Genomic DNA, 134,855 nt, shown 5'->3' with positions numbered 1-134,855 from the left:
AGGAATTTTTACTCATCTGTCTGTTGGTGTTCTGTCAGAATTATTTGTATACGCTCACAGCAACTCAACTAGAAGCACGTGAAACTCCAACGGTTCTAGGGTGGTGACAAAATGTTTGGGGCCAATAGGGCAACGGATTTACTTTAGGCCGCGTGGTGATGCTATTTCTTGAAATAATCGCGGAAACCTGTTTTTGACTGAAGAATCTATTAATTATAAAAATTTATGTACTACATATCATGTAGTTTTTATAGTATCAAGATTTTAGATATTATGTTCGTTTTTTTTTTGTGGACCACCTGAAGATCAATTTTAGACTTCCCTTAAACTGAATAAGCTTTCTTCGGATTTGCTACAGTTTTGACTTCAACTATTGATTGTTGCGTATCGTTCAGTTAGCCCTTTCCTATTTTATTCTTTTAGTCAAGTTTTGTTTACATTCGTTCATTCGACCAATTTTATTCAGCTTCTTCCAGCTTCCGTGCTTGAATCATGTGATCATTTGAATTAAATATATAAATGTATGCCAAAATTCGAAATGTTTTTTTCCAAAGGAATTGAGATAGTGTACACTTTTCTATTCATGTCATCGGACCACTTCTGATACAGTTTATGGGAAATATGCCACAGCAAGTGTATATCATTGCAAAATTATTATTATTTGGACCTTAAATCTAAAAAAAAATCAACGCTGCACATTTACTGACCTGATAAAATACTTATCTTATGTGAAATTTTCTGCAATCTGCCATGAAATTTTATCGGGAACATCTAAGGAATGTTCTATTTCCCTTTAATTATCCAGCAAAATATAAGCATAAGTGTGTGAAAATGAAATTTAGAAAGGAAACTTCAGTTAATTTTTGAAACGCTAAATTTTAACACAAATGTGAATAACATGTTTAATGCATTCCTAAGCTAAAGTTTAATGTCCATTTTGTTACAAATGAATTATCGCACAAGTGAGTTATGAAGCAATTTATTTATTTATTTATTTCGTCAATCATAAGTAGAAACATACATTGTTGGTTTTGCTTAAAACTATACAAAAATATAAAAATAATTATGTTTGTGAGTTCAATGACTTAAAATACTCTTTGAGTTAATGCCGAGATGTTGTAAAGTCAATGGCTTCACAGTGTTGATTATAATAGTTCATCATGCTGATGAATGGTCCAGTTTTTGCGTATTCCGTACGATGGTGATTGAGGGCAAATAAACTTCGGTTTCTAAGTCGTCTTGTTGGCGCGTAAAAATTTAATTTTGAAAATAGTTTTTCTGTATCAACAATCTGCGAAACAATATCGTTTACAAAAGAAATCATTGCATACTCTCGCCGTTTTTTTAGTGTTTGGAAGTCGATTAAAATGCAGCGAGCCTCATATAATGGAAGACGGAAATTGTTTTTGTACTGATTCTATTCTTTCTTCATGAAAACCTGGACGAGGAGACCACACAATGCTACAATATTCCAGAACGGACCTCACATAGGCAACATATAGAGCTTTGATGGTATACGGGTCTTTGAAGTTATAGCGGAAACGCTTTATAAACCCTAACATGCTATTCGCCTTATGTATGATAGTGTTATAGTGGTCAATAAAAGTAAGTTTGGAATCCAGGATAATTCCTAAATCTCTCACTTTCTTACGTCTTTCTACATCCTGGTTTCCTAGTGTAATTACAATATTTGGAGATAAAAGTTTTCGGCTAAATGATATTGAGTTACATTTTTTAACATTTAATTCGAGTAAACTTTTCTTACACCAGGTGAAGAAAATGTCTATTTCATTCTGGAACAAATTCATATCTTCATGGTTTTTTATTTCTAAATATAGCTTCATATCACCGGCGTATATGAGTACTTTAAGATTTTCAAGGATGAAGGTAATATCGTTTACGAACAAGATAAAAAGAAGTGGTTCTAAATGTGAGCCTTATGGAACACCTGAAGTGACTTGAATGGGATTTGACTTCTTTCCATTAAATTTTATTATTTGTTGTATATTTGTTAAATATGATTCAAGCCATTTCAGAAGTCCCAAATCAACTCCAATTTTTTTGCTGCATATAAAGAAGCATCGGTATATCTATACGATGAAAAGCTTTGCTAAAGTCTGTATACAAAGCCTCAACGTGATTCCCATTATCCATTGCATTTAATGAATAATCTACAAATTCAAGTAAATTTGTAGAAGTTGATCGACCTTTGAAAAATCCATGTTGTTTGACTGTTATTCGGTTATCCATCTGAAGGAAAAACTTTTCAATTGCCTCATAAAGCTTGGGAATGCAAGAGGTAATAGCAATTCCACGATAATTACATACATCAGCTTTCCGCCCAGATTTAAAAATAGGAATCAGACATGAGCTTTTCCATACTTTGGGAAAAATTCCTGTTTCTAGTGACATATTAAATAGCTGAATCAAAGGGTACGTAAGTTCATTGGCAAGGTTCTTTATAAATACTGGAGGACTTCCATCTGGTCCAGGTCCCTTTGAGGGGTCTAAATTTTTCGAACCCTTTAAGATATCCTGTTCATGGAAGTAATTGAATCCAATATAACTAGGATATTCTGGATAAAATGCAAAATAATCACGGTCGCGATTTTCTTCCAAATAAGTGGTATAGATTTCTTGAAAAAAATTTGCAAAATGATTGCAGATTTCTTCTGAGTTATCACCAACGTGTTCATCAAGTTGCATTATTGATGGAAAATTGTCTCATTTAAGTATTGTTTTAACGTAATTAAAGAAGTTCTTTGGGCACGACTGAATTTCAAGCTCGTTTTTTTCATTGAACTCTTCAAAAGCACTATCAAATAATCAAATAATTTGCTAGGTTTTCACTGCTTTTGTACTTTCGGTACGTTTTATGTGCTTTCTGTTTGCGATTTTTTAAGTTTTTATTATATGTTTATTAAACTAAATTAGATGTTTAGTATTTCTATGGCGTCGTTTTTTTCTTTAATGGAATGTCTTCTGAAATGATTTTGTTAACAATATGATAAAAAGGATAATGATATTTTATATAATGACATCATCTGCATAGGGGTAACAAGGGTCAAAACATATCGCTCATTGGGATCTCCCCATCTGTAGATGGGTCGTTATAAATAATTTTAATTATTTAAAAACCTTCAGTTCGTTTTATGAGATTGATTATTTGAAAAAAATTCACGTAAGATAAGAACTACGGATTCGATTTTTTTGTGATTTTGGGGCTAAAATTTTTCTATTGTGCATTGGGTCGGGTTAGTGGTCCAAATAAGTTCTCTGGGAATAAATAGTTCTTATTTTCTATTAAATTAGTTTTTAATTCTTTTATGTGTATAATATTTTCTGCTGTTAAACTCATCAAAGCGATGCAGAAAACTACTGAAAAGTTGGTAACACTTCCTCCTGATATTGGATTAATTCGATTCAAAAGTAAAAAAAAACGAAAACCTACGCAAAAATCTATATAGATTTTCACGTAACATTCATTCGATAGATTTTTGAGTGTATAATTTTCTCACTTTTTTTTCTCAAGATATTTTGGAATTCTCTGATCATAATCCTAGCTAGCTGACTTTTTGTGCTTTGCAACCCCTTGAAAAATGTTTGATTAATTAATTTAGATTAAAAAACTTTGTTATTAAATCTAAACATTATTTGGAAACGGGCTATTTCCATAAAATCTGAGAATCTGTTTTTTATGCCTTGAGTCTTCAGTCTCAATGTAACTTGAAGTTTTAAAAATTGAAGAAGTCACTTTTTCCAAAAAAAGGAATATTTTTGAAGTGGGAGGAGTCTTCTATTTTACCAAAAAGTGTACCAAGCTTTATAAAAAAAACTCATTGAAATGTTTTTTTTTATAACATGTTGGATATATTGATTCCATAAATTCCCATTTCTATAAATGAAAGACTTCATTTATTGAAATGGGAAGGGACTATCAATACAATATATCATCTAATTTTATCTACTTATTTGTCAATTTATTGAATCATCTCATCGTGTTAAATCGTTTAAGTTTCATTTTTCAACATAAACACAATCCTTCGAAAATTGCCCAAGTTTTGTCATATTTTTGATAATTTTGTTTGGGAGACCCGCCTCCCATAAATCGAAAGGCTTTGAAAGTTTTATAGAAACCATTTCCGGTCTGCAAAACGACTAAATAGGTACATACCAAATTTTACGTTGATTGGTTCAGTAGTTTCCAAATCTTTATGAAACAGACTGACAGGCATGAGTCGATGTTTTTTAGAAAACCTCTTGAAAATTTTTCGATAATTTGTTTTTCGTCATTTGGAGCCCCTCTTCACAAACATGGAAACACCATATGATATATTAAACGAAGGTTTGAGCCAAATTTGATCTAAATAGTTTGAAAATTGTAAGAGTTTTGTGCATTTTATATAGGCCTCACCCTCCCCCTTCAACGATGTCAGAGAGTTGCAAGACAGTTAATCATCTGAATATGAAAAAACTTGTCAAACGACGTGAAATATGTTTTTGAAGAAAATTTGACAGAAATAGCTTTAAAATTGTATTGGTTGATTATTATATTTTTAAATATACTTTTGTATATGAGCCTTCCCTACTTTAAGTCAGAGTGGACTGAAAGTTTTATAGGAACCATTTCCGACCCCAAAAACTCTCATATTCCATAGTTCACATTGATCGGTTAAGTAGTATTCGAGTCTATATGGAACAGACAGAAAGTCAAACAAACATTTATTTTTATATATTGAGATAAATTCATACACCAGTTTTCGACTAAAGTAATTTTTTTGAAAGTTTAGCAATTTTATTAGAATTCTGTATCAAGCAGAATCTATGTCCCTTTTTTAAGCAGATATACAACTCACAGAGAGGAAAATTTAGACTATGGTTCTAGGTACATATGTTTCATCTTATTTTATTATAAGTATTAGCATATCACATTTTAGACCTTTTTACTCATTTAAGCCTCAAATATGCCTTTACATAAAAGACAAGCCTTATATCGTACTTGAATGTTGATCAATTTTTACAAACATGATGCTCAAAAATGCAATAAACAGTTTCAGTTTGATCGAACTCTGAGACTTTGAAGGTATGATAAATAATCTTTTTGTCTACACTAATGACCTACTGTATGACCAGGTTATATGAAACTTTCTCATCACATTGAATTATTAAGACATTTGGAATATGTAGAAGCATGTTTTGGATGATTTGGGATACACCTGAAAAAAATTCCCTTGATAAATTCTAAACAATTCTAAGATGGAAAATGCTTAGGTACTCGAATTGTTTATGATAGCTGTGAAATTTGAAAAACAAAAATAATTTGGAGAATTATTAGGAACGGCTTTCAAACGTAAGCAGGTCATTTTCAATGTATTTTAACTTATACAAAAGTTGTTATGAGAAAATTTTATGATATGGTTAAATGGATTTTAATTCTAAATTTCTATTCAAATGAGCTGAGGCCGTGTGTTTGGCTAACCAATTCAAAAAAAAAGTTTTTACAATTGTTTAAATCTAAAATTCTTTCTTATCCATAAAATTTCAACATTTTTCGGAAACGATTTTTTTTTTTCATGAAAGCTGAGCTTCTGTTTCGCAATGTATCTTGTAGTCGCAATGTATCTTGTAGTTTTGAAGACTGAAAGAGCCACCCTTTATCAAAAATTGGAGGGATTTTCAATACAATCAATAATATTCCCGATCTTGAAAACATACAATATTTCGATGATTGTTGCGAATCTATGAAGAGCTGACAGATAGACAAACATATATACTTAGATTGACGCACTTTGGAGATAGAATTTGGAGTAGATTCAGCTAAACAAAAATTCTACACTACACTACACTACTCAACACATTGCTGTACATTAGGGTGTCCCAAAATTGCATAATGTCTGGGAATCTGGGGGCTCCCCCTCCAAATGGTAGACTAGGATGTGAAGAACAAACTTTTGTATAGAGCCGACTAAAAAAAAAACATGTTTAAAGGTTCCGCAAACGCGAGCTTCGAAAAAAGTCCACTTTCAAAAGATTTGATTTTAAATAAATTGTGGGTCCAAAAATTTTCACAAAATTTATATATGTACATTTTATATTTTTTGGTCCGAAAATTTCGTATTCAACTGACCAAAATGTGTATCTAGCGTGAAATGTTTTTGATATTTATGCCATCAAAAGATACGGATTTTTGTGCTCTTACACATTGCTGAACAAAGCATGTTGTTTGTTTCATTGTGGGAAGAGCCATTTGGAGGGTGAGCCCCCAGACTCCCAGACATTATGCAATTTTGGGACATCCTTATATACATATGTACGAGAATTCTCGTTTTTTTCGTTTGACGCGAGTAGATATATGTGCTAGGTATACTTACGCATTACGCAAATATTATAAATTTTGTTGATGACTTTTTGTTCTGCTAAATTAATCAGTACACTTTCGGTAACTGATGCTTAATTTATAGAATTTGGTACAGTGGATTCTAAGATATAGAACGCTGAATTTTGGTGTTTTTCGTCTAAGACTGCTTCGCGGTCGTTAACGTCTTAAGATCAATATGACATGATCTATACCCTTATCAAGTTCAATACTTCAGCTACGGCCCGTCGATATACTAACGACTAACGAGAGTTAAGGAGCAGCCAATTAGGAGTTATTATATTGATTGTCTAGCTAGAGCTAAGTAAGTGTAGTTGTTTGTTTTTCAAGCCCACTTAGTAGAACTACGTTGGATACTTAGGTATATGCACTATCTTGATAGTAAACCAACAACCAGCCGCGACTTCAATCGGTTTGCGTATAGGTCGGCGCGGCATTGCCGGTCTGGTAGCCAAGTTGCCGCCGGTTTTTTTTTAATGTTGTCTCTTGGGGGTCAGTCGATCAGTCTGATACCTGTTTGGCTCTAGCACGAAACCCCTACCTTCCCTAGTCTGTGCTACGATCAGACACGGACCACGGGAAAGGCAGCCCTTGTTTACACCCTGTCAATCACTTTGTAGTCCGCTTGATGGCTTAGGTGTAACGGCAGCTTATAAACCATTGACTACCATGCCAGTAGTGACAGCTCGGAAGGCCTTAACTTCCCCGGGGGTATAGACAAGCTGGCTGAGAACATAATTACAACGGCAGCAATTAGCTCAATTGCTCTTGTCTTATAATATGATTGTAAATAAATAGTAATGATAAGTACGACAGCCTCAGTGACAGTTATTGGAGTTCCTACATGATCTGATTATTCACTGTAGCACCGCGATTAATTAACCCAGCTGGCAAAGAAAGCAATTCGAATTTAATACCTCTGTAGAATGTGCATTAACTCACCCGAAGGCGGAACAGTCAATCGGAGAATTAGCTGCTAACAGCTAATTCACTTCGCTGAAGTAATAATTTTCCTACCCACTGGTTCGTGTCAAAAGATCGATTAGGGTAAATGTACCCGACCTTGGCACCTAAGGCATGGTTTACCCTTTTTTCGACATTCCTACCTTCCTGTTGAGTGCACCATAGAACATCTTGTGAAGAATTTACTTGCTAACTTGCTTAGAGTTCAACAAAAATATGTTTTCTCTATGGAACTTTCATAAATGTGAGTAAAATGCATGCAAAGTACTCACTGCGGTGCTCCAATTACTTGGCCGCCGTACCAATTGTTTGCCGTTTCGATGATCCGATTCTTGGCCACCAGCAAAGTGCAATAGATCTTTACCAACAATGCTCAATTGACAGTTAACAGAATCGTTGGCTATTCTGAATATAAGGCCACTGACAGAATGACGTCAGCTGAGCGTAAAGTTCTATGCGACGATGGAACACCGGGCGCCACTCATACAAACAAAAAGGCTTTTGAAAATATTGATGAAATTTGGTTGAAAGGGAAGCACAAAATAAGCTTTCATTTCAAAAAGTCGGAAGTCCAGAAATTCCGCATTGCGATTGCGACACATAGGGTTATTTTCACTACCAAACAACTGTCTTCATATTGTGGAGTTTGGTTTCATAAAGTAAGAAATTGAAAAATTCCTTGAATGGTATTGTAATATTTTGCCCTTTTGAATTTGTTAGCTGAGATTATGAGCTTCTAGCAAGAGCCATCTCGAATGCCCGGGGCGTTGCGCAGTGGTTTGACACGCCAAATAGATGTTAGAATGTAAACCTTGCTAAAACATTTTTTTTAATTCGACTCACATCAAATATTTTAAGGAATAATTGGAAAGCAAACGATATTTTCCTGAACTTGCAACTTCTGTTTCCATAAAAAGAATTAGAACAAAAATCCAAAAAATTAAATCTGAGTAAGTATATGGATCCCAAGCAATAGAAAACGATTTCAAAACTCAATTAATTATGTATTTTATATACTAAAGTCATAAATTGCCATCGATCTAACAATTTTTAGATAAGAAAAACATCTTAAGTCTTGTGAGAAGCTTAATTTAATTTAGTTTTTTTTAATATTTCGAACCACTGTGTTCTGTAGGAGACCACGTGGCTTTTGCTCGGCAGACTGCAATGCAAATGCTGTTCGCACGCATACCAATGTACCTTCGATTCATGGTTCCCAAATAGCGATTTTTGCATTTTTAATGCTCGGATATGACTTTTAGTTAGTCGAATCACTTATGTTCTCCAACTTATTTCGATGCTTAAGTTGATAGAAACGATCTTATCATACAACCCAATTAGTATGAAAACATTTGTGCGTAGTTTTAAATGAAGTTTTAGGGAAAACATCAGCCCAAAAATACCTCTTCAATGAACACGTATTTTTTCCAGCTTCCAACACTGGTGGTGTATTTCGATTGAAGTTGCATGCCAAGAAAAGGAACAAAATTAGTTTTAAATTTTTATTCAAACTCTAAATAAATATTCACTCTTTAGTCTTTCTAGTATTTTTTGATTTTTTCCCGAGTTTAACTGTAAGCATGAGTATTTATTGCAAATTTTTCAAATGAATGTCCGCGTTTGAAATAGCATGTGAATTTAGCAGTTGCACTAGAAAGGTGAGTTCATTTGATTTTTATACGGTTATTTCCAACTTAATTTCCTCGGATGCAGATCGAAAAAAATTAACTTCTTTATTAAAGTACAAACAATCGAAAAAATTCGGTATGCACAGATTTGAAACAAATTATTCTCTTCGAAATGAGAATATATTCAAAATTTTTTAAGCTCAATTTGGACCTGAAAAACATGAAAAGACATGTTGGCATGCCAAGAAAAGGACCATGCCAAAATAGGGATCACTTACCCTAAACATTAGGTGGCTTGTCGAAGCATTGATGAATTTGCCTTCCTGTAAATTTTGAAAAGTGGGAATAGAAAACGTCACAACTATTTTATTTTCACAGATACTTGACTTGTAACTCCCCTATGGAACGTTGATTTCTATGTATTAAACATTAAAAAAAACCAAATTGAATCACTTTCCATCAAACATGATGTTCTGCCTTTTTAAAAAAAAACATACACTACACCGTCTTAGCCGATTTGGAAATTTCAGATCTTGAAAACATTTTTGTATGGTAAAATTTTCAAAATGTGCTGTGTCAAAATTTCTATCACTTTTTCCTAACACGAGTGAATTTGCTCTTAGGCTTTACAGACTGAATTCCCCCGCCTCCCTTTCAACAATTCATTGATAATACGTAAAACAAAAACATTTGTTATGTCACACCAATCAAAACCAAGCGGCGATAAAGCCCTAGCGATGTTTAATAATATTATTAACGCGGAAACGTTAAATTACTGTCTGGCGATTCCTTCTCCCTTTATTGACCGTGTGACAATCTTTCTGCATGATTGGTCCATTGGGATTGGGAAGCACCGTGTTGTGGCTTTAGCGCGTGCTATAGTGATGCGTAATACAGCTATCAAGGCTGGTTATCACAAATGGAACTTTGCGCAGTCCTCGCATCAGGATGGCAAAAAGGGACGCGGTTAAGGGACACCGCAAAAGGTTATCTTAGCTGACTGCGGCTTTGCTTACCGTAGAGCTGCGTATTGTTTACTTCCTTATCTGTCTCCTACAAATATTACGTGTTGTTGGAAAACATCACATCTCCCCGAGCTGGCACCTCGCCGGATAATGTTACGTGTAAATTCCAGCTGATGCGGTTATTTCTTGGCGTTTCCAGCAGCATAGGGCGTGCGGGGTACAGAATGCAACATGATGGTAAAATTGTCTATCAAATCACTGATGACATGCGGTTGAGGCATTGCATCAGCCCCACGCCCGCCTGATTTCGTTGTCATTCGTCATTGAAGAATCCGTTTCGTCTAATTGGCACAGCGTTGTTACTCACGTGAGTACAATCGTGTCTAATTAACTGGACAAATGGATAACAGGTGTTCGATTGAAGTTCTCGGAAATGTTTATCTCACCATTGAAAACACTAGGTACTAAAGGTGCTGTTCTAGAGAAGGGTGGATGACTTAATTTTAATTTTTTTCTTCCGCTTTTGAGACAAAGTAATCATTTGGGTGTTGACTTAAAAATAAAGGTTAAAAAACTCTTAAGATAAAAGCAGAAGAATCTGAATTAACTAAATTTCCCTCAACTAAGTACCATTCAATGTAATTTCTTTGCATGTCGTACTCATACATAATTATTCCTTGAAACGAATGCCACAATGAAAACACTGCCCATCAAGAATCTGGTCAAAATAATTCAAGATCGGTAGGGGAAAGGCGGGCTAAACACGCATAGTAAGGAATATTCTTATTTTATGCTATACATAAATAAGTGTCTGAAAACTATATGTACATAAAGCTTAGTTCTTTTAGAAATGGGACACTTTTTATTTGTTGATAGCTCGTTTACTACTAATCGGGCATTTGACATCATTTTGCTGCCTGCTCATGACCGGAAACTATGGTTAAGGGTCATTAGGGAAGTCAAGTTTCATACCAAAGTTTTCAATTTTGAATAAGCGAAAAACTAAGTGCAGATCGCTGAAATATCTAAAAAAAAATTTCTTCGGTAAGCTAGAAGTGTTGTCTAGTTTTGAGTCATTAGAACCTAATCTCAAACAATTTTTTTTTTTTTGCTAGTTTGAGCTTGTAAGCTGTATAGTCGGTACCGAGACTTGCGACAGATTCTTTCTGATGAACGACAAAACTTATGAAAACCCCTATTTCAAACAAATTCCACCGTTTGAATCCTTACCATGTCTGCTCGTGTCAAGGTCCCTAGCATATTAAAGCATGTTTTGTATAAAATATGATGATTTGTAAAAATTCTGCTCCTGTGGTAAAAAACAACAATTTCCAAAATAAAAACTTTGGTTTTCGCTGTTTTTAAAAGCCCTAAAAGAGTAATCTTGTATGTACCCTTCGCAACCTACGATCTATACTAACCGATTATACTTTTAGTTCAATCTCATGATGGTTTTGCTTCGTTATTGTCAGATTTTGCCAGTAGAAATTTTACTCAAAACGCTATAAAGTGTCTCTAGTTTTACTAATTTCGAAACAGCTGTATCCACTAAATTGCCCTCAGTTTCTTCTAAAAAAGAAGTATTGGACCGAAAAGTAGCAGAAATTGAAGGAGAATTATGTAGCCGCCTAAGATACAGATTAGACGAAGTATAAGTTTGTAAAACTGATCAATATCATAACTGAAAAAGTGTGCGCCGGCCGATTGGAGGTACCAAAAATAAAGTAAAAAAAAAATTTACAAAAAACGATAAATATTTTTTTCAAATTTTTTCATGAATTATCATAAGAATACCTTCATTTCTTCCATAGAAAGTATTTAGAATAAACGATCGGTTTTTGAGATACACGCATTCGTAATTGTCCCATTTCTAAAAGAACTAAATTAGCAGACATCTATTTTTTATACATTAGAGCAGAATCAGATCAGAACTGAAAATGCAGAGGGGAAAGGCGAAATTCTAATAGTCATAATTTAGCATTAAAAAAATCAAAATAATTACACAGAACTGTTAGACAGTGTACTGATCCCAACTTCGGAGGATGTTATGGATGTTAAATTCTGCTAAATTTAATGTATGTTCCGAAGAAAAAGTTGAAGAGGATCTTCAAGAGAAAAAATCTTTTTTCGGAGTGACAGGTCATAATCTAGAACTGAGACCGATATAAAATTTAAGAAATATCTGTGTCCAAAATGATTACCCTAATCTTGGATCAGTTCATGAGCTCCAATATGTGAAATATACGAAGGAACTTAAAGATTTACAATTTTTTAGTCGGCTAGAACAAAAAGTCTCAAAAACCTTGGATAATTCAATTGATTCAATACCAAACCAAATATTTGACACTTTATTGATAACAACCCAAGCAACCAAAAGTCTCATAAATATTTACTTGAATGAACGCATTGAAAGTTACATATTGGCTGACAAAGAGAATCAACTGCCCAATTCCCTTTAGTGAACTTTATGTAAATACTCATTAATGAACTTGAAAGTTGCAAAAGTTATCAATATTTACGTTGTATGTTACTTGTTTTGCCCAATTCCAATGAGTGAACTATATGTACTCATTAACGAACTTGAAAGTTGCAAAAGTGGTTTCTACGTACGTTATATGGGAGTTAAGTCACATAAAGGACACAAGTGCTCAAAACGGGATTTGGTAAGTCACAAAAAGTGCTTTCAAAATCAAATCACTACTTTGAGTTTTAGTTTCAGTTAGAACAACATTAGGCGTGGTCTTGTGGTAGCGTGTTCGATTCTCACCACGAAGGTCGGGGTTCGATCCCCAAGCCGGGCAAGTTTTTTTTTCAATAAATAATTTGGTAAATGATTGACTATTCTGATGCGATATATGTAGAAAATGTAAGATAGAAGCAATTGAGCACTTTGTCGAGTTCGGAATCCGGCGCGTGGCATCATGGCGGCACCATGTACAGAACATAGTAAACAGTCTTCCGAAAATCACTCGGAAGAAACGCTCATGATAGGTTTCTAGTTGGAAACATTCAAAGCCGATTGCTGCTGCCTGTTGTTCCCTAGAGAATCGGCAGAGCGACAATGCGAAGTCAATGTAAACAAGATTCAAAAGCGAGAGCGGACTCGCATCTAAGTCGATCTCTCAAGCTCACTACCTGGTGTATCAGAAGTGATTGAGACACTGACTGATACAAGATCCAATTCGAAAATCCACTCACTCACTCACTCAAACTCAATCAATGCGGCCTTGCATCGGTTCATACTGCCTGCGTACTTTCTGCAAAGCGGCAGAAACATATGTTCATACGTACTGCCTGCGTGTTTGAATGACTATTTTAATCCTCCCCAACAACAGCAACAACAAAGCAAGATGTATCAGGCAGACAGCATTCGATCATCGATCAGTAAACAAGTGAGTGAGTGAGTGATTGAGCAAGAAAAGTTATTGACTGAAAAAAGAAACTGAAAATCAGGTAGCTCCTCACTCAGTTGAGAATTCCAACTGGAGAAGAAACGTCTCTCTTTCAAATTTTATTTCTTTGATTCTCGGAGCAGCGCTGTCGAACACAATCTTTGCCCCACTGGGAGATAAACCAACCGACAATTTAGGTTTTGCTTTCGCTGTTGAAAACGTTTCAGTGTCTCTCATGAGAATTGAGTGATATTCGGAACACTGATAGTAAATAATCAAGAGAAGGTGATATGAACAGAAGCCAGGGGTGCAGTTGAGATAGAGAGAGATTTCTTGCTCATTAGACTGCCCCAAATTTGTATGGGAAATTTAAAACCTGTGAAATGTTATACGCTGCAGGCTAAAATTGATCCTGGGTCTAGTACAAGATCTTATGCCAAATTTGGGCCAGCTCGGACCACGGGAAGGGGTCGCTCAACGAGCCTGAAGTTTGTATGGGATTTTGAGACATTTTGTTCGAGAGGAACATGAAAAACCAGGTTTTCTTCAATAACTTTTGTTTCCTTCGACCGATTTCTTTCAAAAATGGGTTTTCTTAAAGCCTGAAAAGAAATCGGCCGACGGGAACCAAAGTTATTGATGAAAAACTGGTTTTTCATGTTTCTCCCGAACAAAATGTCTCAAAATCCCATACAAACTTTAGGCTCGTTGAGCGACCCCTTCCCGTGATCCGATCTGGCCCAAATTTGGCATGAGATCTTGTACTAGGACTAGGATCAATTTTAGCCTGCAGCGCATAACATTTCACAGGTTTTGAATTTCCCATACAAATTTGGGGCAGTCTAGTAGTCACCCAATGCTATGCTATGCTATACTACTGCATAAAGTTAAAAAAAAACTTGATTTCATTCATAAATTTGTTGAAACCTGCAATACTAAAATTCAATTTGGTTTAAAAATTCTTAAGAAATTCGTTAAACGTGGAAACTTCTATAACTTCTTTCACAGAACTTAAAATTACTTTAAGTGATGATGAAAGTTGATAATTGATTCAAAACTTTATTTTCATAATGTATTTTTTTGTTTTCAAGTTTTTTTCTGAAAAGTGTAGAATTTTCTTAAAAGATTTTAACCAATTTTGAAAAAAAAAGTAAGCTGATAGTAAATTGCTCATTTATTCAGGCACTCGAATTAGTCGAAAATAGTTTATAAATTCGTTATACCTCGGAAAATGTAAATTTGTGGCCTTGTGAAATTGATTAAAACCTTTCCGAAAGTGATGTTGAGCATTTAAAAGAACAAGAAACACAAATTAAAGAGAGACTGAAATTGGTTTCTTGAAGAATATTTCATTTCGGTATAACATTTTTGATGACATAAATGATTTTTTTTTAAATAAAATTTTTAGTAAAAAGATAGAGGATATAAGATTTTTTTTCTGCTTATTCTGTTTACTATCGTGAGATGTTAATGCCTGTTGCATGGTTTTCAACGAGCTTCCATGTCGATGTTCGATTAGTTAATTTTGAAGTTAAAATGGTTCGTTTAAAACTCTTTTCTTGTTAAGTTATACTTCTAAAAAACCCATTCTAAAGACGAGTTATGGTTTTAGCTGACTGGACTCTCGATTTCGTTTTCTGGATAATTTTTTCAACGATACGCAATGTCGATTCCAGAGTGCGCATCGATCGATTTGAAGAAATGCCTTCCCAGTTAGGAAATGCCACCCAACTTTTAAAAAAACAGGCAATTTCTACGATAAAATCGGGCTAAACAGATACATTTTTCCAACAGGGCATTTTTTGTCAAATTTTTCAGGTTCGCCACCTGCCGTCGGTATTGCGTACCTGTAAAATATGACAAAAAAAATTAGACAGAAAATGGTTGATTTTTTGTTCTAAGTGTCATGTCAGTGTGATCAGTGGTTTTAGTATGTCAAGTTTAGAGTTTCAATACAAAAGTTTAATTGAATTGCTAATCAAAATTAACAATTATAAATTAGTTACAATTCCTGAACATCATATTGTGTCTTAAAATGAAATCAAAAAGATATTATTCCGCCGGAAGCGAGCCAAATTTCTGACTTGCTCATTAATACTTATTGCCAAACAAATTTTAAGATCAAGAAATTTTCCAATACTACGGTGAAAATTCTACTTGGAAAAAATCTTCAGGGGGGTTAAACAACTAACCCCCCCCCTCCCCCCCTTCCGCACGGCCTTGCTCCAAGCAGTCGTCATTTATAACAGTTTTTGATGTTTCAATCATTAATTTCAATATTCTCTTAATAACCCCAAAAAATGTGTATTTTTCAATTTACTCAGCTAATGAGTTGTGTTATGGTGAATTTGAATGATCTATCAAATGGTATCATTGTCTTGGTGATATTTAACTTGTGATGAGAATAAAGCTCAAAAATGTGTGTGCGCTTATTGTATATGAAATTTTAAATCAAGTTTTCCACATGACCCCACTCAAAATTCACCTTAATGAAGGTCTAAACTTGCGTTTTTGTTTAAAATAATGCAAATGAAATACAATTTCATACTAAATGATTTTTATTTTCATTTTATTTTAATAAACACTATCACATATATTGCTGAAAAAAACTCAATACGCAATTAAAGCTCTTGTCAGCGGGTCGATTCGGGAAAATTAAATATTAAAAAATATCAAATGAGTAATAATTTACCATGTTTCGTTAACTCATTTATTAATCTTCCGGCACCAAACCCGGAATGCAAAAATGCCCTGCCACGACTCACGACTGCCACAATGCACAGTGGGGATTTTCCCAATTCAGATTCAGACAAGAACGCCTCGTGTTAAAATACAACCATTTTTATGTAAAGAAAAACACGAGAAATCGAATGGTCTACAACGCTTTCTGATAAAATGACTCTGAACGTCTCATTTGGCCCGATTTCTCTTAATGGTAGAATTTCGCTTGTAGCAATCTTCCTTGCTTTTAAAAATTCAAATTAACTATACTTATTTATTTAAACATGTCGACTGAATCGATTGGTGTACTCCAACTTTTGTTTTTGCTACGAAAAATGGCTTATTTTGCCTCTTTTCTCCCAAACTTTAGAAATTTTTCATAGATATGTAGTCAAACAAAGTGTAATCCTACAATTTTTCATCATGAATGATCATTTTTGGTAGATTTATTCATCCTCAAGCATTTTTTGCACTAGAATGAATAGAAACGACTAAATATCCCCAACTTCCTCTAGCTTTTCTTGAATTTGTGCATAAATTTCACTGTAACAATCGAGCAATTCACAAACCAAATGCAAAAACCAAGTGATTTAGTGTAAAATTTGTCGCTGAATCGAGTGGTGTACACCGCTTAGAGCACAGCTTACGATAATGTCTGTCCGAGGTTTGCGGCGGTACGTACTTCCATATTTGCCGCCTGTGGGCCCGACACGACAGCAGAAAACGTTGTACACAGGATGTGTGCGGATTCCAACACTTGGCATGCGGTCAGCGATGGGTTCACCCGGATCATGACTGCCCTGCAGAGGAGCTGGAACCAACGGCAGTCCGCGAACGGTGTAGGATGACTCCATCGGCGGGGAGCATCTGAGTAGTGTGCGTCCGATCCCCTGATCGAAGCTACAAAGATAAGGCAACATCTTCTGCGTAGCGGAGGTCAGGGGTGCGCCGCGAACGTGTGTAGGATACCCCAATGTCGGGGGGTATCCGAGTAGTGCCGCTTCCTAAGAGGGAAACTGCGGGGATAAGACTTTACCTTCCTCGTAGCGGATCTCGAGGGAAGAGGGTTAACCACTGTCGGGGGATACCCACGGGTAGAGAGGCTCTCGACGCCGGGCGTTCCAAGTCCCGAATGTGTGCCGTGACAGGTGCGAGTCTAGGATAAGCTGCTCTCGATCTGGCACACAACGGGCAGGAAAAATCCGCGGGCCAAAAATCCTAGGGTTGCCAGCCAAGGGGGATAAAGAAGACCGGACAACGGTCGGAGTAGACTGACCCCATCGACGGGGGGCTGTCGAGTAGAGTGCGTCCGACCCCGCGGTTTGAAGTTACAAAGATAAGACAATACCTTCCCAGACAACCAGAAGTCGTATTTTCTTTTACAGATTACATCGTATAGAATGTTGTTTATACTCATTTTCGTATATCTGCACCTACAATGTGCGGTTCATGCATATTCTTTATCGTATTTAAAAGCATTGCATGATTTTATTACGACAAGAAGAGAGACTCGTATTTGTGTACATATGAACTCGACCTTTGTGTATGACAATTCGCAAAAAATTCGTGAAACGACCGATATACGGTGATCAGCCGTGACTGAGAGATTTTGTCGTGCTATGCATAAAATAATTTGAAATAAAAAACGTATATAACTGTATTGATTCGTAATAATGTGCATGCAATCGTATACCTTTGCAAATTAATTCGCATGTCTGATTTTCGTAAAAAGTATTTGCTGGCAATCGTAAAAGAATACAAAAAAGTTCAATAAAATCGTTTATGATAATGGGACATCGATGATTGGAATCGAATTAAAGGAGGCTTCAAAATGTTGGTCTATTTTTAGATCATCGATGACGTGTTCTACGATTTAAAAGATTTAAGTTATAGTTATAGTTATAGTAGAAATATACGATTTGTTTTTGGTTTAATGCCTTCGAAGCAAATCCCCTTGAATTTATATATTCCAGATAGCGTCGAGGAACCATCATGAGCTGCAGATCGTATGGTCAGGGGATCAAGTCCAGGTACTAACAATAAAATCTGCAATCTGGCAAATAATAAATTTGTACGATATAAACTTGAATTTGACAGCAAAAAAATGCATTTCTTTGAAATAATCTCATTTTTATTATTTTTATGGATGAATAAACTGATTGGTTTAAAGTATAAAAAAAATAATAATCTTATTTTTATTCAACTGACGGAAAATGAGAGCCCTGCACTCAAGTCGCAAAAGACGACCAAATAAGTCGTCAAACTTTCCATATTGTTACGAAAAATGTCGTATATTACAACCTCAATCATCCATATGATAATGTAAATTGTCATAGTATATTCCAAAAAGAATCAGGGTAGTCGTAAATGATGCGCATGACAAGTCGTGCAAATCGTAATTTAATACAATCCAAATCAAGAATATGTTTGCTAATGTACCTATATGGCCTCCAAAATGATACGTATATACTGGTTTTGCTACATTATATACGAATTGTTTACAGGTATATTTGCATGTATATTTGCGTTGCAAATTCGAAATACCCACCAAATGGTTGTCTGGGTTCTGCGTAGCGGATGCCGTGGGTGCGCCGCGTTCGTGCGTAGGATGCTCCGCCTTCGGGGAGTATCCGAGTAGAGCGGTGCTCAACGACAGAAGCTGCGGGGATAAGACTTGATCTTCTTCGCAGTGGAAATCGTTGGGAAAGAGGTTATTCCACGTTCGGGGAATACCCACGGGTAGAGTGGCTCTCGACGCCGGGTGAGCCATTCGAGTCGGAGTAGGATGACGTCTTCGTCGGGAATCATCCGAGTCGTTGCGTTAAGTCCCGCGCGTGTGCCGTGACAGGCGCGAGTCTAGGATAAGCTGCTCTCGATCTGGCACACGACGGGCAAGGTGGCAAACCTCGAACCCTGAAGATAAGAGGTTTGGCTTCGAGTCGTTAGAGGAGAGGTTAGGTCTCAAACCTTCAAGCGGAGAGGTTTGTGTGGTCAACCCCGAGTCTTTATGATAAGGGGTCGGGTCTCGAGTCGTAAGAGGAGGGATCAGGCCCCTTACCAACAAGAGGAGGGGTACAAGTGGTCACCTCGAGTCATTACGAGGAGAGGTCAGATTTCGAGTCGTTAGAGGAGAGATCGGGCCTTGAATCGTGCAGAGGAGAGGTAAACCTCGAGTCGATGCGAGGAGGGGTCGGATCTCAAATCGTTAGAGGAGAGATCAGGCCTCAAGTCGCGAAGAGGAGAGGTTTGTGTGGGAATCTCGAGTCATTGCGAGGAGATGTCGGTTCTCAAGTCGTTAGAGGAGAGTTCAGGCGTCGAGTCGTAAGGATGAGAGGTTTTGCTGAAAGTGGTCTCGTTAATGAGTATTGCCTTGGAGCGCATTAGCGCGAATAGACCTCCCACTATTGAAGTATAGTGTACTAAACAGTTCGAGGTGGGAACCAGGTCTGCGGCCCCAGGTGGAGTTTAGGGAGTAGGGGGTATACACGGAGTATATCATGAGTCTTCCCATTGTACCCATGGACCCAGAGTAGCAAACTGGGGGGACGCGGTGGCTCGCCGTGCCTTGGAATACAATTCGTAAACCGGGATTTACCACCTGTGGTTACCAACTAAAAAAAAAAAAAAAAGCTTACGATAATAGCCGGAATCACCCCGATTTCCCCTAAAATAGAGCGATATGTTGAAAAAAATCATTATAACAATGTATCAGAAAAGGCACAAAAATGATTGGAACAGGTGTAAAATTCATTGCTGAATCGAAAGATGTACAGCGCTTAGCGTTAAGTTGACGAGAAGAGCCTCAACACCCTTATTTCCCCTAAATTCATCCAATTTCATAGAAAAAAAAACATTTTAACAAACGAAAATGCAACTGAACAGATGAAAAAAAATGAATCAGGTGGAAAACCATTGCTGAATCGAATGAATAACACCGCTTAGCACTCAATTGACGAAAAAAGTCTCATTTTTCCCAATTTTCCCTAAACTCCTTCATAAACTTATACAATATGAACCAAAAAATCTTAGTAACAAATGAGAAAGCATCAGAATAGGTACAAAAACACCAAAACATGTGTAAAACTAACTGTTGAATAAAAAAAAATGGACACCGCTGCCGTAGACTTAATTTCAAAATTATTTTGCATGTACCCAGAACCCCTAATTATCATATTTTATCCATTCGCTTCGCTTGATTTGGTCTTTATGCCGACATTTTTGCTGTACCAATTTGTATGGGAGCCATCATCATGTTATAATAACAGCACAGACAAAATAACAGCATTTTAAAGACGGTTCAACCAGAGTAGCACATTCTATTGAGGTTGCTGTAGAATTGAATTAAATCCTTTTAAGTCGCGAATGCTGTAAAGATGGTAAAACGACTATAATCGAAACAAACCAAAAAAAAATTAGATCCACAAAAAATAGTTCTAACCTAAAATGTGCAAGCTGAGTACACAACCTTCATATCGTGTCCTCAGCTTGAACATTTTTCGATTAGAACTAATTTTTGGTAGATTTAGAAATGTAAGCTAAAAAACTACCGTCGTCGTGTCAATCCTCGGTAGCTACATATGTTGTTCTTGTTTAAACTTGTAAACATGTGTCAAAGCATTTAATTTTTCCCATCGCTCACTGCTTCAAAATTTAACCTATTTCGGTTGAACTGTTTTGAAAAGCAGTTAAGGGAAAATAAATCACCCAAAACAAGATTCGCAACGGACCTTGGCAAATAATCAACTTTACGACACTTCCGCCCCCTTAAGAGCTTCTAAAAATTGCGTATTCCCAAAACAGCAGAGAGTCATCCTGTGTTTGTTGGTTCTGTTCGAAGATCAATCACACTAAGGTGATTCATGACTAGAAGAAGCTTCTTGACTCATATTATCTCCAAAGAAAAAAAAATATCCAATCAAATAATCAAGGATATTTTTTAATGCTGTAGCGCCGCACAAAAACCTTTGGATGTGGTGAATTTCGATGGGTTTCATTTGAGATTATCTCTGCTGCTACACCCTATCTCACAGAAATCAATCAACAGCAAACGGTCACGGGACGAGGGCGCTGATCAGTCTCCAGAGAACATATTATGAAGAAATACATATTTAGGTATAGATCCGTGACTCGTGAACAGAACGACGCATTCACTGTTTCGCAGCGATGTATTATTTAATTTATCGGTTGTTAAATATGCGTTAAAAAAATCAAGTTCAATATCAATCATTCGAACATCTACACTACCTACATGTGATTCAGTCAGACATATACCAACCCTTCGGAGATCGATCGGTCAAAAGTTAAACGCACGGGGGGTTCTCTTCAATCGTTTCACGTGCCGGCCGGGACGAAATTCTTCAATCGCATCGCTAACGTTCACCCGAATGAGCAGAGGACGTCATCGTTTTGTTTTGGAGGCTCGCGGATCCAACCGTTCGTCCGGCTCTGATGACGTAATTAGACCGGCTCACGACGAGAACGTTAACGTTAAATTGTTTGTTGTTTGTTTGGTTGTTGCCATACTGTTGTTGTTGTGGATGATGATGATGATAGTGGTTAGATTAGATCTATCAGGCCGTAGAAAAGTTAATGAATGGAGCTTGTTGTCCAAATGATAAATGATCAACTGTGAATCATTAAATATCATGTGTCAGATCTAATCATGACGCATCCAACTAGTTACATTGTTGCATTTGCAACAATACTTCAAATACCTCAACTTCCTCATTGAGATGAAAATGCGAGTTGTGCGTGTCCCATGGCTTACGATACGACGTCCAGCGATTGGAGGATCCAGAAGTGAGAGGGCATACTTAGAGATTCAAGCAGCTGCCGTCTGCTATTTGAGAAACAAGAAATAGCAATTCACGATCGTGAAGACGAGGCAGAGCCCTAAAAAAATCTCTGACTGAGAGAAGGGGAAGGAAGATAGGGAACCGAGCTGGTATTCTATTGGTATTTTTTTTATTCGATTATAGCCGTTTTACCATCTATATGGCATTCGCGACTTTATCAACGTTGCAGTTGGCGGATCGTTATTGAAAAACTTATCCGGTACAACTGTGTTCGATGTTTACTCTTGGGCTCGAACTCGCGGATATCGGCTCAGGAGACAGCAGACTTGCCAACTGAGCCATATCACAAGCCCTATATTCTATTGGTAGACCGAACCGATAAGCTCAAACGTTGGACTTAGCATCCCGAACTATATACTATTTTCAGTAAATAGACAATATTTACACTGACCACACTGACATGACACTCAGAACAAAAATCCTATAATTTTCTGTCTAATTTTGCCACCTATCGTCGGTATTGCGAACCTTGCAAAATTTGACAAAAAATCCCTACAGGACAAATTGTATCGTGGAAATTGCCATTTTTTTCTGGAAAGTTGTTTGGCACTTTCCAACTGAAATAGCATTCCATCAAAAGTGTTCGATGCGCATTCTGGAATCAATACTGCGTACTGCTGAAAAAAATATCTAATAAACGAAATCGAGTGCCCAGTCAGTATAGTCGGTGGTATGTCCGTGTAAAAGTCCCAAAGATTGGAAACCTAATTAACCGTAACAATTCGAGATCCTCAATAGGGTCCAGAACTCTCTTCTACTAGTGTTCGTTTATTTCGAAAGTTCATTCGACCGTATGAACCTTAATGTCTTAGGGTTAGGTTTGGTGGTCTCAAATGCGTATTCAGTATTCACACGTTCAGCAGTATAGAATAACGTTTTGACAGCTGGCTGAAGTGATTACTTCAACGCAAAGATTGGCTCCGATAATCAGGACTTTGAGCGCATCATGGGGCACCACGGTCTAGGACAGATGAGCGAAAACGGAGAGCTATTTGTAGAGTTTTGTGGTAACAACAACATAGTGATCGAAGGATCGTTCTTCTCCCATCGACCAGCACATAAGGTCACTTGGGTATCCCGAGGTGGCCGAACAGAAATCAAATTGACCACATCTGCATCAGTCGAAAATGGAGAAAGAGCCTTCTTGATGTCCGCAACAAACGAAACGCAGACGTTGAAACTGACCATCACTCCGTCCTTGGTGAGATACGAGGAGAGGAGATGTCGATACGACGTCCACCGGCTGGAGAATCCAGAGGTGAAAGGGCATACGCAGAACAGTTTGAACCGTCAAAGAACAGTGGAGTGGAATCAAGAATGTCTTTATCATGACCTTCTGGTTGTTGGTCGAAAAAACCCGGAGGTTGGTCAATAAAACCTGGAGGTTGCACAATTAACACACGACGTATTACAGGACACGACACGTAACGTTCTTACAAATGGAAAAAAGGATTCAAAATTACCTTTTTTGTCGATCGGTTTCGGGCTCGATGTTGCCCATCTACAGGACGATGTCCGACTGATCACACGAAGAAATTACTGGCAGGATCGTACTACGAGTGTCATAGTATTCGTCGAAGGATGGTTCCTTTTTAAATTTTTCTTTTGGTGAAGGTGAAAAGCAGCGACATAATTGGTGGGTTATCTTCATTCATGAGCGGTTTCTCTGAAGTGCTAATGAACATCGACTCCCATGCGTTCAAATGTGAGGCTTTTCTTACACATTTCTTATAGGTCACTTTTCCCAGTTAATGGAGTGACCCATTTCCGTTGCGTGGGTGGCTACGCTAGATTCATTGGCCCTGTTGTTGTCTACAGCGTTTCTGTGTTCTTTAAGTCGAACTTTAAATTTACGACGAGTTTGGCTAATGTAAACAGCTGAGCAACTCTCACAAGGAATTTCATAAATTCCGGATCTCTCATCTTGCGGGATCTTATCCTTCAAGGAGACCAACCGATCCTTAAGGGTGTTGCCGCTCTTGTATGCTGTTTTCAGACCATGTTGAGAAAGGATTTCTGTTATCCCATTAGTTAGTTTAGGGTGGAACGGCAGGCTAACTCTATAGGGCTCTTCTTTCTCTGGCCTAAAGGTGGTGGCATCACTTCGGTACTTTTTTCTGGAATGTTTCCGGAGAATTTTGAGAACAAATTCTTTGTCAAAACCGTTCAAAATCCCGCCTCAAGGATTTTATGCTTTTCCTCTTCAAATTCTGCCTTTTCCATTGGGATATTGTACAGGCGGTGTGCCATAGAATGGAAAGCGGCTTGTTTTTGCGCACCAAAGTGGTTGGAATCGGCTGTTATGTAACGGGCGGTTGAGGTTGGTTTTCGATATATTCCGAATTTTATGGTGTTGTCCTCTTTCCTTGAGATTAACAGGTCAAGGAAAGGGAGGTTGGTCGATGATCGGAGAAAGGCGAAAGTCGTAATCGAGCAGGCATGTACTGAGACAGCCAAAGCAGCCACCCGCTTACAATATGCGGAGCTGAAAAAGGCAGTTAAACGAGCTTGTAGACGAGACAAGAGACCCTGGACAAACTTCCTAGCCTAGGAGGCAGAAAGAGCCGCCGCCATTGGAGATATCCGTTACTATCCGTAACTTCATGACAATTTTCACCGCCTCAGTTGTGCAAGAATGCCGCTGAAAGACCGAGTAGGTCAGCTGTTGGCATATCAAACAGATCAGCTCAAGCGTTGGACTGAGCATTTTGAACAACTCTTCTGAGTCACAAATAGCGATGGCCAACAGAACCCGCAGCTCGAAGTCGCATAAATGGCGTCAACTCGGAAGCGCCCTCGCTGGCTGAAATAAAAGCGGCAATCAAAGACATGAAATTCAACGAAGTGCCTGGAGTCGATTGCATTCCTGCTGAGATGCTCAAAACCGACCCTGTCTTGTCAGCACAAATGTTGCACCGTCTTTTCGCTGACATTTGGGATACTGTAACATTCCCGGCCGACTGAATGCAAGGTATCCTCGTAAAGGATCCTCGTAAAGGTCCCGAAAACTAGCTAGCGAGGGACTCCCAACGGTCAATTAAAAAGCAATACACAGTTCAACAACAGACTCACATCAACATAATGCATTAGAAGGAACAGGTTAAAAGGCCTTTTTATTGGTAAAGGTTTGACATGAGCAAGGAAAAATCGAAATAGATTTGTATGAAAGCAAAATATAAGAGGCAGTAGGCTGATATGCGATAGATACACGTCCTTTCCGCTGCAGAACGCAGAACTGTGCATATCGCAACCACATCACTGTTTTCTAATTTAAAGTGCGTTAAAAGTGGAAAAAGATCTATATTGTGAATTGAGCGAAAATCAGGGCCCATTTTATTCCCTTTGCTGATAGCCAGAGCAAAGTGAGCTTAGGCCAGGCTTTCTGTGGCGCAGCTTCCACAAGGAAGTACCAAGGATTGGTTGGTCCTCCACACCGAGCAACCAGCTTTGTCCCGAACCACCCAGCAGAAAGTAATTCCGGTCAACCGTAGGTGTAGCTCACCGCAGGTTGAGCCAGCAGCAGGTTCGACCATCCGTGAACCTAGCATCTAAGCCATTCAAAATTAAGCTTCCTAGCCGGCCAAGCCAAACTACCTGGTCGGCAGCCTAAATGGCCTTCTCCTATCATACCCCAACCGCCAACCACCAGTGCCGCAACCAAAGGTACTAAGCAAAACCACCTGGTCGTAGTTGCCAGGTCGCCCATCTTTCATCCAGCCATCCCACGAAACCAGGCCTTGTCTCGTTGTAGCGGCGTTTCAGCACCAGCCGGCTTGCACACCATACCATACACTTACACAGGTTTGTAACAATAAATTTCCTAATCGGTGTTTTTCTGTCGTCCAGAGAAAGTCCCTGTTTTGCCCAAGACCGCCATCGAAGGCCTCCTTTGCCGTCGAGAGCCAGTCAAGTCACCTAAAAAGAGGCCGATGTAGTGCCCACCCCGGATCAGTTCTCGTGGCTCTAGACCAAGAACTGGGGGGATTGCTCTTTGGTCGAGGTCCCTCAGGCTTAGACAGTATTACAAAGGAGCAAGTCCATCTCATCGAAGCACAGTACGAGGCATTTTCTTGCTAGGTCTTGTACGACGTTGTCTTGTCATATCTTACAAGTGCTACTCTTTTTCATCGCAATGGATGAGATCATGACTGGATCGATTGACTGTATTTAGTCCGAAAGGAGGATTTCCGTGGAATGCTTCGAAAATTGATCATATGAACAACCTTGACCTGACTGACGATATCGTTTTCCTCGCCTAAAGACAACAGGACATACAGAGCAATCCCGACGACCTCACCAAACGTTTCAAGGCAGCAGGTCTCAGAGTCAATGTCGGAAAGACTAAATCGATGGAAACCAACACTGAAAATCGTTCCAATTTCGTGGTAGCTGGGCAACATACAGGTTGAGAAAGTGGAGTGCTTCCAGTATCTTGGTAGCCAGATTACGCCTAATAATGGTAGGTACCAAGAAAGATATTGAAACCCGGATGAACCCGGCGACCATGCCAGACCTCTCTACGAACGAAAATCCGAATCTTCAACTGAAATGTGAATTCCGTTACTATTGTAAGGGTGCGAGACTGGGTGCACATATGTGGACGACGCGGAAACTGCCAATTTTTTTAATCTTTGCCTGCGGAGTATCATCTGCGTTTTGTGGCCTGGCAACTGGATCTCAAACGTGGAACTACATCACCGGTGACATAAAAAAACGCTAGAAATCGAGATTCGGTAAGTGGAGATGAATTGGGCACACTCTGCGAAAAGATGAAAATGAAATTTGCAAAGAGGCGCTTGACTGGAATCCAGATGGGCAACGAAGGAGAGGCAGGCCGAGAAGCTCGTGGCGGCCATTGAAATCCGCACAGATGACGAACACCTTGGCTGGCAGCAATTGAAGACGCTGGCTACGGGTCGCCAGCAGTGGAGATCTTTTTTTCAGGTCAATCACCCATAGGTAGGTTGGGCCCGTTCAACCATTGGCTATATTATGTGGATTAAGGGAAGCGGAAGCTGTCAACCTGGATTTCGTTGAACAACGAAATCCGATTGCTACTCGCTGAGTCCTTTCACTCAATAGACGTATTTGGGGGGTTATATATAATTTTCAATCATTAACAGCATTTAAAAGCTAAGCGAAAGGCGCTATACTGGATTTCAAAATGGCGTCGGACATCTATTTCCGGGTGTCCTAAGAAGGTCCTTGCACCTTGTGTTCAGCTCCATAAGATTTCACGTCACATTCGCGGCCGACGCCTTGTTAACATGGTTCTGTAATTAGTATGATCTTTATTTAAGTAGTTTCTCGGAATTAACGCGTCTCCTAACTGCGCGGTACTTATTTTCGCGTGAAAAAAAAACCTAAGAGTGTAAGGTGCGTTGAGTAAAGATACGCATATCAATTTTTTTACAAAAAACTTATTTTCTTTTAACATTCGAAAATTATCCTGCTGAAAAGATTTACTTGGACCACTTTGTCTCCAAGCACATCATCAGCGCTGTTTTTTTTTGTTATACGGAACCCTGACGCTTGGCAGTCGAGTCTCTCTGGGTGGCGGCGCTCGCGACCGACGCCATTCGACGCACACCGCGATGTATGTAAGAGGCCTGGCTGGAGCAGCGAGTGTGCGTCGTCACGCGCATGACAGTCAACTCTCCTACAAGCATACAACGGGGAACCCCTTCTGGTGTGTGGTGTGTGGCGAAAGCACACTAGCCACACATCGCATCGTTTCGTTCTCTCCGCGGCCGATGTCGAACAAGCGACAGGTTTGTTTTCGTTCAACGAGAGAATTTTTCCTAAAGGTAGTTCAGAACCCGTCGAAAGGGGTTGGATTTATTTTCTGTGAAAGGACCTGCCCTTGTTGTTTGGGGTTCCTGTGAATCCGAAATTCCGATAATGCGAGACGATCCGGAGTTTAATATAGCGTTTGTGCGGTTGGTGGAGAACTTTCCCTGCATCTACGATCATCACCATGAAGATTATCACAGAGCGCACGTACAGAATCGGGTTTGGGGCAAAATTGCCAAAGAGATCGGACATGGCGGTAGGTGTGCTGCAATGGCGTCGCTTGTATAAAAGACGTTCGTTTATACCTAATAAGCTCGTTTCAACATTTTAGCGACTGTTAAAGATTGTAAATCACGTTGGCGCAATTTGAGAGGACGTTTTACGAAACACTTGAAATCCACCGTCGAAGGCAATGTTCTGCCAAAGCGTCCCTACTACTTAGCGGAATATTTGGATTTTGTAGTGCCATTTACCAAACAAAGACTAGCTCTCGAGGTAGCAGCAGCTTCAGTGACAGTGATAGCATCCTCGAGTCCACCGCCAAAGGAAGAAGAAGGCGATCAGGAGGACAATGTTCCAGAAGACACCTACGAGGAGACACAGGAAACAACAGGCGATGGGCAAGAGCCCTATAATGATGCTACTTCCAACAATGAATCTCCCACCCCCGTCAATGCCGCCCCTCCGCTTTGTAAACGTAAGCTTTCGGATCCGGGCCATCAACTGAACATTGCCGCAGCCAAAGGGGCTCGAGTGTGCCAACAACCACACAAGTTTTGGGAACCGGCCGTTTCCATTCAAGATGGCGGCGATGAGGACGAAGATGGCCAGGACGGACACGGAATGCTTGGCCACCATCACCCAGCGGCGATGCAGCCAAGGCTCGCCGGAACGGGACCACTGGTCGATATCAATGATAGCGATGCCCTCTTTATGCTGAGTGTTCTGCCGGACCTGCGAAGAATGAACGAGACGCAGAAGCGACGATTCAAGATAGGAATTCTCAATTTATCGGGAGACATTCTGGGCGATAAGGAAGAAGCCGTGCCGGGAGAGCGACTCCCTGAACATCAACACAATGGAGTTCCGGAACTATCGTGCCATATCAAAACTCGACGTACAGAACATTCCAAGTATTCTAAATAAATGTGATCTCTACTACATGTGTTGTACTAGTTGGTAGTTTTGATTTATACCTATCCTGAATCATGCATTAGGGGCTTTCGCGGTACTTTTATGAGAATACGATAAACCAAATTGTCGAAATGAAGGATCCTCAAATGGCGAATCTACGTTTTTTTCATTTAATTTAATATGAATTGTGGATGATCATAGAAAAGTGCTCATAAAAATCAACATATTCAGTTCTTTTGAACAGTTGAATTAACAGGTTTTCTGTTGAATAAGTAACCTGAGAATTTATATAATTGTCAGTAGGCTATGCATTAAGTTTGAAATTGTTCACTTCACTCTGGACTTCTCTCAACCAAACGCATTTTGCTGATAGGTTATGAGCAACGATGCCACATTTTGATCGGTATCATCAGTGTATCTCTTTCTGCTATATTGAGACTTTTATGGGTGAGAATAAGATACACTGATAATACCGATCAAAATGTGGCATCGTTGGTTATGAGCCCAGAGTATCGCCATAGTAACGGTTAAACAAAAGTGAATTGTTTTTTTTTAAGATTTGAAAATTTCACTGCAGTAGTCAAGATGAACGCTCAAACGAATTCAAGTAGGTCCAACAGCAATTTAGCAGCAGAAAAAAGCGGAAATGGTCCGAATAGGATTGCTGGCGGAAACTTCTCAATGCCGATGGTGGAGCAATTGCGAGGACGCGAAAATTACTCCTCATGATCGTTTGCTACGAAGATGGTCCTGTTCCGTGAAGGAACGTGGGAAGCTGAAGTTGGCCAATAAGACGAGGATCCAGTGTATACAATGTCCATGAAGGCACTGGCAACGATTTGTCTCAGCATTAAAGCCGTAAATTTCTGTTTGGTTTGGCCAAAATTACTCCTGGTGGTTGTTTGCTACGAAGATGGTCTTGTTCCGTGAAGGAGCGTGGGAAGCTGAAGTTGGTCGACAAGATGGGGATCCAGTGCATACAATGTCCATGAAGGCACTAGCAACGATTTGTCTCAGCATTAAAGCCTTAAATTTCAGTTTGGTTTAACGTGCTCGGACTGTAAGGGAAACGTAAGCCGCGTTCCAGCATGGCGGAATGACTCGTTGGATCGATCATTTGAGGAAGCTGACTGGAATTCGTCTCGAAGATTGCGATTCCGTGGAGGAATAAGTAAACGAATTGATGTCAACAAGACCTTAACTTCAGTTCGAATTCAGGTGAGGCCCACTGGACTGCAGTGAAACGCATCTTACGGTTCCGGAAACAGTCGAATACGAAGACGTTGTTCTACCGGAAGCAAAAAGTAGCAGTTTTCCAAGGTTTCAGTGATGCTGACTGGAGCAATGACCCAAAATCTAAAAGACAAACGACTGTGGCACTATTTACCACAGAAGTGAGAAGCATGGTCCTATACGCAGCTACGTAAGAAGCTTTATGGTGGCATGGAATTTTGTGACAACCGAAGTGCCTAGCTGAGAAGGAAATATGATACTCGCCCCGAAGCAAACACATCGATCTACGAGATCACTTTGTAAGGGAACAACTTGAGAAGAAGACGATTCAAATATTCCACGTTCCAGAAAGCAGTTGTCCTAACGAAAGACATTCGAGCTCCTGAATTCTTCGAAGCAGCCCTAGGTTTAGAAGATTCAGTAGGCTATGCATTTAGCTTGAAATATATGTTCACTTCACTCTGACAACTCTTATTCGCTACTACTTATTTTTCTTAATAATTTCCACCATCAGGCAACAACAATTTTTATACTAACTGCTCAATCTCTCTTTAAGACTTTATACTTGTCATTTGAAAAACTTTGAGCAATTTTATTAATCTTTGCCATTTCCATTAAAACCAGATTTCCTTCTAAGATATCTTATGATTCTTTGGCGACCCCGGCGGGAAGCCACATATTGTTGCTCTGGAACATTGAAATTGCAGCACGATCTCTTAACGATCAGTAGAACTTTTCTTCGTGATCCAAAGACACGAAAATACCACGCGGTACTTCCATCCTACCGATAAATCAAACGGCGTATCATTTCTCCACTTCTATATCTAGGTACAAATAAGAAATCTTCTTGCAACATTTCCCAAGGACCTTCAGGAAGCATTCTGGTTGATAACGGCAATGGAGGGATTTCACGAGATATTACCATACAAGTGAAAGTATTTTCACAAAGCTTTCTACATCCTTAGTCATGGAGGCAAAGCATATTGCCTATATATATGTATATATCACAAACATTATACAGAAACTTGACTACACTCACGGACGCCTGGTACAGAAGAGAGCAAATTTTCCGGAAGCAAGCTTCCTTTTCGCCTTCCATTTTTTTTCTTTTTCTTTCCTCCTTTTCCTTCTCTGTGAATTGACAGCAGCCAGTAGTAAAATGTAGCCTACTGTGGTGCTTTCTAGTTGTGAGACTTGACAAGGAACATGAATTTTCTAGAGTTAAACGTACAAAACTACAAATAAGAACAAAAATTAAACGATTTGTAACCAACCGGTTACATATGTTTGATCGTACACTAATATGCCATCCAAAAAAAATTGCGATTCTTCACAACCAACTAGAAACATGGTTAGTAGAAGCTCCTGGAAAATATCAGGCGCATTGCATAAACCAAACGGAAGTCGCACAAAACGATAAGTACCAGCAAAAACAAAATTGTTAAATGTCGTGAATCTTCATGTAAACGACACGAAAATATGAAGCAGAATTCTAGAATTAATGCAGCACATTTTACTAAACCAGCAGTTTCAAGCAATTTTTATGTATGTTAGCTATCAGCTCATTGCGCAGTCACAAATTTCAGACAAGCAAAAGTCTAACATTTTCCTACTACCCCCCCTACTACAGCTCTCGATTGGCTTCAACTGGTTTTAAATCACAAAATTTCGCAAGAACTAGTACACATTTTCTCGTTGAAGTACAAGGCGAGATAGAGATATCAACTGTAACGCTCCTCTGTGGGTCGACAAAATTCTTGACGAAATCTGCTAATCTATTATTAGGAAAGTAAGAAATCAAAATCAGGCTTGGAAGTTCAACACATTTCTTTTATTTGATTACTACTTAAATGCATGCCGGGAAACGGGAATCTGAATATTGTGGTACAAAAAAGTATATGTTAGAAAAGCTATTGTGGTTTCGGTTTACTGACCTGTTATTTGTTTTCCTGAATGATACAATTGTACGTTGCTTTTTTTTAACATTATTATACTACCTATGTGGATCTGATGAAGTTTTTTTTTTATTTAAAGTGGAAAATGGGGTCGTTTCAATAATCTGATTCGTATAAAAACTCCCTGTTAAATGCTGCATCCTTGAATTTTAGAATTGGAAAACTTCGATGTTTACAATCATTCTATGCACTAATAGCGCCGGATTGGGCCAAAAGGAACAAACCAAATCACTCTTTTTTTATTTCTAAATCTACGGTTTTTGATCAAACTCTATCGGTTGCTTCAGCTGCTATGCACTTCGACAATCCTGTGGATAGTTTAATGAATATTCAACGAGTTTTCTACATTTTACAAGCCGTTTCGGATCTAGTAACAGCCTCGTGGATGGCCTTGGCCACATATTTAACGTTGTTTTCGTTCAGTCCGCACATACTGATGCGGCCGGTCTTCAGCAGATACACACTGAACTCCTTAATCAGGATCTCCACTTGTTTTTCTGAAATTTAAGAAACGGCACCTTATCTCTAATTGTTATGTAGGAATCAAGCAGTTACTAACCATTTAATCCGGTATACGAGAACATTCCGATCTGCTGGGTGATGTGTTCCCAGGTGCCGGGAGTCTTCAGCGCCACCAGCTCATCGTACAGTGCCTTCCGCATGGTGATGATCCGGGAGCTCATGGTCTTGATGCAATCCATCCACTCGGCCCGGAGGGCGCTATCGTTCAGGACCATGCTCACGATCCGGCTGCCGAAAGCGGGCGGATTCGAGTACATGCCTCGAATAAGAAGCGTAATTTGCGATGCCACAGCGGCACTAGTGCTGCTGTCTTTCTGCACGATAGTCAGATTACCGATACGTTCGTCTGGAAAGGAAAATAGCCAAAGGTTTATTTTTATCAATCAAGATGATCGTAAGAATGTATTACAACAAGGACAAATAAAAAAAAACAAGGATCAGAAAAATAACTATAAGATCTTCAACTATGGACTGGTCTAGTATTCTGGGTAATGGATTGATTGTTTTTTTAAATAACATCCAGTCAGTGTCTGGCGTAGAAATGAATAAACGCTAATCATAACGTCGTTCGAAGAGAGCTTTTTCCAGAAAGGGGGGATGTGTGTATGAATAAAACAAACACAAACAGATGTAACCGGTTGGATACAAATTGTTGGATTCTTAAAGAGAGAATTCACGTTTTTTTTGTACGTTTCACAACAAGATAACACCACAGTAACACCACACCACAGGGTGGTCGTCACTTTTGAAATCAAATGCCCGGATTTTACCAGGTTTTAATGAAAAAATTCCCGGTTTTTCCGGCCCGGATACGTGCTGAAAAAAATTTGGCAACCTTAGCCTAAATCCATAATCAAAAAAGCAAACGAACATTAATAGTTTATGCATAAAATTAACTTATAGGGGAGATGAGGGCATAACGAGCACCCGAGGCATAATGAGAACTACGCTTATCTACGAAAGTGCGTATTTTCTTAAATAAATTTTCATGAGGATTTGTTTCGTACTTCCTATAGTATTAATTTTTCACAAAAAAAGGAATCTCCTTATCATCTTTACAGAGATATTTAAAAAAAAACTAGCTTGGTTCTAAAGTTACGAAAATATTATAATTTTTGAGCACCACGAAATAAGCTCTTATGATCTTAAAATAACCTTGATCAATAATGTACGCACTGCAACATGATGTACACATTGTTTCTCAATTTTTACCATCAAAAAATTTTTGATTTTTCACTTTTATCAATTTTAAAACACATTTTTACTTAAATTTGTTGACTAGGGGCATATAGAGCACCATATTATCGAGGCATAATGAGCATTTTCTGCCGTAGAATCTGGCAGCGAATTAAAATTGATTTAAAGCGCCACACCTTGACTAGTTTTCATCCGACAATTTAGCCTATTGGTAAGGTGTCGGAGAGGTAATCAAAATACTAGAGTTAGATTTCTGTTCGAGGTGATTTTTTTTCCATTCACAATTCATGATCGATTTTTTATTGTTACATTATACGGCTAGTAGCATCATCCTCCGAACAAAGCACTTAATGTATGAGCATGCGTGAATTGTTTGTATTCTACAAACAGACCTAGATTATTTTGTTATTGCTTTGTTTGATGAATCTACGACTCACCTGACTTCATCGAATTGAAATCGCTGCTAGATTCCCAGGCAAAAACGCACATCTTTCTCTGATTAATGGTGCTCATACTGCCTCAGGGGGGTTCTCATTATGCCTCCACGGTGGCTGGTTTTCAGCTTTTGGCAAATTTTTTTAAAATGCATTTTTTAACGTTTTCATCTAGTTTTTCACGTTTCAGCCCGTTAGGGAATAGGCTTTTCAAGTGTCTGAACACGAAACAATAATGTAACCTCCATATTATAGCTATTTTCTATGGTTAAATAACCGTTTTCCTTAAGGTGGCCATTATGCCCCCATCTCCCCTACAAATGATAAGATATGTATAGAAACATCACTTGTTTCTAGACAGTATAGAATTGTTTTTAATTTTAGGATTTTTAAAATCGAATTCCAACTATATTTTCGTTGTAACTCCAAACAACCGTCAACACATGTAGAGAAAAGTAAAGTATTTTCAACAATAATTCACTTATATTCAACTGTATTGATGATTGATTCTCTTTTAACTACAAATATCAAACTATCAACCATAAATACAACAGAATATCTGATTGATTTGCAATCATCAGCTAATAAAACAATAGATTGAACTTCAAATGTCTGGTTGATTTTATGCATTCAACTATAAATAAAGCATATCCAACTACTTTTGTACTATTGAAATCCGGCATTCAACCATAAATATAACAAATTATACTATACTATTCTGATTGTTTTTTTCACTCATAATCATAAATATGATAGATTTGGCTCTATTTTTCTGATTGCTTTTTTAATATTCAACAAAAAAATATCGTAGATTCAACTATTTTCCTCTGATTAATCACGATACATTCAACAATAAATGTGATACATTCAACAATACATCTTTTAGTATTGTCAACAATAATAAATGATTGATTCCACTGTATTTTGTGATTAATCACGAAACATTCAACAATAAATATGATACATTCAACTATAGTTCATAATTGATTCTGTATATTTCATTATCGATGTTTTGAGAGAATTTGAACGTTGGATTTGAATGATTTTGGGGTTTAAGAGAGGATGAAAAAACAATTAGCTCCGATTGAAATTCACACGCACAAGACTTTCACGAACATCCGCGAGCACGGATGTAACGGATACCTCCTCGAGGAAAAACGACGACGGAGAAAAAAAAACTTTTATCACTATGCGAAAAATCCCTCGCACTGCTGAAAATGAAAAAGGCGACTCTCGACAAAGAGATGCGGCAGGGTTGGACTGTCTTTTTCCAATCCTCCTAGTGGTTCCGTTCCGCGATGTCTGTTTCCTTCCTTTTTTATTTCATAATATGAATTTTTTTTATTTGTATTGCGCATATATTACACGACTTATGCCTATTGGTCTTTTAATACCAATGAAATTCAACTTGGCTATAACAGTGGTGCCAATTCAACCAAAAATAACGATTATTGATGAAAGGAATCCTCTGTTAATTTAAATTTCTTGGAAATAAACTCATAAAATCAATCATATAATTGTAGTTGAACATATAACATTTACAGTTGAAAGTTAAAATTCAATCACACAACTGTAGTGAAATCTATCATCATAGAGTCAGTCAGCAGTTTATTGTTGAATCTATTATATTTATAGTTGAGAGCCGAAATTCAATCATACAATTGAAGTTGAATCTAGCATATCTACAGTTGAATCAATTATACCATTACAGTTGAATCTATTATATTCATAGATGATTGCGTAAGGTCAATCAGCAGTTTGTTGTTGAATCTATAGTATTTATAGTTGAATGAGAAAAAAACAATCCCACTTCGATGATTGATATAACAAACTGAAATAACTAGAACAACTGTCGTCTTTTTCTCCGTGCACAATTTTAGTTTCTCATACATTTGCTTAAATAAATTTGAACCGCATGCTATAAGTAAAACGCTAGAAAACTTTTGAAACTTAAACTCCACTGTATGTACCCAGCCAACATGAAATCGTAATAGAAATGATGAACCAAATCGAATATTAAGACATTTTCAATAACTATCGTAAACACGTTGGTATTGAGTGATTTTCTATCATTCATTTACGACAAGCTTTGCCCAAAAATAGTTGAGTCGGATAGCAGTTTAGTCAATTCGTAAATATGTTTACAAAACGTTGGGAATATACTTATTCAACATTTACGATTTGAGTGAACTGATTTACGATAAATGGGCGGTCCTTCAATTGACACTCTCTCCGGTCTCTTCCTTTGATCGGTTCGTAAAAAGAAAATCTCACCTATAGAGCTATAGCTTGGACCATATCAACTGATGAGTTAGCATCGTGGTAAGATACCGGACTGCGAACTCGGGGGACTGGAGTTCAACTCTCGGTCGAGAAATTTTTTTTTTGTTTATTTTGCTTTTTGTTGGAAAATCAAATAGTTGGAATCTTGTCATTGTAGATATATCGCCTCCACTTTTGTAGCTATATGCTATTTTGGTAAGTTTTATACAATTTTTTTATCTGGTATACTTGTTTGAATAATTCTGTTGTTTCTGCGTTATACCTTCATAAATGTTTGCTGGGTATCCTCTGAGATAAGAAATCATCAGTGTACAGTGTACATTTTTTTCCTGTTGGATAATGAAATTCAGCCCACAAAATAACGGCGTCCACATCTTCACCAAGATCGCGTGCCAGAAAAAAAATATATGGTTGCTGTTGATGCTCCAGTTGATTAGTGATAAATATGATATGTGACACCAATTAAGATGACACATACGAAACGGGTTAAGAACGAGCTCGCTACAGCTGCTTCCAGAAAAAGCTGGCCAATTTTTGAGAGATATCAAAAATTTAAACTCATCAGATTGGATTTTTTGTAAGTCCCACTTCTTGAGAATCGTCCGTTGAAACCAATTTCTTTGACCATGGATCACTTCACTCACCTACAAAGACCATCAACAGCAGCGTGTTCTAATTTTTTGAACAACTTGAAGTTCCATAGGGGTTTTAAAAATCTAAAAGGCGGAATAAGCTTTGAGAAACCATTCTGTACATCTTTTTGTTATGTTCATGAATCTGCCATCTACCTAAACTCCCTAATAGTCAAAAATTATCCTAAGCTGTTTTCCGGATTTTTTGATCAATAAAATTCTACGCCAAAGCTTCGATTTTGTCATAGCCTCGCAAAGTTCTCGAACATTGCCCTCAGTCTTTATTTTAACAAGAAAAGCTCAAACATTCTATGGATGTTTAAAATATCCCGAAGTAAACACATGTTTGCAACCAACTGTCCGCATTTCGATATGAAAAATAAAAATGCCACGACAAGGCTGGACACTGACAACCAGCCGTTGTGAGGATGAATTAAAACTATGGTGTCCGCAGCTGTGTTGAGCGATTTAATGTTTCGTATTCGAAAGTCATAATAGCATGGACTTATCTGAGAGCCGTCTACCGTAAGACGATGATTTTTTAAGTTTTTGCCTAGCAATGAGCGCGCGGTTTTCTTCAGTCGCTCAATGAACATCGGCAATGGCAACAACGGCTAGGACAGCGGAGTCGAGTTCGGAACCAGAAAATACTCAAATTCGCGTTACATTCGATGATGCCATCTCGGCAGCAAGTAAGTTAGATGGGATTAAGTTTTTAGAAACGATGTTGAATCAATGTTTTTTTCAGAATTCGGTAGATTCAATTACTGGCTGATTTTGATTTCGGCTGTGATCTTGACTGCTGCCCTGCTAGAATCCATCGGGATCAGCTACGTGATTGCTGTCCTGGACTGCGACCTGCAGCTTACCACCAAAGACAAGGGAGTTCTGAGCGCTGTTACCTATGTCGGTAAGTTAAATTTATTTTTTTTTTCATTTGTCCCGCCAAAAAGACTTTTTTTATCGAATCGAACTCATACACTGTTCAATTGATTTCCCAGGCATTATTATCAGTTCCCACATGTGGGGCTTTCTGGCGGACACTCAGGGACGGCGAAAGGTTATGATACCAACCCTGCTGATGGCCGCCACCAGTACGATCATTTCGAGTTTCATGCCGAACTTCTGGTCCATCACCTTTTTTCGATTGCTGACGGGAATTTTGTAATTATTGAATTGCTTAGAACTGTATTGGAGAGCTAACCGGCATCGATTTTTCAGCGTATCCGGCTCATCGGCAACGATCTATGCCTATCTGGGAGAGTTCCACAGCCGCCAGAATGGTTCCCGAGCCATTATGGCAGCCTCGTTCATTTTTAGTGTACACCTTTTGCTGATACCGGTTGTTGCTTTTTTAACGATAAACCGTGAATGGAGCCTAGAGACGCCTTTCTTCGGCGTCGTTTACTGCCCTTGGCGCCTGTTTGTAGCCATTTGTTCGATTCCTAGCTTGGTCGGTGCACTGGCCCTGTCCCGGATGCCGGAAAGCCCGAAGTTTGTCTCCGATCAAGGCGATGAAAAGACTGCATTAGCTATCATTCACCGTATTCATCGTATCAACTCTAGATCCAAAGAAAAGCCATTGGCGTTCCAACACATTTTGCCGGACTCGGAAAGCGGCGCTCAAAAACTCCGGCTTTCGAAAGGTCAAGGCATTCGAGGCCTCTCGAAACTAATATGGGAACAAACTGCACCACTTTTCAGACAGCAGTTTTTGAGGAAAACCGCCTTCGTTTGCGTCATCCAATTCGGGACGTTCTACATTGCCCATGGTACGTTCATGTTCTTCCCAACGATTCTGGACGCTTTAGTCCGATCGAAAGATGCAGGTGTGCAGAATTCGACCATTTGTGAGGTATACTATAGCTCCACGTCGAATTCCTCGACCGTAACTCAAGAGTGCAGCGCCATGCTGGAAACGCAAACCTACGGCTGGGGGTTCGTGCTGGAAATCGTCTACGCCATCGGGTTCATAATAATCGGTGCGATCATTAGCCGCATCAAGCGATCTTTGATTTTGGCCTTCGTTTGCATTTGCTGTGGAGCTGCCGCCATAGCTTTGGTCCAAACGAACAACGCTGCCCTGAATATAGCCCTGTACATGCTCACCGTAATGTGCGGATACAATGTCAGCGTAGTCAGCTCCATAACGGTTGATTTCTTCCCAACGCATCTAAGGTAATTCGGTTTTCAGAGCTACCATGTCACACAAGTGTTAAACTCTCTTGTTTCTAGGGCAATGGCCGTATGCATATCGATGATGTTCGGTCGACTTGGGTGCGTTGTTGGAGCTAACGTCACCGGTGCTTTGTTGGATCACAACTGCGAGCTGACTTTCGGCCTTTCCGGTAGCATTTTGCTAGCGTGTGCAGTGTTTTCGCTATTTATGCCGAAGATTGCGAAGCAACTGCGGCCAACGAATGATATCACTGAACAGTCCTAATGGATTGTGTCGTAGATACGTTAGGTGTGAGTTCCTCCGTTAAGCACCGAACCACCAATACCACAATATACTCGAGATACTTAATTGAATGAGCTGTACTTACAGTAAGTCGCAAAAACCAGTCTACATATTAGTCAATTCACTCATTCGGACAGGAAGCTTAATAAACCTTTGACTTCTACTACCCCAAATGTGTTCATTTTCAGAAAAACAAAAAGAAAGTTTTCAGAACGTGGGTGTCAAAGGGAAGGTGTTAAACCGCTGAGGCAGTTTAGCACAACAGTAAACATCAGCTTTAGAGTATGTGTTTTCTATCCATTATACCTGCATTTTGGGAACTAATTTGCTGTATATCATCTTTATATCAAGTGCAATGCCGCGTTATAACAACGCTTCAAGTGCTATATTGTGTTATATCAGCTTTATGTTATTCTTTTCAATGCAACTTTCATACTATCAGGTTTGCACCATTGCTCATCTGCACATTTCATAAGCATTATATTGGCATCATATAAGTATTAGAGCAACTATCCCGGCTGGCGAATGGTAGATAATGTACAACTCGAGATCCCATACACCAAACCTTCGGGTAGTGTTCATATCACCTCCTGTCTTACGGTGGATGCCATTCGACAGGTTATCGAAAGGGCAGATGAAGCCAGGCTGAAGAAACGGAGAGGAGATCGGTTTTGCGCAGTGGTCACTCTCTATGTAAAGAACGCTTTCAACGGCGTCACATGGGCAGCGGTTGCGTCATCGCTCATCAACATGAGGATTCCGGCATATATCTGTAGGATGATGGAGTGTGACTTCCGTGACCGCCAACTACAGTATATGACCAGCGAGGGACTGGAAACAGTGAGAGTCTCAGCCGGGGTTCCACAAGGATCGATTCTTGGCCCGGTATTGTGGAACATTGTCTACGACGAACTGCTGAGACTGCGTCTCCCCACAGGAGTGAGACTAGTGGGATTCGCCGATGATGTGGTTCTCCTGGCATCGGGCCCGTCAACAGAGGAAGTCCAGCTACTCGCCACAGTAGCTATCGAGAAGGTGGAAAATTGGATGCGCTCCAAGAGCCTACGTCTGACTCACCACAAGACCGAGATGGTGCTGATCACCAACCTGATTTCAGCACAATCAGGAACGATTGCAGTTGGACCGTGCGCAATCGAGTCCAAGCGTGCGATAAAATACCTGGGGGTGATGATCGACGACCGGCTGTGCTTCACGGCCCACGTCGACTACGCCTGCAAAAGAGCGGCAATGGCGACAGCAGCCCTCTCACGGGCCATGTCGAACAACTCGGCGATCCGCTGCAGCAGAAGGAGGGTCCTGGCGAGTGTGACCTCGTCCATTCTGCGGTACGGAGTGGCAGCCTTGAGCAGGCAGTGTAATCTGCAAAAGCTCTGCAGTGTGCAGCGGCTGATGAACCTGCGAGTAATCAGCGCATACCGAAAGGTGTCTTCGGTAGCTGCTGATGTTGTGGCGGGGGTCATGCTCATCTACCCTGGTCAAATCCTCAGTTTAGACGTCTAAGGGCGTCAGCTTTGAAATTCAGCAGTTAGAAATCCTTCCCTCAAATCAGCTTTCACTTACGCCAGCAACAATTATCGACGCTACAACCGTGCACTGTACGCTCGCTATCTCAGTCAGACTCAAATGAATAAGAAACAAAATCTACGTTGGTTTTGGTCATTTGCCAACGTAAAACGCCAAGAAAAAGGACTCCCTTCCAGAATGTTTCTCGAGAATTAAGTTAGCGATCCGACCATCGGTCAATGTGAACTGTTTGCCAAACACTTTGCAAGTGTTTTTACAATGAACGATATTGACCCTACCGAAGTTAATCGAGCCCTATCACACGTTGTTGCAGATGCACCCGACCTTAACGTCCCTGTTTACAGTGAAACCGAAATAAAGTATGCTATTAACAAACTCAAACCGTCGGCGTCTTCGGGGCCCGATGCATCCCCCCTATCGTTTCAAAAAAAAATGTGCTGAAAACCTATGTAAACCACTAGCAATGATTATTAATCGTTCGCTGTCGTCTGCCATATTCCTCACAAGTTGGAAACAAGCGAAACATCCAGAATTACCGTGGAATTACGTCCCTGTGTGTAGGCTCAACTGGCTGAAATACTTATCTCGGAGAGCCTCCTAGCTAAAGCTAAATTGTATTTATCGTCAGAACAATACGGTTATTCCAGGACAGAGAAGATCTATCAGCACCAATTTGACACATTTCACCTCCTATTGCCTTAAATTAAATTTTGACACATTCAACAGGGCTTAGCTTTTTTAGCATTGGGTAGAAATCAACCAAATTTTATACACTTTCTCATTGAAGTGTATTGTTTACATGCTGTCCAACTCGAATTTTTTTTTTTTTTTCTGGGGATTTTCAACCAATAGGCTGATTCATCCCTAATCCGTACGTGTCTTGTTTTCTTGTTTTTTTTTTTTTTTTTTTTTTTTAGCTTTCTTTGCTCGTCATATATAGGGCAGTTAACAAGGATGTGTTTAATAGATATAACACAGTCACAACACGGACAAACTGGGGGTGGTTCCCTATCAAGGAGATAGGACTGGGTGAGTCTCGTGTGGCCGATCCTAAGTCTGGTAAGGGCTATTCGTTCTTTGGGACTTTTTCGATCTACCCATTTCAAGGGGATATTCTTGACCTCACGTAACTTGGCATCAAGATTCGCTGCCCATTTGCCTTCCCAGGAGATGGAGATATTTTTCACAGTATCAAGGTAGGCATCTTGTTGGGGTATGGCTATTTGTAGTGGGTCAAGGTCGGTCCCAGCGGATGCTAGTCGGTCGGCCGACTCATTGCCAGGTATACCCGTGTGTCCCGGTATCCAGACCAGGGTAGCTCTTCTGTTTAGGGCTTCATATGTTATGGATGATACCCAGGGATGCTTTATATTACCAGCGGATACAGATTTTAAAACGCTAAGCGAGTCAGAAAAGATGGTAGGGGTTGATTCACATTCAATATTCAGCAGGGCATCCAATAGAGCGTAGGCTTCCGCACTGAATACGGAGCACTGGGGTGGTAGGGCTATGCTACGAGGGTTGGGAGGGTCATGTATTCCACATCCGACTTTGCCATCAGCAGTTTTGGAGCCGTCGGTAAATATGTGTTGGGTGTTCTTGTATTTTTTAACAATAAGATCATAGTAGTGTGGTAGGACAGTGTGTGGGTGTTGGCCAGCTTTGATTTTTTGTGAAAGAGATAAGTCAATTGAAGGAACTTTTTCGGTCCAGTATCGGAAAGCGGTCTCTCTCCTGGGACAGATAGTTGGTAGGGAAGTGTAAGTTAGTTCTTGAACTAGGGCTTCGGTGCGGTTAACTAGAGGGGAATCTCTGTTGCCTCCGATGGCAAGCCAACGAAGAGATTTTGATGCAAGGTGTTTGGCAACCAGGTAGGTGAATGGGAGTTGGCCAGATTCGGCCATGATCGATACGATTGGACTTGTTATGAAGGCAGAGCCGACTGTTCTAATGCACCTGTTATAGAGGGGTTCAAGTTTTTGGTAGAGACGGGGACCGCATTTGCTAACGAATCCCAATCCGTAAAGAATGGATGGGAGTAGCCATCCATGAACAAATCTAAGAAGAGAATCGCGATTTGCTAGACTGGGGGTCTTGCTTAAAATGTTTAAGATGTTTATCTAGTTTTTGGTATTTTTCCTTACTTGTTCCAGATGTGTTCGAAAGCTTAACCGATCGTCAATCCAAATGCCCAATAGTCGGGTGGAGTGAACTAAGGGGATAGTTTGGCTGTATATTTTTATAGGAGGGAGCTTTCTAAGTTTTTTTCCGATTGGGACCGAGGTGTAAGAGCTTCGATTTGTCAGGGGAAAACTGGAAACCAACCGTGGGTGCCCAGCTGGCTACCCTATCCAGGGTAATTTGGAGTCTGTTTCGTGCCAATCGAGCGTAAACAGAGCTCGATGCCAATAGGATGTCATCGGCATAGATCAGGATTTTAGTGTTAATAGGGATGATCTTAAAGATGGTATTAATGGCGATAAGGAATAAGGTAGGAGAAATAACAGATCCCTGAGGGACTCCTGTGGAGACTGGTTTTGGGTTGGATACAGTAGCGTTAACAAGTACCTGAATAGTACGATTGGAGAGGAAGCTTTGTATGTATTGATATAGTCGACCAGATATGCCCCACTCACGGAGGGAATTCAGTATTGTACCTTGGTCGAGGCGATCGAACGCTTTGGATAGGTCCAGGGACAGCATTTCGATATGTAGGTTTCGATCTAAAGCATTATCCAGAATGCTCTCCAGTTGGCAAAAATAGTCGTCCGAGGATCGACCAGCGCGGAAGGCATATTGTCGATCGTCCAAGAGGTGGTATTTATCAAGAACGGAGTTGAGTCGGTGGTTGACCAACCTCTCCATTATCTTACCCGAACAATCAATCAGGGTTATAGGGCGATAGCTATCGATATTATTTGGGTCTTTTTGTGGCTTGGGGATGGGAATAACTAGGCCGCGCTTCCAAATGTTGGGTATCGATCCATTTTCCCATATCTGGTTAATGATCTTCAAAAAGGTGGTTTTGGCGGATAGAGACAGGTTTATTAAAAAAGGATAGCCGATGTCATCAAGCCCGGAGGAGACCCCTTTGACTTTTTGTAGAGCACAGTTTAGTTCATCTAGACTGAAGTCGGAGTTGTATGGGAGATCAATTGGGGAAGGTTGTGTAGGGGGAAAAGGGGGGTGTGATAATGGGGTTAGGTCAGGGATGGTATTGCTGGGGGGAGTAGCGTTGATTGAGGAGAAGTGTTGGCAGAAGGCTTCAGCAAGGAGTGAGGGATCATTGGTGTAGTGTCGGTTTAGGAGTAAGTGAAATTGATTTTTACGAGGCTCACCATTCAGAATTTTTATCTTGTTCCAGAGGAGTTTAGATGGTGTGTTGGGGTTGATTTGCTCGGTGAATTCTAACCAGCTGTTGTTTTTGGCAGAGCGTACAGCAGTTTTTGCAGACGATCTGGCATTTTTGAAGGCAATTAGAGCCGCTTCCTTGTTGGGATGATCGTTTGGTAGACGGCGAAGGAGCCGGAGAGCTTTCCTTCGTTTCTTTATAGCGTCTTTCACTTCTGGTCCCCACCAAGGGACAGAGGTTTTACCTGGTTTCCCGCTAGTGCGAGGAATGTAGTTCGACCCTGCCTCCAGCAGTATCTCATTGAATTGTTGGATAGAGATGGAGTCATTTAAGGAAAGGAGGTGGTCAACGTGATATTGATAATCAGTCCAATTGGCTTCTTGATACTTCCACCGTGGTCTGGTGGCAGCAATGGGGGTAGGGTGATGGATGTTGATAAGGATGGGGAAATGATCGCTACCTCCATTATCCTCCAGCGATCTCCAATGGAATTTAGGACCCAGGCTCCAGGAGACCAGGCTGAGGTCGATGGCTGAAGTATTGCCAGTGCGGGGACATAGACGGGTGGAAGACCCGTCATTCAAGATGGTGAGGAAATTGGTTTGAGCAAAGTCGGATATAAAGTCACCTTTTCGATTGGTACTTACGCCCCCCCACTCGGTGGAGTGGGCGTTGAAGTCCCCAAGCAGGAAAATAGGGGTAGGTATTTGGGGGATCAGATCTTCAAACCCCTTCGCATAGTCCTCGAAAGAGAGAGAAGGGGATGCGTAAATAGATAATACTGAGATTTTGATCGGGGCTTCAAGTCGGACACATATGGCATCAAGGGTGGAATGTATGGGTATTGGTGAGTATGGAACACCGTTTTTAATTCCCAGGCCGACACCTCTGCTGTAGGGGTTGGAGGGGTTTTTGTGGGATAAGAATTGATATCCTTTAATTATGTTGCATTGGGTTGTTGAGTGTGGGACTAAAGTTTCTTGGATGGCTATCACTATTGGTGAATGCTTCGAGACTAATAGTTGGATTTCAGGTAGTCGGGAATTTAAACCTAAAATATTCCACTGGAGGGCGAAATTAGTTGTGGTTTTATTGGTTGGGCTATGGCGACTGATAGTATTCATGATTTGTGGATTGAGACTATGGTGTAAATGAGTGGTGGAATTATAGGTTGGAGCAAGGTTGGTAGTGAACGGAAGCTATTTGAATTGTAAAGGCGGGTCTAAAGAATTTTTGGGACTTACCAGTTTTTAGGTTTGGTTGGTGATGTTAGGTTTACCTTGTTGTCTGGGCGGGAGGTTGTGGGTTGTTGCGGGGGTTCTAGCGGTTGAATTTTGATTTGGTTGGGAATTGGTTTCTGGTCTGCGTTTCCTTTTCTTTTTGGGTTCTTGGGGTTTGCTGCTTGTTCCGGTGGGAGAATCGTCCGATGATGTTTTCCAAAACCTCTTGGCGATAGATGTTTTGCTGACGGTTGATTTGTTGCTATCTGTGCTGGAATCGCTTTCGGAGTTGTTGAGAGTATCGTCATCCTGTTCCATTTCCTTGGCTTGTTGTGAGAAGGTGGCTATTTGTGCTGTGAGGAAAACGACTTGTCTACGAAGCTCGGCGATTTCTTGGTCCTTGCTTTCAGTGGAAGAACTAGTGCTGGCAAGAATCAAGCGTTGCTGGATAGATGTGTTTCGGTTTTGACGATTGCGATGCTCCTTGATGGCTTCAGCATGGGAGATACCAAGGTCGGTTCTAATTTTGATGATTTCCTGTTCAGTTTTGAAAACTGGACAAGAACGGCTGTTGGATGGGTGAGCGTTTTGGCAGTTCACACAATTGGATGGTAGTTTACAGTTCGGATGAATTTCATTGTCACCGCAGATGAGACAGATCAGTTCGTTCTTGCAGTACTTTTTAGTATGCCCGAACTTTCCGCATTGGAGGCAGATCATGGGACGGGGATAGTAAGGACGGGTTCGGGCTTGCAGGAAACCAAAACGGATGTGGGTGGGAACGGTGGTTCCTCGAATGGTCAGGACAAAAGTATTGGTTGGAGTTTCTATGCCATCGGTCTTGTTGATGAATCGGTATACGTTAGTGACTCCTTGGCTAGCCAAGTCTTCAGCTAACTGTTCGTTAGTAGCTCCGGCCGCTTCTGGGCACGTAACCACACACTTACATGTGTTAAGAGAAGGGTGTACGGTGATGGAGATGGGGGTGGAATCGATTAACTGGTTTACTGCTAGGAGTTTTTCAACTTGTTTAGGCGACCTAACTTTAAGTAAGTAGGCTTGCCCTTTATCACAAGGATGCCCGCCGGCGATTTGGCCAGCAGCAAGTTCAATAGTTTTCGAAATTGTGAAGGGATAAGTGGGAATTTTATTGGGAGGAGTAGGTTTGAGCAAGAGGAATTGCATTTCCCCGTGTTCTCCGCTGGGGTCCATCCATTCGGGAATCCGTCGTTGATTTGAGCTGGAAGGGATTGGGGCCCGGCCCCAAGGGGGGGAATTTTCCCCCATTGAAGGGTGACGCTATGCGGGAATAACTATGCACACAGGTAGTGAAAGTCACTTGGTTAGGATGTCCGTGATTGCGAAAAGCAAATGATCGAATCGAATAGTCACTTCAGAATAGGCGCGCACTGCTATGGAAAAAACGTCCTTTCACAACGGCGGTTCGAAGAAGACTCCCAACTCGAAGTCGTATTTTTCGAAACCACGAAAAGGTGAACCAACGCGAGCCAAGAGAAAAAAATCTACCAAACACCTGGAATTTCTGACCTAACGCACCGGCAGTAGGGAAAAATGTTGAACATTCACCATTCAACCGTATCCAGGGTGTTGAAGCGGTTCCAGGAGCGATTGACATTGGACCACGGCAAAAGAGCTGGGAAAACCGGGACCGATGAACAAAAAGACGGAGGGAAAGGTATCAGAATGGGGGTAGGCTTAATAGCGGCACGTTATCCAAACATACGGGAAAATTGTGCCTAAGCGGATGATTAAAGCAAATCCCAACATCTCAAGCCGTGATTTGGCTGAAAAGATCGGCATGTCGCAGAGCTTCGTCTAGAATGTAAAGAAGAGAGCTGGACTACATATTTACATACAAGGTACAGAACTTCCCAAACCGCGATGAACGGCAACAATCGACGGCTAGAACTCGGGCACGGAAGCTCTACAAGAAGATGCTGACAAAATATGACTGCTGTGTGACGTATATAAAAGCCGATTTTAAGCAAATTCCGGGTTTTAAGTTTTTCAACGGCAAAACGGCAACGGCGGTGTGGACGACAAATTTAAGAAGAAGAGAATGTCGAAGTTCGACTTCAAATATTTTGTTTGGCAGGCCATATGCTCTTGCGGACTGAGGAGTGAGCCTTTCGTGATAAAGGGCACAGTAAATGGCGAGATCCACAAATCTGAGTGCCTCGAGAAGCGCCTTTTTCCATTCTTGCAGCAGCACGACGAAGCTCCGCTATTTTGTCCAGATTCAGCATCATGCTACTATTCTAAAAGTGTTCTGGAGTGGTATGAGGCCAACTCTGTCTATTTTGTTCCAAAGGACATGAACCCGCCAAACTGTCCGGAGCTGCGCCCCGTGGAGCAGTACAGGGACGGCTATCAGATTGACACCATATATACCGATCTCGAAGCCGCATTTGATTGTTTTAATCATTGGCTTCTTCTAGCGAAATTGAGACACCTTGGAGGATGTTTACTACTCTTTTGTCTTGGTCTGAATCGTACTTGTCAAAAAGGCGGATGTCAGTTTAACAGAATTCTACAGCCCTTCAAGGGAGTAACCTTGGTCGCTTATTATTTTCATTGTTCTTCAACGACGTTCTTGCGGCTCTACCGAAGGGTACCTGATTAGTCTAGGCCGATTATCTTAAACTTTTTAAGATGATTAAACAAGAAAATGATTGTCTAACCCTCCAACGTTACGCTGACCAATTCTCAGACTGGTGCAATGTAAATCATATGATCATAAGCATACCTGAGTGCGGTGTAATTTCGTTTGGCGGAAAATTCTCGCCGAACCACCAATATCCGGCATCACGTTGCAACGAGTTTCAGTAATCAAAAACCTTGGCGTATTACTCGATAAGAAGCTTACTTTTAGGGACCACTGTTGCTACATCCTAGCCAAAGCGAAATTCTGAAATTTTCAGAATTTAGAAAATTATTCTCAAGACAGGGTGAAATGTAAAAATTCCAAGAATCGTAAGTCCAATAACAAATGTGCAAAATATAATTTGATATTTGGCTGTAACAAAGTAAAAAGTTGGGCTGTATGGGAATGTATCAACATACAGTTTGATGGCACATGTAGATATTTACTTCGAAATCAATAAAAACAGCTCTAAATTTTGGCCCCGTGCCATCGAGTATTTCCGACGCGATGGGGAAAGTTAATTTCACGAGTGAAGATTTACCGATCGAATTGTTAGGTGTAAGAAAATTACCCAGCAAGTTAGTGCAATAATATCCAAATTAAATTTACATTGATAAAGTGCAAGCATGATGCGGTACCACCAGCTGATACGTGATACTTCTAGCTGGACCGCGTGCTCCACCTATTTACCTGTGTACACCGTTTTCGAGTAATCTTTGACGTGATGAGAACAGGAGGCAAAGAAAAGCGACTAGACACACTATACCTAGTACAAATCGGCTTTATCATTTTACAACGAGTACAATTTATGACCGTTTCGTTCCTCGTTCGAAGATAAAATTATCTGCAGGAATCCGAGAAAAGTATTAATCTTATTTCAAAATAGTATGGGATCCTAAATTTCGGCACCCAGTTTCTCAACTAACAGTACATAATTTTGATTTTCAATGTTGAACTCATCAAACATTTTAATTTCATATTTTTCTGTTTTTTATATGAGACGGTTCAATAACGATTCGATCTGCTTCTGCTAGGTAATCTAATATTCTCCTACATTGGATAAGGTTTGACTCAAGGAAGTGAAATTTCGACACCGACAAGACAATTCCTGACCAGTTCAAGGCTTTCGCTTGCAGAGCTCAGCTGCTGATTCGCTATCATGGGTAACTAACACGGGTTCAGGTTCGATGACATTGCTAACAGCAGTTCTTGACCTTCGTTACAGATCAGAAAAACTGTGTAACATTCAACGAAGCGCTAACCGCGGCCAGTAAGTTTACCAATGTAGGATTGTTTACAGGAAAAAAACTATCATGTATTTTTTTTTGCTATTTCAGAGTTTGGTCGATTCAACTACTTTCTGATCACGATCACAGCTGTCATTTTAACGGCTGGTCTTATAGAATGTTTGGGCATAGGATATGTTGTTGCAGTTGCAGACTGTGATTTGGAGCTTACGACCGGTGATAAGGGAATAATAAGTGGAGTAGCGTATCTGGGTAAGCCACTCGTAGTGGATGCGCGAGACGGATGATGTTGATAAAGTGTTCGGTCTATTTAAGGTATAATCGCCGGATCCCATCTATGGGGCTTCCTAGCAGACACTCAAGGGCGTCGGAAGGTTATGATACCGACATTGCTGATTTCGGCTACATGTTCAATACTGTCGAGTTTCATGCCCAACTTCTGGTCGATCACCGTTTTTCGATTCTTGACAGGATTCTTGTAAGTTTGACATTACATTAGAAATTGATCATTGATTGATAGCAACTCTTTGAAGTATGTCCGGATCGTCAGCCACAATCTACGTGTACATAGGAGAGTTCCACAGTAGTAGAACTAGTCCGAAAGCTATAATGGCAGCAGCCGGCCTTTACAGTGCACTCAGCCTTTCGTTTCCGCTTTTTGCATACCTGATCATCAACCAGGAATGGAAACTAGATATGCCCTTAATTGATATTGTATACCGTCCATGGCGATTGTTTTTGGTGTTTTGTGCCGTTCCAAGCTTACTGGGCGCCTTGAGCTTACTTTGGCTGCCAGAAAGCCCGAAATACATTTTGAACCAGGAAAGTAGCTCAACCCAAACAATCGCAATTGTCGAAAAAGTTCATCGCATCAACTCTGGATCCAAAGCGGCGTCATTAGGATTCCAAAAAATAGTCCACGATAATCCGGAGGAACAGCAGTCCCAGGCATACCTTAAGCACACCAATGGTGTTCTAGGCTTTTTAAAACTTGTTTGGAATCAAACAGCACCATTGTTTATGAAACCCTATCTTTGGAAAACACTCTTGGTGTGTACGCTTCAATTCGGAACTTTCTACACCGGGCAAGGAAGTTTCATGTTCTTCCCCGGAATATTCAACGCCCTGGTGAAAGCAACGGATGCCGGAGTTGAACGAACCACTGTTTGTGAAGCTATTTCCGCTGGCGTTTCATTCAACCAAACCCAACAGATTGTGTGCAGCCCGATGCTTGAGATAGAAACTTATGGATTGAACTTTGCGCTGGAAATCGCCTACACACTCGGTTTCGTAGTAATAACTTTTATCATCAATCGAGTGACACCATCACATATCCTAGTTTTCGTTTACCTTTGCTGTGGAGCTTCTGCTTTGGCTTTGACTGCACTGAACATACCATACGTAATCATGGCACTGTACATGATCATGCTTTTACCAGGATTCAACATAAGCGTAGCCAGTTCCATCACAGTCGATTTATTCCCGACCAATCTAAGGTAAAATTTTGTAATAATAATTTCAAAACGTGGTTTTATTCCGCAAAATTTTATTCCAGAGCTATGGCAGTTGGTATTTCGCTAATGTTCGGTCGGCTTGGTAGTGTTTTCGGATCGAACATCACGGGCTTTCTGTTGGATGATCATTGTGAGCTGACCTACGCCCTCTCCGGTGGTATGCTGATATTTTGTGCAGTGCTTGCTTTCTTCTGTCCCAAAAGCTCAAAACCCGAACAAACGAGTCAAGAAAAATAAGTGTTCCGTGTTTGTGAATGTATGCAGGTGATCAGGTAGCTCTTGAGGGTCTCATACATTTTTTTCGATTTCTCCATGAGGAAATAACGTACAAAATTGAAAAAAAAAATGATTTTATGGTTTTTACTAAACTTTTTGGGTGAAATACATAAAAAAAAGTTTTTTTTTATTTGAACTTTTCGTCGAACACCTCCCATCAATTTCTGAAAAAAATCTAAAATCTACCATCAACAATTCATTTCACCACTCCGCAACATCCAGATGATGTTTTCATGGATTTGCCACCCTTTTTCGATATACTATTGACTATTGCCCAAATAGATGGGACGAAACTGTGGGCAGTTTGGTGCAATAAAACTTTTTTCAGAAACATAAATATTACTCTGCTGGTACCATTCCAATACATCCCGGGTGAAGTGACGGCTAGCTAGATCAGGACAGAAATTGACAGGGCCTTCATGTGACTAAATAAGCGGCAAACCCTAAAAAAACTATATCCTGAAGAGTGAAGAAACTTCTCCCTGAAAACTCGTCCATTTATGGCTGCAACAGTGATGAACAGCTACAGATGACTTGCAAAATCATCAACTTGTGGGCAAAATTATCCGCGAAAGCAACGAATAACAGGAAAACGGCTCAAAATGACACTTGAACTGTCAAAAAAAACAAAAGTTTTCCTGGGCCATAGGCAGATAGCTAACCATCTCGTTGCAATGCATTTCTCCTGAAATTCGGAAGAACTTTTTCTCGAATTCTCGGGCACTCGACCACATTCAGGGCGTTGATTCCCTGTAGGCGTAATTATCAGAAACTGTTTGTTTCGGATCATTCATCCGCCATAATCTCGCCTGTTTTAAAATCGCTAAGAACTAAACATTTATTTCAAAGCATTCACCGGCAGAGGTATGACAACGATTTCAAAGCTAAGTCAGTCCTTTTTAACCCAAATTTGAGGCCCGCTGCTGGCAGGCTTTATCTGGGACTACGTTACAAAAACAGGGTTCGTTACCTCTAAATTGTCCCTTAACTAGTTCCGGAAGTGTTCGTCCTTGTTAAGTGACTTTGACTAAATCCGTGGGTAGCGCCAATTTTTACCAGGACAAGCATTGGTAAACAGTCTGGTTTCGAAAAAGGCTGAGGCGGAATGAGCGTCCAACAACATACGCTCTAGTATACCTCATGATCATATCATAAGTTCCGACAAAGAGCGTCACAACAACATACGGTCGGACTGAGCTCGGAAAAGCTGGCGTGGGGTCCCTCATTATTGGTGGCCAAACCGATAAAAACCCAAACCCTCCGAAGAAAAAAACGTGGGCAGTGGCCAAAATGCGGGGCACAATTCTCAACAGATCCAGTCAACTCATCTGCTTTGCCGACGACATTGATATAGTCGGCAGATCATCTGCGGTGATAGAGGAAATCTACCGCAAACGCGAAGCAGAAAGGATTGGGTTGATGATTAACACGTTCAAGAATGCTGGCCTGCGGATCCGAGACCGACCAAGCCCGCTTGACCAGTAATAACAGGGTCACAATCGACGATGACCAGCTGGAGATTGTCGGAGACTTTGTCTATCTCGGCTCACTGGTGACCGCAGACAATGACACCAGGCGTGAGATCCGGCGGCGAATGCAATTGTAACTACGGTCGAGAAGACTTAGCCCTCGTACGAAGTGTAACATGACGCTCATTAGGCCGGTTGTTCTCTACGGGCACGAGACATGGATATTGCTCGAGGAGGACCTGCGTACACTCGGAGTATTCCATCGATGGGTGTTAAGAATAATCTTTGGCGTCAATGGTGGCAACTCTCACTTCCTGTCCGAGACCTAACCTACCTAAGGGTCCAGCGCCGATTGAGCGTCGCATAGGGCTGAGATAAAATATCTCTACTGCTGGCGATCCGGAGCCAACGTCTTCACTTGCTGCCAGCCAAGGTTCTCGTCAACTGTGCGGATTTAAGCGGCTAGACTACGCCGCCACGAGCTTTTGGGCCTGCCTCTTCTTCGATGCCCATCTGGATTCCAGTCAAGCGCCTCTCTGCAAATCTCGTTTTCATTTTTTCGCAGCGTGTACCCAATCTATCTCTACTTACGTTCCCGAATCTCGATGTCCAGCCTCTTTTTATGACACCGGCGATTAAGTTCCACGTTCGAGATCCAGTTGCCAGGCCACCAAGCGCGGATGATGTTCCGCAGGCAGCGATTCACAAAAACTTGCAGTTTTCGCGTCGTCACCGCATATGTGCACCAAGTTTCACACTCGTACAACAATACGGAATTGACGTTTGAGTTGAAGATTCGGATCTTAGTTCGTAGAGAGATCTGGCGTGAGCGCCAGATCTCTCGGAGACTCGCAAACTCAAATCGGGCTTTTCTGATCCGCGTTTCGATGTCCTTCTTGGTACCACCATCAGGCGTAATCTGGCTACCAAGATACTGGAAGCACTTTACTTTCTCAACCTGTTGTCCAGTTACGGAACGACTTTCTGTGTTGACTTCCATCGACTTGGTCTTTATGACATTGATTTTGAGACCTGCTGCCTTGGAGCTTTCGGTAAGGTCGTCGAGTTTGCTCTGCATCTTGTCGTGTTTGGGCGAGCAAAACAATATCGACTGCGAGGTCAAGGTCGTTCAGTTGCTCCATTGTTGAAGGATCCCACGGCAATCCTCGGTTTGGTCTACAGTCAATCGATCTTGTCCGAGAGAGACTTGTTTATTCATAAAACTATACCGACTTTTTGTACTTGGAAAGTCCGAGACAACAGGCACAAGCAACGTTTTTTGGCAAAACTTCGAATCGACCACACCCGACTAACCCATTCCTGCTGCATTGAAAGAAAGAGTGGTGACTGGGAATACTGTGAAGTACGAATGACGGTGGAACATATCTTGGTCGAATGCCGTTTATACCAAGATGCATGTGGCGAGGCTGAACTTGAAAGTGATATTGGCTCTATACTATCCTACGATGTTGCTAGAGAAACTAAAATGCTGAAATTTCTAAGAGTAACACACCTTTTGAAAGAAATCTGATGTTTAAGGTTAGGAAAACTTTAATGTAATTAGTACAATGTAAATATCGAAACAAGGGTGCTTAATCGCTCGGCGCACGGCACCCTACCGAATAAACGCACTTCAATTTCAATCAGGTTAGATGAAAAAATGACGAAAATTCATATATTCATATTCATTCAATTAAAAGAACAATCATAAAAGTACTTACTGTAAAGGCCGAAATTTTTGGCAAAACTTTGCGCGCAAAACAGCTCAAAGCCCCGCTCGACGAAATATCGTACTGCGAAGGCGTCTTTGTTCGGATCGCCACTGGCGAAGCCCTGGTAGGCGGAATCGAAGAACGGGAAAAGCTTCTTCTGTTCGCAAACATCGGCGATCTGTTTCCACTGCTCCTGAGTAGGATCGATTCCGGTCGGATTGTGTGCGCAGGCATGCAGGATAACAACCGCCCCCTCTGGGGCAGCTTTTAGATCTTCAATCATACCAGCGAAATCAATGCCTCGAAGTTCTTGATTCCAATACCGGTAGGTGCATGCCTGGGTGAAGCCGGCGTACATGAACACCTTGTGGTGATTTTCCCACGTGGGCGCGGAGTAGTAGAAGGTACTGCGACCAAGGATGCGGGCCAGGAATTCAGCTCCCACACGCAGGGCACCGGTTCCCGAAAGGCACTGCACTCCGAAGGCTCGCTTGCTGCTGATAGCTTCGGAACCTTCCCCCAGCAGCAGGGTGCTGGCAGCATTGGTGACCGAATCCGTACCCAACACCGGCAGATATTCGTGATTCAGGCTGCCATCGGCCACGATGGCTGCTTCGGCCTTTTTCACCACCGGCAGAATCCATGGCTTGCCCTCGTTGGTGCGGTAGGCTGCAACAGAAGACGGCAAGTTATTTGTAAGAAATTCATCACCCCACTAGAAAGACGGAATTAAATTTGTAATGATTAAGGACATAAATTTGATGAAAAGGTTTAAAAAAAAGTTAATAAATTAGTAAATATTTCTGAGTTTGCACAAATTTAGAATACTTAAGACTATTTATTTTTCTGGAGATTTTTTTTTATTTTCAAAGTACCCATAAATGTACACCCATTTTTCATACATATTTTACAGCTTGCAGATGTCGTGAAGGATAAGAAAATGCTTCATAAGAATTCTTGTTCGGTTTTGCTACTCCATTGTTGAGCCTTTCGATCTTAGGACCCATTTACAGTTCTCGCGATTCCACCGTGCTAGTTGTGTCCGTTTTTGAGTTATTGAAAGAATAAGATTTTTTCACGTTCATTTTCAAGAGAACTGTAAACGGGCCTTTGCCTGACACGATTACTACGGATAAATCCGTAGTCTCCTGATTTAGTGCAAACTTGATCTTTACTAAGCTTTATGCCGACCGTGGCCTAGAGGATAGCATTTCAGTCATGAGATCGAGTCTCGGTCACGGCCTACATAGTACTCTTTCTGTTCATGGGCTGGTTAGCATTAGTAGTAAGATGCTAGCCATTGTATCCTAGAAAGATGTACGATTTAGTCTTAAGAATTTAGATATCTTCAAAGACACATGAAGTTTCACTGAGATATGTGTGTGTTCGTTTTTAAGCTAAGCTGATCCCTGAATTATGAAGTTTTTTTTATGGCTCCTCTGCTTAAAGTGACTGTAAAAAAAACGAATAGCTTGAGGTTAAAAAACAGTAGTATTCTAGTCGGTCTACTGTTGTATTCGAGTGGCATTCGCCAATGGTCTATAACAGTTATTTATCAGACAAATGCTTATGAAATACCTCCTGAGCACTAAGTAAGTACCTCATCCACTTCAGCTTCCATTATCTGGGCGTTCACATTTTTTTCTGTGGTTGCCATTTGCGTCTCCCACCTAATTCTTTTGATAATGGTGGGTACCACTTATCAATTTTGAATGTAAAATGCAAATTTTTATCTCCCTTTTCGAGCATGGCAGTCGAAGTTAGCAAAACCTTGATTAGGTACAGCTTCTTCACCATACAAAGTGTGAAACTTTCATACGCCGCTGTGCTTCGTGAGATTCATTGCAAGGGGGCAGCAAGTTTCGCGAATCGTTCATCATTCTATGTTTGTTTGCATGCGAAAAATGCCGATGACCTTTATGACCTTGAGAAAAATTACGCCTATAGAGACTTATCTCACTGAATGACCAATCAGTTTGTTTTTCAATGGGTACTCCAAAACATTCCCTACGCTGGTTATTTATGTACCTACTCTGGTATCTGCGATTCGATTCAGATTCTTATCTCGAAAAGCTGGATTTAAGAAAAAATTACCAACAATTGTGGTACTCTTATTTCACATAATATAGCATTAAATATAGATAGTTATTATAAAAAAATAAAATGTAAGTTCATGATACGTACCTCCCACTCCCAGGTTGACCTTGTTCGGGTTGGCATCCTTGAGGCAGGCCTGGTTCAGGGCGAAAACCTCAATCGGGGGACCTACTTCTACGCTGCAAAATGCGCTCATTTTGGAGTTTTGCTGAAATAAATTATTATCGATCTATTACTAAACAAAAAAGTACAAACTAAAGCCGAACGTCACGAATCCCTTATGTTGATTTTCTAAAACTAGTCCACAACACCAGGCTTCGGGATAACGTGGCCGGGCAAATTTGATTGGAAATGTATATCGGAACGTGTCATTGTACCTTTCACCGGGTAATCGAGACGTAACAAAAGTGAAATAAAATGACACACACCAACCAGCAGCACTAATGTGGAGAGAAAGCGCAGCTAAAAACAGTCCGACTGACTACGAAACCTTCCAAACCACGACTGCCGTACAAACGACCACCAATGGACCGGATTCGATATGGGTTATACGGTCGGTTGGTTTGACGATCGTCGTGAACGTGATAAGGTTTCAATCTCCGGAATTCGAAAGAGAGAATGCCTTCCCTCTCCCATATATTCCAATCATTTCAATACGATGTTGTAATCCTAGCGAAACGTTGCAAAAACTTTATCAATAATTACCAAAATTTGCTTGGAAACAAACGCGCATCCAGCCGGAAATACGCATACCCCCGGAAAATGAGGTACTTCCCTGAGGAGTTTGGAAAAAATACAATTGGTGCTGTTTAGCATTTTGACAAAGAGTATCTCAAATAAACATTTTCCGGTGCCATGGTTGCTATTTCCCTTGGTACTTTTTTTCTCTCAGTACTCCTGGAAATGGATAGGATTTTATGAATGAAAAAGGGGGTTCGACAAGAAGGCCGTGGGCGGTGGGTGGTGTGGTGGGTGGTTTGTCTTGTTTTTTTTTCTCTCTCTACACTCTCTCAAAGTTTTCTGAAACGCTCTGACTATGGTGTAATAAAATAAGAGCAAAGAGTCGAACTTAGGGGGATTGTTACTGAAACTTTTAAAACTATTCTGAACAAATAATATAAGAACTTTTCAGATTGAGTTTTCTCCACATAACCAAATTTTCAAATTGTCATTATTGAAAACATTGGCAAAAATGACAAAATTAATAAAATTCACAAAATACCCAAAATGGACAAAATTGAACATATATGTCCAAAATTTTCAATTTTGTCAAAATTGTCAAATTTGTAAATTTTGTCATTTTTTTTCAATATGTATACATATTGAAAAAAATGACAAAATTTACAAATTTGACAATATTGACAAAATTGAAAATTTTTACAAAATTGAAAAAATTACAAAATTGAAAAAAATATACAAAAATAACAAGAGTTGACAAAATAACAAAAATGACAACAATGACAAAAATGACAGAAATGACACAAATGACAAAATTGACAAAGTTGACAAAATTAATAGAGTTGACAAAATTGACAGAGTTGATAAAATTGTAAAAATTGAAAAAAAAAGGCAAAATTACGAAATTGAAAATATTGACATTCCAAAATTGTCAAAATTTTTAATATTCTAACGATAATTGTACCCTATTATCCTGTATACAATTTTCAATTTTTTTTTTCATTTACAAATGGTTTTATTAAGGCAATTTAATTTTGAATCTTAATTTCTTGAATTCACTTTGAGACTACTGCGTTCAAAATCTTTAATCGTAGCTCAGAATTTATAAATCTTTCATTTGTTTATTATTTTGTGTCATCCCAAGTAACCAAAAGTCACATAGCTACTTAATCTTGTACGTTTTAAGTTCACATTTCGCTGAGTAAAAGGTACTCGAGAGAAATAAAATCCGTTTTCCTTAAGTGCTTCATTTGGACTTCTGAACGAACATAAAAAGTCTAAACAAGTAGCATATAACATATTTGTGCGTTCCAAGTACCTTAAAAAGTTCGGATATCAACTCGGCTTATCGTGCTTCGTTACGAACTTCTTGCGAACTATTTGATTCCATGCGGAACTTCTTACGAACTTTTTGGTTCCTTGCGGAACTTCTTACGAACTTTTTGGTTCTATGCGGAACTTCTATGGAACTTCAATGCGAATTGAGTTGTGTCAAAATTTTCAAATGGTTTGTTTACATTCTCTTAAAAAAATTTTCGAATGCATTCTCAATTTGTGAACAAAAATGGATTATTACAAAAAATAAGAAAGAATGGTTTGCTTTATTACCGTCGCCGGCTATTGGAACAAAATTGAATGAAAAAAGAAAATAATATTATGAGAATATTTTACTAATTAAAAGTCAAATTTCAGCACCAGCTTTCCTTGAACCAGAATTGTCAAACACAAACTCTTTAGTTTTGGAACATTCTTAATTGGTAACAGTTCGATCTATCATGCTCATAAGTTTTCCCAAAAAAGTTGCATTATCCCTACTTCGATGGTGAATTGGACAAAAATAAGTGGAGGAAGAAACATAAATAAAGTAAAAATTATTTGGGAAATGCATATTTATCAGCGATAATATATATTAGGTTAATTACATATGAATATTTACTATCAGACTACATTTCATAGTTTTTACGATTTCGCATTAGTAGAAACATAGTAATTCCGATTCTTCTTGTTTCCCTTTTCAATGAAAGTAACTCTCACAGCAACATTAACGACACATCCAGCACCTAGTACGTTCCAACAAACATTAAAGGCAGATTATTTCGACGGGAAGTTCATTGATGGACACTTAGGAAATGTGGGTCGATTGAGCTCATCCTTATTCCAACGTTGAATGCGAGGATTTGCCGTAAAAATTGATAATTTTCTTCAATTTTGTTTTCTTTGGTTTCAGCCAATCTAAAATGTACATGAAATGTGTTTTAATTTAGGAAAATAAAAAAAATAGAAACAAATTACAACTTCCTCATGTAGAATCTATATCTGCAGTTTTTTTAAAATTGGATTGTTTTGTAACAGAAATTGCAGCGGCTTGTTCACGGCCCACATATTTAGGTATATTCCTTTTCTTAACTGCAAATAAACATTATACAATGAGATACATATGTTACAAAAAAGAATTCAGTTCGTGCACTTACGTTCAAATTTAAATGTGGATACGATTTACACGGATATTATCTATTCATGGTGAGCAAAATTGAGGCAAGGATAATTTATTTCGTACGGCAGTCCTCGTTTCACAACTTCTGTTTATACTTTTTGAAGCTGATTGTTTACTATTTTTCATCGCGCCTACTTTTAAAAGGATAACCCGTAAATTATTTCAAATAGATGTTTTAAATGCAATTGAATCAGAAAACAGCCACGGTTCAAAGGTAACGTGCTCAGCTTTCATTCCACAGGTTCAGGTTCAAATCTTCATGCAGGAAAATTTTTCAAGTAAGTTTAAAATTGTTGAAAATAGAAACAAATATAAATAGTAATAAAGATTAAAGCAGATCCGAATTCAAAGTAAAAAAGTAACGCTTTATTTTTGCAAGATTTTTTTTTTTCAAAGTTTCATTTGAAGCTGAGTAGCCTTCTACTCAGCTTTGTTTATGGAACTTGAAAGTATCAATAAGAACTTAAAATTTCAGCTGAGTAGAACGCTATAAAGCCTTCAATCAGGGCTGAGTAAGCTTCTAAGAGACCATTCTATGGAACTTTTGGTTACTTGGGATATGCATCCAAATATAATTTACAGACTGTAAGAAATCGTGAAATGTAAATCGTGATTTTGGCAAAAAATAATACTTAAGACAACTTTAAATTTCCATTTAAAAAAAAACTAGATTTTGTTTCATTTCATTGTCGTTCTCTGCACACAGCAGGCTACGCATGATGGATTTATTTGTTTAAAATAACCCAAAATTGATCAGCATGAGAGATGCGTGTAAGAACAAGCGGATCACAACAAAAGCCACAAAACTCCAGTCATTCCTCTATAAAACTATCATAAAACAGCTAGAAACAGGTGCAATGGTGCAATTTTTGATAAATTTTTTTAAAAGTTTGTGTTTGTTATCAGTTGAGGAATATCTGCTATCATAACCGATTTCATTTTCTATACTTTTACAATGGATAATTTACAGCAGGTTAGTGGATTTTCTTTTGTCTCAAATAAATATTTTATCATTTTCATTAGGTAAGTACATATTTAAGTAGTTATTAGTATCTTGTGTCTTGTACTTAGTATGTATCTTGTTCAGTGAATTCCTTATATAAGATTTAATGAAAAACCATGTCAAATGAAAGCATTGAATTTCTAAAAAATATTCAGGAATTTACAATGCAGGTTTTGTACGATGACGATTAATTTTGTAGAAACTTGACACATTATACAATTAACCCAAACGAATAACACACCATTCTAATTCGTTTATAGATACCTACATCCAAATAACATAACGTAGACATAAAAAAAAACTTAATTAAAGCTTTTATTTACAGCCTATGAACATCGCCGAATACAACAGCCTCATCACCAATATAATCGAGTCCGCCGTTCATGAGCTGATCCAGAAACGGCGATATCAGAACGAAACCGATATAAACGGAACGGAATATTCGCTGCTGCTGAACATGTGCCGGTTGTGTGCCAGAGAGGAAGAATCCGCTTCGCTGCAGAACCTTTCCGAGTACCAATTGACGCAGATAAGCGAACTTGCTGTGCCCGGATTCGATCCCAGTTCGGTTGTTAGTAGTGGGTGCAGTAAGGTGTGTACTGGGTGTTCGGAATTTCTTTACAGATTACGAGATTTTCGTGGAAAATGTGAAGAAGCTCAGAAAAAAATAAGTTCGCTATTGGCGGAACGAAATGTGATTTCAGATTTTCTCAATCTCGACTTCGTAAAACATGAAGCGTTTCAAGACAAAACCAACGAACCGGTATCTTCTCCCTCGTCTTCCCCTATCACTAAAAACACGACACCTAGTCCTAAAGTGGACAATTCGCCTTTCGAAAACACGAAAAAGCTTGAAGAAACCAACAATCCCGAGATTGAAAATCACGACCCGGAGTTTGCTTTTTCGGAATTATCGGAATCCTCCGAGTCCGATCCGTCGGAATTTGAAGAACCGACCATTCATGTTAAACCGAAACCAAAGAAAAAGCGAATAACGAAAGCTTCCGACTCTCGGAGAAGGGTAGTCAACGGAAAGCTTCAGTGGGTCTGTCTTGACTGCGAGCAAATTTTCACTAGCTGTATCAAGCTTAAGCAGCATCGACGTTCCTGCGATATGGTTGGGAATAAAAAATCCAAAAGGCAAGGTCCCTTCACATGCGAAATTTGCGGCCAATCGCTGCCCACGCTTATTGGACTAAGGGTTCACGTGCACAAACACAGTCGCCGAGGCGCCGAGGAAGACAAGAAAGATAACAAAGATGGTCTGCTGGAACCGAAAAAGCAAGCAGTTTGTCACGTTTGCGGAAAGGCTTTTGCCAACGGTAGTTTACTACGGTCTCATCTGGTTTTTCATGGTCAGGAAAAGAAAATAGAATGTCAGATCTGTAACAAAAAGTTCCATAAGTTGGTTAGTATGGAAATTTATGAACAACTTAAGAAAGCGTATTAAACTCTTTCTCTTTATAGTTCCGATTGAAGGATCATCTCGATTGTCACACCGAGGAACGGCAGTATAGTTGTCAAGTGTGCGGCAAAGCTTTTTTCACCAAAGCTATTCTCTACAAGCACACCCGTACCCACGATGAAAATTTTCGCAAACACCAGTGTCCGATGTGCCCAAGTCGCTTTGCCCATCCCTACCGGCTGAGATCTCACATGATGATTCACACGGCAGAGTATCCGCACGCGTGCAAACTGTGTTCTTCAAAGTTCCGCTTTACGTGGGATCTAAAAAAGCATTACGCAAAAGCTCACCCTTTCCTTTCGGAATTGGATCAAGAACCAGAGTTGATACCACTCGAACATGAGCTAGCGAATCTGGATCCGATAAATAACTCTCAATCAGAGCTAGTGCCGCACCAATTGCTCGCGCCACAGGAACTCCTCGCACCCTCGCTTGTGCTATCCACAGGAGAACCGACCAGCACCAACGTCGCACTCGTTGCCGTTGGCCTCATGGAAGATGAACAGCACCAACACGACGATCTGTCGGTCATGCTAGCAGACATTCCGCCGCATCAAACCGAACATGAACCGGAACTGACACCATCGGTTGCAGCCGTACAGCCGGTTATAGCAGAACACCCATTCGACACCGAACAGCTGCTGGAGGAGGCTTCTCGAGATTTCACCTCCGATTGTTTCCCAGAACCGGTTCATCACCATCTGGTGGGTGCCGCGGGACATTCAGTCGTACCGGAAGACGATTTTTACACGTTTATGGAGTGTTAAGACAAACTGCCTCGTTTTAAAGGGTTGTTGTGTTGGTTTTTCTTTTTATAAAAACGTCAGTATTTTTACCATAAATCAACTAGGGTATTAATATCTGTTCGGATGACAATTTGCACAAATCCATCGCGTAGTTTTGATTATAAATTGTGATCTCGATTTTTTTTTAATTTTTCCTAAATGAGGTCTACGATTTAAGTGATTCAGTTGTCCTCTACAAACTCGTCATGACAAAAACTGAAAACGAACTAGATAGCGTAATTGAATTCGCGAAATTACCTGTGAACATTTTTTGACGAATAGACTCTAGAAAACCTAACCAAATTATTCACAAAATCACGGGTCAAAACGTGAATGATGAATTTTGATTTATCGATGGCTTTCGGAACAGTAACGCAACGTGTTGAATAATTCTCATAATGTATTTGGTACAGTAAAAATTTACCAAAATTAAAACTATTATTTAAAATGAATATAAATTGCGAAAAAAACAAATTCACTCTACGTACCGTTAGTTCTTCCGACGATAGAGATGCGACCTAAGGCTTGTAGAAAATTGCTTTTCATTGAATTCATGTACAAAGCAACGCAGCTCGACACTCCTCTCACCTATCACAACCGATCGCCCAACTTGTCGGCCAGTTTGGCAATGTGCCGTTCTTGTTTCTTCTTCTTCGATCTTTTTCGGTGCTTGCCAATTCGTTTAGCTTGATTCTTATGCTTTTCCTTGAACTTTTCCGCCAACAATTGTTCGTCTTCTTCCTCGATTGCTTGACTGATTTTTATCTTCGGGATTTTCGATTTCATCTTTTCTCTGAACTCGTTTATCCGCTCCACCACGTCCTTGTCCTCGTTTTCGGACGCTTCGCTGTCGGATTTGAGCAATTTTTTCGGTTTATATTTTTTCTCGGGTGGCACCTCGTGCGGGACTACCAATTGAAGGAGTTTATTGTTCTGCTTCTGATCCGCGCGATAGTCTTTGCGATATTTGGCCGCTGGGTCCATTCCTTCGTCTTTGTCTAGAGCCAAGTCCTTAATTTTCTTTGATTTGATTTTTTTATCCTTTTTCTTTTTCTTTATGACAATCGAACTGTGGTCCAGTCTGCGGATCTTCTCACTTAGCAAATCCAATTCCTCTTCAATGCTCGGCCCAGGATCCGGTTCTACACCGTCTTCTTCTGGTAAGTTATCAAACATACCCATGGCAGTATCGAGCTCATCCACCAGCTTACATTCCACCTTCCGGTCGGCCTTGGCCTTTTTCTTGCTTTTCTTGACTACGTAGTTTGCATTGCTGACCATATCCTTTAGCTCGTCTTCCTCTTCCTCTCCGTGCCGTTCGTTCCACTTTTCCTTGTTATGTTTTTTCTTCTTCGATTTCTTGCGTCCCTGCACCTGCTGCCAGTCGTTACTTTTGATAACGGCCTCGAAAGAAGTAGATTCCAGCTGCTGCATTAGTTTTGCGTTCTGTTCTTCAATCCGGGCCAGCTTGCCGGACAGGTTAAGACCATGACGGGCACCTTTGTGGGCGGTCCGGCCACCACATGCTGCGAATAGTTCTTCATCCGTCAGCACCTGCAAATGGAAAACAATAAATCACTTTGGTTACCAGCACTAGTAACTCCAACAAATCCCTCCAACATTGATTTTGATAATTCTAGCGACAAGCTCTTTCATTTGAAGATCCTATAACTATCAGTTCATATCATACCGACAAAAAGCAAAAAAAGAACCCCACCAGTAGATCCCACTCTTACCTTCGCTTTCTTAAACTGTATATCATCCGTGGTAACGTGCCCTTCCAGGTCCTGCTCCTGGCCTGTGGCCGTTATCAATCGTGATGCTTTCAGGAAGCTTCCATAGTTAGCCTGACCGTCAGCGGTTTTCTGTTTCAACTTTTTAACCGAATAGCTTTTGTCCGAGATTTCCACTCCATCGGCATCCTTCTGGGTAATACGGCCACCGGGGCCCACGTCCAGGTTTTCCGAGGCTTCGTTGTAAACTCGTTCCCACCAGTTGTTGGTGAGATCCTTGGCCTGGTCCGCCCCTAGCCCGGCACTGTTAAACTTGAAGCTGGCCTTTATTGGTTTGGCAATGCCATCCGAATTTTTGCCCAGGCCTTCACCTGAAAATGATTTTCGTCAGACAAAAAAAACGAGAGCACGAATCGCAGCAACAAATTTACCTTCCCTCCAACCGTACTTGTGAAGAATGTTTTTGGCGAAATCCATTTTACCAATGCAGGCACCGCCCTAAATGCTTTGATGGAAAATGAATAACATTTAACACATACTTTTTTTCAAATAACGAGCAGAATTTTCCATTCGAAAAACGAGGAATAATAAAAACGCGTGGATCTCGATTTTTTATTGTTTTGATCGGAAAGAGTTGTCAAATTCAGAGATGCCAGGTGGATTTGTAAAAAATCAGAACAACATCAAGGTTTTTAAAAAAAACACACACGAGGTTTTCCGACTTTCACAGTAAGTATATACTTATTATAATCATATACCATGGTAATTAATTGGATTAATCTATGAAAACTTCGAATAAATCTGTTATGAAGTAAACTCGTTTAACCGATGGTATTTTCCGGTTCAGTTAAAAATGTTGTTTTTCGATACGAGCTGCAGGCACAGAGAACCGCAGGTTAGCACAGAAACTGATCAATTCTGTTGCATAAATTAAGGCGTTTACAGCACCTCTATTTCGCCTTTATGTATCCAATATTCTAGATCTTCATATTGTTTCATTTTTTCACATTATGAATTTATAGAGGTTTCATGGAATCGGCTATATCCCAGCTTGTCAACCGTACAGCTGATTTTTTATTGTTTACAGGTTTTGTGGCAAACCGTGGTCCGCTGATTATAACAATATTAAGCATGTTCAATGAACACGCAGTATCTAAATATGTTGGACGGCAAAATCAAAGTCAAACGATAAGTGCCACAATAGCATTTTTTTTTTCAAAATAGATATGCACTTTTATAGATTCATGGTATTTGAAACTCATAAAAAAAATGGAATTTCTATAGGACACGAATATTAAATTTGAACGAAAAAAGGTTTCTCGAGACAAAATTTAGGTTTTGTAGCTAGATGTGGCTAGGTTAAAATCAAATTATAGCATGGTCTTCAAGTTGAAAACATTCAAAGTTGCTTGATTCAAATAGTCCTGGTTGTAGAGATCAAATTTCCGCGCAGAAAATCGGGAAAATCAGAGTCTGGCAGATCTTAAAAAAAAAAAGAAACATTTTTAGCGCATTTGCACTTTGTTTTAAAGATGAAATCCAGTTAATAGAAATTTCAATTGATTATTTAAGTGATATGGCTCAGTTCTTTTGTCGTAATATGGGTAAATGTCGCTTTTAATTCCCTGCTGAATACCTTCACAACATATTGCTTTGTGCAATAACAAACGCCTGAAGGTAGGCAACAAAATATGTTGCATCCCTGGATCGCAAGCATAAACATTGCATACAAGTAGGTAAATCTCAAACGCCTGAATTTATATTTTTGAGTGCTACTTATGTATATTTTTTACGGATTTTCTGATCAACTCAGATTCTCGGTGAACTTGTGCTGATAACTTTTTGCTTGTAGCATATAGGGCTGATATATAGAAACAAAAGCCTTCAGAACTAACGCAAACGTTGATTTCGCACGCTTTCAAATCTCTTTTGTACCCTCTTGTCAGAAAATTTCAATTTCGTGCAGGATTAACTGAATCCTGTAAGATGTTCATTCCCAAAAGTTTAATGAGAATTTTTCAAAGGTTTGTGATTTTGTTCTTTTTGTTATGTTGGAATTTCCTTCAAATACGTAAGTAATCTTTATCGGGTCGACATTCAGCGAAAACAAAATTTAGGACGGAGAAATTTTCCTTTGTTAGCAGACAAATAAGGAAAAAATTCTTTGATTATGAAACAAAAAAGTCATTTGTTTCTAATTCGATTTGTTTTATTGCAAAGATTTTTCACATTTGACATTACAACAAATTCCTGTTTTTTTTATTCAAAGCCTGAAATCATTTAGTTCAAAAATTAATTATAGGGAAGAATGACCCTGGTTGTTAAACTCCCTTGAAAAAAAAATCAAAGAAAAAATCCTTTGTTTAAAAAATGATTAGGTATTTTGAATCCAAATCATAATACATTGTTTCAAAAAAGGAGTTTGTTTCAATAAATAAAGTTTTCGCAGACTAAATGCGAAGATTTTTATTTTCCATAGAACTGCCGCATGATTGTAAAAAAGGAAAAAGCTGTTTGCATAGCCTGTAAAAAAAATAGTTTGCTAAACAGTGAAAAATAACATCCAACGATCAATCCTACCTTAGCGAAGGTTTGTCGGTTGAGAGGGAAAAATTTTCCAGCCGTAAGAACAGCTTCGCGCTGTGATCGCATCTGAACAAACAGCAGAGAACGTCTATTGATTGGGGATCTTTCGTACCAACGGATCTGATAAACGCTATTTGAAAGCTGAAAACTCTGCAAAAATCAGAATTGTAATAGATGCAATGTGGCGATCATTCATCTTGAATGTTTACGAACCGATTCAATCAACTCGGACCCAAGCACGGAATATGTAAAAATAATGAATACAATATACTGAACAGCGAAGAGCATAACTACGATGATGAGAAAATCATCAGTCTGTGCGAATTAAAAGTGAATGGTTTGAGTAAATTTGATTATCACGTGGCGACGTATTTAACATTCTCACCAAGGTAAACACGAACATAATGTAGCATATCTGGATTATGAAAAAACTGTACAGAGCTCCTATTGTAAGAAAAAGGCATCTCTCCAAATTTTTTGCGATTCTATGAAAACAAAAAAAGATCAATTGCAATAAAGAACGATATTTCAAATAAATAACAAACGTTGTCACTAAGAACCTTAAACATTTCTGATGAATCCGGATGAGCTCCGAGAGCCTTCGTCGGAAGAAGATTGGATCATTGATGTCATTCAATCGGGTAAACTCCATTTCAAGAATTTTCAAAACACATGATAAATGGTGTATCAAGATCCACTGGAACAATTCGTTGGCTACAATTGCCATTATCATCCAATAGTGACCTACAACACATATCAGAGCTATCGGTAGCCAGACCCAGATGTTGGAATTGTGATCGAAGAGAAAGTAACTAAAAATAACAATCAGAAATCATTTCCGTTAATTACCTAAACAGCAAAAGACCGAAACTCACTTAGCTTCGTGCAGAGAACTTTTCAACTCTGGTGGCTCGTCGAACAGCGCAAATTGAAACAGGGTTACCATCACTTGTATCGGTCCATAGAGTATCAATTGGAAACTAACTGTCACTACGTAGAATTTCGCCATTTTGTTGGACACGTAATTCTATGAAAACAAAAAAAGATCAATTGCAATAAAGAACGATATTTCAAATAAATAACAAACGTTGTCACTAAGAACCTTAAACATTTCTGATGAATCCGGATGAGCTCCGAGAGCCTTCGTCGGAAGAAGATTGGATCATTGATGTCATTCAATCGGGTAAACTCCATTTCAAGAATTTTCAAAACACATGATAAATGGTGTATCAAGATCCACTGGAACAATTCGTTGGCTACAATTGCCATTATCATCCAATAGTGACCTACAACACATATCAGAGCTATCGGTAGCCAGACCCAGATGTTGGAATTGTGATCGAAGAGAAAGTAACTAAAAATAACAATCAGAAATCATTTCCGTTAATTACCTAAACAGCAAAAGACCGAAACTCACTTAGCTTCGTGCAGAGAACTTTTCAACTCTGGTGGCTCGTCGAACAGCGCAAATTGAAACAGGGTTACCATCACTTGTATCGGTCCATAGAGTATCAATTGGAAACTAACTGTCACTACGTAGAATTTCGCCATTTTGTTGGACACGTAATTCTATGAAAACAAAAAAAGATCAATTGCAATAAAGAACGATATTTCAAATAAATAACAAACGTTGTCACTAAGAACCTTAAACATTTCTGATGAATCCGGATGAGCTCCGAGAGCCTTCGTCGGAAGAAGATTGGATCATTGATGTCATTCAATCGGGTAAACTCCATTTCAAGAATTTTCAAAACACATGATAAATGGTGTATCAAGATCCACTGGAACAATTCGTTGGCTACAATTGCCATTATCATCCAATAGTGACCTACAACACATATCAGAGCTATCGGTAGCCAGACCCAGATGTTGGAATTGTGATCGAAGAGAAAGTAACTAAAAATAACAATCAGAAATCATTTCCGTTAATTACCTAAACAGCAAAAGACCGAAACTCACTTAGCTTCGTGCAGAGAACTTTTCAACTCTGGTGGCTCGTCGAACAGCGCAAATTGAAACAGGGTTACCATCACTTGTATCGGTCCATAGAGTATCAATTGGAAACTAACTGTCACTACGTAGAATTTCGCCATTTTGTTGGACACGTAATTCTATGAAAACAAAAAAAGATCAATTGCAATAAAGAACGATATTTCAAATAAATAACAAACGTTGTCACTAAGAACCTTAAACATTTCTGATGAATCCGGATGAGCTCCGAGAGCCTTCGTCGGAAGAAGATTGGATCATTGATGTCATTCAATCGGGTAAACTCCATTTCAAGAATTTTCAAAACACATGATAAATGGTGTATCAAGATCCACTGGAACAATTCGTTGGCTACAATTGCCATTATCATCCAATAGTGACCTACAACACATATCAGAGCTATCGGTAGCCAGACCCAGATGTTGGAATTGTGATCGAAGAGAAAGTAACTAAAAATAACAATCAGAAATCATTTCCGTTAATTACCTAAACAGCAAAAGACCGAAACTCACTTAGCTTCGTGCAGAGAACTTTTCAACTCTGGTGGCTCGTCGAACAGCGCAAATTGAAACAGGGTTACCATCACTTGTATCGGTCCATAGAGTATCAATTGGAAACTAACTGTCACTACGTAGAATTTCGCCATTTTGTTGGACACGTAATTCTATGAAAACAAAAAAAGATCAATTGCAATAAAGAACGATATTTCAAATAAATAACAAACGTTGTCACTAAGAACCTTAAACATTTCTGATGAATCCGGATGAGCTCCGAGAGCCTTCGTCGGAAGAAGATTGGATCATTGATGTCATTCAATCGGGTAAACTCCATTTCAAGAATTTTCAAAACACATGATAAATGGTGTATCAAGATCCACTGGAACAATTCGTTGGCTACAATTGCCATTATCATCCAATAGTGACCTACAACACATATCAGAGCTATCGGTAGCCAGACCCAGATGTTGGAATTGTGATCGAAGAGAAAGTAACTAAAAATAACAATCAGAAATCATTTCCGTTAATTACCTAAACAGCAAAAGACCGAAACTCACTTAGCTTCGTGCAGAGAACTTTTCAACTCTGGTGGCTCGTCGAACAGCGCAAATTGAAACAGGGTTACCATCACTTGTATCGGTCCATAGAGTATCAATTGGAAACTAACTGTCACTACGTAGAATTTCGCCATTTTGTTGGACACGTAATTCTATGAAAACAAAAAAAGATCAATTGCAATAAAGAACGATATTTCAAATAAATAACAAACGTTGTCACTAAGAACCTTAAACATTTCTGATGAATCCGGATGAGCTCCGAGAGCCTTCGTCGGAAGAAGATTGGATCATTGATGTCATTCAATCGGGTAAACTCCATTTCAAGAATTTTCAAAACACATGATAAATGGTGTATCAAGATCCACTGGAACAATTCGTTGGCTACAATTGCCATTATCATCCAATAGTGACCTACAACACATATCAGAGCTATCGGTAGCCAGACCCAGATGTTGGAATTGTGATCGAAGAGAAAGTAACTAAAAATAACAATCAGAAATCATTTCCGTTAATTACCTAAACAGCAAAAGACCGAAACTCACTTAGCTTCGTGCAGAGAACTTTTCAACTCTGGTGGCTCGTCGAACAGCGCAAATTGAAACAGGGTTACCATCACTTGTATCGGTCCATAGAGTATCAATTGGAAACTAACTGTCACTACGTAGAATTTCGCCATTTTGTTGGACACGTAATTCTATGAAAACAAAAAAAGATCAATTGCAATAAAGAACGATATTTCAAATAAATAACAAACGTTGTCACTAAGAACCTTAAACATTTCTGATGAATCCGGATGAGCTCCGAGAGCCTTCGTCGGAAGAAGATTGGATCATTGATGTCATTCAATCGGGTAAACTCCATTTCAAGAATTTTCAAAACACATGATAAATGGTGTATCAAGATCCACTGGAACAATTCGTTGGCTACAATTGCCATTATCATCCAATAGTGACCTACAACACATATCAGAGCTATCGGTAGCCAGACCCAGATGTTGGAATTGTGATCGAAGAGAAAGTAACTAAAAATAACAATCAGAAATCATTTCCGTTAATTACCTAAACAGCAAAAGACCGAAACTCACTTAGCTTCGTGCAGAGAACTTTTCAACTCTGGTGGCTCGTCGAACAGCGCAAATTGAAACAGGGTTACCATCACTTGTATCGGTCCATAGAGTATCAATTGGAAACTAACTGTCACTACGTAGAATTTCGCCATTTTGTTGGACACGTAATTCTATGAAAACAAAAAAAGATCAATTGCAATAAAGAACGATATTTCAAATAAATAACAAACGTTGTCACTAAGAACCTTAAACATTTCTGATGAATCCGGATGAGCTCCGAGAGCCTTCGTCGGAAGAAGATTGGATCATTGATGTCATTCAATCGGGTAAACTCCATTTCAAGAATTTTCAAAACACATGATAAATGGTGTATCAAGATCCACTGGAACAATTCGTTGGCTACAATTGCCATTATCATCCAATAGTGACCTACAACACATATCAGAGCTATCGGTAGCCAGACCCAGATGTTGGAATTGTGATCGAAGAGAAAGTAACTAAAAATAACAATCAGAAATCATTTCCGTTAATTACCTAAACAGCAAAAGACCGAAACTCACTTAGCTTCGTGCAGAGAACTTTTCAACTCTGGTGGCTCGTCGAACAGCGCAAATTGAAACAGGGTTACCATCACTTGTATCGGTCCATAGAGTATCAATTGGAAACTAACTGTCACTACGTAGAATTTCGCCATTTTGTTGGACACGTAATTCTATGAAAACAAAAAAAGATCAATTGCAATAAAGAACGATATTTCAAATAAATAACAAACGTTGTCACTAAGAACCTTAAACATTTCTGATGAATCCGGATGAGCTCCGAGAGCCTTCGTCGGAAGAAGATTGGATCATTGATGTCATTCAATCGGGTAAACTCCATTTCAAGAATTTTCAAAACACATGATAAATGGTGTATCAAGATCCACTGGAACAATTCGTTGGCTACAATTGCCATTATCATCCAATAGTGACCTACAACACATATCAGAGCTATCGGTAGCCAGACCCAGATGTTGGAATTGTGATCGAAGAGAAAGTAACTAAAAATAACAATCAGAAATCATTTCCGTTAATTACCTAAACAGCAAAAGACCGAAACTCACTTAGCTTCGTGCAGAGAACTTTTCAACTCTGGTGGCTCGTCGAACAGCGCAAATTGAAACAGGGTTACCATCACTTGTATCGGTCCATAGAGTATCAATTGGAAACTAACTGTCACTACGTAGAATTTCGCCATTTTGTTGGACACGTAATTCTATGAAAACAAAAAAAGATCAATTGCAATAAAGAACGATATTTCAAATAAATAACAAACGTTGTCACTAAGAACCTTAAACATTTCTGATGAATCCGGATGAGCTCCGAGAGCCTTCGTCGGAAGAAGATTGGATCATTGATGTCATTCAATCGGGTAAACTCCATTTCAAGAATTTTCAAAACACATGATAAATGGTGTATCAAGATCCACTGGAACAATTCGTTGGCTACAATTGCCATTATCATCCAATAGTGACCTACAACACATATCAGAGCTATCGGTAGCCAGACCCAGATGTTGGAATTGTGATCGAAGAGAAAGTAACTAAAAATAACAATCAGAAATCATTTCCGTTAATTACCTAAACAGCAAAAGACCGAAACTCACTTAGCTTCGTGCAGAGAACTTTTCAACTCTGGTGGCTCGTCGAACAGCGCAAATTGAAACAGGGTTACCATCACTTGTATCGGTCCATAGAGTATCAATTGGAAACTAACTGTCACTACGTAGAATTTCGCCATTTTGTTGGACACGTAATTCTATGAAAACAAAAAAAGATCAATTGCAATAAAGAACGATATTTCAAATAAATAACAAACGTTGTCACTAAGAACCTTAAACATTTCTGATGAATCCGGATGAGCTCCGAGAGCCTTCGTCGGAAGAAGATTGGATCATTGATGTCATTCAATCGGGTAAACTCCATTTCAAGAATTTTCAAAACACATGATAAATGGTGTATCAAGATCCACTGGAACAATTCGTTGGCTACAATTGCCATTATCATCCAATAGTGACCTACAACACATATCAGAGCTATCGGTAGCCAGACCCAGATGTTGGAATTGTGATCGAAGAGAAAGTAACTAAAAATAACAATCAGAAATCATTTCCGTTAATTACCTAAACAGCAAAAGACCGAAACTCACTTAGCTTCGTGCAGAGAACTTTTCAACTCTGGTGGCTCGTCGAACAGCGCAAATTGAAACAGGGTTACCATCACTTGTATCGGTCCATAGAGTATCAATTGGAAACTAACTGTCACTACGTAGAATTTCGCCATTTTGTTGGACACGTAATTCTATGAAAACAAAAAAAGATCAATTGCAATAAAGAACGATATTTCAAATAAATAACAAACGTTGTCACTAAGAACCTTAAACATTTCTGATGAATCCGGATGAGCTCCGAGAGCCTTCGTCGGAAGAAGATTGGATCATTGATGTCATTCAATCGGGTAAACTCCATTTCAAGAATTTTCAAAACACATGATAAATGGTGTATCAAGATCCACTGGAACAATTCGTTGGCTACAATTGCCATTATCATCCAATAGTGACCTACAACACATATCAGAGCTATCGGTAGCCAGACCCAGATGTTGGAATTGTGATCGAAGAGAAAGTAACTAAAAATAACAATCAGAAATCATTTCCGTTAATTACCTAAACAGCAAAAGACCGAAACTCACTTAGCTTCGTGCAGAGAACTTTTCAACTCTGGTGGCTCGTCGAACAGCGCAAATTGAAACAGGGTTACCATCACTTGTATCGGTCCATAGAGTATCAATTGGAAACTAACTGTCACTACGTAGAATTTCGCCATTTTGTTGGACACGTAACCCAACAAACATTTTTCGCTGAACAACCGCTGAAACACTATTTCGTTATAATTTTAAATCAGCTATCTTGCTGAAAGAAGGCAACCAAAATTCAGGGAGAAGCTGCTGTTCAGCTCTTAAACATCGACATTTGGAGAAATTAATCAGCGAAGTTGCCATGAAACGTCAATTGACGGATCACCAAAAAAAAAAAAAACAAAAATAATGATGACCGATGTATGCCCGATGTTTGCCAGCTATTTTTCCCCTCTCTTGTTGTTTTTGCTCCATTGAAACTGGTCTCGAACTCTAAACCTTCGACTTGTTGGTCTCATGCCGCAGAACGCAGAACCAACTATGGATTCTGTGGAGCATAAGAAAAGTGTCGTTCTTAAGCGACCGAAATATATCCCAACCAAGGTCAATTTCACATGAAGAAATTGAAATTGAAATGCTTCGCAAATGAAAAGAAGCTTTCCCGGGGGTCATTTTATCAAGCAAAATGAGAAACTACGAATAATTAGACGATTAAAAAAATTCTTATTTCGATACATTCGCTATCATGCATTGGTTGATCAATGACAACAACAGAAATTTTGATATAGCTGAAAGTCGCTGTCGAAGTTACCCTTGTACAGCTGACGCCTGTCAAATTTGAATGGTGTCAAAAATGGTTGGACAAAGGCTGAACGAGTTATTCTTCAACCAATTTTCCCCTACTTTCTATTGGCTGAAATAAAACTTCCTTACATGCTGAAACAGCGCTGAAGTATTTCGTTCTTCAGCCAGAAAGCTGAAACAGCAATCAGCACCTTAACACAGCATACGATCAGAGAATTGGCGTTTTTAATCAGCAAAAATGTTTGTTGGGAAGTTAGGTGTCGCATGATTCGCTGAACATCTTCGTGAGGGCTATCCACATTGAAATCGAAAACCTCCTGCAGCTCATAAAAGCTGCGTTGCCACAGCGGTTGATGAAGAGCTTGCATTGCGAAGCGAAAGACAAACACTATCAGTGAAGCCGTTTCGAAGGTGGATTTCAGGATACGTTCCAACTCATGATCCGGTAGCATCAGAAAGTGTACATCCGGAAGCCAGAACCACAAAATCACAAACGCTATAAGTGCCCCCACTCGCTTCTGGTAGCGGAAACCCTTCCAAAATCCGAACAGTTTACATAATCGCACGCTATAATGCATCATTGAGAAGCGATCAGATTTGTTGAAATTCTTCATTACTGACTGTTCGTATTCAGCTTCGATTCATCAGTAGGACATAAGGTTTGGTTTTTCCAATGGGAGTCCAACCCAAAGCATTGCACACGTGCACAATTACGATGCAGCATTTTAAGGATTTAATTTATTTTTGTAAGTCGATTCCGTCATGATCATCATGACTCGGTTAACGAGCACATAGGGGGAAGTGTTCCTAAATGCGCATGTTGGGTAAAATGCGCATACAGCCGATAGACGATATGGCTAGAGATTCATCATATCTAATCAGTGCAGTTTGAGGGTAATACGCTTTTAACACATGGCATGAAAAAATTAAATTGTTATATAAAGTCGAAAAAATTTAAAAATTCAAACAAGATTTTTGTCAGTTTTGTTATAATATATTGAACTTTAGTTATTAAGCGTACAGGTTCTGTGAACAAAAATTTTAACGGCTTTTCTTTCTTATTCATCTGGAAATCGGAAATTCAACAAATTGAAGCTTTTGGTAAAGTTGTAGATGATAAAATATTGGAATAAGAGACAGGTTCTGAATGCCCATATCAAGGCAGGTTAAATGCCTATATCAAGAAAAATAGATTATTCTTATAATTTTTTTAATTTCTATCATTTAAACATTAAATCTACGCTCAAATCACGATCTTACAGCGAAAAAAGAAGAATTTCATACTGATCCGATAAAAATACAATATGAACAAAATATTACCATGAAATATGACCATATGGCATACTTAACTATGTTTCATGCAAAAGTACTAGTGATATAAAAAATTTCACCAAAATTTCACCCTTGACGTTTGCTTAACATCCGTTTCTACCATTTTCAATTAAATAATTTCAAAATATTGCAAGTGTTAATGAAATATAGCTTACAACATAAATATGCGCATTTAGCCCGCCGGTTTCGAAAATCGGCTATTTTGACTTCTTTTATTATAAAATTATTTTCACAAAAACTGTAAGAGATTTTAACAGAAAAATTACTCTTACGTATAGAAAATAGATGTCCGCTCATGTGCATAAAGTTTTCAGACTCCTATCTATTGGAATATGGGAGAAAATGAGTGCTTTCCTTAATATGCGCATATAGCCCGCCTCTCCCCTACTCGGTTTTTAGTAAACGAGCCTTATTTTAAAGCTAGATTACCTACTGCTGAAAAGGTTTTTCTTTTTGAAAATTTCATATCGGCAGTTGATGTACCAACATTGAATAGAAAATATGCTTGCATATGTCGAATCCGCCGGTTGATTCTGTTCTTTTCTTAATTTCATTTCACTAAAACTTAAGACCAACTACCACTATCAATTTAAACGGAATTAATTTCAAGCACAATCTAATGCCATATTCGTTTTCATCCTGGTGGTCCACCGTTAGTGCACCAAGTGCTGTCAAAGCGTTTTTTGCCTTTCTTTCAGAAAGGTATAGTTATCGGTCGATTTGGGAGATCCTTAATTATGGGTCTTAGATATACCTTTATAGGTACCTATCGAATCAGCTCGACGAGTTCAGACGATGTCAGTGTATTTGTATGTATTGGTGTGATTTTTTTATAAACTTTGTCACTACGTTTTTGCGAAACTGGGAAGTACAATAAAAATGATTTTTGTCTTAAAAAATTTGATTTTTTTCCCTCTTCAATGTATAAAAGAAAGAAAAAAAAAACAAAATAGTTTGAAAAAAAAATTTTCATAGTAATTATCATCAAATTATCGCTCCAAAAAACGTGTCAATTTGGCTTGCTAGCCACAACCAGCAATCACTAAAATGAAGATTATCGTGTTTATGACGTCATATACACGATGGGCGCGTTCGCTACACGCTAATCGCTACACGATGGGCGCACACCACTCCCACTCATGATGTCTTCATGACGACAAAACGAGCGGTAGAAAAGGGAGTTAGATTGCTTATATCATGACAATTTTATCTTTTTTACCAGATCAGTGTTAACCGAACCGGTCGCAAAAATTTTGAAGCCGAAACTTCAAAACCATATTATGAAAATATGGAGTTTCATAAAGGGGTACAACCCCGAATTGCCATATCAAACCGATGGGTGTAGGGTTCAACACCGCATTTTTCTGCAACGATGGCTGGCTTCGATACGTCTAAGCAAGCGTGAATCTGTTAGATAATTTTGTAGTAAGTTTGAAAGAGGGCGAACGCACCAAATGTAAACAAACATAGCGTAACATTTCATAAGGGCGAAACTATCAGTTAGCTCGAAAAAAAACGCTTTTGAAACTTCGGAACATCTAATCAAATCCTATTTCAAAAATCGACGCTATCTATTAGCCCTACCCGGATAAAAAAAATCCCATTTTAAATAGGCGTAATTTCGCGTTCAAAAGAAAATGCATCAACAAAAAGTTTCACCCAATTTAATTTTATCAACTGTTTTAAAGTTTAAAGTGATTTTTTGTACAGACGTGTTAATTTCAAAATGTTGAATTCCCTTGACTTTAAAGTATTTCTGATTTTAAACTTAACTAAAAAAAAATCGGGTCCAAAAGTGAGTTTCAGAATTCAGATTAAAATCCACAAATTCAGATGCAATCCAGCGCTAGACGATTTTCAAAACAAATTTACAAAACCGACATAATGGATAAAAATGTCAAAATAGTCAATTACTACAAAAATGACAATTGTTTAAATTTTCTTAAATTACAAATTGTATCAAATTTACATAATTGATAAAATTGATAAAAATTACAAAATAGACAACATTCACAAACTTTAAACAAGTTTCAACAAGCCTGACATATTTCGCAAATATGGGAAAAATTGACAAAAATTGACCAAAGTTGACCAATTTTGAATGGATTGACATAAATTATAACATTTACAAAATTGACAAAACTGGATAGATAAAATGAATATAAATCATAAAACTGAAAAAGTTTTCAAAATATGCACAAAATTGACAGAATCAATATAGAAAAAAATTAAACAAATTTACCAAACTGACATAATTTACAAACATTTCAAAATAGTCTATAATTACAAAAATGACATGATTGTTAAAATCATCAAAAATTACAAATTGGACCAAACTTGCATAGTTGACAAAATTGAAAAAAAAAAAAATGACAACATTCACAAACTTGTTAAAATTTACAAACCTGACAAATTTTGCAAATATGACAAAAAATGTGCCCTTTTCAAAAATCGACCTTACGTTGCGAATCATTCGTTGGCATACCCAGAATCCCATTATTTTCTTCCAATAAGATTCTATATTCCCTACCCAGAATGAGAGCAGCAGTGGTATAATTTTTTTCAAAAGGGCGTGCGGCAAAATGTTAACAATCAAATTGTCAGCTGGGTGAAAAAGTAATTTATACCACTGCTGCTCTCATGCTGGTTAGGGAAAATAGAATCTTATTGGAAATAAAATAATGTGATACTAGGATCAACTGATCTAGCAGTAGCATGTATATTGACAAGTTAAAGTCAAAAATCAAAAATAAATATTTTAAATATTTTCGAGTATAAGTTTTTGTATCATTCAATTTCACTTGCCGTTCTAAATGTTCTAAATGTTGACAAAACTACCCAAGTGGACAAAATTTATAAAATTTTCAAAATTTACAAAATTTACAAAAGTTACTAAGTTTACAAAATTTACAAAATTTACAAAATTTACAAAATTTATAAAATTGACAAAATTGACAAAACTAATAGAATTGACAAAATTGACAAAAATGATAAAATAGACATAATTGACAAAATTGAAAATATTGACATTTCAAAGTTGTCAAAATGTTTAATATCTATTGTTAAATCGATAGATTATTGTAATCTACATTGAAGCATCGTATTTTAGTTTAGCAGTTGAAAATTTATTTAAATTTTTTTCCATTTATTCGCTTCCTTTTCTTGAGAGGTTGAATTATTTGAAACACATGGTTAGGAATCTTTTTTAAAAATTATACCCTTCATGTTTAGACCTCTTCTATTTTATTAATATAAGATCATAATGTCATAGCAACGGGATCATACAAGATATCCCAGAATTCAATCATTCAAAATTTTTCAATTAGTTTACAATTATGTTATTATTTTTGTGAAAATTGACTCGGTAGGCTGTGACCGTCGATGACGGAAGTGATTTGTTTCAGCGGAAAAAATCAAGTGCCGTTAAACCCTTATTTTAAAGTTCGTTTGTCCATATTATTTATGTAATCCATCAACTATCAAGAAGTTTTTGGACGTTCTCGACGTGTTTCAAGAGGGTGAAGCTCATATTATCTGGAAATCTGATCTAGTTCCTGTCTTCCTGGAGTGGTGTCGGCCGCTCATACTGATCGTGGATGAACCTTCGGAGTCATTCATTCATGTTTTTTGGTCCCCAAAAACGTCAAAGCTAAGTATTCTCGTGATCTTTTTAATCAGTCAATCAAAACTTCTATGTAGGGATTTTAACTTTAACACTAGAATGTTTTAAATGTGGCAAATTATTAATAAATATTTGTGCCATATTAATAATTTCCCAAAAACCATTTCGTCATTTGGATGCGATGATTATGAACCATCCAATCGTTATTTCACCAATTCAAATTTTAATTTCAATTGCAATGTATACATGTTTTGTTGTGGTTGATGAAAAAATAGGGGAAGTCGTTACATGAAGAACTCTTCAATAAAAAAATGCTGAAAAATTAACAGAATTTTTATATGTGATCACAGTTTCCTTTTCTGTTGAAAATGTTTCCTTTTCTGTTGAAAAAGTTTTATTTTAACGAGTTTTCTCCAACGGTTCAATCAATTATGTTTTTTATTTCATTCTATTTCTGAGTTTTTCACCAAATTATTAGAACTTCTTAACTATTTATTGGTTATTTAATTCCCACATAAATATGATTAAGAACATCAGTTTGAATATCATTTCGAACTTTAAATGATGTTAGCAACGACTATCAGAGATATGAAGATAAGAATCAAGTTTATACATACAATTGACTTCAATTGTGTTTTATTCTTAATTACCATTCAAAAACATTTTTTCTTATCTGGCTAAGTTTTAATTTTTTTTTACTGACAAATGGTTTTATAAGGCGTTTTACTTATAAAGAATTCGTGTGCCGTGAGTATTTTTCCTAACTTTGGGACAGTAAGAGGGGGGTAGATGTTATAATAAAACATTATATTTTAGCAGAAAAGGCTATCAGCACAACACTAGTCAAAAGTGTTTCCTAATCATTTCCCTTGCCCTACATTCCCAACCAAATTTTTTTTTTTGCAAGGATGCAGAGGTGACCTCGGTTCTTAGGCGTAAATTTGTTCTTTCATCCCTATCTCATTTTTCCTAATCTATCTATTGACTACTAGGACGTGGCCGGCGCCGTTATTGATGTTTAAAGAGAGAGCATCAGTTTTGTGCATTGTGAATATGTAGCCAATCCCAGGTTCCGTTCATTTGACCTCTGAACAGAATTCATGGTCTCGGTCAATCACGGAGTAGCAACCATTGGCGATGTGGAACTTGTTCTATTTAGCCACGCCTGCGATCTTGGAATCCGAAATGCATTTAATTGTATTTAAACCAAATTTAAAAATCAATCACAGATTATACTAGAATACTTTCAAATTCTTCATCCAGACATCTTGAGTAGCATTTCGGGTTCAATGATTCAAGGTGGATGTGAGTAGTCAATCAAGCTAAGCTAAGCTAAGCTAATTATGTTATTATTTTTGTGAAAATTATAATTATTTCAAAATAACTTCATCCTTTAAAAAATTTAGAATCCTTATTTCTTAAATTCATTTAGGATTTACTACGTTCGAAATACTTTAATCATTACTCAGAATTTAGAAATCGATCATTTTATTATTTTGTGTCATGTGTATCCAAATATAATTTTTAGACTGTAAGAAAGGCTACAATCCACTGTTAAGTGTATTAAATCGGGTTTTTATATGAAGATGACAGCAGTTGGTGCACAACCATCTTTCCACCAGATGAAAACGAATATGGCATAATACTACAATAGCCGCTGAATAACTGCCGTTTTTTCCACATGCTCACCCGACAACTCTCATAAATATACACGATCAGGCACAAAGCCCAATTTCACGTTATTTTACTTCCAAGGTGAGAATATGAGAATGTTCAATTATTTGAACTTTTATTCTTTATAAAATACCTAATAATTATTTATTTAATTTCTTAACATCATCTATCTTCTACAGCACACACTCAAAATAATTTAGAAATTAATTCTACGGTATTTTTCACGTAAACGAGAATTTTGTTGCATTTCATCGATTCTACATACGTGATGACTTCATTCCTTTCACATAGACGACACATGAAATTCACTCGTTTATGAAATGATTTGTTTAATTCCTTTTTGAAAAATTGAGATAATGGCTAAGGCCGTGTCTTACAATCCGAAGCAGTTGAGTTGTAAATAATGTGGAATCCGAGACAAAATATTAGTGATTGATAATCGGAAATAATACAATATTCATCGGTGTGCAATATCTTGTTATATTCAATAATTAAAAATTAATACCAATCGAACAGAGCAGCTCGCAATACCAGGCCACTTTTATTTGTCATAAAATTGCCTCATCAATGTGTAATATGAGAATACCGTCCGCATCGCCTGGAAAGCGTGAAATCGCCATCATTTGGTTGAATCAATATTTTAACGGGAAAACGACGATGCTTACCCCGGCGAATGTGGTCCTCGTCATGGGAAAGAACTTTCCTGCGCTGATGGCAACCATTTTTTGCGATCTCATGTGTACGAATTGCAGCAATTTTTGCTCTTCCAGGGTGCGATTGTACCATTCCAGCGAATAGACGGCATCCGACAGTGAAACGCTCTGGGAAGAAATTTTTACATTGTTTGGAAGGAGCAGTTTTGTTCAAATTTTTTAAGGGAAAGACTACTTACGGCTTCGATCAGCTCAGTGCTAAGCATCGAGAAGGAAAAAATCTGGAAAGTTGTGTACTGAAAGATGAATGCCATAATTGCTATCAGAAAAAAGTTATTGACCTGAAAAATAACGAAAGCTTAGAATGACATATTGTTTGATTGATTTTTGATTGCTCATACCACACTTATCACAAACATACCGATACAGGCTTGAAGAATGCACGAGCAGTACAACAAAACCATAACGGGACTTAAGGAATCTTCCAAATGTCCGGCGCTCCTAGAAGAGGAAGGAGATCAGTATTCAGATGTAGCTTAGTTCTACCAATACAGTTACTTGTAGCAAACGTTTTGAATGCGAATAATCCTTATTATTTTGGCCCTAAACGAACTGCTGTCCCTGACATCGTTGGCTTGTAGAATTTCAAGTCTCATTATTTTGAAAAGGCACGAAACATGATGCAGCAGATTCCAATGAAGGCACTCGTTTGCCATCAGTATGACCACTAAATAGTACTGCCAGATCAGAGCGTTCGCCATGACGGGCAACCATATCCAGAAAGATGAATCATATGCGAAGAAAAAATGACTGAAATTGAATTTAGAATGTAGGTATTAAAGTAATACAATCGAGAATATGCGCTCTTTAGTTACTCTGCTTCAATAACTGGTGCTGGGAACTGCTCCACGTGACCATTTACGAAATATTTTACGGTAGTAATAACGGCCTGGATAAGTCCAAAACTGACTGCCTGAGACATCACCCCGTATAGATAGAATTTTACTAGAAATTCCGCCGATTTGTACAAATGCTTCAAGGTTTTTTGGACCTCTGCTACCGGGCTATTAACGTATTCGTTGAAAACGCTTCGAACGTCATCATAACACGCCTGCATCCCGTCCCGATTGATGTAATGGAACATCATCCGGAAAACGATGCTCACCATTGCGATCGATTCGATAACAACCCGGAAGGTGCGTTCCAAACTTTTCTCCTTTCTGATGAGATAAATAAGATTCGGTATGGTCATGAACACCGTTATGCCCGAAATTACCACAACGGCTCTCTGCCGGGTATCACCGGCCACGTCCCGGTCCAGGAATCCAACGATGCGGCACAGTTTTACCGTCGTTGGCATCATATCGAAGGTCTCCTTCTTGGGCATCGTCGCTGAGTTTGTCGCTGGCGCTAGAAGAATAGAGGTAGTTTCATGTGGTTGCCGTAATGAGGCTTCAATTAGAAAGAACAACATCAATGTTGATACAAGCAGCCAAAACTTTTATAGTTAAACATATAATTCTGTACTAGGCTAAACAAAGGTTTTACAAGAAATAATTTTGATATTCATATTTCGTAAAAGTGACACTAAAAACTTTTGGAGCCTTCTGTAAGGCCTTTTGTGTAAAATTCTTCAATAAGAACTTTTTAGTAAACCGTTCAAGATCCCTCTATGTACAGGTTGTAGCTGTGGCATCCCGGAATATGCCTCTGCTCTCACGCTAAAAGAGAGTATCTGAGAGCCAAGAAGTGTGTAAGCGATGGTGAGCAATCGCTAGCACAACTGACCTCTATTGTATCTAAATAGTCATCAGGACACTGGATTTTTACTTCAATAGGGTCCAGAACCGGGACTCCACAGTAGCTAGGAAAGTTTCTTACGAAGTTTGTCAAGATTCGTCGCATAAATAAATGTACATAAATGTCAAGGAAGTGCTGGTGATTGAGTGTAGAGTGTAACGGACCTGCATTTGAACCCCGAAAGAATACCTCGTACACATCCAACCAGCATAAACGCTCGAAGATGTTCGTACGCTGATAGGCTTCTGAAGTCAGTGCTGGACATAACAGCAGAAAATGAATGCTGAGCTGCTGAGGGGGGCTCTCTCATTGTCGCAACTCTGAGCGAATACTACGACAAGTAAAGCGCCAAAGTGTCACTCGTTCTAAAGTTTTTTTTTAAAACCTGTTGACGTAACGGTGATCTAAGCTCGAGATAGCAAGAAGCCAATAATTGTGTGTGCGTGTCTAGAGGACTCCCAGTTAACCCAGACTCCGAATGCCATCACAGTACCCGACCAAACTGTTGCGAGTATGCAACGCAGCAAGCAACTGAACATCAAAGCAATCGTTGTTTAAATAATATTACTTATTGTGTAACCAATGGTTGGCTACTGCCCAGCACTACTCAGACTCCCCTTCAGACGCCTCAGGGTCGGCTTTTCGCAAATTAAAAACTACAAGGAAACGCTAGCAAATTCAATTTCGAGCTTCGCTCGCCAACTTTTATTCCTACTTGTCGACAATTTTCTAAAAATCCCCTTTAGTGACTGTACAAGACTCTCCTACCTTACTCTACTGCTTCGGGCCCTTCTTCTTCGGTTTACCCCTTCACACACCGCCGGATGTCCCGTGTCTCCTCGTAGTTGTTGACGGAGGTACACTCGTGGCTTAGGTGGGTTCGTGGTGCCGGACTCCGGCACGGCGGGTGAAGCTTACCAAGTGGTTACGGCAGACTGCTAAGGTTCCTCGGAAGCACTTCTGGTAGGCCTTTGCCGGATTCTGAAGGAACACGAGCGGTAGAAGTCTCGAGCTAAAACCTCGGGGTCCTGGTGAACGGTAGAGGCAAACAAAATGGCGTCAGGTCGGGTATGTAGGTTTCAACGGGATTATGAGGTTACCTGGCCGGTTTTTCACGCACTTTCGATTCAGGTATTCACGGTGCGAACTGCTGTTTGGCTGACTGCGCCCTAACTTCGCTTTTTGAAACAACGTGAGATATGGTGTAAACTGCTACGACATAACGACTAGCATTCCACCTTTCTTTCTCAGCGGTGCACCATGAAATGGCCATTTTGGACCAGTACAATGCCCCTCATACCCGACCGATGACCGCCCCTCCCTGCGTTGCTGACCCTTTCTCTTGCCTCTTGCTCCGTGATCCTTTCTTCCTTACTGCGGCCCTGCTCCATTATAGCACGCTCATGCTGCCCTCTGTTGCATGCTAGCCCCTGCCTGTCACTTTTATGCTGCTGTGCTGCGTCCGGGATATTCGAGGTCTTAAGGCTGGTCCGTTTCACTCTCCACTGAATCACTAGCACTTCCTCGACATTTAACGTTACCGCGACGAATCTTAGTAATCTTGAACAGTAACTTTCACATGGTTACAATTGTAAGTCACAATTAATACTTGTAAGAATAAACACTTTTTTAATTCAAGTTCTTTCTAGTCTGAACCAGTCCGATTCTCCCACCGCACCTGCCAATAGGTTATGGACTCAGGCCCGCGGGATCGGAACTGGTTGAAAAGTATTGAAGTCCATTGAGCGAGATGGAGGACCGTATCAACGGCTCCAACTACGGACGAACAGGCGCTAGCATCGACCTCCACGGCCAATCCGTGGATCGGCGGCATCGGCAATCGGCGGCAGATGCGTGGACGGCTCTTGAAAATTTCCACGGGAAGAGGACGTTGACATCGAAGGTTTCTGTCATGCGGAAAATCTGCAGTCAGCGCCCTAAAAGGCATGGTGACATGGAAGCGCACGTGTTCAAGTTAGCGGAATTGTTCGAAAAATTCAACAATTTGCAGTCGGAGAAGATTCTGGACGACCAGTGGCTGGTCGCAATTTTATTCAGCAGTCTGCTGGAAAAGGATGAGATATTGGTTACCGCATTGAAAGCCCGACGTGAAACCGATTTGACCTCAGACATGGTGAAGGGTAAATTGATCGACTAGCGGCAGGAGAAGAAGCAGCGGAACTGTGGCGAGGACGAATCCGAATCTGTTTTATTTTTGGATTCCAAGGTCGAAAAGTACCGGTACCTATTATTTTTAGAAATTGGGCCACCAGAAGGCGACATGCGAAAAATATCGAGCATAGAAAAATGCGAAAGAAAACGGTCCAGTTACTAAGCAACGGAAAGCGGTTACCAAGCAACATCCAGTAAACAACGTAGCGCAGCATGACGATAACAGTCAATACACGTTTGTCGCTGAATTCGGCAGTCAAGTGGAAAAGCAGTGGATACTGGAATGCCGGAGACTCATGCCACATTGCCACCTACAAGGAGTTCTTCGAGGAGTTGAACGAAGCAATCACTGAAAACGTGTGGGTCGCAAACGGAACGAAGGTTGGTTCGAAAGGCCGTGGTGCTGGGCGGATCAATGTCATTGATGGATCTGGTCAAGAGTGTGAAGTACCAATCGAATGTGCACTGTATGTCCCCGAAATGAAATCCAACTTGTTGTCGGTGATGCGGCTGGTGTAAAAAGGATCTGTCGTCGTTTTCGAAGCAAGTTGTGCCAAAATCCTGAGAGGTGAGAAGCTGTGTGCAACGGCGCAGTCTGTTGGAAATTTGTTTGTGCTGTGTCAACCGATAGAGCGCATATCCCTGGCAACAACAAATGGCGACTGTGTGCATGGCTGACACAGGCATTTTAGTCACAGGGACTGTGACGCGGTGCTGAAATTGCATACTATGGCTGAAGGAGTTACCGTGAAGCGTGACAGTTGTTCTGGTGCATGCGAAGGGAAGATGCACAGGGCGCCATTCCCGAAGGTGTCAGGAAATTTATTGTCAAATGTCATGGACTTGATGCACACAGACACTTATGGACCGATGCGAACGAAAATTACAGGTGGAAGGTGGTACTTTATCACGTTCATCGACGACTATAGTAAAAACACGCCCGTTTATTTGCTACGTGAGAAATCGGAAGTGCTCGAGAAGCTGAAGGAGTGTGTCGAACTGGTCAAGACGCAATTCGGGAAGGAAACCCAAAATTCTGCGGTCCGATCGAGGCGGTGAATACATTGGCAAGAAGTTCAAGTCTTTCCTAAGGCAGAGCTTTATCAACGCACAGCTCACAGCACCGTACACCCCACAGTAAAACGGGGTGGCCGAACGGAAGGACCGGTATCTGGTCGAAATGACCAGATGTATGCGCTTCGACGGAAATTTGGAAAAGCGCTTCTGGGGCGAAACGGTGTTAGCGGCGAACTTCACGCAAAACCGGCTGTCCTCACGTTCGGTGAGTGGCACACCATACGAGCGATGGTACGCTAGGAAGCTGAATCTCGGACACGTTCATCTGTTGCATACTGCCACGTGCCACGTGTGAGACGAGGTAAACTGGATACCAAGGCATCGAAGCTGAGGTTCGTTGATTACAATAAGGCATCGAAAGCGTACCGACTGGTGGACGAGGCGACAGGAAAAATAACAGTCCGTCGTGATGTTAAATTCCTGACGTTATGTGGGTCCGAGCCGGGATTAGCGAATAAAAATCTCGTTCTCTCCATTCATCGATTTCTCACGTGTGGATCCTGTCAACGAATCAGAAAACATTATGAAGATGACCAAGGTGTTCAATACGACTCAGCTAAAGAAGCAGCAGAAACGTTCAAAGGTTTTGAGTCAAAGCCAAGTACATATTGTGGTTGAAAACGTTGAACGTGAAGATTTGCCTCGCAGGTTGACAAGGTCCAATCTTGGTGTTGTTGCTCCAAAGCGGAATGCTTGTTCGACGAAAACTTCGGTTCAGGAGGAGCCAAAAACGGTGATGGAAGCAATGTCCATTCCGGACTGCAGCAAGTGGCGTTAAGCGAGAAGCTCGAATCGATTGAAATAGTTTGAAAAAAAACAGCTACTGTTGAAAATTTGTCAAATAATTTGTTTTTCGTATTTTGAAAATCTAAAAATGCCTAAATGGCCATGATTAAAATAAAATCAACAAAAATGTATCCTTATTTGCAACGTATAGCCACAGATGAAGTAACAAGCTGTAGTATAGCTTCTAACTTCAGCTTTCTTGGAAACTAAGTGGAATTGTTTTTGAGCTACGAAATGCTGATCTTCAATCTTTTTTCCGAAGCATGTTTTTTCGGATTATTTTCCTTAGGCTTTTAATAACGGAAAACTGAAATGTTGTAGGTGAATAATGCCTGAGAAACATATTTGAGTTAGACTAATAGAGTTCCAAAATTTTAAATTTTGTAAAAATCGGCTGAGAAACAAGGGAGATATAGCGGCTGTAAGCGAGGAGTGTCAAATTGACACTCAAGGGCTGATTAGGGAGTTTTTTTTTCCTGGGCTTTCAGTGGGCCAGGGTGCGACCATAAAAAAAAGTAATGATGCAAATTTAAAGATTTCAAGAATTCATTGAGGGTCCCTAAAGATTTTTGTTCATTTGGATTTACTCGAATAAAGTTAAAAGACGCCAACCTTCCAGAAGTGTCAAATTGACACTCAAGAGCAGATTAATGGTAATAAAGACCTCAAAACATTGACATTTAAATCCTTACACGAGATGGATGGGTAAATCCATTTTCTCTTGGAAGGTATTGGTATTTCCACTATTGTACAAACCGTGAGTGAAAAATTATACAATATTTTGTAAACTTAAAAAAACATGTTAACACTTACCAGGGTTTAAAACCTGTAGCTACGTTAGTATAGCTAAGTATCTAATTGCGGAAACAGTAAGAAAAAACCTAATTGAACTATAAATGTGACTCGATGGCTTTAACACGCTATTCAAACGCACTTTTTTTGGAGATTTTGTTGGATTTTTTTTTCTGTTGGATAAAACCAAGCCAAATAAAACCTAATAAATCTGTTGCATAATATCTCCAACGGCCACACTCTCCAAAACACGATGGGTTATGAAACTGACGACCAACAATTGCAAGCGGTTATGAGAATATGACCTCGCGATAACCTAAATTCAACTTCTTAAGTAAAACGTCCAATAAATGAATGGGCATGATTTGCATTTTTTTCACAGTAAATTAGAACTGCGGGGTATTTGCAAAGGATTTTTTTCCTGAAAGTCACGCGCCTTGTGAAATTCGGGCAACTGGAGTAACGCTTAAACAACCCACTGAACAGCGAGGGCATCTCAATCGATTTTGTACCTGAATGTATGCAATCGGCAAGATTTTCTTCTAACATCAAGAAAGTGCCATGTGGAAGCGATGGGAAAACTTACTCAGCTTGTTTCTTATCTGCGACTCACAAACGGTTTGAATGTAACAATAATTATTACTGCCCATTACCAGGAATCGAACGATCAATTTTTTAAGGGAACTATTTGAGATATGACAGGATTTTACTTCCTCGAAGTGAAGTAAAAATAACAACTCGTTGTTTCTATTTTGAGTGCAGGTACTCTCATGTTAAGAACCATTTACTAATTGCAGTGACTGTCCTGAAGAGTGAACATATATGTACTAAGACTTTATCCAAACATTGAATATAAACTAATTAACACATTCTTATGAATCGGACACGAATGCCAAACAGTTGGTAAAATGTCCCAAATTAAATAAATCAATAAAACATTCTTATGAAGAAGTTTAAATTAGATTGAACAATGTGCATAGAAAAAAGGTTGTTGTGAGCTGCAGATAAGAAACAAGCTGCGTAAGTTTTCCCATCGGTTCCATATGACGCTTTCTTGATGTTAGAGGAAAATCTTGCCGATTGCATACATTCCGGCACAAAATCGATTAAGATGACTTCGCTGCTCAGTGTGTTGTTTGAGCGTTACTACTCCAGTTGTTCGAATTTCACAGGGCGCGTGACTTTCAGGAAAAAAAATCATTTGGAAATACAGCTGTCTACCTCGCAGCTCTAATTTACTGAGGAAAAAAAATGCAAATCATGCTTATTCATTTATTGGACGTTTTACTTAAGAAGTTGAAAGGAGGTTATCGGTAGGTCATATTCTCATAACCGCTTGCAATTGTTGGTCGTCAGTTTCATAATCCATCGTGTTTAAAGATACTATGCAACAGGTTTGTTAGGTTTTATTTTGCTTGGTTTAATCCAACAGAGAAAAAAATTCCACAAAATCTACAAAAATAAGTTCGTTTGAATAGCTTGTTGAAGGTTGTAGATTTTACTGACCTACACACGGCTTAAACCTGGTAAGTGTTCACATAAGTTTTTTTTTAAGTATACAATAGACGACACATGAAATTCACTCATTAATGAAATGACTCGTTCAATTCCTTTAAAAAATCGAGAAAATGACTACACGCAAAATGATTTAGAAATTAAATATACAGGAATTTTCACGTAAACCAAGATTTTGTAGCATCCCATCGATTCTACCTGTGTTTTGTAGTAAATTTTATAAAGAACGTATTATTTTACTTTTTGTGTCGCTGATAGTGGATGTGTGTCTTGAGTCGAGTGATCGAGATAGATAAAATAAATCCAATACAATTGAATTTTTATTGTTTTTTTTTTTTATTTAAAACTTAAAGAAAAAAAAGATTAAACCTTCCCAAATTTCATTTCCAAACTAACATTATTTGACGCCTTCTTCATCGTAACATCGCGTTTGATTCACTTAAATTGTAGCTGAATTTCAAGAAGCGCAAATTCTTATTGAGGTGCTTTCACATGTTATTTTCGTAGAAGCTACGTGAAAATCAATTGGATAAAATTATGTAGTTTTTCACGTAGCCTCAACGTGCAGATTATTTTGCGTGTAAGGCCGTGGTTAACTGTGCTATTTCAAAATCGGTTTCACATTAGCACATGTCTTACAATCCGAAACGGTTAGGCTGAAAATAATGTAGAATTCGAGACAAAATATTTGTGATTGATAATAGGATATAATACAATATACATCTGTGTGCAATATCCAATAATTAAATATTAATACCAATCGAACAGAGCAGTTCGCAATACCATAACAGAGGCCACTTTTATTTGTCATAAAATTGCCTCATCAATGTGTCATATGAGAATACCGTCCGCATCGCCTGGAAAGCGTGAAATCGCCATGATTTGGTTGAATCAATATTTTAACGGGAAAACGACGATGCTTACCCCGGCGAATGTGGCCCTCGTCATGGAAAAGAACTTTCCTGCGCTGATGGCAACCATCTTTTGCGATCGCATGTGTACAAATTGTAGCAATTTTTGCTCTTCCAGGGTGCGATTGTACCATTCCAGCGAATAGACGGCATCCGAAAGTGAAACGCTCTGGAACGAAATTTTTACGTTGTTTGGAAGGACGAGTTTTGTTTAAAAATTTCAAGGGAGAGACTACTCACGGCTTCGATCAGCTCGGTACTAAGCATCGAGAAGGAAAAAATCAGGAAAGTTGTGTACTGAAAGATGAATGCCATAAGTGCTATAAGAAAAAAGTTATTGACCTGAAAAATAACGAAAATTTAAAATGACATATTGTTTGATTGATTTCGGATTGCTCATACCACACTTATCACAAACATACCGATACAGGCTTGAAGAATGCACGAGCAGTACAACAAAACCATCACGGGACTTAAGGAATCTTCCAAATGTTCGGCGCTCCTAGAAGAGGAAGGGGATCAGTATTCAGATGCAGCTTAGTTCTAAAGGATGTCCAAGATTCAAATGACCACACATAAAATTGAATCTCAAAATTCGTGTTTTCATCCGATTGCCATCAAATTATGCGGTTGTGATTTTTGGTGTTGTACGGACTACTTTTTCCTTCACCTCTGGGCTTCCGACCGGTGGTCAATCGTTCCTCGAACCGCTTAAACACTCGCGACATCATGGAATTCGCGATTCCCAACGTTTTAGCGATGGAACGATGCGAGAGATCCTTGTTTTCGTGATGAATGCTCAAGAATTTATCACGTACGAGCTGTTCTTTCGACTCCATTGCCACAAGTTTTGATCCTAGGACTTAAAAACTTGCAGGATGTAAACAATGCACTATGAACTAAGTCCACCCAAAGTTTCATTAAATTCTACCCAACTTAAAAAGTTAGAGTAATTTTATAATGTGGCAATTTCATGGTGGACACCCTTTACCAATGCAGTTACTTGTAGCAAACGTTTTGAAGGCGAATAATCCTTATTATTTTGGCCCTAAACGAACTGCTGACCCCGTCATCGTTGGTTTGTAGAATTTCGAGACTCATTATTTTGAAAAGGCACGAAACATGATGCAGCAGATTCCAATGGAGGCACTCGTTTGCCATCAGTATGACCACTAAATAGTACTGCCAGATCAGAGCGTTCGCCATGACGGGCAACCATATCCAGAAAGATGAATCATATGCGAAGAAAAAATGACTGAAATTGAATTTAGAATGTAGGTATTAAAGTAATACAATCGAGAATATGCGCTCTTTAGTTACTCTGCTTCAATAACTGGTGCTGGGAACTGCTCCACGTGACCATTTACGAAATATTTTACGGTAGTAATAACGGCCTGGATAAGTCCAAAACTGACTGCCTGAGACATCACCCCGTATAGATAGAATTTTACTAGAAATTCCGCCGATTTGTACAAATGCTTCAAGGTCTTTTGAACCTCAGCTACCGGGTTATCAACATATTCGTTGAAAACGCTTCGAACGTCATCATAACACGCCTGCATCCCGTCCCGATTGATGTAATGGAACATCAACCGGAGAACGATGCTTACCAATGCGATCGATTCGATAACAACCCGGAAGGTGTGTTCCAAATTTTTCTCCTTTCTGATGAGATAAATCAGATTCGGTATGGTCATGAACACCGTTATGCCCGAAATTACCACAACGGCTCTCTGTCGGGTATCACCGGCAACGTCCCGGTCCAGCAATCCAACGATGCGGCACAGTTTTACCGTCGTTGGTATCATATCGAAGGACTCCTTCTTGGGCATCGTCGCTAAGTTTGTCCTGGCACCAGGCTTCGGATTCATTTGAGAGCAAACACCCACGGAGCTAAAATCTGCTCTCACTCTTTACGCGGCGAGAAGGAATGAGAAGGAGTGACCATTTGCCTCGAAGATGTCATGCTCCTAGGGAGTTCTTTTTACCTCTCGCTCCGCTCTTAAAAGATAAATGAGCGCTCTTCGGGAGTAGCTCCATAGGAAAACGCTTTAAGACAAACGTTTTGAGCTGGGAATCTGGCTGGTTCGTGTTCGTTTGTTTTGGTTTGCGCCGGCGGTGTCATTTGGAAATGATTTAATTTTGAATAACGAAAAGTAGGACGTGTCCCCGCTGATTATTTTGATGAGTAGAGTGGCTCAAATAAGCAGATTGTTGTGTGAAGGTTACATGCAAAATTAAAGTCAAACAGCACAAGATGGGCCTCTAGTTTGTAAAGAAATTTTAAATATTATCTTCGGGTAGCTATTATTTCATCAATAACCGTCAAACGGGGCATCATGCAACAGCCGGGTTAGATGCTACCTTCATTTGTATACCAAATCAAGAGGTGTTATCTTTTATTTGAATATATGTGATGAAGTTATCATTCAATGATAACAAAATAATGATGCCTAATTTCCCCACATCGTGAGGTAGAATTTTTAATATTTTGATTCTCATAGAAATTTTAAAAACTGTGCCAAAGACGTACCTACATTTTTTATATTTTTTCAATGCCCTTATAACATACCTCGCCTATATCAACACTGTTGGTGTGAATTTTGGAAAATCAGCATTTTTTTTAAATAAATATTTGAATAATTCAGTTACCAATCTGGGCTGAAAATGCATTAAAATGCAAATCAAAGATTCATCTTTTAAATCTTGATTCCATATGCTGTTATGATTGATTCACTTCACGCGTTTGTTAAATTCAAAATATCATCTATAATAACATGAACTTTTATGATTTGAGCTAGATGATTTTTCACCCCTAAATGTACGCAGCACCTTTATGGTTTTAAAATCATTTACGACAGAAAAACATAACATGAACTTTTATGATTCAAACTAGATAATTTTTTACCCCTAAATGTATGCAGCACCTTTGTGGTTTTGAAATCATTTTTGACAGAAAAATATAACATGAACTTTTATGATTTAAACTAGATAATTTTTTTTATCCCTAAATGTATGCAGCACCTTTATGGTTTTGAAATCATTTTTGAAAAACATAACATGAACTTTTATGATTTAAGCTTGATGATTTTTTATCCCTAAATGTATGCAGCACATTTATAGTTTAAAACCATTTTTGACAGAAAATTGTAAAATTTTATTCGAACAAAACAAAAAATTACCGCATTTGGTGCTTTTTGCGTTATGACATCAGAAATATATCTTTAACTATAAATTTTCAAACGATTTCATTTGATTGTTTCATTTATTTCATTCATTTTTAAGAAAGGTGAAAATCGTATGGTTTTGAAGATTTGAAAATAGCTGGGGAAGCAATTATTTTTCTGACTACGTAATTTTGATGTCCCATCAACCTTAAGCCTTTTGATTTACAAGCAGAATGATTATCTGTGGACTTTAAGTTTTTAAAAGCCATTTAGGTTGATAAGTGTGCAGGATGTTCTTGTTTACAATACTTCTTTCAACACCGGCCGATTTCTTTGTAAAACATATTATCTAAAAGCCTTAACTTCGACAATCGTTTTACATGAACATTGAATGTTAATTAGAGTAATAATGTTAACGTTGTTTAGGTACAAAGATAGTCTAAAATTCGTTTTGCTTACATCGTCGCACAGCCATCCCATCAGCCAGCCAGCAGCTGTTAGCTACTTGAAGCAATCAAATATGTACCTTACTCGAAGCAATTCCAAATCGTCACACGCAAAGTGATTTCTCCCAGGGAGGCCTCTTTGGGAGGAGCGCAGAGCCTCTGAGGGAGCAAAGAGTGACTGGCGCTCCTAGCGATTCTGGCGGTAAGAGAAGCGAGAAAGAGTGGTTATCGACTGCAAGGAGTTTGGGAGTTCCTCCTCAATGAGTGGTACTGCTCTCGCCTCTTTTGAGTCGCGCCTCGGGATGCGTCCGAAGCCTGCCTGGCACTAGAAGAATAGTGGTAGTTTCATGTGGTTTTCCTTATGAGGCTCCAATTAGAAAGAACATAATTTTTGCATTCCATCAACGTTGACATATTTAGATCAATTGATTTTTTATGACAAAACTACACAGCAAAAAAACGTACGAGGTAAATAAAAAAAAAAACATCACATATGACGGAATTTCCAGTACGAATCAAATATTACACGTCTTAATTATTTTACATGTCCTTCAATTTTTACATGTCTGTTGAAGTTTACAGACGTGTAATATTCTACTCGCACTGAAATCTAATCCATTCCATAATTCTTAAGATTCACTCGATCCATGGCAACTGTTCTCTTATTTGTCGGACATCCCACATTCACCAGATCACGCTCCACTTGGTATTACCACCTCGCTCGTTACGCCCCTGATCGCCTTGTTCCTACCGGATCCGCCGCGAACACCTGTTATGCAGGACAGTGTCCGGCATTCTCGCAACATGTCCTGCCCAGCGCATCCGGCCAGGCTTCACCACCTTCTGGATACTGGGTTCGCCGTAGAGTCGCGCGAGCTCGTGGTTCATCCTTCGCCACCATACCGTTCTCCAGCACGCCGTCAAAGATGGTTCTTAACACTCGTCGCTCGAGTACTCTGAGTGTTCGCAAGTTCTCCTCGAGCAATATCCATGTCTCGTACCCGTAGAGAACAACTGGTCTAATGAGCGTCGTACACATATAGGTTACACTTCGAGCGAGGGCTTAATCTTCTCGATCGCAGTTGCTTGTGGAGTCTATAGTAGCCACGACTTCCACTGATCATTCGCCACCGGATCTCACGGCTAGTGTCATTGTCTGCGGTCACTAGTGAGCCGACAAAAAGACGAAGTCTTCGACTATTTCCAGCTCATCGCCGTCGACCGTGACCTTGTTATAACTGAACAAGCGGGTTTGGTCGGTCTCGGATCCGCAGGTCAGCATGTACTTCGCCTTGGACGTATTAATCATCAACCCAATCCTTCCTGCTTCGCGTTTCAGTTCGCGATAGATCTACTCCACCGCCGCAGATGATCTGCCGACTAAATCAATGTCATCGGCAAAGCAGATAAGTTGTCTGGATTTGTTGAAAATCGTGCCCCCCATTTTGTCCACCGCTCATCGAATAACACTCTCTAGCTCCACCCGAGATCCGCACACAGCACTGCGTTCCATCGATGAATAGATGGTGCGTAGGGACTTGGTGTTCACGACATTTTTGGAGGATTTGCCGTAATGTAAAGATCTGGTCCGTCGTAGACCGTCCCTTGATGAAGCCGGCCTGATGGCTTCCCACGAATCTTTTTGCTTGTGGCGTTAGGCGGCGGAGTAGTATTCGGGACAGTACTTTGTAGGCGGCATTTAGGATAGTGATCGCCCGGTAGTTCTTATAGTCCAATTGGTCGCCCTTTTTGTAGGTGGGTCACATTACCTCCTTCGGTAACTGATCTGTGTTTCAGATCCGGACCATCAGTCGGTGTAGGCAATCCGCCAACTCGTCCGGTCCCATTTTGATGAGTTCAGCTGCAATGCCATCCTTCCCACCCGACTTGTTGCTATTCTGCTGGTGAATGGCTTCCTTAACTTCAATCATCGTTGGGAGTGGCTCCACCTCGTCATTGGCTACACCGGCGATGTATGTTTTCTTGATATCCTGCATGTGCTTCGTTCATATGTTCATCGAAGTGCTGCTTCAATTTTTTGATCGCCTCACGATTTTCCGGCAGGCTGCCTCCGTCCTTATCCCGGCAGATTCCGGCTTGCGGCACTAAGCCTTTGCGGGAGGCGTTGAGTTTCTGATAAATAGAACTTTCGTGTTCCTCGGGAACGATGCAGCTGCTCCAGCTTCTCGAGCTCCTCCTCCTCAAAGCGGCGATTTTTCTCCTGGAAAATTCGGACTCGCTGCCTCTTTCGCTGTCGTTGATTTTCCACGTTTCGACGAGTGCTTCTCTGCAGTAGTGCTGCCTGCGCTGCGTTTCCTTCGTCCATCACCCTCCTACACTACTCTTCGAACCAGTCGATCTGCCGAGTTCGTTCCACATGCCTGATGACGTTCTCCGCAACGCTATTAATTTCTTTATTGTATCCCAACCGTCCTCGAGAGGGGTTTCGTCAAGTTCGCCAGCTGCCGGCAGCGCTGCTCCGAGCGATTGCGCGATACCGCTGGAAAGTAAAAGAAGAAAAAGTATTGTTAATTATGGAAAAAAACGATCATTTGAAAAAGCTTAACCGCTGGAAGGTAAGCGAATAAGTTACATTTTTAAGGAAAAGGTTAAAATAGATTTATTTTAGTAAACGAAAATTTAAAAAAAAATCTACCGCTGGAAGGAAAAGCGTTAGAAATTTTAAATGAATTTCTTTTATTAAACAAGAATTGATCAGCTCTACTGCTGGAAGGTAAGAGAATGAAAAGCATAATAAGATTTTAATTGAAATTTGGTAAACGGAAACAAAAAATACCTCTACCGCAGGAATGAAATTTGAAATGGGTTTAAAAAAACGAGATTTTGAAAAGCTCTACCACTGGAAGGTAAGAGAAAGAAAAGCATAAGTTTTGTAATTTTCTATCCTAAATTCAGGCTCATTATTGCAATCAAATGCCTCGTACCGGTACCATGTGCTTCGAACAATAGAAGGAAAAAAAACCCGCAAAAGTTTCTGCTTTCATATTTTGAATGATAAGAAGGTTTTGATTTACTGTCCAGTACACGTGAACTCTGGATGGCGGATGGTCGTTTCTAACGCCCAGCCCGTGGTGATGGCGTGTAAAACCCCGCTAAAAGAAACAAAAATCAGTTGACAAAATGGGTGCCAAGACTATTGGTTCGTGTGAATAAAACCGAAAGTTGTATGGAAGAGTCCCTTTTCTTAGGTGGGAGGGGATCTAAACTATTACTAAAACCTTACCATGGTCCAAAAACACAACTGTACCAAATTTCTTAAGCTGATCGCTTAAGCGGTGTGGATTCGTATAAGGTGCATACAAACATACAAACAAACATTTATTATAGTCCAACTCATCTTTATATATTAGACTAGATGCACTCGACATTGGAAGGTATTTCGTTACGAGAAATATTTCTTTGTAGATTTGAGATTGCTCCCTCCTTTTAGAGGAAGATAGGAAAAGGAGCATTCATAGATTTTTATACATGACTTGAGAACAAATGGAGCAAATAAACCAAATATGGAATATTTAAAAACTGAGAAATGATTCTATGATCGTTACCGCCCCTCACCTCCCCCACCATTCTTTCACTGAGGAAATGAAAAGGGGAAGGAGGGCTCTCATACAACTTTTTACATAACTAGAAAGCTGATCAAACAAATGGAATAAAATTTGGCATGGGAAGATATTTGAGGATAAATTTCTATGATGATTAGAATTACTTGAATTACAAAACATGTTTAAAGAACTGTTTAAGATCCCTTATTCCTTATAGAAGGAAGATGAGAAAGGAAGACGGATGCAACAATCCTTTCTGATAAGGATAACTACACCTAATCAAGCAAAACAAAGTAAATTTTTCATGACAAGGTATTGGGGTGAGAAAAATATATCTATGATGATTTGGAAGGAAAAGAAAAGAAAGGAAAAAAGAATCTCATACAATTTCTTTTATACTCTTACAAGGCATCTATTCCTTCTTTCAAAGAGGAGATGAAAGAAAAGAGGAAGCCTTTTTATATATTTTTTCTTATAACTTGAAAACTAATGAAGCAATCAAAGCCAATTGGTGCAAGTGATGCTATTCGGTTACAAAAATGTTTCTATGGTAATTCGAAACCTGCTCTGCATTTGACGGGGAAGAGGAACGGAATTCCATACGAGTAGAATATACATTTTTTTTCATAACTAAAGGGCTTTTTAAGCAAAAAATGGCAGAGTACTAATTTAAGAATTGCAACAATGATTGATAAAAAAAAACAAATTTAAGATAAGGTTTTGACAACAAACAAAAATCGATCCAAAAAATAAAAATTAATCTTCTTAGTATTGAGTTCGAAGTGAAAGTTGCAGCTTCCATTTTAAAGAACAATTTTGAAGAATTTTACGTGCTGATAAAAATTTAAATAATTTTAAAAGGTGATGCAAAGCACACCGGGTCAGCTAGTTTCTAAAAAACCAAAAAATTGAAAAAGCTCTACCACTAAAAGATAACAGAATAAAAAGCCTGGTAAGATTTTAATTGATGATTGTTAAACGGAAATTTTAAAGAATAGCTCTGTCTGGATTTATTTTAGTAAACGGAAATTTGAAAATTCTCTACCGCTAGAAAGAAGCGCGTTGAACATTTTGAAAGGATTTTTGTAATGATCGAAAATTTGAAAAAGCTCTATCGCAAGAAGATAAGAGAATGAAAAGCATGATAAGATTTGAGTTGATAATTGGTAAACGGAAATTATTAAAAAGTTCTTCTGTGGGAAGGTAAGAGAAGAAATAGCGTAAAAATTTTAAATGGATTTTTTTTACTAGACGAAAAAATGAAATGGCTCTACCGCCGGAAATTAAGAGAAAGGAAAGCATTGTAAATTATATAAAAGTCTGAATTTTTAATGATTGTCCGTGAAAATCCTTCCGCTCTAGAAGATTAGACAAAATGCATTGTGAATAAAAAAATTTTTACAAAAAAAAAATTTAAATTTTGTAAATATAAAAAAAATTGAATGTATTTTTTGATGAACGTGAATTTAAAAATTTTCTATCGCTGGAAAGTAAGATAAAATGAAAAGAAAAAATATCAATGTTTTTTTTATAGACGAAAATTTGAGAAAGCTCTACCGCTGGATGATAATGAAATTCTCTTTAAAGGAAAAATATATGATCTTTTTTTATAAACGAGATTCTGAAAAGCTTTCCCCCTGGAGGGTGTCCTCTTGATTCGACCATGATATTTCCACTATTGAACTAACCGTGAGTGAAAAATGATATTGTATCCTTAAAACAAACTCTTGTGAACACTTACCAGTGTTTAAGCCGTAGGTAGATTAGTAAAGCTGAATTGAGGATATCGTAAGAAAAAAAAACTAAAGGAACTTTTAATGTGACTCGGTATTATCTACAACCTTCAACAAGCTATTCAAACTAACTTATTTTTGTAGATTTGGTTGAATTTGTTTATTCCTCTGTTGGATTAAACCAATACAAAATTAAACCTAACAAATCTGTAGCATAGTATCTCTAACAGCCACACTGTCCAAAACACGATGGGTTATGAAACTGACGACCAACAAATGCAAGCGGTTATGAGAATATGTCCTACCGATAACCTCAATTCAACTTCTTAAGTAAAACGTCCAATAAATGAATAAGTATGATTTGCTTTTTTCACAGTAAATTAGAACTGCGAAGTAGAAAACTGCATGCCCAAAGGATTGTTTTCCTGAAAGTCACGCGCCTTGTAAAATTCGGGCAACTGGAGTAACGTTCAAACAACACACTGAACAGCGAGGTCATCTTAAACAATTTAGTGCCTGAATGTATGCAATCGGCAAAACTTTCTTCCATCATAAAGAAAACGCTTATGCAGCTTGTTTCTTATCTGCAACTCACAAACGATTTGAATGTAACAATGTTTATTACTGCCCATTACCAGGAATCGATCGATCAATTTTTAAAGGGAATCTATATGAGATATGACAAGTTTTTGAAAAGGATTTTTCTTCTTTGAAGTGAAGTAAAAATAACAACTCGTTGTTTCTATTTTGAGTGCACGTGCTCTCATGTTTAGATACATTTACTAAGTGCAGTGGCTGTGCTGAAGAGTGAACATATATGTACTAAAACTTAATTCAAACATGGAATATAAACTAATTAACACATTCTTATGAAGAAGTTTAAATTAGATTGAACAATGTCCATAGAAAAAAGCTTGTTGACTTTTTTTTACTGATCGTAAACTTGCCTCAAAATGGTGTAGTATGAAAACGCCATTTTTAGAGCCTAGAATCAGAAATGGTCTTTACAAACTAATAAAAAGAATATTAAAAAACTCATATTTTACCGCCATGAATGACTCTCTTGTTACGACGAAGAATTTCCCAGCATGCAGGCTGCTTGTTTTTTGGGATCTCATCAGCATGAACAATATGGCGAATTGTTGTTTCCGGTTGCTGTGCCAGTTAGTTGCGTACAATGCATCGGCGATGGAATTACTCTAGAATTTGAGAATCTACTCTTAGAAGGATGTCTCTTCTTGAGTCTTGAGTTACAACGGACCTGACTTTCTATTTCAGAACCCAACATAGAGTAGCAGAATATCTGAAATACCATTAGAAACAGAAGAATGGACATGTTCAGCAGCAAGGTGTTGTTGTTTTCTTCCTGCGGCAATGTAAATCCAATAATTAGTCAAATTGATTATTGATATAAACAATCGGTTGAACGCACAATTGATACAACTACCATCGACATACAAAATGCTCCAACACAAATTCCGTGCAGCAAGAAAATGAAGTTTCTCATTGCTTCTTCAATCTTGGAGGAGTTTCTACAAATTTAAAAAAAATGTTGTCAAATCCAATTGCGACATGTTGCTACAAAACTCAACCTGAATATAAGCTCATGCAACATGATGATACCTCTCATTTGAACCTGTAAATTTTCAGACTCTTCTTCTATATTCAAAAAATCGATTTTCATTTTAACGACCCGGAAAAGGACACAAATATGGTACAGGATGCTCCACATGAAACAATCCAACCCTGCTACGGCGCTCGTCATTATTATGCTCAAAAATATGCTGATTGCGATGACAACTGTCCAAATCAGCAGGTTCGATTGAAAATCGAAAAATATAAAGCTGAAACGATTTATACAAACCTTTTTTAGCAAATTGATGAGCAAAACTCAGATAAATGCAACACTTACTCAGCATTGATAAGTGGTCTAAGGTAGATTTCGTGCTTTGCAAAGTAAACCACTACGACGATGATAATTGGGAAAAGAGCGTACATTATCAACGTTGTCAGATGAGTTCCTAGAAAGCTCTTGCAGAAAATGGTCGAAGTTCGGTCTAACCAACGTACGAGGTTTCGAATTTCGGCATTCGTATCTTCACGCAGCCCCTCGAAGGCAGCATCCATCTCGTAGAATGCTTCATTCAAAGTTTTGTGATAGCTGATGATAACCATCATTTGAAGAACGGTTTTAACGAAGAAAATAGCTTCAACTGTTGTACTCACGACTGCCTTAAAATCATGCCGATTGCGGCAGATGAAGCCAAGACCCGGTAGCAAGTACCAGAAAAAAATGCAAAAGGTAATCACTTTTGCTTGGGTTAAACGACCGTCGAAACTTTTCCCAGGCCAATACCCTAGAGCGGATAAGAGTTTTGTTATGAACTGCAACATGGCTCTTAAAAGTTTCTCAGGAAACTGGCACAAATCAAAGCTTCAGTAAGAAGTTAATGTAAAATATTGTAATCCCTTTTGTATGCTAACTTGACCCTTTACCCAATACCTACATCTTCTTGTTCCTGGTAATCGTTTTGATTTAATGACACCTGGGAAAAGTTAGGTTTACGAGAATTTAAACAGCAGTTATTGTTTAGTGCGGCTGGGTTTTAAATATTGATAACTTATTTAAATTGTGCTGTGCAGTCTTTGTTTCGTTCATGGAAAAGCCGTTAAAGTGCGAATCAATGCAGAATAACTTTTCCAAAGCGAAGACTTCCCTCTTTAAACACTCAAACTTGCAAAAAAGACAAAGCCGTTATTATACCCGATTTTTTTTTCAAAAAAAAAAAATGACCCAACGATAAATGGAAATCTTATTGAGAGAGTAAAATGCATTGAATATTTAGGAATCCTTCAAGATGAAACTCTTTCTTGGAGTTGTCACACTGAGTATCTAGAGAAACTCCACTTGGTCTAACCACCTCGCTCGTTGCGCCCCCGCTCGTCTTGTTCCTACCGGATTCGTAGCGAACACCTGTTTTGCAGGACAGTCGTCCCGCATTCTCGCAACATGTCCTGCCCAGCGTATCCGGCCAGCCTTAACCACCTTCTGGATACTGGGTTCGCTGTAGAGTCGCGCGAGCTCGTGGTTCATCCTTCGCCTCCACACTCCGTTCTCCTGTACGCCGCCAAAGATGGTTCTTAACACTCGTCGCTCGAATACTCCGAGTGTACGCAGGTCCTCCTCGAGCAATATCCATGTCTCGTGCCCGTAGAGAACAACCGGTCTAATAAGCGTCATATACAGGTTACACTTTGTGCGAGGGCTAAGTCTTCTCGACCGCAGTTGCTTGTGGAGTCCATAGTAGGCACGACTTCCGCTGATAATTCGCCTCCGGATCTCACGGCTGGTGTCATTGTCTGCGGTCACCAGTGAGCCGAGATAGACAAAGTCTTCGACTATCTCCAGCTCGTCGCCGTCGATCGTGACCTTGTTATTACTGGACAAGCGGGTTCGGTCGGTCTCGGATCGCATTTTAAAATGATATGTTTTGGTTTTAAAGCTTTGTCCAGAAATACCAAAATTTTTCTAATGATTTAAAAATGTTTTCGAACGAGATTTAAAACAAAAGTTGATAGAAAAATTCATATTTAATTTTTAACTTTATACTTTGAACAAACGATGAATTTAGTCTTACAACATAGTGAAAAAGCTTATGGTTTTTAACGAGATTGAATTTTTATCATCTACAGTTAGTTTTTTAAACGTTCGATTGTTTGATCAAAGTGTAGTTTTTTTATATGGACAATAAACAGGAAATCACCATGGATTTTGGATGGGAGAAAAATAACGATAGGCCCAAATCTAGTGACAATTACTTGTACGCCTTTATCTGTGATTGATTACTTTGTCAGCTGTCATCGAATAGATCTCCAGCTTGGCAGTTAGCCGATCTAGTTCTCATACAGCTGTCGCATAATTGTAAAGTACTGAAAGGCGGTTCGCAGGGCCTGTGGGAACAGAATGGATTAAAAATTAATACCCCTCCGGAAGTGATTAAGCAAAAACAAGCTTACGACAGCAAATGTCCTTCGGGTGAGGTAGAAAAATTTCCCCGCTGTCAAGGCGGCCCCCAACTGAGAGCGCCTCTGAATAAAAAACAACATTTTCTGCTCCTCCAGGTTGCGCTCGTACCACCGGGACTCAAAAATCGAATCGGCCAGCTTAGTGCTCTAGAATGCGGTTAAAGGTTTGATTGCTAATGTCAGATGATATGGATTAATGAAAGCATCTTACCGCCTCGGTCAGCTCGGTACCGAGCATCGAAAATCCAAAAATCAAGGCTGTAAAATACTGCATCACGAAAACCATAATCAATATCAAAGAGATGTCATCCGTCTGATTGAGAGAATTTGTTAACAACTATTCCGAAAACAATCTAGTAGCGTTTTTGTTGATTCCCAATGTAAATTTGGCTAGTATGTGAGGCTGCCTCTCATTAACTTTAGCCAGTGGAATTAACAAACACGCTCGACGTAACATGCGACAGATACAAACCATAGACACAACAAACAGAACGTAGCATATTTGTATTATTGTGAAACAGTAGAGGGCGATGATTTCCTGATACAGACATTGCTCCAAGTGAAAAGAACTTCTGCAAGAGTAAAAACGAACTAATGGTTCCGGCAAACAATACGTGGATTGGAAACCGACCTGTAGCATACTTTATGAACTTCAATTAATTTCACCAGAGATTCCTTGAACAGCACTGCATCCTTACAGCCTTCAAGGCGGGAATACTCCATGCAGATGATTTTAAACAAACAGGCGACATGATGCACCAAATTCAGCTGCAGTGTTTCACTGGCCACGATTGATGCTATCATCCAGTACTGAATTAGAAGTGTCACAATCCCCGCCGGTAACCAATACCAAAAATTCAATGTAGGCTCAAAAACCATGTAACTTCAGTAAAAGCAAAAGAACTCTTTAAAAGGAGATATAAGAATAAACGCTTCAGTACTTACACTCCTTCCAGCATTGGACTATCCTTGGGTGGCAATTCGCCCCAAAGGGCGTACCGAATAGACGCGATGACCACCTGTGAGGCTCCATAGACGGCGGATTGCACCAGAAATGTGTAAAGGTAATACTTAGCTATGTTTGACGTTTTCGTCAAATGTCTCAACATTCGCTGAACATCCTCATGGGGACTGTCCACAAACGACCCGAAAGCTTGTTGTAGATCCAGATAGCACCACTGGAACGTTGCTCTATACCACAGATGCAACAAAAGTCGGGTACAGAACAGTACTACCGAACAAATTTCAAATATTGCCTTGTGAAATGAAATGAAGTCATGCGTTTCGAAGGCAATGAACAGAAGAGAAGGCATGATATACCACAGAACTAACAGTGCGACCAGTATCGCAACCCTCCAGTGCCGCCTGGGAAAGTTAACATCTTCCCAAAAGCCAGTTAATTTGCACAAAAGAACTGTAAATACCATCATGGGAAATGATTTTTGCTCGGAAACTAGCTTCATCTTGAGCCGAGCTACTAGTAAGTAATAGCGGGAATTTGGTTGGATCAAATAAGAACATTGTCCGATGACAACTAACTGTGAACATGTGTCAAAACTAATTATTCGGACTGAAAAGTGACAGTGAGTGACAGCACTGTTATTAAAAAGTCGTTTCGCAGGTTTCCATACAATCGTTAAAACCTTAGCTGAAATAATTGAACTATTACTTTCCACACATAGTATCAATAGCAGTATGTTCAAGCCTATTACGAATACGGATAACGAGGTCCTGGACTTATGCTGAGTAGTAAAGGAAGGAAGCAAGAAAATACAAACACATGCTTTTCTTCAGTGTAAGACCAGGTAAAGAATATAGTTGACATAACGGAATGAAATAAGGAGATTTAGTGTTAAGATTAATTCAATTCCCACTCTTCGTCGACTTTCATTTCCTTCTTCTACCAAGAATCCAACCCAAGCAACCGGGCCAGATAAATCAATAGGGTGGTCCGGGGCAATTTTTTAGGGGGAAGGTGGGTCTATGAGCCCATTTTTTTGCATATGCCATCTCAGAGAATACATAATATCTTGAAACTTTACTTTTTCCCCAGGAACGGGTCAACCCAGAAGGGGCTGCCCAGCAACACCCAGTCCCTGGTCTAAAGCCACGGGGACTAACGGGTTTGGGCGCTCAAGGCCTCTTTTGTTCCTGGGTCTCAGGGCGTATGTTAGGCTGGGGGAGTTTTCGGATGGGAGGATTCCTAACACAAAAGTTACCTTTATAAAAGCTGGTGTATTTCGGCGAATTCACGATCTCGGGTAGAAAGCACACGGGGGTCGGGCTGGTAGCGGGGAAATCGCCCACTAGGTCGAACGTAGGAATCGCCACGGGACGGGCGACGCCTGGGTGGAACGGGAGGAGCGGCGCGGTACCTCGCACCACACTACGCCTGGTCAGTTCGGTCTCTCTCCTTCGGTTGGTAGACCACACACGCGCTTGCGAATATGCGCGCACTTCGGTATGCGGTTGGGCAACGGGATGGGATTGAAACGGTAATGCGGTACCACGTATGCGAGGCTGGATGAGGCTGTCTCTCTCCTGTTGGTCGCACCTCGGGTTGGATTTGCGCACACGGGTTTGGTTGGAGTTGCGCGAGTCGGCTGGCACACCAAAACACGGTACCACGGACTGCACGGGAGTTGTTGTTGCCCGTGCTGGATCTTCGTCGGCTTCCTCTTCCTACGGCTGTTCGTCTTCGGGGTTGAGAAACACCAGGTCTGGCCAAACTAATCGCTGGTGCTTGTTCGGCTCGGTTTTGGAGGTTCGTCGTTCTCACTTTACACTTACTTTGTGGATACTTTGCGGAGCGCTTGCTGTGAACGTCTTAACTCGAAGACTGCCGGAAACCAAGAGCTGTTAAATCGTCTTGCCTTACCAAGAAACTTCTCGATCTGCCCAATTCACTTGCATTCTTCCCAAAGCGTGCTGTCTTCGCGGCTGCGTTTTAATCGTACGCAACGCTTCGAACCATTTGCGTATTCGGTTTCGCCTACTTCTCCGTTTCAAATTCGAATCCGCCGTTGTCTTAAGCTATCTATTTACAAAATCTTACCCTAACTCCAACCCATCAATAAATATTATTAAAAAAACAAAAACAATGTTACCGAGTTGGTAACAATCTAAAACATACAAAGGAACTGTAAATGAGTTCAGTATATTGAGTTCCAAGCGTGCTATATGCGCCTATAAAGCAAAATACTGATTTAATCAAATATTTCATCGAATTTGTGTACAAAAACTATATACACATGAGCAGACGTCTGTTTTCTATACACTGGAGTAATTTGTATGTTGAAATCTACTTCAGTTATTGAGAAATCGATTTTATTATAACTGTTGTCAAAATTACTGAACCTCGAACCGTGCGGGCTCAATGCCCTCAATGTTTTAGGCAAATTTTCTGTTTTTTTGGCAATATTTCCGTATAATTTCATTAAAAATGCTAGAAACTGATAATTTTCATACGGCAAAGCTGAAGATTAATAAAAATCTATTTCTTTTATTATTTTAAAGAATAAAACAAAAGTAAGGGTTGTCATATAATGGAGGCGATTCAACCGTAAGAAAAACTTTACCAAATCTGTTTTGAGTTTTTCAATTCTCCCTAAAGGTGTTAATTAGAGCTTAAATTCGAACTTTTAATGATAAAAATCATATATTTATTCTATTTAACCTGTTATTTTAGGATAGCGACATTTTACAAACATGATGGGGGCATACAGAATCACTCTCTTATTCCACTTTCCAATCATTATGATATCATCATAAAAGCTTAAATTTGTTCTTTCTTGACATATGTTCAAAGCGTATTACCCTCAAAATGCATTGATGCATGATCAGATATGTTGTCTTGTCAGCCATTTCGTCAAACGGCCGTAGGCGCATTTAAACTGATTGGCCCATTTAGGAAACCTTTCCCCTATCTTCAAACAAAAATTGAAAATTCATCACGTACAAATATTGTAGAACACAACAGTAAATCTAGAGTTTGTTTTGATTAGGTCGTATGAACCATTTTAAACAAAATTGAGTTAATGACTACTAACAGTTGTTAAACATGTATGTTACGTTTGATAAAAACTTGGTTTCATTTAGTCAAATGTAGCATCAATAAAATGATTTGAATTAAAGACGTAACTTCCTCATTTTCGTGTGAAATTTGGTTTTGAGGACCTTTTGCGTTATGCTGTAGGAGGGGAGGCAACACAGCCAGAGTGAAAAAAATTGTTTTGTGCTAGTGCAAATAAAATTTCAAAATTATATTCGAAAAAGGGCTGCAAATTGTTTGTTTATGTCCTTAAGTTTAGTGATTTTTATTTCCAATCTCTAGAAAGTGGAGTTCCGCCGAAAAATTCGAGAAATTTAGTTTATTTTCGCCTTCAAACTGAATGACCAAGTGCAAAGGGCTGGTGTTACGCCCTCAAGATTTACCTAAGAGTAGCAACGAGAAGTCTATTTTACAAACGTGATCCTGCGCTAAGCTTTACGGAAGTTATCCAGATTTCAAGATAATTCCATTGTTTATTCGTACATGCATAATTTATCAACTTTTTCAAACTTAAACTTTAGATTTAGACTAACAGTACAGAATGACAGAAGCAATGAAATATTTTATAGAAATATTTCAAGGATTGAAATGTTGAATGCAATCTTGTGAACAAGTAATACGCAAGGAAACTTTATTTAAATTGCCAGTTAATTTTTTGCTAGAAAAAGATTTCCAAAAGTATCAGATATAATTGTTTAATATAGAAATAAAATTTCAAAATGCTTCTGTTCGTATAGAAATTGGATAATGGTTTTTCGGACGACTAGTTTTAAACGCGCGATAATCTTCGGTGAGTGGCACCGGTGCTAAAAGATCTTCTCGTTATAAACGCGCGGTAAAATTCGGTGAGTTACACATGTGCCAAGTGCATTGTACGTGTATGACAGTGCCACATTAGGACGCTTTGCTTTTCGCGTCTTAAACGCGCGGTAAAATTCGCTGAGTTACATCGGTGCTAAGTACATTGTACGTTAGACTAGTTCACTTTTCGGCTTTTTTCGCTGATCACAACGCCACTTACAGGGTTTGATCCTCATTCATTTTCAAGAACTCTGGCCGAATTTGAGCTCATTTGAGTAAGTTTCCAGCGTGCGCTAGAAGTTTTATTGAAAAAAGTCCATTTTTCTGGAAAATTTTCGTAGATGTGTTCTAGCAAGCTGTTGTTAATATAAAATGATAATTTTATAGTGCTCGGTGATTGGTATGACAAGCATTCGTATGGACCTTGTTGCACGACGGTTTAATCAGTCAATTTTATTATTAATTCCTTTTGAAAGAATATAAAATTCAGTCAGTGATTGACCGTCTAGCAACTCGATATAAACTTGGCTTAAGCCGTTGGTTCAGTGTCGTAACAACCGTGTAGTTATTTCGAATTTCAGCAGTCGTCTGCTTACTCAAAGCGTACCTCTCAATAACAATGTTGGGTACTATCATGAATTCAAGCACTTACTGCGGAAGGCACTGACGAAACTGATAGCGGAAGGGCTAATTATCGGCTAATAAATCTTCGTAAACTGGCTGTTCACTTCGTAAACTACTTAAGAGCATAAGTCACCAAACCGAGAAATGCTGTGTCACGTTTTCTGCTACGCTTGTTTCTCAATCTTCGCTGTCGTGTGTCGAGATTACTGACGTTCCGTTGCTGTACCTGTCAGGGGTGTTGCTGTAGGCGAACTTGTTTTCACTTCGTTTCGTAGTTGATAGGGGAGCGATGGGTTCAATGTTGGCTCGGTGCGAGTAACAGTCCCCCCCGGAGTGCACGAGTTCCCAACTGGTGTCGCTGCTTCTCTAACGCCGATGTCCAAGATTGCAAGCTTCGCTACTGGGCGATCATAAACCCCAGTTGATGTTTGTATGGTTGCCCATCTTCGGCGGCCGTCAGGTGAAACGTTTGTTGCGATAATGCGTCCTTTTGGCCAACAATTGCGCGGTAGATTTGGGTCTACGATGATTGCAATATCATCGACTTCAATAGGCTTGGTATCCTCGAACCATTTTGATCTTCGGGTCAAAGTTGGAAGCTAATCGTGGACCCAATGTCTCCAGAATACGTTTGCCATCGTCTGTGACAGCTGCCACGATCTACGGACTGCAGTGGAACTATCATCGAAAGGGACCCATGATTTCAAACCGTTAGACGAACCCACTAGAAAGTGATTAGGGGTTAACACCAAAGAAGTGCTGTCTTCAATAGGCACATGTGTAAGTGGTCGCGAGTTAACTATATTCTCAATCTCTACCAACATATTCTCAAGAATTTCATCGTTTGGACGATGGTTAGGGTTCAGTTTAGCCATGTTCTGTTTTACTGAACGGATGAGCCTTTCCCATGCCCCTCCCATGTGAGGGTACGCCGGTGGGTTAAAGCTCCATTGTGTATCTGGCGAAGTAAATTCTTCCATTAATCTGTTCTGATTTACGTCTTTGAGAACCGATTTGAGTTCCCTATCCGCTCCAATGAAGTTTGTGCCTCGATCACTATAGATGCAAATAGGAATTCCTCTTCTACTCATGATGTTGCGTATGGCCATTATGCACGAACTTGTCGTTAACGAATGTACCACTAGTAAATGTACAGCCCTTATAGTGAGGCAGGTGGCTAACACGCCCCACCTTTTCTCTTGTTTACGACCATTGACCACCAGCATAGGTCCGAAGTAGTCGATGCCCATATAGGAAAAAGGGCGCGTGTACGCCGATAGTCGACCGAGTGGTAGTTCGCTCATCAAAGGAGCCTGTGGTTTCGCGCGCTGGTTTTTACACACCTGACAGTCTTTTCGAATATTTTTATATAATGATCGTAGGCCCGAAATGTAATAACGCTGGCGGATTTCGTTTATCACGGTTTCGTGGTTTTGATGATGATATACGGAATGAATATTTAAAACGATTAGCCGAGTAATGTGATGTTTGCGCGGAAGAATAATAGGATTTTTCGTGTCTGGCTGAGCAAACTCACATAAAGATATACGGCCACGAATTCTTAACACCTTATCTTCGTCTACAAAGGCACAAAGCTTGAACAGTGGGCTTTTCCGTGGAATACAACTTTTCCAGCCATGGGATTTTTGATTGATGAGAAGCTCGACTTCCGCTGAGTATGCTGAACTTTGGGCCAATCGAAATAGATACTGCTCCCCCTTGAGTAAGTCTTCGCGAGCAAGTGGCCCGACAAGAATTGGTCGTTGTTTTGCAGTTCGTTGCAGGTTATAAATATATCGAAGAGCGTAAGCCGTTTTCCGAAGAAGTACAGTCCAGGATGAAAAGTTTTCCACGGGAATAAGGGCAGATGATAAAACGTGATGATGGAGGACAAGAGGTCGCAGTTCAATATCCGTCGATAAGAAAGCTTTTTCCGGCAGGGGCCATTCAGCTGTCGGACGTGATAACAACTCTGGGCCTCGAAACCACCTACTGCTGCTATTGAAATCCGGGTAAACTTTCCATTTAGTGCCATCGTCAGCTACATTTAATTTGGACGGAATCCAACACCATTCAGACAGCTCTGTGGACTCTAAGATGTCGCTAACTCGATGCGAAACATATTGGCTATATTTCCGATGGTCTGACGATAGCCAACACAGTACTGTTTTAGAGTCTGTCCAGAAATATCGCTTATTCACTTTGATTGAAGATGAACCTATAATAGCGTTTGAGAGTCTAGCTCCTATCACGCTTGCCTGCAGTTCAGACCGAGGTATTGAAAGAAATTTAAGAGGCGAGACTCGAGTTTTACAGCTCACCAATGCGCATTCCACTGCTCCGTTGTTTTCGAATCTTAAATAAGCAACAGCAGCCATGCCGTTCTCGCTAGCATCAACGAAAGTGTGAAGCTGTACGTCTGTTTGAGTGTTAATCGGCACGAACGAACGGTAGCAACGAGGGATTTTGACTTCAGTCATGGTTGGGAGAATTTCCAGCCAGCGTTTCCATTTTTGAAACTCGCTATCTCCTATGGGATCGTCCCATCCAACCGACGATCTCCAAATTTCCTGAAGCAAACATTTGAGGAACATTAGAAAGTGGCCTATCAACCCCAAGGGGTCGAATATTTGCATGAGAGTTCGCAAAACTTCACGCTTTGTTGGTATACGGTTGCCGGATAAGATTGCAGGATCCATTCTTGGCGACACCTTAAACGTGAAACAATCGGCAGACGTGTCCCACCACATTCCAAGTACTTTGTCGGTGCTTCCTTCTCTCCCCACATCCATGTCGATTTCTCTCGATTCGACGGATTCAGATCGGCCTTCCAGAGCGGCGGATACAGAAGTCTTGTTTGATCTAAAGTTCCTCAGTTCGAAACCTGCGTTACGGTGAATCATTCTAACCTGGTTGGTCAATTCGATTGCCTCCGTTTCACCTTCGACGCTAAGCAACATATCGTCAACGTAATGATTGGTGATTATGACATTAGCTGCAGCCGGATATTGGTGCATGTACTTCTCTGCGTTTCGGTTTTTTATGAATTGCGCTGTACATGGGGACGAGCATGCTCCAAATGTCATCACTTGCATGACGTAAGTGAATGGTAGGTTTGTATCCTCGTCTCTACCCCAGAAGAAGCGTTGGCAGTTTTGGTCCTCTTTCCGGATCAAGACCTGGTGATACATTTCGCGGATGTCTCCGCACACCGCAACCTTGTATTCTCGAAACTTCAACAGTACTGCAAAAAGAGAGGTTAATTGATCGGGTCCTTTTAATAACAGAGAGTTAAGCGAAATTCCGTGAGCCTTGGCGGCGGCATCCCAGACCAATCTCGTCTTCCCAGGTTTGTTTGGGTTGGTGATTGGAAAAATTGGCAAATACCAAATTTTCTGATGCCTCTCTGCTAGTTCCTCAGTGGATAAACGACGTGCATAACCTTTCTCAACATAATCGTTGATTTTATCGTTCAGTACCTTAGCCAAAGTTGCATCTTTCCTTAATCGTTTTCCAAGCATTCCCATCGGCTTAGCGCCATAGGCTTACACAGAAAAAATTTTTGACTCTTACGTGTCATTGAAAATGGTTGCCTGTAAAATAAAACAACCTGTAATTAAAAAAGCACGTATTTTTAAATAAAAAACATTAACTTTACAGCAACTGTCATGTAACAAAAAGGAACATGGCATTTGCTGTAGTTTTACAGTTTGAAGGCATCCAATTTTAGGCGAACGTATTATTTACAGGCCGCTCATTGATTACAGGTCTGTAAAATTTTCGGTTGTCAAACAAAACAAAAGCACTATAAATTCTCGTGAAGAATTTGTCGATACCAGAAGTTTTGCTAGCTGCTGAAAATACTCAACTTCCACGCAAAGTACTCAGGGATTTCACGCGTAAAATTTCAGTGAACGCCTAGACCCATCTATTGTTGGATTTTTTCAAGCGTGTACTAACGTAAACAAAAATAAACTATCCGAACCGTCGTGGATTCAAATCGTGTTTTCATTTCATTGGCATTAATTTGTTGACTTCATTGTGCTGTTCCAGCGATAAATTATCGTATCTTTCGGGTTTAGTGATGGACGAAAAGAGGAGCAGCAGCAGCACCATTATTCCTACTTTAGGAATATCGGTGCTTCCCAACAATTCGACAGACTGAGATCAGGTAGGTAGTTGTTTTAATTTATCTATTGGAGTAAAATCTTATTATTTTTTTCCTAACAGCAAAAATCTCTCCAACGGTTTGCTCGGACATCCGTCCCTAAATGAATTCTGGGATCCCCCGCAGCTGCCCCGCGGAACTTCGCCTCCGTCGCTCCGCAGTATTAGCGATTCGTCACCAACCGCTGGAAATCTTGATCCTTGATAAGGTCAGTTTAAGGTACGTTCTATGTCGAACTGAAATGTTATCGTTAGCTCAACAAACAATCACATTCATTCCAGGATGGCATGAGACCGATAAAACAACATGGGTGACGGAAGCAATGATCGAAGGTCAAGTCGCCCATATCAGTCGCCGAGCCTCAAAAAGAGCGCACACAAGCCGCCTCAGGTCACTTCCGAAATTCACCATTCTAAATCCGATAATTTTCTGCGGGTGAGTAGTTAGAAGTTTCTCTGCAATTTCTATTATTTTAACGTTCAGCAAGACAAACAATTTTTCAAAATCTGGATGTTCATAAATATGCTTTTTACAAGCTAGCAGACAATACATTACAAATTTAAAATATTGGTAACAATTTTTCAATTTATTCTAGCTTCACATAATCAATGGCCTGTATTATTTTGATGTTTTTCGGACCAGACAACCGTTGGATATTGTAAGATTTTCAGACTATCTGGTGGAAAAAAGTCATCAATATTCTTCATGCCCCCTTTGAAGTCGATATCGGGCGGTAATGTTATCCCACTACGAAATTCAGGAATACAACACCAGGAAATTGCTCAAGATAAAGGTAATCAAAAATGTGTTCCAATTTATAATCAAGTGTGTTATTTTAATAATATTTGTTTCCCTTTGCTTTTGATTAGGAAACGGGACACATCATACGAGGATTTCTGGGGCATCAGATCAAACGGCCAATCTTCGACATTTACATCCGCGAAGAAGATGTTTGTTATAAATCGAACAACGTCGTAGATTTGACCCAACGGCCAACGAAATCATCTGTCTATCAACACTGCAAACGTTTGTGTGATGATGATGTTGATAATGATTTTCCTGAGGTGTTTCTGAACGATTGCGCTTCTTAAAAATAATAACAATAATAATTGAAAATTAACGCATGTCGATCGCGTAAATGCATGTTGGAATTGTGAAATCATATTTTAGTGTTATGAGAAAATAAATATGCGACTTTAACTGTTAAATAAAGTTGATCGATCTTGATTTTGTTACCTTTATTTCCGCCGAAAACAAATATCAATTTAAAAGAAAATCAACGAAAAAAGCCTAAACAATTCAATGAATAAAAATTTTACACTACTGTAATTTCAAAGCGGCCTGTAAAATATTTGGTTCACTGAAAAATAAAGGTCCTGTGAGTTTTTTTCGACCTGTAAAATTACGGTAAAAGTCCTGCTCCTTTTTGTTACAGGATATTTGCCGTAATTTTACAGGAAATAATTTTTGCTGTGTACTATCGGGCAGACGGCAGTGGTCGTACTTCCATAAAAGTGTAGTTTCGTAATGACCATTCTTAGTGTGGGTGTGCGTTTCGAGTAGGGAAATTGCCCTTTGGTCGTCTCTTGACATAAAGGCAGAAGTGGGTTTAATCAGTCCCAAGCTTTCAATGGCGAAGAAATTTTTCATGGCCGCGTGAAGGTCTTGATCGCAACTTTTCTCGCAGGAGCATTGGTTAACGGAATGGTGGTTGATGTACGGAGTTGTACTGGATTCATTGGAGCAATTACCATAGACCGCCCACCCTAGACGTGTCTTGACGGCTATCGGTTCTTCAAATTTCCCTTCCCTGCTCTTTAAGGGATTCCCTAGTTGGGCGTTATCTAGACCTATTAGAATCCTGGGACACGCATCTTTGTAGGATGTTATCGGGACGTCTTGCAGATGCTTGAAGCGATTCCCTAGTTCTAACATATTCAGAGTTTGAGGTCTGATGTCTAGGGACTTAACGGTTCTAACGTTAGAGATCGAATATTTTTTCATCTGTCCGCCGGCTCCAGAAATAGTCAGATTCACCTTCCTCGAGTTTTCTGTTCGCGTTGTTCCGCTGGTCAGGCATTTCAGGCATAAACTTTGTACGGGTCCTTCCAGTTCAAGTTCCTTGACGATTTTATCCTCCATTAAAGTAATTTCAGAACCATCGTCAATAAAGGCGAAGGTATGCAACGTTTTAGTAGTACTTTGGAGAATAACTGGAATGATTCTGAACAAGACTTCGTTTTTGCCGAATTGATTAGTATTACAACTTCGTTCTTCAGTTTCTGTCGTGGGTGGACTCGTCCCAAGATTGTTAGGATTATGCAACAAGTGGTGATGCAAGTAGTTGCATCCCCCTGTCCCGCACTTTCTTCGTTGTCTGCAGGGTCCATTATGCCTGTTTAGACACTTGCGACACAGTCTGCGTTCCTTTACTAACTCCCATCTAGTTTCGAAGTCCAATGCAGCGCCCGGAGCATATCCGACAGAGCTCCAACGATTTTTGTTTTACTTCTTGATGAGTTAGGCTTGCACTCTCCACGATTTTGTTTTGACACGGTTCTTCATCACTTTGTTCCTCATGATAGTGCAGATAGCTTTCCTTTTTATCTCGCCGGGCCTTGCTGGTAGGATTGGACGTCATAATTGTACTCGCATCCTCCGCTACGGTGTACAACCAGCTACTAAAGTGTAGCAATGAAGGGCTCATGATTTCTCTAGAATGTCTAGCCCATTGAAGCTGCAGGGCAGGCGGGAGTTTATTAACTAACTCGGAACGCAGCGTAGCATTGTAGGCGAAATCCGGTACACCACAGGCTTCTATGTTAGCACGCAAATTTTCCACCGTTAGAGCGAAGTTTACGATGGACTCCATCCTTTCGAGAATCGGCGGAGCATGTATTCTTATTTTGGATATCATCGCATTGATAATTGCTTCGGGTCGTCCAAAGACCATTTTCAGTGTTGACATCACACTCGTAACGTGATCTGGATGAAGCAAACGGCTCCTAACGGCCTCAAATGCCTTTCCTCGGAGACATTTGCGGAGTCTCAGCATATTTTCTTCGTTTGTGAACCCGCACATCTGAGTTGACGAGTTAAAGGTCGAAATAAAAAGGGGCCAGTCCTCGGAGCTCCCGTCGAACTCAGGTAAATCCTTCGCTAGCGCTTGTCGTGCTGCTAATTGACTTTTATTTAGCAGGCAAATGTCGTTATCTCCACAGTCGGTTGGTTGTATTAGTGGTTGTAACATATTAGGTCTGGCTAACGGAGTCGAACGCTTTTCCGGATTGAAATTACGTGGTACGGAAACCCTTTTGTTTCGGCTTGGAATTTGTTTGCCTTGTTTATGTTTTCCTTCTTCAATTCGGTCGTCTTCGACACGTAATCCAAAATCTTCTCCGCCCAAGTTAATGTTACCTATCCATTCTTCAATTTCCGACATTTTATCTATTTTACTATCGACATCGACCTCACTTCCTTCCATAACTGCCTCCTCCAGAATCGTAAATTTTTGCTCAATGTATTGCTGTTTTAGTTCCGCAAGTTCTTTAAGCTTCTGCAGACGGAGCTCAGCAATCTTCATAGACTCGCTACGGGAGCTTTTTCTACTACTTATTGATTGTACCTCGGGATCTGGATTAAGTTTGAGCTCTTGGCGCTGAACTAGAGTCTTTTGCTCATTCCTTATTGATTTTCGTCGATTGATTGTAGCCTCGCATCGCGGGCACTCCCAAGTGGTTTGATTGGCCACACCGGAGGTAACCTCTACGCAGGAGAAGTGGTACCAAACCTCGCACTGGTCACACATTACCATTCTGCTGCTGTCCCGTTCGTTGCAACTCCCACAGTGAAAATTAGCACGCTTCCTTGCCGTTCGGAGTGGAATGCGTTTCGATTTCGGCTTTGCTGTTACTTTGGGAGCTCTAGGTTTTCTGGGTTTAGCTCCGAGCGTCTTCTCATTTGGGACGGATTTCGGGTTTGTATTAACGTCCTCATCTTTATTTGCTGCGATACTCATGGGCATAACCGTATCCTCTTTCGGTAGTTGTTCGTCATTTCCAACTTCGATGCTTGCCATGACTGAATTTTATATAATGTTGCACGACGGTTTAATCAGTCAATTTTATTATTAATTCCTTTTGAAAGAATATAAAATTCAGTCAGTGATTGACCGTCTAGCAACTCGATATAAACTTGGCTTAAGCCGTTGGTTCAGTGTCGTAACAACCGTGTAGTTATTTCGAATTTCAGCAGTCGTCTGCTTACTCAAAGCGTACCTCTCAATAACAATGTTGGGTACTATCATGAATTCAAGCACTTACTGCGGAAGGCACTGACGAAACTGATAGCGGAAGGGCTAATTATCGGCTAATAAATCTTCGTAAACTGGCTGTTCACTTCGTAAACTACTTAAGAGCATAAGTCACCAAACCGAGAAATGCTGTGTCACGTTTTCTGCTACGCTTGTTTCTCAATCTTCGCTGTCGTGTGTCGAGATTACTGACGTTCCGTTGCTGTACCTGTCAGGGGTGTTGCTGTAGGCGAACTTGTTTTCACTTCGTTTCGTAGTTGATAGGGGAGCGATGGGTTCAATGTTGGCTCGGTGCGAGTAACAGACCTGTTTTAGATAATTGACTAAATCAAACCGAAAAAATTTAAAAATTCATAAACTACCAATTTTTACAGAAAATTTACTTACAAGTTAAGAGCTAAAAATCAGTAGTAAATAGAAAAAAAAAATTTCGATATAAAATTTTCATTAAAAGATAGCCATATTTATAACCTTTAATTTGATGTATAACACTTAATTATCGTAACAGTACAAGCAAAAATATTCGAACATTCACATCACATTCTTTGAATCATAATGTTGTCTCCATTCAAGTTTTAGCATCATGCAACCTCCAAAACGTGGCATCAAGAGGACTTGCTTACAACTTGATCAAAGCGCGCGCTTTTTTTAACTCCTGGCCCCGTCATGGGGTACTTGATTGAATAAAATATCCGTTCTTGTGCACAAGTTGGTGTGGAGCAAACTTGAATGAAAAATATTAAATCAAATCAAATTTGTTGCATAGATATTTGAATAACTTTGCTAGCACTCTTACGATCATTAAGTGTTATACATCAAATTAAAGGTTATAAATAAGGCCATCTTTTTATGAAAAGTTTATATCGAAAAAAAATTTTTTTTTTTACTACTGATTTTAAGCTTTCAACTTGTGAGTAAATTTTCTGTAAAAGTTGGTAGTTTATGAATTTTTAAATTTTTTCGGTTTGATTTAGTCAATTATCTAAAACAGGTCCATACGAATGCTTGTCATACCAATCACCGGGCACTATAAAATTATCATTTTATATTAACAATAGCTTGCTAGGAACACACCTACGAAAATTTTCCAGAAAAATGGACTTTTTTCAATAAAACTCCTAGCGCACGCCGGAAACTTACTCAAATGAGCTCAAATTTGGTCAGAGTACTTGAAAATTAATGAGGATCAAACCCTGTGAGTGGCGTTGTGATCAGCGAAAAAAGCCGAAAAGTGAACTAGTCTATTGTACGTGTATGACGTATTTGTTCTAAATAAAAACTCGATGTACTCGATAGTGTGCGACGCGACGATCATTGAATATTTAACTTTGCTTTGATCACATCCCTTCCCAAAGGGAGTCCAGATCTTATTTACCTTCCCCACTAACAAACCACCTTTTTTAGTGACGACCGCGGAGATTTAGAGGTGTATTTGGTCTCTAGTAGCAACGGAAGTCGAACTAACAATCCTTCTCTTTCCCCGATGAACCGTAAGGACGTGGCCGGCGCCGTTATTGACCATATATGATAAGGAATCTTCGAAACGTGTACACGGAAAATCGTTAGCTAATCCCAAGCCCCATTTATTTGGATCTATGTACAATTTTGATGGTTCTTGTCAATCACGGAGTAGCAACTACTGAAATGTACGGTTTATCTAAGCTCAAGCTCAAGCTCAAGGACCTTTTGCGTTATGCTGTATTGCTGTGCATGCAAAAGACGCAAAATAACAGTTCGACGTATTGATTTTTCGGTCCTTTAGCATTCAAGGAAGCATTGAGCAGACAATACCATGTCATATCTCAAGTAACAATTTTAGCTTTATTATGGTCAGCAAAATTTCGTTTGGACTATAGAATTAATCTTCATAAAAAGCTAAAGCGCATTCTATAACATCACCTGGACTCTAATAAAGCCAAAATCAGGCTATGTGGCCCTACCCTAGAAACGTCATCAAGACGTTTCATTGTTGGTCATCAATATTGGTCACCAAAGCTTTTAAAAAGCTATTATAAAATCTTGGAATCCAAGATGGCAGCTTCCACTGAACTTTAGAATGCTTTTAATCAATGAAAATCGCATGAAACTACCACAATATGGGTATTGGGTGAAAGGACCAAACGAGTAGAAGTCGAAATTTACTATCAAACGCCATCTTGAAATCCAATATGGCGACTTCCCCTGAACTTAAAATTATTTAAATCACTGAAAACCGCATGAAATCACCACATTATGGGTATTGAGTGAAACGACTCAACTAGAAGAAGTCGAATTTCGCTATCTGACGCCATCATCAATCCAAGTTGGTGGCTTTCGCTATTCTTTTCAAAGCTGTAAATAACTGAAAATCTCATGATACATCCACAATACTGGGTATTGGGTGAAAGGGCTATACAAATAAAAGTCGAAAATCGTTGTCCGACGCCATCATGAAAGCCAAGATGGCGGCTGCTGCTCAACTTTTAAATACTATTAATGACTGATAATCGCATAAAACCCTCACAATATGAGTATGACTTCAAAGCGATCAACGAGTACAAGTCGAATTTAACTATCTGACGCCAACTTAAATGCGAAGATTGCGGTTTCCGCTGAACTTTAAAATGCTGTAGATGACTTTAAATCTCCACAATATTGGTATTGGGTAAAGGGGTGGAACTAAGAGAAGGCAAATTTCGCTACCAAACTTCATCTTGAAATACAATATGGCGGCTTCCGGTTAGCTGTTAAATACTGCCATCTATTAAATGCTGCCATCTCAGATTTCAAGATGGCGTAAGATAGCAATATTCCACTTCTACTCGTTAAGCCCTTTCACCCAATACCAATTTGGGTTTCATGTCATTTTAAGTCATTTACTACATTTCAAAGTTTAGCGGAAGCCGCCATCTTGGATTTCAAGATGGCGTCAGATAGCGAAATTCAACTTCTACCGGTTGATCTCTTTCAACTTATACCCCTATAATATGGGTTTTATGCGACTTTCAGTCATTTACAGTATTTTCAAGTTGAGTGGTAGCCGCCATCTTGGATTTAAGATGGCGACGGGCAACGAAATTTGACTTCTACTCGTTTATAACTTTCACCTAATAACCATATTGTAAAGGTTTCACGATATTTTCAGTAATTTACAGCTTGGAAAATAAAAGCGGGAGCCGCCATCTTGAATTAATGATGGCGTCAAGCAACAATTTTTTTCCTACTATTTGGGCCCATTCACTCAATACTCATATTGTAAAGATATTCATACCACTTTCGGTGATTTCAAGTTTTCAAAGATGTATTTTTTTAATTTTAACTCAAAACCAACACGCATAACTTACCAAAAATGTGTAAAAAAGGGAGTTCCAATACAAATTTGTGCTATCTAATCTGAGCGTGTCCTGTTTTGACATCTTGATCGAGAACTGTCACTAAGTTTTATAGCGGTTTAATAATCATGCACTGAGTGCTATTATAGAACATGCAAAAGAAAGCTTGGAGCAAACTTCTAAGTTTGTGTTTTATTATAGTTTAAAAAGAGCATTCATAACTTTTTCAAAATAACTAAAACAGTATGTTTAATAAAAGTTTTATGAGCGTTTTCAAAACCATCTGAAAACATATGTTCGAAAAAAAAATATAAGCATTCTACATAACCATAATAAAACCGTCATAAAACGAGCTGCACAAAAAAATGCCATAATTAAACCATAATAAAACTTCCTAATGCTAGTTGGCTTAATCTGTGTTACTTGGGATTTGTGCTTCCGATTGTCTAGAATTATACTTCATACAACTTCAAACGGAAAAGCGAATTTTGCACAGATGCAATCAAGGACCGAGATTAAATTCCTCAATTTGTAAAAGGGACGTTGACTAGTAAGAACAAAATTGATGTTCATATCGAATAAATACATTACATTACAACACAATACAATACAATACAATACATAGGCATATTCTTTGTCTAGTTTTTAAATGAATACCAAGTTTTCAGACAATTCCGAAACATAGATCTAAAACAAGAATTTTAAAAGTGTCTCGAAACTTCCACGACGTTTTTTTCGAAACTCGTCAAGTGACTCGTCATTTGACATAATCATAACAAACTCTAGAAATATTTTTAATTTCCCCAGTAACAATTGGGAAATAACATTGAAATTTTACATTTTCGTAGATGATGGAAAGAATTAGAGAAACATGAGCTATCAAAGAACGAAAGAACATAAGCCGTAAATATCATGAATTTTTCGAAAAAGATACAACGGCTCACCGGCAGGACTTGAACGGAAAGCGGAGATTGCAGGTTCTGAAAATTTATAATTAAGAATTAATTTCTAATTTTATGGACAAACGGGTCCAAAAGTTCAAGTGTTAAATTCAAAACCTCTGGGGCCATTCCCTCTCCCCCACCCTTTTATCCGATCTTGCCTAGCAACCAAATGGGTCCGCATTTACCTTTTAGTGCCTAACAATCCATACTAATGAAAACTGTTTGACTAGCAGTTGTCAAAAGCTACAGCTAAGAGAAGCTTGTTCACATGAGAACTGGAAATGGAACTATTTTTCAAAAAATTATCAATTTGATAGCCACTGCAATCCTTTTTTTTCATATTGTTAAGAAAGACTTCACTTCATTCCTATAACTTTATAAAACTTTGTTATTTATTGAAGCAACCTAGAGCAATATGTTTATACTTTCAAGAGAATAATGATTTATTCAGCGTACCTACTTAAAATTTAATACTTGATGTAGCGGCCTTATTGATGAAAAGTGATGTCATTTTTAGTAAGAACATCTGAAGAATTTGAAATTTTATAGACGGATGGGAAGTTAGAAGAAATGAAAGATGGTGGATATGAGCGGGAAGAATTTTATTAAGAAGAATTATCATCACACATCAAATTTTTGTTTAGCGCGGGCCAACTACTTTGAATCGGTAGATACAAATAGAGTTACATCTTCTACCACACATTAGTAGGCCATGTGTGGTTCGCTCCGCAAGCTGTGTGCTGTGTGAACGACCTATGTGATCGCTCAGATAAGCTTCCTTCAACTCAGAAACGGATATATCGATGGATATATGAAAGTATTAAAGAAACATGAGATATCAAAGAAATAGAAAAAAATAAGCCATAAATATCATGAATTTTTCGAAAAAGATACAACGGCTCACCGGCAGGACTTGAACCCGCAATTTCCGTTTCAGTTCAAAACGGCGCGTTAGCCAATTACACCACGGTGAACGTGATGAAATAGGCTCCAGCATGCGTACATGTCCATCGGTCGACTGCTAGAACTTCTACCGATTCAACCCATGTTGCCAAATTTTTTTTTTTTTCAAAATTCGCTGGGACATTTGGTCATCAATCCACTTTATAGCCTCCTTAAATGGCTTTAATGCAGTTCCGTGCTACTCATTTTCCATCATATTCACAAAAATCAGAGAAAATAAGATTTATATCCACTATTGATCTCTTTGTTGTTTATCTACCACCACGAGAGATGCCAAATGTTTTTCAAAAAAGTCTGGAAGATTTTGAAAAAATGTCTGGTAAAGTCTGGATGGCGAGGTTTATAGGTGGTGACCTTTTTTTTTGGTCGCCAGATCGCTATATTGCAGATGCGCATTACTCGTGTAAAAATCATAAATTCTATTCACCCTCACTCTATTCATCTCTGGAACAATGTGGTATTAGTCCCAGTACGTTTTAAGCTTACTTCGTAGCATTACTCACTTTTAAATTACAAATCTAATCATTTCCGGCGATTTTTTCACGAAAATTTTGAATTTTCACTGTTTTTTTTTAAACAATTATTTTCCTAACTTCAAAGTCTGGAAACGACCAAATAGGTAAAACCACTTAAAACTAAAAGCAAGTTTTCTCAAAATAAGGTTTTATCAAACATATTAAAATCAATATTAGTAACTCTCAGCATGCTTCACACACTTCAGCAAGGACATGCATATCAGCACCACCCCATGGTAAAAGTTCTTTCTAAAAGAGTCAAGTTGGCGTGTTTCGTCAAGAAATTTATTGATTTGTTTTTTTTTCTCAGTCGTTCTGTTTTGTCAAAAAAGTTTCAATCGTCTGAATCTGTATGAATATCGGTTAATACAAATAATATTATTTCATAGAGATTTTCATGTTTCATATTGGCATTTCAGATGATCGATCGCTAGAATGCTCGAACGGCCTTGCATTTACTTTGAATGCAGTGAAATTAAAAACGCTGGCTTAACATCGATCGCCTCCAGATGGTTCCTTACTTAATTTAAGTGCAAAACATTTGTGGCACATGGGACGTAGCGAATCTTGCTGATGAAGAATCTATAGGACTAGGTCAGCCGGAGAAAGGTAGTCTGTCATAATGCCACTTACTGAGCTAAAGTCTTAAGGCGATCATCGATGAAAATTACACACATCGAGAGAAGAAGTAATGGCTTTCGCATTCCGTTTATGCGGTTGGGCTCGAGTTGTTTGATTGCTAACTTAATTATTTACATTTAAAATTTGGAAATTTCAAACGTTCTGAGTGCTTCAAAATTAGTCCAAAATATTGGAAGTCGTTTTCAAGAATCATATTTCAACGCATGATGGATAACGCGAATAATCGAGGTGCCTTTAAACTATGAAGTGCGAAAATTGTGGCTCCAGAGATTAATTGAAGGTGTCAGAGAAAGTTTCATTTTTCAATTTGCGATCTCGTAATCAGCCACTGAACGCGTTAAGCAATTCAACAAGAATAAACTAATGTGAATCTGAAGAGGTTCGAATATCTGCTGTTACATTTATAGTTGTGGTGGCTCCATAGAGCGTCAATATTCGTCATTTTGTTTTAATCGTTAAGACATTTGTTAAGATTCTATAAGAGATTCGAGGGTAAAAAAATAATTGCTTCAAAAAAAATGAACAAATGCACGCATTTGACCCAAAAATCCTAGTTTCGGTTACCCGAGCCTCACTGTTATCCATGCCATGGTTCATTAGTGCTTTTTTGTTGTTTTTCTAGATTTTGCAAAAATCATTCATTTTTTTTTTTGCTATGAAGGCTGAAAAAGTTTTTGGTGTGTTTTCATTTTATTTTATTTTTATCACTTGATCACCAATAATTTAAAATATTTCGAATATTGAATAAATATATTAAAGCAAAAAAAAAAAAATGACCAAATGACAAAAATGACAAAAATGACAAAAATGACAAAAATGACAAAAATGACAAAAATGACAAAAATGACAAAAATGACAAAAATGACAAAAATGACAAAAATGACAAAAATGACAAAAATGACAAAAATGACAAAAATGACAAAAATGACAAAAATGACAAAAATGACAAAAATGACAAAAATGACAAAAATGACAAAAATGACAAAAATGACAAAAATGACAAAAATGACAAAAATGACAAAAATGACAAAAATGACAAAAATGACAAAAATGACAAAAATGACAAAAATGACAAAAATGACAAAAATGACAAAAATGACAAAAATGACAAAAATGACAAAAATGACAAAAATGACAAAAATGACAAAAATGACAAAAATGACAAAAATGACAAAAATGACAAAAATGACAAAAATGACAAAAATGACAAAAATGACAAAAATGACAAAAATGATTAAAATGTTAAAACTGATAAAACTGATAAAACTGATAAAATGACAAAAATGACAGGAACTGTCGACTTACTACACGACCGCTGCCAGGAACTGGTAGAGGCAAATGATTCCCCATCGCCCCCCACTATAGTATTCAATTATCACACAATCAATCATAAAAATATAGTTTAATTTACTATATTTATAGTGTTATATTCAGAATCAATCATACATTTGTAGCTGAATCTATCATATTTAAAGTTGAATCAATTATACCACTATAGTTGAATCCATCATATTTATAGTTAAATGTTAGAGGTCAACCAGAAATGTACAGTTGAATCAATTATATTTATAGTTGAATAACTAAAATCAATCATACAATTGTATTTGAATTCATCATATCTACAGTTGAATCAATTATACCACTACAATTGAATCTATCGTAGTTATAGTTATATGTGAGGCGTCTACCAGGAATGTATAGCTGAATCAATGATATTTGTAATTAAATACCTAAAATCAATCATACAAATGTTGTTATTAACATTTGAATCAACATTTGAACAATTAAATCCATTATACCATTACAGTTGATTCTATTGTATTCATAGTTGATTGTGTGAGGTCATTCAGCAGTTGGTAGTTGAATCAAATTTATTTATAGTTGAATAACTAAAATCAATTATACGATTGTTGTTGAATCTATCATATATACAGTTGAATCAATTATACCATTTAAGTTGAATCCATTATTTCATAGTTGATTACGCATCAGTTTGTAGTTGAGTCTATTATATTTAAAGTTGGAAAAAATCAACTACGCTTTGATTATTGATATAACCAGCTAATAAGAACAACTGTAGTTTTATCTCCGTGTTGTGTTATCTGTTGAAATAAAATTTTGAGAAGCTCTTAGCTTAGCTTAGCTTGTTTGACTACTCATATCCACCTTTAATCATTGAACTCGAAATGCTTTATTTACAGGTTTTTGTTTTTAAATCGACTTTAGAGGAATGAAGTATTTTTTACATTTGATTTCAAACTATACATTTCGAATTCCATGATCGCTGGCGTGGCTAAGCAGAACAAGTTCCACGTCGCCAATGGTTGCTACTCCGTGATTAATCGAGGCCATAAATTTTGCACAAAGTCCAAAAGAATGGTGCTTGGGATTAGCAGCCATTCTCATTGTACAAAACTGATGCTCTCTCTTTTTTATGATTTATCTGATTAATAACGGCGCCGGCCACGTCCTAGTAGTCAATGGGGAAAAGGGAAGGATTGTTAGTTGGATACTCTGCAAGTTCAACTAGCAACCTCTCACTCCTGCATACTCCAAAAAAAAATTTTTGAAATAGCCAGAACGAGAGATGAGCTAATATCATCAACTATGAAAACCGTCTATACGTCTGCGAATCCATATTCAAGTATCCAAGGAAGGAGTTGTGTTAGTTGGTGAAAGGTAGAGATCAGGATCCATTTTGGTAAATGGTGCGATCATGATTTTCCTACACCTCCTATGCTCCTAGACATTTCCTAAGGAAACTCCTATTTCTATGAGGCATTTGATAAACGTCCATTAAAATGGATCGAATAAAATATTGAAGGCAAAGCAATACCATCCAAATTTCTTCTTTGAGAAACTAGCTCTTTTTCCTAAACGTTATCCCTGTTGAAGCAAAGAGTTTTCAAAAAGACGGAAAGCAACTTAAAATGAAAATGAATTATATTTTAATATTTAGACAAAAATATTCGTAAATTGTTCTTGAAAACTCTTTAATTCTTTGCTCTCCTTTGCCTCACATTTTAGAAGTCTTAAGACCTTTGATGCTCAAAGAGTACAAATCAATGTTATTATCAAAACTTTTAAATACATTTTCGCACATAAAGCAGGTTACGCAAATAAAACATAACCCACTGAACGGATTAAAACGGGTAAAACAAACATCCTACACAAATAAGTCGCGTGGGAGTCGGACACTCAAACACGTCCTTGCTCGACAAGTGCCGGGCGAACCCGATCGCCTTAATTTTTTTTAAATAACTGCAATTATGATAATTAAACTCAAAATATTGAAATAAAATAGAGAACATTAAGATTGTTAACAAAGTATGTTTCCAGATGCGTAAATGAAATGCCGCAAACACACATCGAGCTGGTTCGCCGTCTTTCAACAAAAACTCTAATGAAACCTACTATATTCAGGTGTTTGTTTCATTTTCCCTGCACACAAAGTGTACAGTTAAAGTTAATGAAAAGAGAGAGTGAAATTGAAAAATGCCATCATTGGTTTAAAATCCCTGGGAAAAAAGAGAAAAAAATGCCATCATAGAATATCCTCACCGGGTTTTTTTCCGTATTCGTCACAGATGTTGCCTTTTCTTCACCCAGCGGCGCATGCACAAAGTTACTCCTGATCTAGGTGCGAGGCGCGAGATATACTTCTACCACAGTCACATACATCACTTCAACAAAACATGAAAAATTCCCGATCAGCCAAACTAAATTATAATTTTTCTAGAAAACACATTACGACAGGACCAAAAACGAGACCGACAGAAAACGCCTAAAAAAAAAATTTTGAGAAGCTCTTGAAGTTGAAAAGTGTTGATTTATACTCCAGTTGATGGTATTCATAGTATGTTTGTTCTTATTTGATTCATGAGAAGCAATTGTAGCCCTGATCAAAATTACCAATTAATACCTACGGTGTATAGTGTTCCAAATTATTTTTTCCAACCATGATTATGAAATCATCATTTTTAGAACTGATTTATTAAAAAATTGTTCCAATTTGGACTCAATTTTTCGCAGGTAACAGTTTGACAACTTATAGTTTACTTTTTTTATTTATTTTTTATTCAGTTGGTCCTATTCTTTTACAGATAGTTCAGGAAAAGGAAGGAAATTTGGTGTTTCTTGACAACTCTCAAGATCTTTATCCAAACAACCAAAGAAATGAATGCATGCAAAACATTTATTTTTTTTCTAATTATATGTGCTATTGACGTTATCTACTTAGCGAGTGAATGTTGAAGCACAGCTTTGAAAAAAAAAACAACAATAATCAAGTTCACAAATATTCAAACATTTTCCGGTACAATAGGTATCTGTTCCACAACAACTATCCAAAATGTCGAAACTAGTTTACTGATCATAAACTTGTCTCAAAATGGTGTAATATGAAAACGCCATCCTTAGCGCCTGAAATGTGGATAATGTTTATTAACAATCGATACCAGAAGCCAACAAATTCCACATCTCACCGCCATGAATGATTCTCTAGTAACGACGAAAAATTTTGCAGCATGCAGGCTGCTTGTTTTTTGAGATCTCATCAGCATGAACAATATGGCGAATTGTTGTTTCCGGTTGCTGTACCAGTCGGTTGTGTACAATGCATCAGCAACCGAATTGCTCTGGAAGTAGACAATCTAGTGAAGTTTGAGGTTTTTTTTTAAAGTTTCAGATTACAACAGACCTGACTCTCTATTTCGGAACCCAACATGGAGTAGCAAAATATTTGAAACACCATCAGAAGCAGAAGAATCAACATGTTCAGCAAGAGATTGTTGTTGTTTTGTTCCTACGACAAAATAAGCCGACATGTGAATGATAATTTTAATGATATGATCATTTTCGTTTAAGCTCACAATTGATACAACAACCATGGACATACAAAAGGCTCCGACACAAATTCCGTGTAGTAGAAAAATAAAGTTTCTCATTGCGTCTTCAACTTTGGCGGAGTTTCTACAATAGCAATAATATGTCGATTAGATAAAAGTTAGATAAAAATGGATCCTACAACCCTGACCCACCTGAATGTAAGATCATGTAGCTGGATAATTTTCGTCATATTCTCCGTCAAGCATTCGGTTTCGTCCAGCATGTTCAAATTTTCGATTTTAATTCTAACGATCCGAAATAGAACACAAATGTAGAACAAGATGCTCCACATGAAAAAATCGAGCCCAGCTACGGCGCTCGTCATTATCACACTTAAAACGATGGTAACGATAATGACAATCGCCCAAATCCATGTGCTCGATCGAAAATCAAAAAATAGAAATCTGTCGACAGGTTTTTTTTTTCTCGAACCGTTTAACAATCTTTTCTATTACTTACTCTGCATTCAGTAGCGATGGCAGATTAATCTCGCGGTTAGTAAAATACGCCATTACAACGACGATGATCGGAATCAGAGCGTACATGGATAAAGTTGTGAGATGACCCGCTAGATACATTTTCGAAAAAGTCATTTGTTTGTTGTTGAGCCAACGCACAAGTTTCTGAACTTCGGAGTTAGGATCATCGCGTAGCTCTTCGAAGGCCGCCTCCATTTCGTAGAATGCTTCATTCAAAGTCTGCTGGTAGCTGATTATGACCATCATTTGGAGTAGTGTTTTCACGAAGAAAATGGCTTCGACCAAGGTGCTTACTACGGCTTTGAATTCATACCGGTGGCAGAAGATGAACGCAACACCGGGCACCAAAAACCACACAAAAACTAGGAATGTGATTGCTTTTGCTTGCGTTAAACGACCGTTAAAGTATTTTCCCGCCCAAAATCCTAAAACTGACAGTAGCTTAATGGTGAATTGCATCATCGTTGAAAAGCGTGCTCTCAGGAACTAATCTCAACCGGAAGTAAGATGAATGTTGGAAGAACATGCTGTATATACGCATCTTTAAAGTTTACTGATCTATGTGAATAAAATGGGATTTTTCTCATAACTGAATTTCATATCAGTGCCATTGATAACCATGCACAAAAAAATCCAATCTTCTGTTTTTTTTCTATCGGATTCACCCTGTTTTGAGTTTGCAGAAATGTATAAAGTTGTAGTTTATTCTTTTGCTTCATACAGGCCATTGCTTTGATTTGAATACATCTGGGAAGTGCTCAGCTTTCGACAATTTCAACCAATTGGCTGTTTACGTTCACCAGTTCATATTTCTCAATTATTGATGACGTCTATTTAAAGGTCCGGACCTCACTCCATAGGCTATTTGTGTTAGAATAAATTTAATTTGAATTATGTATGCATTGTTTCGAACTATGAATTGTTTAAAGTAACATACTCAATTTGACAGGTGTTTCCTATATTGTGTAAAATGAGGAAGTTTTCCATTACATAAACTGAGTTTTTTTTTGTGTTGGTGGTTATTTGTTGTACCGTTTTCCAGGGTAATATTGATCACTTTTTTCAATATATTACGATTATTTTTTCTGTTAAGGGGAATGTGGCATGTTTTATATTTTGAAAACCAGTACTGGACGTAAAACATGGATGCAGAAATTTATTAGACCTTTTTAAATTTGATTTAAAAACCGTTTTCGTCTCTGTTCAGAATTTGATGATTTGGGGTGACATTTATCAGTCTCTATTCTGACGGTTGTGACGAGTTTTCTTGATCATAAAGGATACAAAACACATTCATTATATTGAAAATTGCTAGTTTATCAATTTAACTTTGATTTTTAATATTCATATTCGAAAAAAGAAGTATTATGCTACCTACATTTAGGGGCACAAATAATTATAATTGCTAAATAGTTTGAGCTTCAAAATACATATGAAATTTTACCTTCACATATTCCCCTAGGCCCTTCCACTATTTCCATTCTCATTTTTTATTCAAAGTCAACGATTTGATAGGGTCCTTATTTTTTAAATATAAAAAAAATAAATCAAAAAATGGCTATAAAAATAGCACTATGACTATTCATATACAAAAAAAAAGTTGTTCTTTCACATTAAACAACCCGTTGGCTTCTAAAAGCTTTTTGGAATTATCAGGAGAGCTGTTTGTTTGCGAGCCTTATAAAAATAGATATTTTAAGATTTTGAAATTAGATTTTTTTTAACAGAAAAAAAATCAAATACAAACCAAATTTTGCCCATTTGATACTCAATTAATAGGCTTTCAAACGTAGAAAACATTTTTCTAGAATTCAAACTATAGACTGAGTTATTGATGATAATGTGGAAAAAAAGTTTATTGTTGGTCAAATCTACCCCGGTGATCAAAGTTACCCCGTTTTACGGTACTCACATTTTTTAAATTTACCTACATCAATCTCACGTGGTTTCACAATTAAACGAAAAAATAAATCCCAAAATAAACCAAAAAAAAAATTATAAATGGAAATCAAAACGTATGTAGGTTCGACACGTAATTACTGTTCCTAGAGGGAACTTTAATAACTGAGGTCAAAATTATAAGTTTTTAGAAAATTATTAACCACTTTGCCAACAACTCATCTTAAATTTGTATTTATGTAGACTGATCCAGTAATTAATAAGCACACTTTTAAAATAATAAAAAAAAATTGTTTATTGAATTTTATTAATTCAATTTGGCACAATGTATCATTATTTTAGTCCTACCCAACACTGTACTCTTATTTGATGAAAATCTTTAATCATAAGCCAGACTTCGCCCTTTTTCTCGAACAAGACTTATGCTTCTGCACAATTGCTTTACCCGCCTTTTTGACCACTTTTGGCCTATCTTTTTTCTTTTTTTTTTAATTTTCCGATGTCATCAGCTGGTCTTAATTTAGCTAAAAATATTAAAAATACCAAAAATTCACACTTGATAATGAAATGAATTTCTAACATCATTTGCTTACTCATTATTATCACATACTTTAAAAATTTCAAAAACAGTTCACCATGAAAGATTCAAACCAATGATATTTTCGGTAAGTCATTGATAAATTTTTATAATGATGTTCCTTATTCTAGAAATTTGCTTCAATAATTGCATATTTAGATTCAGGGCACTCAAATTAGTCAATAATACGTTTTAAATCCATTGCACCTAAGGAAAATGTAAATTTTGTGACCTTGAATAAGTTATCAAACCCTTTTGCATTTAGAAGAAAAAGAAACATAAAACAAAACTGAGACTTCAATTGGTTTCTTGAAGAATATTTCATATCAGTATAAAATAAAATTTTAAGTTAAAAGGTAGAGATTATTAGTTTTTAGATTTTTCTGCCAATTCTGTTGTCCATCGTGAGAGGAAAACGCCTGCTCGTTTATAAATGGTATAAAATTAGTATTCGATGAGTTAATTTTGAAATTGAAATGGTTCATTTCAAACTCTTTTCATGTTTAGTTACACTTCTCAATAAAAACCCATTCTAAAGACAAGGTAGGGTTTTAGTATGTCTAGTTTAGAGTTTCACTACAAAAGGTTAATTGAATTACAACTTGAAATTTACAATTAAAAATAAGTTTCAATTCGTGAACGTCATATTGTGTCGTAAAATAAAATGTCTCAAGCCTTGGGTGATTTAAGACAAAATTCCGCCGGAGGCGAGCCAAATTTCTGACTTGCTTGTTTACACTTATTTAAACACCTTTTAAGATAACGTTATTTTCAGATACTACGGAGAAAATTTGACTTGGAAAATATCTCCATGGGGGGGGGGGGTGGTTTTAAACCCCAAAATCCCCCCCCCCGCCTTGGTATAGCTCTATTGATTTTTAAACGAATACAATTGTTTTCCCATTACAATTTCCTTCCTTAATTAAAACTTCTTTAAAACCCTCTGCTTTCGCTAAAAAATTCACGGAAGTTTATTTCTATGATTATATACCACTTCAGTTTTACGAAAAACTTTATCGTCCAAATTTCTTCTTTTGTACCTAACATAGGATCATTTTTTTCTAAAAATAGCTCCAGAAATATGGTTAGTTTTAGACCTATATAGGGTAAGTGAGCCTTATCTTGGCATGGTCCATTTCTTGGCATGCCAACATGTCTTTTCATGTTTTTCAAGTCCAAATTGAGCTAAAAAAATTTTTAATATATTTTCATTGTGAAGAGAATAATTTGTTTCAAATCTGTGCATATCGAATTTTTTGATTGTTTGAACTTTATTAAAGTAGTTAATTTTTTTCGATTTGCATCCGAGGCAATTATGTTGGAAATCACCGTATGAAAATCAGATTAACTCACCTTTCTAGTGCAACTGTTTAATTCACATGCGATTTCAAACGCGGACATTCATTTGAAAAATTTGTAATAAATACTCATGACTACAGTTAAACTCGGCAAAAAATTGAAAAATACTAGAAAAACAAAAGAATGAATATTTATTTAGGTTTTGAATAAAAATTTAAAACTAATTTTGTTCCTTTTCTTGGCATGCAACTTCGATCGAAATACACCACCAGTGTTGGAAGCTGGAAAAAATACATGTTCATTAAAAAGATATTTTTGGGCCGATGTTTTCCCTAAAAATTCATTTGAAACTACGCACAAATATTTTCATATTAATTGGGTTGTATAATAAGACCGTTTCTAACAATTTAAGCTTCGAAATAAGTTGGAGAACATAAGTGATTCAACTAACTAAAAGTCATATCCAAGCATCGAAAATGCAAAAATCGCTATTTGGGAACCATGAATCGAAGGTACATTCCCTATCTCTGTAGATCAATGTAGCTGGGAAAATTCCAAGTGTACTTGTATACATGTTTTTAATTAGTCGTGCATTTGATGGTTAATTGACGGATTGTGACGGTAAATTGACAGTGAAAAAACGGTTTGAAGTGTCAAACTTTTTTGTATTTGTGAGTTTTTATCCTTCATTTTATATCCATCACACATACACTTCAAATTGATCAGTTGTTCCACCTGTAGAGCACTGATAGGAGTTCAAGCCATCCCCCCTTCAGTTCGAAACTAACAGTCGACGCAGTAACACCTCTACTGATCGCACGGCCCCATTTTAGTGAATCTTCTGATTTGCATGTGCTGTCTATAGCAAAAGAGGAAAATCGATTGCCATCTAGCTATTCAGATTTCGAGGTATTTTATTGATATTTTTCCACTTTCTCAGTTTTATATCGTGTTTATTTTTCCAGATAATTTGGCCCCTAAAAGGCTTGAAAATATGAATCCACAAAGAAAACCAAGGACTATAAGCTTCACGGACCGCATATACTGCAGTTTCACATTCGTATGCTGCTGCCTCTTTCCCACGACATTCGCAACAACAAGATGATATCGAGCACCGAGACCACAATAAGCACCTGGAGGAA

General features: G+C 38.8%; 10 protein-coding genes and 1 long non-coding RNA gene across 12 annotated transcripts; 4 read left to right on the top strand and 7 right to left on the bottom strand.

The window, feature by feature from the left end:
- The first annotated feature begins 27,501 nt into the window (after positions 1-27,501).
- Positions 27,502-28,845, top strand: LOC129739324 (uncharacterized). Its single transcript, XM_055730735.1, has 2 exons — positions 27,502-27,949; positions 28,025-28,845. Exons 1-2 carry the CDS (start codon positions 27,802-27,804, stop codon positions 28,837-28,839), a joined length of 963 nt encoding a protein of 320 aa, XP_055586710.1. The 5' UTR covers positions 27,502-27,801; the 3' UTR covers positions 28,840-28,845.
- Positions 28,846-31,869: 3,024 nt separating this feature from the next.
- Positions 31,870-57,192, bottom strand: LOC129739374 (aspartate aminotransferase, cytoplasmic). 2 transcript variants are annotated; one of them, XM_055730797.1, is made up of 5 exons: positions 57,070-57,192; positions 56,729-56,849; positions 54,554-55,213; positions 32,575-32,883; positions 31,870-32,512 (listed from the first exon to the last, which is right to left on the bottom strand). In XM_055730797.1, the coding sequence occupies exons 2-5, from the start codon at positions 56,835-56,837 to the stop codon at positions 32,358-32,360; spliced, it is 1,233 nt and encodes a 410-aa protein (XP_055586772.1). In that variant the 5' UTR covers positions 56,838-56,849; positions 57,070-57,192; the 3' UTR covers positions 31,870-32,357. The 2 variants fall into 2 exon arrangements, with proteins under 2 accessions (XP_055586772.1, XP_055586762.1); XM_055730787.1 differs by having other exon boundaries at positions 57,019-57,178.
- LOC129739355 (putative transporter SVOPL) lies at positions 37,642-39,690 on the top strand. The gene is made up of 5 exons (XM_055730764.1): positions 37,642-37,775; positions 37,832-37,993; positions 38,085-38,247; positions 38,305-39,261; positions 39,319-39,690. Exons 1-5 carry the CDS (start codon positions 37,685-37,687, stop codon positions 39,524-39,526), a joined length of 1,581 nt encoding a protein of 526 aa, XP_055586739.1. The 5' UTR covers positions 37,642-37,684; the 3' UTR covers positions 39,527-39,690.
- LOC129739364 (synaptic vesicle glycoprotein 2B-like) lies at positions 49,361-51,433 on the top strand. Its single transcript, XM_055730776.1, has 6 exons — positions 49,361-49,489; positions 49,552-49,596; positions 49,664-49,825; positions 49,889-50,051; positions 50,107-51,069; positions 51,129-51,433. The coding sequence occupies exons 1-6, from the start codon at positions 49,486-49,488 to the stop codon at positions 51,322-51,324; spliced, it is 1,533 nt and encodes a 510-aa protein (XP_055586751.1). The 5' UTR covers positions 49,361-49,485; the 3' UTR covers positions 51,325-51,433.
- A 3,417-nt stretch (positions 57,193-60,609) lies between the features above and the next one.
- LOC129739288 (zinc finger protein weckle-like) lies at positions 60,610-63,121 on the top strand. Its single transcript, XM_055730704.1, has 3 exons — positions 60,610-60,786; positions 61,142-62,224; positions 62,284-63,121. Exons 1-3 carry the CDS (start codon positions 60,769-60,771, stop codon positions 63,046-63,048), a joined length of 1,866 nt encoding a protein of 621 aa, XP_055586679.1. The 5' UTR covers positions 60,610-60,768; the 3' UTR covers positions 63,049-63,121.
- Positions 63,122-63,448: 327 nt separating this feature from the next.
- Positions 63,449-65,436, bottom strand: LOC129739301 (G patch domain-containing protein 4). The gene is made up of 3 exons (XM_055730712.1): positions 65,231-65,436; positions 64,803-65,170; positions 63,449-64,620 (listed from the first exon to the last, which is right to left on the bottom strand). Exons 1-3 carry the CDS (start codon positions 65,274-65,276, stop codon positions 63,658-63,660), a joined length of 1,377 nt encoding a protein of 458 aa, XP_055586687.1. The 5' UTR covers positions 65,277-65,436; the 3' UTR covers positions 63,449-63,657.
- A 2,658-nt stretch (positions 65,437-68,094) lies between these two features.
- LOC129739349 (uncharacterized) lies at positions 68,095-74,331 on the bottom strand. Its single transcript, XR_008735830.1, has 24 exons — positions 74,223-74,331; positions 73,908-74,159; positions 73,681-73,832; positions 73,366-73,617; positions 73,139-73,290; positions 72,824-73,075; positions 72,597-72,748; positions 72,282-72,533; positions 72,055-72,206; positions 71,740-71,991; positions 71,513-71,664; positions 71,198-71,449; positions 70,971-71,122; positions 70,656-70,907; positions 70,429-70,580; positions 70,114-70,365; positions 69,887-70,038; positions 69,572-69,823; positions 69,345-69,496; positions 69,030-69,281; positions 68,803-68,954; positions 68,488-68,739; positions 68,261-68,412; positions 68,095-68,197 (listed from the first exon to the last, which is right to left on the bottom strand). It is a non-coding gene; the product is annotated as an uncharacterized LOC129739349 (long non-coding RNA).
- A 7,735-nt stretch (positions 74,332-82,066) lies between these two features.
- LOC129739309 (odorant receptor 4-like) lies at positions 82,067-89,156 on the bottom strand. Its single transcript, XM_055730720.1, has 8 exons — positions 89,023-89,156; positions 88,902-88,942; positions 83,129-83,663; positions 82,812-83,063; positions 82,655-82,754; positions 82,493-82,594; positions 82,266-82,421; positions 82,067-82,198 (listed from the first exon to the last, which is right to left on the bottom strand). Exons 3-8 carry the CDS (start codon positions 83,638-83,640, stop codon positions 82,142-82,144), a joined length of 1,179 nt encoding a protein of 392 aa, XP_055586695.1. The 5' UTR covers positions 83,641-83,663; positions 88,902-88,942; positions 89,023-89,156; the 3' UTR covers positions 82,067-82,141.
- A 1,614-nt stretch (positions 89,157-90,770) lies between these two features.
- On the bottom strand, positions 90,771-93,138 carry LOC129738200 (uncharacterized). The gene is made up of 6 exons (XM_055729391.1): positions 92,627-93,138; positions 92,310-92,561; positions 91,709-91,808; positions 91,547-91,648; positions 91,320-91,475; positions 90,771-91,252 (listed from the first exon to the last, which is right to left on the bottom strand). The coding sequence occupies exons 1-6, from the start codon at positions 93,136-93,138 to the stop codon at positions 91,196-91,198; spliced, it is 1,179 nt and encodes a 392-aa protein (XP_055585366.1). The 3' UTR covers positions 90,771-91,195.
- Positions 93,139-110,316: 17,178 nt separating this feature from the next.
- LOC129738199 (uncharacterized) lies at positions 110,317-113,244 on the bottom strand. Its single transcript, XM_055729390.1, has one exon. It carries the CDS (start codon positions 113,242-113,244, stop codon positions 110,317-110,319), a length of 2,928 nt encoding a protein of 975 aa, XP_055585365.1.
- A 15,620-nt stretch (positions 113,245-128,864) lies between these two features.
- LOC129739318 (odorant receptor 49b-like) lies at positions 128,865-130,032 on the bottom strand. Its single transcript, XM_055730732.1, has 6 exons — positions 129,919-130,032; positions 129,612-129,863; positions 129,444-129,543; positions 129,272-129,376; positions 129,057-129,209; positions 128,865-128,994 (listed from the first exon to the last, which is right to left on the bottom strand). Exons 1-6 carry the CDS (start codon positions 130,002-130,004, stop codon positions 128,938-128,940), a joined length of 753 nt encoding a protein of 250 aa, XP_055586707.1. The 5' UTR covers positions 130,005-130,032; the 3' UTR covers positions 128,865-128,937.
- Between the last annotated feature and the right edge of the window lie 4,823 nt (positions 130,033-134,855).

This window comes from Uranotaenia lowii, chromosome 1 (assembly GCF_029784155.1).
Source record: "Uranotaenia lowii strain MFRU-FL chromosome 1, ASM2978415v1, whole genome shotgun sequence".
Lineage (NCBI taxonomy): Eukaryota > Metazoa > Arthropoda > Insecta > Diptera > Culicidae > Uranotaenia > Uranotaenia lowii.
This window is presented reverse-complemented; position numbering and strand designations above follow the sequence as displayed.

Coding starts and splice junctions, on each gene's coding strand:
- LOC129739324 (XM_055730735.1), top strand. CDS start 27,802: ATGCGAGACGATCCGGAGTTTAATATAGCGTTTGTGCGGTTGGTGGAG. Junction 27,950..28,024: donor CAAAGAGATCGGACATGGCG/GTAGGTGTGCTG, acceptor TCAACATTTTAG/CGACTGTTAAAGATTGTAAA.
- LOC129739355 (XM_055730764.1), top strand. CDS start 37,685: ATGGCAACAACGGCTAGGACAGCGGAGTCGAGTTCGGAACCAGAAAAT. Junction 37,994..38,084: donor GAGCGCTGTTACCTATGTCG/GTAAGTTAAATT, acceptor TTGATTTCCCAG/GCATTATTATCAGTTCCCAC. Junction 39,262..39,318: donor TTCTTCCCAACGCATCTAAG/GTAATTCGGTTT, acceptor TCTTGTTTCTAG/GGCAATGGCCGTATGCATAT.
- LOC129739364 (XM_055730776.1), top strand. Junction 49,826..49,888: donor AAGTGGAGTAGCGTATCTGG/GTAAGCCACTCG, acceptor GGTCTATTTAAG/GTATAATCGCCGGATCCCAT. Junction 50,052..50,106: donor CGATTCTTGACAGGATTCTT/GTAAGTTTGACA, acceptor AACTCTTTGAAG/TATGTCCGGATCGTCAGCCA.
- LOC129738199 (XM_055729390.1), bottom strand. CDS start 113,244: ATGGGAATGCTTGGAAAACGATTAAGGAAAGATGCAACTTTGGCTAAG.
- LOC129739309 (XM_055730720.1), bottom strand. CDS start 83,640: ATGCCCAAGAAGGAGACCTTCGATATGATGCCAACGACGGTAAAACTG. Junction 83,064..83,128: donor GCACCAGTTATTGAAGCAGA/GTAACTAAAGAG, acceptor ATTCAATTTCAG/TCATTTTTTCTTCGCATATG. Junction 82,595..82,654: donor GTATGTTTGTGATAAGTGTG/GTATGAGCAATC, acceptor GTTATTTTTCAG/GTCAATAACTTTTTTCTGAT.
- LOC129739288 (XM_055730704.1), top strand. Junction 62,225..62,283: donor ACAAAAAGTTCCATAAGTTG/GTTAGTATGGAA, acceptor TTCTCTTTATAG/TTCCGATTGAAGGATCATCT.
- LOC129738200 (XM_055729391.1), bottom strand. CDS start 93,138: ATGCCCAAGAAGGAGTCCTTCGATATGATACCAACGACGGTAAAACTG. Junction 91,649..91,708: donor GTATGTTTGTGATAAGTGTG/GTATGAGCAATC, acceptor GTTATTTTTCAG/GTCAATAACTTTTTTCTTAT. Junction 91,253..91,319: donor CGAGGGCCACATTCGCCGGG/GTAAGCATCGTC, acceptor CACGCTTTCCAG/GCGATGCGGACGGTATTCTC.
- LOC129739374 (XM_055730797.1), bottom strand. CDS start 56,837: ATGAGCGCATTTTGCAGCGTAGAAGTAGGTCCCCCGATTGAGGTTTTC. Junction 55,214..56,728: donor GGTCAACCTGGGAGTGGGAG/GTACGTATCATG, acceptor CTTCTGTTGCAG/CCTACCGCACCAACGAGGGC. Junction 32,884..54,553: donor CAAAAATTTCGGCCTTTACA/GTAAGTACTTTT, acceptor TTTCCTTTCCAG/ACGAACGTATCGGTAATCTG.
- LOC129739301 (XM_055730712.1), bottom strand. CDS start 65,276: ATGGATTTCGCCAAAAACATTCTTCACAAGTACGGTTGGAGGGAAG. Junction 65,171..65,230: donor CAAGTACGGTTGGAGGGAAG/GTAAATTTGTTG, acceptor AATCATTTTCAG/GTGAAGGCCTGGGCAAAAAT. Junction 64,621..64,802: donor TACAGTTTAAGAAAGCGAAG/GTAAGAGTGGGA, acceptor TTCCATTTGCAG/GTGCTGACGGATGAAGAACT.
- LOC129739318 (XM_055730732.1), bottom strand. CDS start 130,004: ATGTACGCTCTGATTCCGATCATCGTCGTTGTAATGGCGTATTTTACT. Junction 129,544..129,611: donor CTACATGATCTTACATTCAG/GTGGGTCAGGGT, acceptor TTGCTATTGTAG/AAACTCCGCCAAAGTTGAAG. Junction 129,377..129,443: donor CCATGGTTGTTGTATCAATT/GTGAGCTTAAAC, acceptor ATTTTGTCGTAG/GAACAAAACAACAACAATCT.